This window comes from Pezoporus wallicus, unplaced genomic scaffold (genome assembly GCF_028554395.1).
Source record: "Pezoporus wallicus isolate ANWC-B61680 ecotype Strahan unplaced genomic scaffold, APGP_CSIRO_Pwel_v1 contig_3573, whole genome shotgun sequence".
Taxonomy (NCBI): Eukaryota; Metazoa; Chordata; class Aves; order Psittaciformes; family Psittacidae; genus Pezoporus; species Pezoporus wallicus.
In genome coordinates, this window is record NW_026642425.1 from 187,679 (window position 1) to 325,835 (window position 138,157).

The 138,157-nt window shown below is 40.2% G+C and overlaps 2 protein-coding genes and 1 long non-coding RNA gene across 9 annotated transcripts; 2 read left to right on the plus strand and 1 right to left on the minus strand.

The window, feature by feature from the left end:
• Window positions 1-21,516: 21,516 nt before the first annotated feature.
• RGMB (repulsive guidance molecule BMP co-receptor b) lies at window positions 21,517-37,700 on the plus strand. Of its 2 annotated transcripts, XM_057430464.1 has the most exons (4): window positions 21,517-21,764; window positions 23,363-23,476; window positions 24,321-24,832; window positions 36,878-37,700. In XM_057430464.1, the coding sequence occupies exons 1-4, from the start codon at window positions 21,611-21,613 to the stop codon at window positions 37,541-37,543; spliced, it is 1,446 nt and encodes a 481-aa protein (XP_057286447.1). In that variant the 5' UTR covers window positions 21,517-21,610; the 3' UTR covers window positions 37,544-37,700. The 2 variants fall into 2 exon arrangements, with proteins under 2 accessions (XP_057286447.1, XP_057286448.1); XM_057430465.1 differs by lacking the exon at window positions 23,363-23,476.
• A 17,208-nt stretch (window positions 37,701-54,908) lies between these two features.
• Window positions 54,909-114,485, minus strand: CHD1 (chromodomain helicase DNA binding protein 1). 6 transcript variants are annotated; one of them, XM_057430401.1, is made up of 37 exons: window positions 114,176-114,485; window positions 112,331-112,525; window positions 92,189-92,390; window positions 91,118-91,222; window positions 89,754-89,821; window positions 88,558-88,707; window positions 88,011-88,294; window positions 86,179-86,404; window positions 83,581-83,681; window positions 83,140-83,318; window positions 81,972-82,099; window positions 81,301-81,517; window positions 80,591-80,680; window positions 79,693-79,883; window positions 78,381-78,569; window positions 77,917-78,079; window positions 76,133-76,285; window positions 75,597-75,668; window positions 73,714-73,863; window positions 72,968-73,116; window positions 72,591-72,687; window positions 72,412-72,507; window positions 71,291-71,467; window positions 70,951-71,111; window positions 69,623-69,664; window positions 68,755-68,885; window positions 68,203-68,341; window positions 67,277-67,427; window positions 66,119-66,241; window positions 65,051-65,188; window positions 62,598-62,861; window positions 62,040-62,180; window positions 59,601-59,779; window positions 57,876-57,972; window positions 57,616-57,673; window positions 56,710-56,920; window positions 54,909-56,511 (listed from the first exon to the last, which is right to left on the minus strand). In XM_057430401.1, the coding sequence occupies exons 2-37, from the start codon at window positions 112,381-112,383 to the stop codon at window positions 56,151-56,153; spliced, it is 5,436 nt and encodes a 1,811-aa protein (XP_057286384.1). In that variant the 5' UTR covers window positions 112,384-112,525; window positions 114,176-114,485; the 3' UTR covers window positions 54,909-56,150. The 6 variants fall into 6 exon arrangements, with proteins under 6 accessions (XP_057286384.1, XP_057286383.1, XP_057286386.1 ...); XM_057430400.1 differs by having other exon boundaries at window positions 114,095-114,485; XM_057430403.1 differs by having other exon boundaries at window positions 88,558-88,735; window positions 114,095-114,485.
• Window positions 114,486-114,664: 179 nt separating this feature from the next.
• Window positions 114,665-121,574, plus strand: LOC130610504 (uncharacterized). Its single transcript, XR_008975059.1, has 3 exons — window positions 114,665-114,760; window positions 115,309-115,454; window positions 121,530-121,574. It is a non-coding gene; the product is annotated as an uncharacterized LOC130610504 (long non-coding RNA).
• Window positions 121,575-138,157: the final 16,583 nt, after the last annotated feature.

Here is a 138,157-nt window from a genome sequence, read left to right on the forward strand (position 1 = left end):
CAACAGTTCCATGTCCTTTTTATGTTGAGGACACCGGAACTGTACACAATACTCCAAGTGAGGTCTCACATGAGCAGAGTAGAGGGGCAGGATCACCCCCTTCGACCTGCTGGTCATGCTCCTTTTGATGCAGCCCAGGATGCAGTTGGGTTTTGGGGCTGCGAGCGCACACTGAAGCTGGCCCATGTTCATTTTCTCATCTACCAACACCCCCAAGTCCTTCTCCTCAGGGCTGCTCTGAATCTCTTCTCTGCCCAACCTGTAGCTGTGCCTGGGATTGCTCCGACCCAGGTGTAGGACCTTGCACTTGGCATGGTTAAACTTCATAAGGCTGGCATCAGCCCACCTCACAAGCATGTCAAGGTCCCTCTGGATGGCATTCCTTCCCTCCAGCATATCAACCGAACCACACAGCTTGGTGTCATGATCAAACTTGCTGAGGGCACACTCAATCCCACTGTCCATGTCACTGACAAAGATGTTGAACAAGACCGGTCCCAACACCAGTCCCTGAGGGACACCGCTCATTACTGGTCTCCAACTGGACATTGAGCCATTGACCACAACTCTGTGTGCGGCCATCCAGCCAGTTCTTTATCCACTGAGTGGTCCACCTATCAAATTGATGTCTCTCCAATTTAGAGACAAGGATGTCATGTGGGACAGTGTCGAACACTTTGCACAAGTCCAGGTAGATGACATCAACTGCTCTACCCCTGTCCATCAGTTCTGTAGCCCCATCATAGAAGACCACCAAATTGATCAGGCAGGATTTGCCTTTAGTGAAGCTATGCTGGCTGTCACCAAGCACCTTGTTGATTTTCATGTGCCTTAGCATGCCTTCCAGGAGAATCTGCAACATCTATAATCCTGTGTCTTTAGTACCACAGGGGCTTGAGGTCCTTAGGTCAGAAGGGTAATAGGGGAAAAACACACTTTGTATTTGCTGAAAAGCACTGTTAGAAGACACCAATGCAGAGAATTGTAGTGTATCAGCCAGAGCAGTGGTTGCAGTTGCTGGATCTAATAATCCATACTGTCTGAAGTGATTTCATGTAACCTGGGATATGTTTAGAGTCTTCTTTTAATATTAGTATTTAGGAAATTATTTTGTTTCCCTTCCATAGCTGAGTCCTCTGCCTGAATAGGTGATTTTTTTTTTTTTAATCCTAATTTATGATCTGGATTAATTCTGCAAGAACATTACTGCAACAAAGCATTCCAGTGTTTTTCTCCTTTTCTTCATCTGAATGCCTTCACAGATTTTATGCAGAAAGAAGTATTTGTAAAATTTTTGTTCGCTTCTATCAAAGCTTGTTTTTTCCCTGTCCCTTCGATGTAATTGACTCGTACATTAAGTATGTTAAAGCCCTTCAGAACAGCCTGTAAAGCCAATCTGAATTAATCAGCGCATGTTGTACTTGAAAAAAAAAACCCCAAACCAAACTTTTTTTGTAACAATAAAATTTCATTTGTAAATCAATATTGCTATTTCATGTTGCATTTCAGACTGTAATTTTTTTCTTCTTCCTTCAAATCTTCCATGACTCAAAAAAAAAAAAAATTATTGACAAAACAGAAAAAATAGCAATCAAGTGGAAGAAAATGAGGAAGTAATGAAATTGTATTTGCGTTAGGATTGCGGGCCTATGTATCTAATGTTTACTTCTGAATTTTTCAGCTACTAAGGTGTCTATTCCTGTCAAGTATTGATTGCTGCAAATAATCCTGGAGTATAGATTAGTGTTACATTTGACTAGATTGGAAAAAAAGGATCATCCTGAATTTTCTTCAGTTTTCCATGTTTTCTTATATATCAACTAGAATAGTCATACCATATGTAATAGTTATTGTTTACGCAAAATTTTCATTATTTTCAATGGGATTTTAGGCTTGGGCTGGCAGTTTGATAAGGACGTTACCTCTTTAGAACCCTGTGGTCCATTCTTGCATATTGAAATTGATCCTTGTGTTTGCAAGCTCCTTCTGTCTTCTGTAGCACACTAGTTTCTTGAGCTTTTTAGGTTTAACTGAAGAGTCATGGAGCTTTTTATGATGTGTAGCCGTATGGGTTGTATGGAAGGCTCTTTGAAGCCTTTTAGACTTTCAAGCCTTTTGGACTTGCTTTCCCACTTGTTCTAGTTTGAGAGTCTAAACTCTGATGAATGCTGTTCTTTCTAGAACTGCTGTGTTTTTTCTCCTTTTATTTAATTTTTTTTTTTTATAAGGGGGTGAGGTTTCAAGAGGCAGCAGTACTAATCAGGAGACCTAATGCCAGTGATAATGCACTTCCCCTTGACTAGATGCTTTTGCCAGTGTCCTCTGTCTCCATTGTGTGCCAGTTCAGCTCTCTGGGCTGGTCAGCAGGGCTTGAGGAGAAAAAGGGCTTCCTTGTGTGTATTCAGCCAAGAAACAAGAGCAGCCATGAGGGACATCTGAGGCCGTAGCACCAATCAGGGAATGAGGAGGGGACTATTTGCCTCTTGTGAGCGCAAGGAGGCAGTGGGATTTGACATCTGTTTCATAAAATTTTACCCTAAATGAGCCCTGGGATTCTGTTCCATATAACACCTCTCCAGCTTCTTTCCCTTGACATTCTTGTTTGGAGGCTATTGATCATGACAAGTCCACATTTAATAAAAATACTAGTATTTGCTGGATTTAAGTACTTTGTGTCTACATAACTTTCTTGTAGAGAGATGTCTGAATATGTGTGTCTTGCAGTTGGGTCAGTAAATTAATTGAAATTGGTGTAGATTATAACATTCTGATTATTTGCTTGACTTTTTTTTATGAATAGAATTAATAAAATACATCCCTTTATTGTAATAAGATTTCTAAGAAAGCCATTTGTAGGATATATTTGTGCATTTTAAGTTGTATCCTTAATTCTACTCTGCGTGGGTTTGTAGAAAAGAAGAGCAGTATTATAAGTGTATTTTTGTTCTCAGTTCTAATAATGCTCTTGTGGGTCTGTGGTTTTATTTCCTTAGGCCACTCCACATACTATTGCCACTAAGGTAGGTTTTTGGTTTTGTTTTTTTTTTATGTATAAACGTAATTCCTGATACACTTACTTTCTTCTGTTTTTTTTTTTAATATCTCTTAATTGTTTTAGTATAGATTTATAGCAGTATTGCTGCTAAGAGAATCATAGACTCTCAGACTAGTAAGAATAATCAGTTCTAAACAAAATGCAGAAAACTTTACTATCAGAAACCAGTTTGAAATTATTAATGTTTTTTCATAAATAAATAATTTTCTCATGTATCTTCAAGAATTAGCTTGAAATAGTATTTGTTGGGTTTTTGCTTGTGATGTTTGTTTTGTTTTTCTTTTTTTTCCCCAGATAATTTTCTTACATCTCTTCAAGAATGAAGGATACTTAGGGAAAGCAAGTAGTTAAAATTAACATCAACTTGACACTAAAAATAAAACATACATCACAAAGACCAAACATTTTCTTGTCAAAAGGAAAAATGCAATTTGGGTATCTGTATAATACAAATTTGGATGCCTGCTTTTCTTAGTTTTTGTTTATCCTTTTAATATTTAATTTTTAAAATTTGCATTTTATTTTTTTTAAAAAGTATTTTCAGAAGTCTTTTGAAAAGTTTTAACAACTGAGTTGTGTCATTTTTATTTAAAGTTTCCTGAAGTATTTCCCTGTTTCTATTTGATGCTTAATTTTATTTCTCTTCCATTCATAGTTCGTTGTGGTTTGTTTGCAACACCAAAAGGAGCATTGGACCATTATACATGTAATTACAACCACTCCTATTTTTACAAATACAGTAAAAAACAACTGTCTCAACCAGGAGAAATTGGATACCCATGATGTTAATTTTTCCCAAATTTCTTCGAATCCCCATGAGGTGTTGTCCTGCGCCATCTCATGAAATATTTTAACTTGTTTCCACATTTTCTTTAGATCAGTTGTAATTCTTCCACTTTGATCTGTATAGGAATAACAGCTATCATTGATTACAGAACAAACTCCTCCTTGGGATGCTAACAGTGTATCTAATGCCATTCGATTTTGGAGCACTACTTTAGACAGGCTGGTTATTTCTTCTTGTAATGCTAGAATAGCATCAGCAGTTCAATTTCCCATTTCCTCAACTGCCGCTGAGATATTTACATTGCCCAGCTGCAATATGGGTAATTTCCTACTGACATGTTGCCTTGATTAAGAGTTTTGTTAGTGGTTATACATTTAACTTCTGATATATTTGAGGCTTGTATCCTTAAAGCCTGTAAATTTGTATGGCCCTTGTCGTTATAAATAGGATCTCTCCATAATCTATTCCAATTTGTCTTAAAGGGGATAGGGAGGCTAATTAAAGGAATATCCAGTCTCTCTCCTGATTTAGGTAGATGAGTACAGATCCAACAATCACTCTTGTTTAAGACATTAGTAACATTTTGTATCTATCTCAGATACAGATTTTGGTTCCATGCTTCTACACCTATTATTATACAAGTCCAAATTATGATCGATGTAGTCTCATATGTGTGGGTCCTGAAGACTCGATGCACCATACTTTTTCTTGGTTCTGATGTCTTTCTGGTTCTTGAATAATGTATCCAAGCAGGTTGTTTCTTTATCTTCCCTGCTGTAAAGGTGGTCAATGTTATCTGGTACAGTCTGCTCCACTTCTCCTGTAGAGAATCTCCTGAAAAATTGTTAACATAAACCCAGTCTCTGGATCTAAAAGGATGAGTCGGATAATAACATGCCTCTCGCTCTTGTCCCCAGTATTCTCCTATTTCTTCTAATTGTTTTCCCAGATTGACCAGAAACTCTAGGACCTAACCTTCTCCCACTTCCAGAAGACTTTCTCCTTTAAACTGGGACTGATATGGTCTTTCATATAAAATTTTACATGGCCTAGCCTCTTCTTTTGACTGAGTTTTAGTTTGAATTCTTAATAGAGCCAGTGGTAAACCTTGGTACCAATATTAATTCATTTCCTGACATATGTTACCAGTCTGTTGTTTGATCAGATGAACCATCTTTTCTACTTGCCCACTGGCCTGAGGCCTGTATGGAACATGTAGTTGCCAATCAATTTCTAATTTTTTTTACTAATTTCTTGTAATTATTTTGCACTAAAGTGTGAGCCTCGGTCGGAAGAAATAGCCTCTGATACTCCAAAACAAGGTATTACATTGTTTAATAATGTTTTAATTACTTGTCTTGCATTATTTATTCCACAAGGGAATGCTTCTGGCCACCCTGAAAAAGTATTCGTTAACACCAACAAATATTGGTAACCTCCTGTTCTCAGTAATTCAGAAAACTTTATTTGATTTCTATTTTCAATTTTAGGATTATTCTTGAGACAGAGCTGACATTGTCACTAATTGAACTATGGTATATAGATTCCTTCCTGCAATTTGTTCGTCTAAGTATTTATACAAAGAGTTGCTACCCCAATGAGTTTTATTATGTTCCTCCTGAACTAGCTTCCAGAGTTGGTTATAGGGGATTACAATTCGCCCATCAGGTATCTGAACCCAGCCTTCTTTGTTTTCCTCTCCTTTGAGATCTCCAATCAATATTCTGTCCTCCTTTGAATATCTAGGTTTAGATTTCTCAATTGTTAGTTTGCTGTCAGGGATTAAGGGAATGAGTTTAGATTGTTCAACTTCTTGTTTGGCTTCAAAATTGGCCAAATTATTTCCAGTTTCCTGATCAGAGTCACCTTGTTGATGCCCTCAACAATACATAATAGCTACTTCCTCAGGTAGCTGAACAGCTTCCAGTAGTTGTAGAATTTCTGTAGCATGTTGTCCTGGGTTCAGCAGTAGCAGTCATGTTTTTCCTTTGTGTTAACTGGTGCAGTGCTGTGTTTTGACTTCTAGCTTGAGAACAGTGTTGGTGAAGCCGATGTTTTCGGTTGTTGCTAAGTGATGTTTACCCTGACCAAGGACTCTGTGAGGCTCATGCTCTGCCAGGGAGGAGGGGAAGCTGTGAGGAAGCAGAGACGGGGCGCCTGACCCGGGCTAGCTGGGGAGGTATTCCATACCACAGCACGTCATGCCCGGGGTGGGGGGTAACTGGGAGTTACCCGGAAGGACAGGGGCTTCCAGGTGGAACTCGCTTTCTTGGCCGGTGGTATTGTATTCTCTTCCCTTGTTATTTTCCCTTATCATTGTTTTAGCTGATAGTAGCGGTGGTGATTTGTTGCTGGACTGTTCTCCAGCTGGACTGTTCTGTCTCAACCCGTAGGAGTTGCACTCTCTCGATCCTCCTCCCCGTTCCTCAGGGAGCGGGGAAGGGGAGAGCCCCGGTGCGGGGGGGGGGGGGGGGGGGGTGACAGACACGGACCTCGATTGTTGTCAGCTCGGCACCACTCACTGGGAGTGAGTGAACAAGTTACCTGACTGGGTTTAAACCACGACAGTTCTTTTTGGCGCCCAACATGGGGCACGAGGGGTTGAGATAAGAACAGATCTGACTGGATTGATAGTCACTCGTCACAATGCTGATTTATTGGCTCTCAAGGTTTTTCCTCTTGATCTCACAGTTTCAGTATATCATATCTTACGTCCATCCGGTATTTGCTGTATTAGTGTTTTTCAAGTGTGGGGCTTGGGCTAAGGTTTTTATCCCATTGTACTTTATGGTAATGACTTGTAATACAATAGAATCATTGATCATGAAACTGATCTGGCTTATGTTCCCAGTGTGGTCACCACCTTTATACTTTGGGAGGTATATGATGGAGGTGCTTAGCAATTACACATCTTTTTTCTCCTTCTCAGGTGCTCAACCTGTGAAGGAGACATCCTTTTACCCTCCTAGTCGTCCCCCCAGACCATTTACATTTGAGAGTTTTGAATTTTTTGAATGGCCTTTTAATGCTGTTGAGACTTGTTTGCTGATGGTGATGGGAATCACCATGCTAACACGCATACAGAGTGTGTTTTGCCCACTACTGATTTCAAGAGTTAAGCAGATTCAGGTTTGGGTCTTGTCTGGGGTCAAACGACGATGTAGGAGGACTGAGAGATTTTCCCTGAGGCTGGACAGCCATGAGTGGCAGGGTGTGTGGGATAGTATGGGCAAGTATCTAGGTCAGTGGGCCCCTCCAGTACTTTGGAATTTCACTACTGAACAACTGCAAAATCCAGAAGAATTAGTAAAACACTTAAATGAGGTGTGTGGTCATTCTGGCCATACCAGAGATGGACAAATCACGGCAACGTGCTGGGGCTTGGCCTATGCTTACAGGGCCTTGTTCAACACTATCCAGCACCTTCAAAAGGAAAAGAATGTCGGCGGATTTGAGGGCAAAGTGACAGTCGCTACTCAAACTTTGGCTGCAATGAACTGCGCAGCTACCCCAGTGGCAAGTACAGCAGCTGCTCAAACTTCAACTGCAACAGACAGCACGGTTACCCCAGCTCCAAGCACAGTAGCTACACCACCCCCAGCAACAAGTACAGTCGCTACTCAAACCACAGTGATAATCACTGCAGCCAAACCAGAGGACCAATTCGTACCAATATCAGTTGCCCCTGTACGCAAGAGAACAAGCAAAAAGGAGGCAAAAAGGGTGAAGCGAGATGAAGAACCAATGAATTCACCACCCGGTCCAGAATCTGATCAGGAGTCATCATCACATGACGAAGATGAAGAAGAAGAGGTAACTTCTCGACCTCGGACCTCAACCGAGCTGCGGAATATGCGAAAAGATTTTACCCGTCAACCAGGGGAGCACATCATCACCTGGTTACTCCGATGCTGGGACAATGGGGCCGATGGTCACGAACTAGAAGGTACAGAAGCCAAGCAGCTGGGATCACTTGCTAGAGAAGGGGGAATTGACAAAGCAATTGCAAGAGAGAAAAAGTCCCTCAGCCTTTGGAGGAGGCTCTTGGCAGCTGTGAAAGAAAGGTTTCCGTACAAGGACGATGTTACGAGTCGTTCGGCCAAGTGGACTACTATAGACAAAGGCATCCAGTCTCTGAGGGAATCGGCCATCGTAGAGATGATCTATCACATCAAGCCGAATAACGGGGATACACCTATAGATCCAGATGAAGTTGAATGTACACGACCCATGTGGTGAAAACTTACACGGAATGCACCGTCATCATATGCCCATTCATTGGCAACAGTGACCTGGAATGACATAGTACCACTAACAGTGGATGAAATGGTTCATAAACTCCGAGAGTTCGAAGACAATCTCACTCCTTCCATCATCTCAGCTGTGAAAAAACTGTCCCAGGACCTTGACAAATTGAGGGACGATGTATCTGATTTATCCAGCTCCTCACGTGTACCAACACACGTCTCAGCTATTAACAAAAGACGTCCTATTGTTCGAGAGAGGAGATACAGAAGGTATACGCCACGGGGTACCCTATGGTTTTACCTGCTGGATCACGGAGAAGACATGACAAAGTGGGATGGAAAACCTACTTCAGCTTTGGAGGAACGGGTGAGTGAAGAGGGGAGCAAGGGCCAAGACTGATCGCCCCATGAGAGCTACGGCTTCAGTCTCTGGTGAGCAGTTTCCCAGATGGAGTGGAAGAGCTGATTTTACTCCAGCTCCTGTGATAATGAAGAATAATCCCTTTCAACACGACTTAAGTGTCCAATGCTGTGACGACCATTAGAGGGGCCCTGCCTCCAGCCAGGTGGAGGTAGGGGACAATCGGATTTACTGGACTGTGTGGATCAGATGGCCTGGCACATCAGTCCCACAGAAGTATAAGGCTCTAGTAGATACCGGTGCACAGTGTGCCCTGATGCCATCAAGCTGTCAAGGGGTGGAACCCATCTATATTTCTGGAGTAACAGGAGGATCCCAAGAGTTGACTGTGCTGGAGGCTGAAATCAGCCTGACTGGGAGGGAATGGCAAAAGCACCCTATTGTGACTGGTCCAGAGGCTCCATGCATTCTCGGCATAGACTACCTCAAGAGAGGGTACTTCAAAGACCCAAAAGGGTACCGGTGGGCTTTTGGTATTGCTGCTTTGGAGCCTGAGGAAATTGAGCAGCTGTCCACCTTGCCTGGTCTCTCAGAAGATCCCTCTGCTGTGGGGTTGCTGAAAGTTGAAGAACAACAAGTGCCAATTGCGACCACAACAGTGCACCGGCGGCAATATCGCACCAACCGAGACTCCCTGATTCCCATCCATCAGTTGATCCGTAGACTGGAGAGTCAGGGGGTGATCAGCAGGACCCGCTCACCCTTCAGTAGCCCCATATGGCCAGTGCGAAAGTCTAATGGAGAATGGAGACTAACAGTAGACTATCGTGGCCTGAATGAAGTCACACCACCATTGAGTGCTGCCGTACCGGACATGCTAGAACTTCAGTATGAACTAGAGTCAAAGGCAGCCAAGTGGTATGCCACGATTGATATTGCCAATGCATTTTTCTCCATTCCTTTGGCAGCAGAGTGCAGGCCACAGTTTGCTTTTACTTGGAGGGGTGTCCAGTTCACTTGGAACCGACTGCCCCAGGGGTGGAAACACAGCCCTACCATTTGCCATGGACTGATCCAGACTGCACTGGAACAGGGGCAAGCTCCAGAACACCTGCAATACATTGATGACATTATTGTGTGGGGCGATACAGCGGAAGAAGTCTTTGAGAAAGGGAGGAAAATAATCCAAATCCTGCTGAAAGCCGGTTTTGCCATAAAACGGAGTAAGGTCAAGGGACCTGCACAGGAGATTCAATTTTTGGGAATAAAATGGCAAGATGGACGTAGACAGATCCCCACAGATGTGATCAACAAGATAACAGCAATGTCTCCACCAACTAATAAGAAAGAAACGCAAGCTTTCTTGGGTGCAGTGGGGTTCTGGAGAATGCACATCCCGAATTACAGTTCGATTGTAAGCCCTCTCTATCATGTGACCCGGAAGAAGAATGATTTTAAATGGGGCCCTGAGCAGCAACAAGCCTTTGAGCAAATTAAACGCGAGATAGTTCATGCAGTAGCCCTTGGACCAGTCCGGACCGGACCAGATGTAAAAAATGTGCTGTACACTGCAGCTGGGGAGAACGGTCCTACCTGGAGCCTCTGGCAGAAAGCTCCAGGGGAGACTCGAGGTCGACCCCTCGGCTTTTGGAGTTGGGGATACAAAGGATCTGAGGCCAGCTATACCCCAACTGAGAAAGAGATACTGGCAGCCTATGAAGGGGTTCGAGCTGCTTCGGAAGTGATTGGCACTGAAGCACAGCTCCTCCTGGCACCCCGGCTGCCCGTGTTGGGCTGGATGTTCAAAGGCAGGGTCTCCTCTACACATCATGCAACTGATGCTACATGGAGTAAATGGGCTGCACTAATTACACAACGAACTCGAATAGGAAATCCCAGTCGTCCAGGCATTCTAGAAGTCATCATGGACTGGCCAGAGGGCAAAGATTTCGGAATGTCACCAGAGGAGGAGGTGGTGCGTGCTGAAGAGGCCCCACCATATAATAAACTGTCAGAAAGTGAAAAGCAGTATGCCTTGTGTACTGATGGCTCTTGCCATATTGTGGGAAAGCATCGGAGATGGAAGGCAGCTGTATGGAGTCCTGGACGACAAGTTGCAGAAACTGCTGACGGAGAGGGTGAATCGAGTCAATTTGCCAAGGTGAAAGCCATCCAGCTGGCCCTGGACATTGCTGAACGAGAAAAGTGGCCAGTACTTTATACTGACTCATGGATGGTGGCAAATGCCCTGTGGGGGTGGTTGAAGCAATGGAAGCAGAGCAACTGGCAACGCAGAGGTAAACCCATCTGGGCTGCTGCACTGTGGAAAGATATTGCTGCCAGGGTGCAGAACCTGGTGGTGAAGGTACGTCATGTAGATGCCCATGTACCCAAGAGTCGGGCCACTGAGGAACACCAGAACAACCAACAAGTGGATAAAGCGGCTAAGATTGAAGTGGCTCAGATGGACTTAGATTGGCAACATAAAGGTGAATTATTTTTGGCCCGGTGGGCCCATGACACTTCAGGCCATCAGGGCAGAGATGCAACATATAGATGGGCCCGTGACCGAGGGGTGGACTTAACAATGGACACTATTGCCCAGGTTATTCATGAGTGTGAAACATGTGCTGCAATTAAACAAGCCAAGCGGTTAAAGCCTCTTTGGTATGGAGGACGATGGTTGAAGTATAAATATGGGGAGGCCTGGCAGATTGACTATATCACACTGCCACCAACCCGCCAAGGCAAGCGCCATGTGCTTACCATGGTGGAAGCAACCACCGGATGGCTGGAAACATACGCTGTGCCCCATCCCACTGCCCGGAACACTATCCTGGGCCTTCAGAAACAGATTTTGTGGCGCCACGGCACCCCAGAGAGAATTGAGTCAGACAATGGGACTCATTTCCGAAATAACCTTATAGATATTTGGGCCAAAGAGCATGGCATTGAGTGGGTATATCACATCCCCTACCATGCACCAGCCTCTGGGAAAATCGAACGGTACAATGGGCTGTTAAAAACTACACTGAGAGCAATGAGTGGGGGAACTTTCAAGCATTGGGATACACATTTACCAAAGGCCACCTGGTTGGTCAACACCAGAGGATCTGCCAACAGGGCCGGCCCAGCCCAGTCAGAACTTTTACATATTATAGAGGGGGACAAAGTTCCCATGGTGCATATGAAGAATTTGCTGGGGAAGACAGTCTGGGTTATTCCTGCTTCAGGTAAAGGCAAACCCACTCGTGGGATTGCTTTTGCTCAGGGACCTGGATATACTTGGTGGGTAATGCGGGAAGATGGGGAAGTCCGATGTATACCTCAAGGGGATTTGATTTTAGGGGAAAACAGCCAGTGAACTCAATTGTATGCCGTTGCCTGCTGTGTAATGCTTTTATAGCCCATCAACTAGATGTCTCCAGGTCACCAGCGACTGGCCCTGACTTCCCTCCAGCCATCATCCCAACAGAGAATGAACTTGGAACATCATGGACCGAATGGACTCGGCAGCATTATAGGGATTGGTCCATGCACTAAGAAAATGATCTTTTCCTCTTGGTCTGTATGTATATGGATGTACATATGTGGGAGAGCGATGGTGTCTTGAAAATGTGGGATCTGAGCACGACGTGAATGGTATGGAATAAGGGGTGGATAATGTCCTGGGTTCAGCAGTAGCAGTCATGTTTTTCCTTTGTGTTAACTGGTGCAGTGCTGTGTTTTGACTTCTAGCTTGAGAACAGTGTTGGTGAAGCCGATGTTTTCGGTTGTTGCTAAGTGATGTTTACCCTGACCAAGGACTCTGTGAGGCTCATGCTCTGCCAGGGAGGAGGGGAAGCTGTGAGGAAGCAGAGACGGGGCGCCTGACCCGGGCTAGCTGGGGAGGTATTCCATACCACAGCACGTCATGCCCGGGGTGGGGGGTAACTGGGAGTTACCCGGAAGGACAGGGGCTTCCGGGTGGAACTCGCTTTCTTGGCCGGTGGTATTATATTCTCTTCCCTTGTTATTTTCCCTTATCATTGTTTTAGCTGATAGTAGCGGTGGTGATTTGTTGCTGGACTGTTCTTGTCTCAACCCGTAGGAGTTGCACTCTCTCGATCCTCCTCCCCATTCCTCTGGGAGCGGGGAAGGGGAGAGCCCCGGTGCGGGGGGGGGGGGGGGAGACAGACACGGACCTCGATTGTTGTCAGCTCGGCACCACTCACTGGGAGTGAGTGAACAAGTTACCTGACTGGGTTTAAACCACGACACATGTTTAATCTGTTTCTCCTGTGTGTTCATATGTCTTCGTTCTTTCCAGATGGCACCATGTGCATGGACCACACCAAATGCATATTTAGAATCAGTCCAAATATTTATCCTTTTGTCTTTAGCCAATTCCAGGGCTCTCGTTCAGCATGTTCCAGAGGTTTCTTTCAAATCTGGTCAGCTTGAATACACAGTCTCTATAGTGGCCAAGCAGTCATGTGTTAATAGTTCTGTTGGTTGTTCCTGCAAAAGGATGCTGGATTGACAACGTTAGTGACCACAATTTCTATATCATCATGTTCCACAAGGGTGGCCTGGTATTTTAAAAAACATGAAGATAACCAGTGGGCTCCATTCTGTTCCAGGACTGCTGTTACAACATGGGACACTAGTACAGTAATCTTTTGTCCTAAGGTGAATTTATGAGCCTCTTCAATATTCATGACAACTGCTGCCACAGCCCTTAGGCATCTGGGCCATTGATTTTTAATTCTTAATTCCATTTTGCCTTCTTTAAATGTTGCTTCTCGCCCTAATAAAGATTTTAAAGAATTTAGCATGCATAAAAATTTTATGCACTCCTATTTGTTTTCTCAATTTGTACTCTAAGGGTTTCAGAAAGAATGCCTCTTTTTGCCCCCCCCCCCCTTTTTTTTTTCCCTTGGTGGCCAGTAGCTCCCACATCTGTAACAAATTCTTTTCCCTCTGATTTAATGCCAAATAGGTTGCTCCTGTATCCACTTAAAAATTCCACTTTATTTCCTCTAGTTCTTCGTTTTAATTTAATCAGTGGATCTGCTAGGATAGATTCCCCAGGTCCCTGTCAGTCTAGCTCCAGTTCAGTCACTGGAGCCACCCCATGGCACTGCCCAGGGCAGTCTCACTTCCAACATCCAAACTCCTTACAGTATGCACACTGATCCCATCCCACAGGAGAATTCAATTTCTCACCTCTGCCTGTCATTCCTCCTCTACCTCTGCTCATCCTCTCACATTAGTCCCTCCACCAGTTTCTACTTGTCCCAAAGCAGCCACTGCAGCCATGCCTATAGCACAACTCAGCTCTTTTTTCTCTACATGTTTCCGATTCCAATACACTCCCCACACTTCTTTAACATTCTCAAGTCCTTCTGCTCTGTTACCAGTGACAGCAACCTCTTCCTCCTTATCAATAACAAATAGGGCAGATGCCAAGAGTGCTCCTCTCAGAGGTACCTGTGATACATAATCCCCCAACCTATCTTCCTGATTACTCTGTTTGGTTTGTTGGGTTTGTTTTTTTTCTTTTGTGTTTTTTTTTTTGTGGGTTTCTTTTTTAGCTTTAAACATCATTCCCCCAATATCACAGGCTGAACAACATCTCTCCAGCTTAGCTTTCTGATTTTCTCTATCCTTTTCCAAAGCCAAAATTAAGGGATCTGATGGAGATATATTACTTTCGCATTCCATCTGTCACGTGGGGTGGTTTCTTAAAGTGAAAAACGTATCTGCATACATTACTTCATCTCATTTTCCTTGCCACCTCAAAACCAACATTAATTGTAACAATGTATTATAATTCAAAGTTCTTCCATTTTTAGGCCATTTTTCCTGATCTTCCAAACTATACAAAGGCCACCATTGGTTACAATATTTTGTCAACGTTTTCTCATTTACTGAGCCCCCAGGAAACCCTCCAAGTTCTTTCCAGTGTGCCAAAATGCATCCTAAAGGACTCTTTTTCAAGATCTCTCCACTCTGCTGATTTCCCATTATCAATCTCGCATTCACACACACACATGGGATCCCACAGACACACTCCACACAGTTACAACACTTGAGACAGAGACTAAAATTGTATCAAACTAACAACCTGTCACCAATACAAAAATCACAAGACCAAAATCTTAGAACACCTGAAACAGAGACAACAATTAATAACTCATTTATAACAGTCTGTCACCAATACCAAAATCACAAGACCAAAATCATAACTATAATAAGCCACAACATAAGTCAAATACCACTAAAATCCAAAACCTTTTCTACAAGACAACCCACTGTGTCTTGGAGGACCCAAACCGCAAGATGCCCCCTGCTTCTTGTGATTGTATACCGGTAAAAACCAAAACCTTTTCTACAAGACACCCACTGCGTCTTGCAGGACCCAAATCACAGGAAGCCCCCTGCTTCTTGTGGGTGTATACCAAACGGACACTAGCAGCCGGGTATACGCTTTACCCACGAGATTTCCTATCATGATTTACGGAAGGCTTCCAAACCATGCATGTGCTTACCAAACCAGTTTACCAAACCGAGATGCCCCTTGCATCTTACAGACTATATAAAAGAAAAGAATACCTTTTATGAGATGGTCCTTGTCTGCTCCCGCAGTGATCCGAATGAGTCAAGGGGTCCCTCCAGGAAAAACTCCCGAGGGCCCTAGGGAGCCCTGTCCTCAGCGGGTCCTGCAGCCGAGCAAAGAGGGTCCCATCTGGGGTGCCAGATTGATTTGGAGAAAACTCCAGGAACTCGCCAACAAAGTTTTAGGTTGACAAGCAGGTATTCTTTATTGCAGCGCCAGGAGACACGGATAGCTCCTCCAAGCGTGTCTCTACCAGGCATCAACCAAGCTGTCATTATATTGTCCTTAAACACACATATTCATTACATTACATACATTACATCATACTTCTTAGACAATGCCTCCTGTATGCATACAAAAATGTGGCAGTGGGCTTTCGGACCCCCGGTGGTTATTTCTTCATCACTTTGTTTTAGGATCATTGTTATATCAGCAACCACCAGGTGGTTCTGGCAAAGCTTATTTTAGTAATTTTAGTTTTCTCTGTAGTTGCTAACAAAGCCCAAAGTTCTTGAGGTTACTTATTTACAACCCTATTCTTCAATCAACCCCATTATTCAATCCACCTTATTCTTCAATCAACCCCACTCTTCAATATGAAAGGACTTCCTGTGTAGGTTTATTCTTTAGATAGATTTCCTTTAGAAATTGATAAAAGTATGTGACTTGATCACAGTCTTAAATTGCAGATGGTGCTGGATGATTCTACTTCTCAAAGTCTGATACTGCTAGTAAGTTTTTAATTATTCTGTTAAGATAAAATTTTACCTAGTATCCTCAGGAAGCCTTGTCTTTGAATAGAAGTAATTGCTTAAGTTTGGAGGTACTCCAAACTATTTCAACAAATCCCTTGCTTTGTTTTAAATAGTTGTAATGACCAATATAATCCTTTGAATTCTGTTGATAATCCAGACAAAGTAGGGAAATCAAAGACTGAATGATGCCTATGTATAGCAGGCATTTGGCTGCTGATTGCCAAGTACACAGTTCACTGTTAGGTCATCTGTGTCTGTCAGTTTAGTCCCTTTAACACAGTTCTCTGCACCCTCCCTGTTCTCTAAAGCTTATCTGGGGGCTTCAAACATTGCCTTGCTCATTATTTCCCAAGGAAGGTTAAGGCCTTTATTGTCTGACCAGAACTGCTCACTAATTAGAGCCGTTGTTTTGGCACTGAATGTGTCAGGCCTGCAAGACTTCCTACTGGCATCCAGTGGCATTCATGTTTGCTTTCATAAATGCACAATAGACAGGAATCTTGGCAAAGACCTGCTTACTTAGCTTGTGCAAAGAAACAGGTGCCTTTTTTTGAAATTATAATAGGTAGAAAGAGAGCTATTGGAATATGTGCTGATTATTCCACTGAAAAAAAAGTGTTCTGCCTAACAAGAGTCCAGTGTGCGGTTTGAACCCATCAAATATTTGTATCCATGTAGACATTTGGAGTCAGTAGTCTTTTGTGATGGTAAATATTCTTGGAATTTAGGAATTTTTGCAGTAAATGCGAAGTCTGTAAGCAATATGATTACCTCCCAATATGTATGTCATGTTGCAATTAATAAATAATGATTATTGGCATGGCAAATATTTCACTTCACTTAATTATTTCTTTTGTCCTCCTTCTTTTAAAAGATACATATGTTTCCACATATGAGGTAAGATTTTTCAAATGAGCTTGTTTTGGCATATGGGCATATGGTTTTCATGGAAATACAGACTTGGGCCTCTATTCTGTAGTGGCTGTTTAGGGATCAGCCAAATATACTGTGAATATTCATTCCCAGTAAAGCAGTTAAAAGCATTGGACCTCTCTCATCCTTTTTTTCCCCTTTATTCTTTTTTTCCCTCCCTATGCTCATATGCAAGTCCTTTCATGGAGTCCAAACCTGGTGTGGTGGATTGGCCATGGCTGGCTGCCAGACACCTACTCAGCTGCTCTCTCACATGCCCTTCTCAACAGGACAGGGGGATTGAAAATCAAATGCTTCTGGTTCAAGATAAAGACAGAAGATTGTTTACAGATTCTTGTCATAGGCAAAACAGGCTCGGAGAAATTAATTTATTGCTGATTTAAAACACAGTAGGATGGTGACATAACTTAAAAATACCTTCTGTCCAGCCTTCTTCCCAGGTTCAACTTTACTCTTTTATTCCTGACTTGTCCACCTTCTTGCCCACTCTGAGTAGTACAGGGAGGATGGGGAAATGGGAGTTGTGGACAGTCCGTAAGAATTCCTCTCTGCCAGTCTTCACTGCTCACAGTGTTCCCCTGCTGCAGCGTTGGTCCGCTTCCAGGTGTTACTGTCCTTCGTGAACTGCTCTGACTTGGGTCATTCTTCATGGACTATGGTCCTTCAGGAACAGACTGCTCCAGCATGGGTTCCCCATGGGCCACAGCTCCTTCCAGAACACCTGCTCCTGTGTGGGCTCTCTGTGGGCTGCAGCTTCCTTCAGAGCATCTTCACCTCCTGCAGCATAGTGTCCTCCATGGGCTGATGTATGGAAGGAATCTTTCCTCTGCTCCAGCATGGTCCTCTATGAGTGGCAGGGGCACATCTACTCTAGTGCTTGGAGCACCTCCTTCTGCTCCTACTTTGTTGACCTTGGTGGCTGCAGGATCATTGTTTCCATATTTTTTTCTCTTTCAGTCACTGGGCAGCATTTTTTACCCTTTCTTAAATATGTTTTTCACAGAGGCACCACCAGCTTCACTGGTGCAGCCCCTGGTCTCATCCACCCATGCAGTTCCTCCAGTGCCAAAACCTTGCCTCATCAAATCAAAACAGTGTGATAAACTGTTATATTCTTTTATAATTAAAAATACCAATTTTTCTCTTTTTGATATTTTTTTTTTTTTTTTTTTTTTAGGAGGGCATCTTTCCTAGTCAGCTCCTGTAGTACCTGGACAAAGTTATCTTCCACATGCTTTATGAAATTCCTCATCCTGTTTGTGTCCACTGTTTGGTATTCCCAGTTGATGTCTTTGTGTACTATTACTGCACTGCAACTAGTATTTCATGGTAACTTCAAAGGAAAGAGACACCTTTCATTTACTGTAATTAGGTGGCCTGTTGCAGTAATAACTGGCCTGATGTAATAAATCAAATTCATACTCTACACTTCCTCCTTGAAGTACTTGCTTTGTTTAATGGATCATAATCTGTAATACTTTCATTACTGCATAGAGAACAGTTTATCTAGGAACTTTGCTAACCGTGACTGCACTGTTAAAAGGCTGTGTTTGCTTGGCAATTTTTTTAATGTGAAAATCAGATTCTAATCCAATTAATGTTGGATATATTGAGGTTGAGTGTGGGGGTCTTGCAAAATAAATCGAGTCAGAATATTAGTAGAGAGAAGACAGTGGAAAGACATAGCATGTACAGCATGAAATCTGTCTGTGCTGATCTCTTCTCCCTAGTATCCAGTATCAGGATGCATCAGGATGGTTCAAAGTATGGCATCAAGGGAGGCTCAGACTCTATATTAAATAACATTTCTTTACTAACAGGGTGGTCAAACACTAGAACAGGCTTCCTAGGGAGTGGTCCATGTCCCATGCTGTTGGCGTTTATGAGGCATTTGGACAATAACTTGAGTAACATGCTTTTAACTTTCGGTCAGTGCTAAATTTCTCAGACAGTTGAACTAAATGATTGTAGGTCCCTTCTGATTTCATCTATTAATGAAAACCAGCAAGTATAAATAATGTACTAGAGATAGAACAGTTGTGTTTTATGGAGAAAGTGTAGAATCACAGAATCAGAACAGAAAAGAACAGAACAAAAGTCTTCTACAGGCCTCATTTCTTCTTCCACTTCCTGTCTTTGGCAACTGAGGTTCTCCTGCTTTGGCTCTTGGGCAGTTTGGTATACCCAAATATTATCTTTTTCTACTACAAAATATATTGTCTGTCTGAATTACACTTCCTGTAACTAATGGTGGTCTTCTAAAGACTAAGGCACATGGTTCAGATGATTTCAGAAACAATCTATGCTGGCCAAGAAATTACTACATATTAAAATAAGTAAGTTAATACCTTTCTCAGTGGCCCAGGAGACTTCGTGCCACTACAGGAAGATGTGTATCATTACTGAACTGAGGCAGTGCTCACTATTTCTGGTTTATTTAGAAAATGACATTGTAATATTTGTTATAAAATGTTACTATTTGGTGAGAATATATTTCACTACAGTCAAATATATTCTGTTTCCACATTCCATTCACTGGAAAAAAAAACCTTAACATTTCAAACTTCACTGGATTCATATTGATAAATAAAACCAAAGTATCAATTTCTGACAGTATGATTTTTATGTTCCCTTAATTTTGTTCTTAAGCATATTGCATGGCAGTCTTCTTGTTCCTTCAGTGACAAGTTGCGACAACTGAGGAATCACATTTTATTGTCTTCCCCAAGAGAATGTTGATGTGACTGGGTTTCAAAGAATTTGGCTTGTTGACTGAATTGTAGGTTTCTGCCACAATGACGGATATCATAGTATTAATGGTGATCTGTATCTTCCCACCCCTGTGGTATTGAAATAAATTTCTACATCACTCATATTACTATTATTGGTCTCATTAGCTGCTAAATTGTCCTTGAAGTTTGCCTTTGCCTTTTATTAGTTAACTGCCACCATAAAACCATATGATCACCAAGACTTATTAATGTATTTGAGCCACTTGAACTATAAAGTGTAATTGATTAAAACCCAAAGGATATTTCACAGTAGTCTTACCACATTCTATGCTCATCTGTTAAAGATATTAATTGAATTTCCTTTTTGAAATACTAAGCTGTTTTCATTTGTTTTTCCCTTAAGCAAAACACATCATTGACTAAACTCAGTGACATGAGGTCTTCTTGTTAAAGCAGAAATACGTGCTTATCCTAGTCCAGCTAAACTTTGATATGATAAAATTGGCTTTCTTGTCCCTTTGGTATTTGACATAGTGAAAGTAACAACAGTAATCATGTCTGAAGAGATACTCTACTTTTTCGTAGATCTGAAAGGCGTCTGGTTACTTGCTCCAACATAACACATGTACCAAATGTCTTAATTTAGCTTTACTAGCACATTCACAGAGCTTGAGAGAGAGAGGGATAAATTGTCACATCTGGGAGCTCATTAATCTTGGGGCATGACCCCAAGATACATGGTGTATATTTGTTTCCTTCACTTGTCTTACAACTTCCCTGGTGAGCCTGAAGGTGTTGAAATTAAGTAACTGGTCTACTTTTTGTGCTGTGGGCTGTGTTTAGGAACAATAAAGAGCTTCCCTTGAGTAAGAAAATGGGTACGTCTTTTGTCCAAAAGAAGGACTCATAATTTCCTATTCTAAAGTGGCATCATATGCTCATATGCTGAATTATCTGTGAGGGAAAAAAGTATGCCCTGAGTAGCACTGTTTATGTCAGGACACTTTTGATGCTGTGTGACAGCCAAATGAATAATTAAGCTGTGATGAGGTACTACAAAGAATTTGTGACTGCCGTGAAATTAACCCTTCCCAGGGGCTTTACAGCATCAACTGCAGATGAGTCCCCACATCAGTCAGACGTGATTGCATGTGAACACCACTCAGACGACTTGCCTTATTTGATCGAATGAAATTCCTGTCAGTTTTTGTCCACAAATAATTCAGGTAAATAGCTTTAACCACTGAAGTTGGATGGGGGTTGGAGCAACCTGGGCTAGTGGAAGGTGTCACTGTCCGTGGCAGGTGGCTGGAACCGGATGAGCTTTAAAGGGCCCTTCAAACCCAAACCATTCTGCGGTACTATGAGGTGTGCCTTGGGCGAGTGACCACTGACTGATAGTGTTGGGACTTCTGCCTTATGAATGGCCGGACGCAGAGGAAGACGGTGTACCAGTAAATATAGCTTGTGGTGGGACGGGTCAGTCTGCAGGAAGTTTTACCCGTGCCTCGCTTCAGCTACGGTTTTACCGGTGCGGCCCAGCCCAGCCCTGCCCAGCCCTGCCACTGCGACACCCCCACCTGCACCTGGCCCGCTGGCGGCTACACGTAGCACCGCAGCCCCTCCCGCCACTCATGTTGCCAATCCCCTCGGGGGGGACCGCCGCGGTTGGCAGTAAGCGTGGCCGCGTCCGGCTGGACCGGGTAGGGGAGCGGCTTATTGAGCAGCGCCCCGCAGGGCAGGAGGCAAGGCGCGAGGGGGCGGGCCGTCGTGGGGCTCGTCGGACAGGCCGGACAGGCAATGGGTGGAGGCGGCCCTAGAGGGGTGGAGAGTCGTGGGGGGTGGGCACAATACGCGGGAGGTTGGTGGGGTGTTCGGGGATGCAGCAGCCGCGCCCGCGTTTGCCTCCTTCTTCACTCCCCCTCCTTCTTCACCCCCCCTCCTTCTTCACCCCCCCTCCTTCTTCACCCCCCTCCTTCGCCCCCTCACCGGTTCCTTCCCTTTGTGCGGGTCTCTTTCTGCAGCCATGCCGTGCAGCCCCGCGCCCGCCCCGCTGTGTGCCAGCAGCCTCCCCTCGTCTCCGCGCCATTGAAGAAAGAAGAGGAAGCCGCAAGGAGGAGGTTGCCCGCCTGCCGCCTCATGCCACGGCCCCGTCCCGCCGCCAGTCTGGGGACCTGCATGGATGGGCATGGGGAGAGCTGGGCCTTCCCCGCCGCCTGTGCTGAGCCGGCGCGCCGCACGTCGCTCGCCGCCGTCTGTCTTCTCGCCACCCTGGGGCCACTGCTGGGCTCAGGTACCGGGGCGAGGGGCACCTTGCGGGTGGGAAGGGGAAAGCAGCGCTGGAAGTGATGGGAGCGAAGCCGGGCTGTGCGGCGGCCTGCCTCAGGACACAGGGAACCGCTGTTGCTTTTTTGCTTCAGGTGGAGCCAGCGTTTGCCTGGCAGACTGTAAACCTTGGGAAGGAGGTGAAAGTTGCCCCGCACACTGGAGGTGCTAGCTGAAGTGGTCTCTGCTTTCAACTCGGAAGTGATCTGAAAAGTTGTATTTCTGTGAAAATGTTTTTCTCTAACTTGAGCTCTTTCGTATATTTATAGTCTTAATGAAATAAATTCTAGGGAGAAGTCATCCCATTTAATCAAGTCGCTGTTCATTCACCCCCCTCTGTACCAAGAGCGTACTAAAAGCAGCAAGCAGATTACCTGAAGTTGCAAGGAGTGTGCAGGAACAGATTTATTAGACTATTTAATAACTTGACTTACCTGCTCAGCTAGACTTTTATGTGATTAAAATATTATCACAAATCATAACTGAAAGGAAATACACGAAGTTTTGATGCTTTGACAATCAGGCTCCTGACCAGTGTTGCCTGTGTCATTTTGCTTGGCACGGTTTTTTTTGTTCGTGTATCTGAAAACCAGAATTCGATTATTCCCCTCACCCCACCCCGTTCTTTTGCAAAGCTACATGTCACTTGAGCAAAGATGAAGTGAGAAATATATTGCTTGTTCATTCATGGTCATGCTTGGTTTTAGGCTAGAGCCTTCCTCCTTCTACTCTGTTGCTTGGGATTTTGATGGGAGATTTGTGTTAGCTACGCATCGCTGGCAAAACATGTTGCCTTTAAATTCGTGGTTTAGATATTCAGGGTAAGTCATGTGAGTGCTGACTCACAGGAGGGTCAGCTAAGGGGGAAGCAAAGAAATTGCTAGTATCTAACCTTTCATCACTGGGAACTGTAGAAAGTAACTGTATTTTAAAATTAGAAGTGCTACATTACTATTCAGTCCATTTTCCACTCCTGGTGTCTCAGGAATATTTTAAGTAGGCTGCTAAGTGAGAAGTCAGGCTGGACCCATGCCTGTTTTACTTAGAGGACACACAAAGCAAGTGGGAAAAGGAAAAAAAGGGTTTGAGAGGAGGGAAAAGAATATCTGTTAGGTATTTTCTCTATTAAGTATCCCAGGAATCCCAAAGATATTTCCATGTATCTTTGTAAGCATTTTTGTGGTGTTCAAAATCTGCTTTATGACAGTTAAAAATTATACATTAATATATGCACAGCTGAATTTTATAGGTTATAAATTAACAGATAAGTGCAGCATTTTTCTAGTAGATTTGAGTATTTTGCTAGGCACAGGGTTTTTTTGTTTGTGTATCTGAAAACCAGAATTTGATTATTCCCCTCACCCCCCAGGCTATTGGATAAAGTCTTGCACATACTTTTCATGAAGGTCCATTTTCTGTTAAGGCTGTTCTCATGTCTTTGGATGGGAAGGAATATGATCTCTCATTTGACTGGGGTACTCCTAATTTTAACCCCTGTGAAACATGTGGCTGTTGTTTCCTTAGTGCAGGGTGCAGTCTCATTTTTTTCTGCTCCTTCTTCTGTAGAAATTACCTGCAGAAGACTGTTAACTGCCAGTGAAAATCTGGAAGGATTTCAGTTCATGACAATGAGAGCTGTGGAGGAGAGGGCTGTAAAACTCCAGTTTGCTTGCTGGGATGGTAATTATGCCTTTTTCTGTGGGAATCAGCTGACCAGATAAGGTATAACTGTTTTGTTCATGTAAACTGAAGTGTGTACCTGTTGTCCACATCTGATAAGTAGTAAAGGTTTTTGTGGGGAGAGTTTCTTTGCTCCTAATCTTACTATTGAATTGCCCTGTAAGACATACTGCTATTGCAGTGTATGGATTCCTTAGCTGGCAATATGCACTTCAGACAGCTGTGGGTTTTCTTGTTCATAAGTTGCAGAAGGCGAGCAGTGAAGCTTATAGCTATGGCAATGCCAGGGAAATAAAGCAGACTTAATTTATGGCCTGCCTGTTTCCCTGCCATCCTTCCCCCCCACCTTGTTTTGTAGAAAAGAAACTTTGGTTCATTCAGTCTGTTTTTGTCTGAACATATATTGCTTGCTGCCTTTACCACGTTCTTCAGAGGAGTAGGTTTCTGTTTAAAAGTTGAGTAACTTGTGTAAAGCACTGAAAGACAAAATGGAGGCTTGCTTATTGACTAAGCAATTAACTTAAGCACAGAATTGCATCATTACCTTGATATCTGGAAAGAAAGGCTGGGCTCTTGCTTGGCAGGAGCTAGTGCTTTTAATTTTCATCTAGACAATATCAAGTAACAGTTAAGTCATGCATGGGTCATCTCAGCCGTTGAGATAGTCTGTATTGCTATCTCTCTGCCTCTCAACCCCTTTTTCTCTATTATATGGTGTTTCATTAGTGGATGAGCACTGTAAGTTGTTTTCAGGTTGTTTTCTACAGTGTCTGTGGGTATGTCATGGGGTGTTGCAGTCTAAGAGGTTTGTTTGATTTCTTTCTGACATCTGTTTCGTGCTTAGGTTATGGCCAGCTGCAAATGCCTTGTCGAATCCAGAAGTGCACCACTGATTTTGTATCCTTAACTTCACATCTAAACTTGGCTCTTGAGAGCTTTGATTTGGAGTTCTGCAAGGCCCTGAGAGCATACTCTGCCTGTACCTATCGCAATTCCAGAGTATGCCGTGGAAACCTAGTTTATCATTCTGCAGTGCTTGGGATCAGTGACCTCATGAGCCAGAGAAACTGTTCCAAAGATGGACCCACATCACCCAGCAACCCTGAAGTAACCCGTGATCCCTGCAATTACAGTGGCCACCCAGAAGCCAGAGAACATCAGGGTGGGGAGAAGACTGATCCCCCTACTTACCTATTTTGTGGCTTGTTTGGTGATCCTCATCTGAGAACGTTTAAGGATCACTTCCAGACATGCAAAGTGGAAGGTGCTTGGCCTCTCATAGACAATAACTACTTATCAGTGCAAGTGACCAATGTGCCTGTGGTAGCAGGATCCAGTGCTACTGCTACAAGTAAGGTATGAATTGTTCTTAAGCGCTATGCATGCATGCTGAAGTGAAGAACCAAGACAGTAGAGTAAGTCACTTAGCCCTTAACAGTTAAGAAGTGTAGTAGCTTGAGAATCTTCTATGCAGTAGTCTAAGAAAGTAAAACTATTAGTCCCTTCTGAAAATGAAAACTTAAAATGAGTCACTTTTTTCTTTATGCTCCTCCCCAGCACAAGCAAGTCCTGTACATATCACAACGTAAGCCTGTAATATTTATGTTTAAGCCTTTACATTTAGCATTGTAATGCTTTAAAACAGCTCTTGGACTGCAGCATCTGTGACTGCCTCTGCACTATGTAGAAGTATCAGGCAAGGAGGAAGGAAAGAGTGTAAGTCTTTGCTTTTCATTAATTCTCTAAATTGTGTAGCTGTAAAGGTAGAAAACAGAAAATACTGAGTAGCACAACAGTTGAGGGCTCAGAGAAGAGACAAGAAGGGGAACTGCTGAGAATTGAGAGGGGGCAACAAAAAAATTACTTTGACAAATGGTTATCAGAACATTTAGTATCTTGGGTTTACTAAAGAAGCAGCAGTCTGAAAATTATGCTCAGAGTGTCCCTGTTCAGACTGGCAAGACTTAACATTACTCCTCTCAGCCACTTGAGGTGGCTAGAGGAGTAATACCTATTTCTAGTATTGATAACTTGTACCGTTTCCTTACCTTAAGAAAAGTACTTGTCTCTTTCTGCTGAAGGCAGATAGCAAGTGTGTCTTTTTGAAAAAAATAAGGCAGTGTAAAGCATGTGCCTGGCTAAGATGTGCTTAGATTTTTCCTCTAGGGCTGAAAAATGCTCTGAACTTTTGGAGGCATCTTTCTTTAAGTAAAAGAAATTACTTGAACATGCAGTTGAAGCTGATGTTGTCATATATCTTGTTCCCTTTTTGGAGTGAAACGGCCTTTTTATAACTGTGGAAGTGTAGCTCTGGCATTCACAAGGTAGGTCATGTTATGTGTACACAGTTTGAAGACTATCAGTATTTGAGAATTTTCACTGTTTTGTTAAGCTCAGAAGTAGGTTGGGTTTTGGTTTGGGTTTTTTTTTTTTTTTGGCTAGATCAGGAGCAGAGGGTGCTGATCACAGTAGGTTAGAGCCTGCACATCCTCCAGGGAGATGACTGTGCAGTGATAATTGAAAATCAGTTTTGTTGTTTCATTCATGCTGGTTTCTGAGGTACTGACTAATGTCAATGTTTGTATGACTTAGGTAAATTTTTGCATTTGCCAGAGGCTGGACTTACAGATTACTGAAATTCAGAATTGTCTTTTCCCAACTTGTGCCTGTTCCAAGAACAGTCTGCATTGTGAATGACATCTGAAGGAATACCAAATGAAGAGAATGAGTCTAACCTGAGTGAGCTTTGCAAAAGAGACTTGGGTCCATTGAAATCTGCTCCAGTGGCTACTTAAATAAGCACAAGAAAAAGCTGCATTTCATAATCTGCAGTACGCTTTTATTCTCAGTTTTGCTAAAGTCTTGTGGAGTGTTCTTCATTTCCTGTTACTGGTAGTACTGGAGGAGGAAGTCAAGAGTCATTTTGTGTATGAATTGTGTGGGTGGCTGGTGTCTGATTGTAATAGGTAGGTAATGATCTTACTCTTAGCCACATTCTGAAAATGATTGACTATAGTAGCATGTTATGCTGGTATATGTTTCCTCAAACAGATAACCAAGAGGAGAACTTCAGGAGATGTATGTCTCTATGTGCATTTAAAAGGCATACCTTCTGTCTTTATTCTCAATGTTTTTGTGTCTTTCTTTGACTTGTCTTTCTGGAAAAAGTGATAATACATTTTTTTTCTCTGTAATAGTATTTTAACATCCTTACTTTTGCACAAGTACAGCTAAGTGTGCAGAAGCAATTAAATAAGATACATGGCTTAGGGTATTAGAAATGTATGTGTTAATAGCTGTTAGATGTTGTAGAGTCCTTGAGGGTTTTTTTTTCTTTCTTTGCCAGGTAATCAAACTCATCAGCACCTGTTTGTAGAAAAGTAAGGTTGTTCGAATATGCAAGTAACTTAGCAAGATAAGTTTTAATAACTTAACTTTCTGAACTCCTTCATTTCTTTATGGAGCATGCTGCTACAGAAAAGATACGGAAAAGGCTTGTTAAACTACACTGCTACTTCTAGTTTCACTCCTCTAACATTTTTCTCTGCAAGTAAGCCGTTTTGGTTGTTGTGGTAGACTGTCCACTGCTGGGTGTACTTTCCTAATTTCAGCCACAGGTTAGCTTAAGGCACCTTTAACTGCTCCTTAGAGAAGTTTAGTGACTTTAAGCTGTGTATTACTTTTTCCATAGCTGAGAACATGCTAATAGTTTCCAGAACATTAACCATTGTTAAGTCTCACAGCTTTTTCATTGTGGATATTTGACATAGGTGCTTAATGGGAAATGATGACAAAGGTTTATGCAGAACTTATATTGTGCAGAAGCCGAAGCAAATGATAGCCTACTTAACCCACTCTAAAACAGACCTAATGAAAGCAAAGACAAGAACAGCAGAAAATTCAGATGCTCCTGAATGCACTTTTTTAGGGGAAGTGATTTAGCAGACTATAGGAACAGAATATTTAATCTTCAACCCATCTTCAGTTGTGCTTTTGAAAGGGACATACTATCATTTGCCCTTGCAGGTAGTTACTGCCTTCAAATTTATCATAGCTTTCTGGTGTATCAAGCTTTAAGAGAATCTGCAATGAGGGGGGCATTATGTGTAAAGTAAGTTGCCTTCTATCCAAAACTTACAAGACTGAATAACACCTACAGTCTGAGGGCTATCCAGTAAATTCATAACGGACAAGAGAGAAGGAGACTTTTAAGAAAGAATGTGAAGAATAAGGGTATGTTTTCTACTATGCCCCACCCTATCTGGCAGGAATGTATGAAGAGCAGGGAAACTCTTCTTTTAATTCTTTAATGGGAAGGATACATCTCTTGTGGGATTTGTGTATTTATTCACAAAATACTCTTGGCAGTTTGTCGGTGTTTTGCTTATTTGTGATGGTAACAAGGTCTCTTTATTCATAGTTGTCCTGGGTTCAGCAGTAGCAGTCATTTTTCTCCTTCTTGGTAGCTGGTGTAGTGCAGTGTTTTGACTTTCAGCTCGGGAACAGAGCTGATAGCGATGTTTTGGTTTGGCCAAGGACTTTGTGAGCCTCATGCTCTGCCAGGGAGGAGGGGAAGCCAGGAGGAAGCAGAGACAGGACACCTGACCCAAACTGACCAAAGAGGTATTCCATACCACAGCACATCATGCCCAGGATGTAACTGGGAGTTAGCCGGAAGGGCTGGGAGACTGCAGGGTTGGAGGAGGTATCGGTCGGAGCTTGGTCGGGCTTGGGGGCGAGTTATCGGTCAGCTGGTGCTGAGGTGTTGTATTCTCTTCCCTTGTTATTTCCTTTATCATTATTATCATTGGTGGTAGCAGTAGTGATTTGTGTTATACGTTAGTTACTAAACTGTTCTTATCTCGACCCGTGGGAGTTGCATTCTTTTCAATTCTCCTCTCCATCCCTCCGAGAGCAGGGGGAGGGCAAGAAAGGGGGGGAAGTGAGCGAACGAATTACCTGACTGGTAATTCGGGGTTAAACTGGGTTAAACTGGGTTTAAACCACGACAGTTCTTTTTGGCGCCCGAACAGGGACACGAAGGGTTGAGATAACGACAGATCTGACCAGATTAATAGTCACTCATCACAATGACGATTTATTGGCTCTCAGAGTTGTTTCTCTTGATCTCACAGCTTCAGAATGTTGTAACTTACGTAGAGCCGGTATTTGCTGTGTTAGTGTTTATCAAGTGTGGGGCCTGGGCTAAGGTTCTTGTCTCACTGTGCTTTATGGCAATGACTTGTAATACGGGCGGGCTCCAGCAGCAGGGTGGGACGGACGTGGCCGTGGACTTGGACGTGGCCGTGGACTTGTACCTGGCCGTCCGGCTGCTCTTCACCGTCCTGGTCCTCGCCCTACTCTCCATCTTCGTGAGGCTGCGGGGAGCCGAGGGGAAGCGGCCCCGGGAGCCGGCGGCAGCCGAACCGGCCCGGGAGAGCGGCCCCGGGGACCAAGCGGCGGCGGGAGCGGGGCCAGAGGCCGCGAGGGGACGGCTGCCTGTGGAGGAGGTCGGGGCGGTCGAGGAGAGGAAGGAGGCGGCTGCCGAGGAGCGGGAGAAGGCGGCGGAGGAGCCGAGCCCCCCGGAGGAGCCGAGCCCCGCGGCCGAGCCGAGCCCCGCGACGGCCGAGAGCATTCCGCGGCAGCCACCCGCCGAGCCCCAGGAGGATGCAGGAGACCACGCAGCACTTCCCAGCAAGGCAGAGGAGGAAGAGCTGGACTCAGGGAAGCTGGTGGTGGGAGAGCCGGCAAGCACAGCAGCTACACCAGCCCCAGTGACAAGTACAGCAGCATCAACTGAGAGTTCTGAGGGTTTTGAATGGCCTTTGGGTATCCTTGGGACCTGCCTGCTGATTGTGATGGGGATCAGCATGTTGGCACACACACAGAGTGTGTTCTACCCACAACCATTTTGTCTGATCTCAAAAGTTAAGCAGAGTCAGGTTTGGGTCTTGTCTGGGATTAGACGACAATATAGGGGGACCAAGAGGTTTTCCCCAAGGCTGGACAGTCATGAGTGGCAGGGTGTGTGGGACAGTATGGGCAAGTATCTAGTCCACTGGGCCCCTCCAGTGCTTTGGAAGCGTCGGAGATGGAAGGCAGCTGTATGGAGTCCCCAGCAACAAGCTGCAGAAACTGCTTAAGGGGACAGTGAATTATTTTAAACCTGGTGGGCCCATGGCACTTCAGGCCATCAGAGCAGAGATGCAGCATACAGATGGACTCATGATCGAGGGGTGGACTTAGCAATGGACATTATTGCCCAGGTTATTCACAAGTGTGAACACTGCACACAGTCTCTCCTGCTCTGGAAGACTGTTACAAGAGGTGGAGCCTGGCATCATGGACCAGATGGAGGCAGCAGCTTTATAGGGACTGGTCCATGCACTAAGATAAGAGTGCACTGAGATAAGAGTGATGGTATATTGAAAATGTGGGATCTGAGCATGACGTGAATGGTATGGAATAAGGGGTGGATAATGTCCTGGGTTCAGCAGTAGCAGTCATTTTTCTCCTTCTTGGTAGCTGGTGTAGTGCAGTGTTTTGACTTTCAGCTCGGGAACAGAGCTGATAGCGATGTTTTGGTTTGGCCAAGGACTTTGTGAGCCTCATGCTCTGCCAGGGAGGAGGGGAAGCCAGGAGGAAGCAGAGACAGGACACCTGACCCAAACTGACCAAAGAGGTATTCCATACCACAGCACGTCATGCCCAGGATGTAACTGGGAGTTAGCTGGAAGGGCTGGGAGACTGCAGGATTGGAGGAGGTATCGGTCGGAGCTTGGTCGGGCTTGGGGGGCGAGTTAACGGTCAGCTGGTGCTGAGGTGTTGTATTCTCTTCCCTTGTTATTTCCTTTATCATTATTATCATTGGTGGTAGCAGTAGTGATTTGTGTTATACCTTAGTTACTAAACTGTTCTTATCTCAACCTGTGGGAGTTGCATTCTTTTCAATTCTCCTCTCCATCCCTCCGAGAGCAGGGGGAGGGCAAGAAAGGGGGGGAAGTGAGCGAACGAATTACCTGACTGGGTTTAAACCACGACAGTAGTGAACAAAGTTACTCTGTTTTGTGGTGTAGCTGAAAATTGAAACTCTGTTGTTCTATTTTTGACCTTGTCTGATGTGCTTATGCCCCTTGGCATAGGATCCTATGGCCTTTCAGTTGGAGAATGAAGAATCATCACTAAGTAGCAGGGAAACTGAGTTAAACCTTTTCTTTCTGATGGGTTTTCTGTATGAGTTTTGGGTAGGTTACTGGAATTTTTGTCTTATTTCCTCAGCTATGAAGACCTACCCTCTTCTGAGAGCAGTTTGTGGATTTTCTGAGGATAAATGGCTATTACAAGGGGTGGTATGGAGCAGGTAGGAAGGGTATTGTATACTACATTAAATAGAAATGGCTTTTTTTATTTGTTTATTGTGTGCTTTATGTGGAGGTGTGCAAAGTCTTTATTGGGTTTCATTGCAGTGACAGGTGTTCTGGATATCACTACTGTAGTATCCCTGAATAGCAAATAAGGCAGAGATGCTTGGGCTTGCCTATGGAAAACTTTGCTTCTTGTTTGCAGTATTTGGAAATGGAGTTTTTCCTATCTGCGTGTTTCACAGTGGGTAGCTTAAGGGTGACAGTGAGTGGAAGGACAGAGAAGAAAAAAACCCACAGAACTTCTACTGTAGTGAATTTTAGTAATACTGCAGCTTTGAAACCGGGAATTGGTGATATTATCAGAGTAGAGGAGCATTGGGTCTAATGTTCTTTTTTTCTGGAGTCAAAATCTCTCTTGCAGCATGGTTTCTTTTTTTGCAGAAAATCACTGCGGACTGAGCAGTGTTCTTAGTCTCCTTTAAGGAGTATTAAAACATTTGTCTTGCAGTTAGCATTTAGTTGTTGTTCTAAGTAGGATCATCAGGTAACTGATCATACATGACTTTTTTATTATTTTTTCCATTTTTATGGACATCCTACCTAAGCTAAAGATGAATTTGTCTTTACTTCTCAGAAGTAGTACATACTAATGTTTTGTTGGGGGACTGTCATGGTTTAAGCCCAGATGGAAACTCAGAACCACACAGCCACTCGCTCACTGTCCCCTTTCCTTACCCCCCAAACTCTGTGGATATATGGATGAGGGGATCGACTTCACCCTCAGTAAGTTTGCAGATGACACTAAGCTGGGTGAGAGTGTTGATCTGCTTGAAGGTAAAAAGGCTCTTCAGAGCTATCCGGACAGGCTGGATCAATGGGCTGAGGCCAGCTGTATGAAATTCAGTAAGACGAAGTGCTGGGCCCTGCATGTGGGTCACAACAACCCCATACAACACTACAGGCTTGGGGAAGTCTGGAGTGGGTCTGAAGAACAATGATGAAGCTGGTGAAGGGATTAGAGAAGTTTTAAAAGGAGAGACTGAGGGAACTGGGATTGTTCAGCCTGGAAAAAAGGAGTCTGAGGGAAGACCTTACCACTCTCTACAACTACCTGAAAGGATGTTGTAGCGAAGTGGGTGTCAGTTTATTTTCCCAAGTAACAAGTGATAAGAGGTGATGGCCTCAAGCTGTGCTAGGGAATATTTAAACTGGATATTGGGAAAAGTTCTTCACCAGAAGGATTGTCAAATATTGGCAGGTTGCCTGGGCAGTGTTTGATGTATCATCCCTGGAGGTGTTTAAAAGATGGGTAGATGTGGCATTTAAGGACACGGTTTAATAGTGGACTTTGTAGTGTTACATTAATGGTTGGACTTGGTGATCCTAAGGTCTTTTCCAGCCTAAATGATTTTGATTCTATAAAATGCATAGTAAAATCCTAACATACAGTCATACATACAGAACTGTAATTACGTTATGGTGGTAGTGAAGACTAGTATGAGGAATCAGGGTTAAAAGTGTTGTTATAATGCACACAAGCCAGGCGCCTTCTACAAATACATGAAGGTTTTCTAGGAACTTCACTTTAGCACCTCAGTAACACCATCCTTGTATGTGCAGTGGGATTGAAGTAATATCTGTGACTAGTACACTCAGTGAGAATGATGTTTCTGGCATTAGTAGGAGTGGGATTATGAAGTCCAAAATTAAATATTTCAAGTGCAAGGAGTTGGTTTGTTTGTTTTGTTTCAGAACTCTTAGTATAGCTAGTGTTTGTTTATTGTTCCAGAGACTTAAGTGAAGATTCAATCTCATTTTCATCTTTTAAGTTTCCTCAGTGCAGTAGCTTAAGAGCTTTATATGTGAGAACAAGTTTCAGACACTGATACTTGAAAAAGTATCCCAACCTTTCTACATCTGAAGACTCGGGCATTTGGATTTGCCTGTACTAAGTTTAGAAAGGCTCGTTTCTAGTCCGTAAAACAGTGATGCATGAGCAGCTTTGCAGGGATGTTCTTAAAACCCAGCCATAGAAGAACACTATAGAAAGCACTATAGGTACATGTACACTTATTAGACATGTTACATTTGTTTGAAATAACCTTTTTTACTATTTAATGCTTTCTTTTACCTTGACAACTTAAAAACAGCTTTGCTGTTTAAAAAATGAAAGCTTTGATGTGAAATTTGCTTCATATCCTTTTGCAACAAGCTGTTGAGTATCCCTCAGTATCAAGGTGTGAGACTGAGGCAGGAGTGGATAGTAAAAGGACCTTACAGAACTCTGCTTTTCCTGATCTGTCCTTAGATGCATTAGATGGATGTCACATAACAGAAAACATAATATCGAAATCTAGTGTCTTGAGCAGCAGTGTTTAAATATGAATATGTCTTTGGAAAGTCTTAATGGTCTCTGTTGATTCTCTGGAGCATCTTGCAAAGTATGTGGAGGCCTTTACTCTACTGAGTCATTTAGCCCTCATTCAGCATGCAATGTTATTGCTATTCTTGTCTTACGGTGAAGGCTTCTGTTCTTCCTCTCTGTCTCTGAAACTGTGTGCATTTTGTTCTTGCAGAGGAGGGAGCTTTGGAGAGAATAGTTTGGTGGCTGCTTCCTGATATATTTTGTTATGCGCCTTGTTTTAACTCTTTTATGAAGTAGCCAGTACTGTGTCTCATTAAAACCATTACCTCTTTTTGACTCCAGAGCTGCTCAGGTGCTAAGCAGACTTAGAGCTTTACTTCTGTTTAAATCATTCTTTCCTTGCAGAGCAATGAAAATGTGCTTGAGGAAGCAGGAATACTTTGAGCAGGCTGAGATAAAAGTCTATTTCCTCAAAAACTGTCCTGATTTACTGCATCAGGGTTTGGATTATATGCAGGAAAAACAATTACTTGACAGATCTCAGGTTTCTCTTCTCTGGGTTGCTGAGATTACATCACTAAGCATAGAGTTGTGCGGTGGTCTTTACAGGAACGAGGCCACTTGTGCTGTTGTTTTTTCTTTGTTGTAATCAGTATATAGCTAGCTTGAGATCACCTCTACTAAAGGAACTTGGTAAACTGATCTCTGTGGACCACAACTAAGCTTGACTGTCTATGCCCAAAAATGGAGAAAATGCACAAGTGGGCACATACTACATCAAAATAACATCTAGTGTATGTGTGTGAGAGACAGAAAAACTGACAGCATCAAACAACTGGGACAAACCAAACATTGAAAGCTAACAATATACTGTTTAGAGTGTGTCTGTGTATTCCAAAGGAGAAACTGTTGAAGTGGAAAGAGGGAGATGGAAAGACTTTTTGTCTTGCACATCTGCTATAGAGAGGTGAGGCTGAGGAGGGTAAAGGTTTTATTCAGATTTTCTGGAATCAGCTGTTTGTTTAAACTCTAGATTCTACTTCAGAGCAGAGGGGCAGGAAGCAAAAGTTGTTATGCAGAAGTGTGCTGGTTAACTGAAGTGAAAATGTGAGGTTGCTATAGAGTAGATATCAAGGCAAAAGTTTAATATTAAATTGAAAATGCCTTCTAATGTATTTTGGAGTAGTCTAAATCTTTTAGCAGATTGATTAAATCATATACTGCAAGTAATTTTGATCAGTCAGGGATGAAAATAATGACTAAAACACCTATTTCTGGCGCAAAATCCCCTTTGACCATTTCAAGGAGTCGCTCCCCTCTGAAACTGTAAAGAAAGTAGCATACCTGTTTCCAGTATTTATTTATCTTTGTCGGTGACATGGGCAGTGGGATTGAGTGTGCCCTCAGCAAGTTTGCTGATGACACCAAGCTGTGTGGTTCAATTGAGACACTGGTGGGAAGGGATGGCATTCAGAGGGAACTTGACATGCTTGTAAGGTGGGCTGATGCCAACCTTATGAAGTTTAACTGTGCCAAGTGCAAGGTCCTACACCTGGGTTGAAGCAATCCCACGGACAGCTACAGGTTGGGCAGAGAAGAGATTCAGAACAGCCCTGCAGAGAAGGACTTGGAGGTGTTGGTCCATGAGAGAATGAACACGAGCCAGCTTCAGTGTGCGCTCACAGCCCAGAAAGCCAACCATATCCTGGGCTGCATCAAAAGGAGCATGACCAGCAGGTCGAAGGAGGTGATCCTGCCCCTCTACTCTGCTCTCGTGAGACCTCATTTAGAGTATTGTGTACAGTTCTGGTGTCCTCAACATAAAAAGGACATGGAACTGTTGGAGCAAGTCCAGAGGAGGGCCATGAGGATGATCAGGGGACTGGAGCACGTCCCGTATGAAGATAGGCTGAGAAACTTGGGACTCTTCAGCCTGGAGGAGAGAAGGTTGCGTGGAGACCTCATAGCAGATTTCCAGTATCTGAAGAGGGCTGTAGGGATGCTGGGGATGGACTATTCATTAAGGACTGTAGTGACAGGACAAGGGGTAATGGGTTAAAACTTAAACAGGGGAAGCTTAGATTGGATATAAGGTGGTGAGGCACTGGAATGGGTTGCCCAGGGAGGTTGTGAATGCTCCATCCCTGGTGGTGTTCAAGGCCAGGTTGGACAGAGCCTTGGGTGGCATGCTTTAGTATGAGATGTCCCTGCCCATGTCAGGGGGGTTGGAACTAGATGATCTTAATGTCCTTTCCAACCCTAACTATTCTATAATTGTATGATTCTATGTGATTCCTCATTATACTTTTTATTTTAGAAAAAGCCATTAGACACTACAAAATTTGTCTGCAAGGCAGCTTAATGATTCCCTTCAAGTAAGACTGGAGGACCTACTCTTTCTGTTGTGGCTTATTCAAAGAAATGTAAAGGTTGAAAAGGCCAGTCATAATCTTAAAAGAATGAGTAACTGTTTTATGCTCCTGATTTTCTGTATTGGAAGTCAGTCTTCAGAGGTGTGTTTTTCAGTCTTGTCTCTCCGTGGGCATATTTTCTAGCAAGAGTGGGCTGGAAGTGTCAAATCTACCAGTTCCTGGGACAGATGGATTCAGGAGCCTTAAACAATTATTTGACTAGTTATTCTGCTTGGTCATGTATCTGAAGTCTCACTGCCTGCTGTGTTCACGGCTGATAAAGCACTAAATACATCAGTGCCTTTCAAGTAGTCTCGCACAACTAATCCTGCAATGCATGCAACAAGTGTACCACAACATGTGTACCCAGCAAAGGTGATACAGTCACTGCAAATGGAGTGATGAGAATATTGTGAGTGGGGGAAGCTGAGTTCTCTTGTACCTTTGTGTGATTTTGCAGAGTCTCATTCTGATTTTGCCATAGTGGCTACCTCGCATTGTCGGAATTACTTAGCAGTTAGCTTCTCTGTGACTGCAGGATGCATTCCAAAGCATTAAGAAACCATCAGGCAGGAGGGAATTGTGATGCTTAATTAAATAGAAAGCCTTTTCCTTTCCTTTCCTTGCCATATGCTAATAGTCTTACTTCCATGCCAGCCTAAGACCAACAGGTTCAGGCTGTAGGAGAGAATGCTCAAGGAGACACCTTATAGTAGCCATCCAATACCTAAACAGGGCCTACAAGAAACCTGGAGACGGACTTTTTACAAGGGCCTGTAGTGACAGGACAAAGGGGAATAGCTTTAACCTGACAGAGGGGAGACTGAGATGAGATCTTAGGAAGAAGTTCTTCCCGGTGAGGGTGATGAGGGCCTGGCACAGGTTGCCCAGAGAAGCTGTGGCTGCCCCATCCCTGGCAGTGTTCAAGGCCACATTGGACGGTGCCTGGAGCTACCTGATCTAGTGGAAGGTGTCCCTGCCTGTGGCAGTGGAACTAGCTGATCTTTAAGGTAGCTTCCAGCCCAAACTGTTCTGTGATTCTATGATTTAACAACTGCTATCCTGTAAAACATTGTTTCAAGCATATATACTGACTATTTTCCTGTAGATATGAGTTGGGAACAGCTATCAAGCTCTGAGGCAGTGGGTGGTCCTAGATATGTTTGGTTGCAAAATGGAAAAGGGATTGAAATACGTTTTTTTTTCTACTAACTTCGCCTTTTTTTTTTTTTCTACTTCCCCTCCCACCCTCACCCCCCAGATAACTATTATCTTTAAATCGTATGAAGACTGTACAGATCAGAAAGTATATCAAGCAGTGACTGATGACTTGCCTGCAGCTTTTGTTGATGGTACAACAAGTGGAGGTGATGGGAACACCAAGAGCTTGCGAATTGTGGAGAAAGTCAGTGGCAAATACATCGAAATGCATGCCAGGTACATTGGAACCACAGTGTATATACGCCAGCTTGGGCACTACCTAACACTGGCCATTCGCATGCCTCAAGAGGTGGTTATGGCCCATGAGGAGAGCCAGGATCTGCAGCTGTGTGTGAATGGTTGCCCTTCAAGTGAACGTATCGATGATAATGGCCACTTACCATTGCCTGTGATGGGTCACTTGGTCCCTCAGCATGGTTCTGCTCATCCCCAGTCAGTGTACACACTGGAAACTGCCACCACTAAGTGCCATGAGAAGATGCTGCTGAAGGACGTATATTTTTACTCATGTGTATTTGATCTGCTCACCACTGGTGATGGTAACTTCACAGCTGCTGCTCACAGCGCTTTGCAGGATGTGGAGTCACTGCACCCTAGAAAAGAGCACTGGCATATCTTTCCCAACAGTGAAGGTGGGGGTGTGGACAAGGGTAACAAATTCTTTGTTGGTCTTGGACTTGTGTTCTTGATCCTTGTGTTTTTGTAGGGCTTTTTTGTCTATAACAAAGTTTTGAAATATATATATTGTCATAATATATTGACTAAATATAAGTATATATGTATATACCGTGTATATGAAGGGATGTTTTGTCTTGAGACACCCACCAGATTGTACATACTATGTTAAATATTTTCATGTGTGATTGCTGTAGTATTCTTTGTATCTGTTTTGCAATTGATGAAATATTTTATAATGTCCCTGCATTGGGTCCCGATAGAAAGCACTTTATTTTTATATATGTTAAATATTTATGTGTGTCTGAGTATGTATTATACATATAAACATGTTCATACAACACTCAGTGCTACCTCTAAGTACTACTTAGTTTAACACAATTTTTTAATGGGATTAGTTCATGGGGTTTTTCTATCATTTCTCTTACTCCAGAGACAGTATGTCTCTTGTTCTGTAATGGCATTGGTGATTTGCTGGGCTTGCTAGTTAAAATCAATAAGAATGGAACTATATTCTGTCCCTCAACCAAATGGCTATCCTGTCTTTGGAAGGAGAGAGTAAAATGTTTCCCATTAGCTCAAATGACAATCTTGGATGTCAGAATTACAGTTCTGTAATTCAGGTTATTTCTTAGTTTCATGGCATGAGTTTCAAAAGAAGAAAAGGAAGTGAGACTTGTAATGAAACTGTTGCAGCTGTCCCTAACCTCAAGGGTTGTCATTCTCCAAGATGGACTTAGAAAAATCACAAGCCTGAAATCTGCCCCTTGCTTGGGTGCTAATCTTATCTATACATTCAGAAGGAGAAGGGCAGTGAGAATGCAGGCTCTGACTAATTTCACTGAAGAGCTAGGAGGAGAATGAGATTTGGTGACCTGAATGCCTTAATCTGCTGCAAGGAGTGGAAGTTTTAATTCATTCTACAACAAACCCAGCTCCAAGTCATGTTTATTTCACTCTTTAGAAACTGTTCATCAGAGACTGGACAGATACATTAGAAGTGTTATCTGAATAAGACTCAGATAGCACTTGCCTTTATATGGTAAACTTTGTCTAGTGTTTGCCTTGGTTGGAGGGAGATGGAGTTTATTTACAGAATTAAAGCTCCTAGTTTTTATGAAGCCTTGATGGGTTAGGGACTGTTGACTGTTAAGGCCAGCAGCAGTCTTCTCAAAGAAACTAATTAATTCCCTGTCTGGGTGGGTAACTGCATACAGGTGTTACTCTGGGAATACCTGGGATGAAAGTAGTCAGAACTGAGTGGAGGCTGAAAGTAAAACTTTATTTTAGACTTTTATTTTATTTGCAGCTTGTTATGTCTGATGACACTGTTTCACATGAGTCAGACTTGTGGATAATGTGGCCCCTGCACCTTCACATAATGCTGGCAGGCTTCTCCTTCTTCTGTGTGGATTGGATGAACTTCCTCTTCAGTGCTCTGAATTTAGAGTTCTCATGGCTGAAAACTAGTGGATGAACCTAGTGTTGCTTGCAGTGGTGCATATACTTACTGGGCAGGCACCATATAGTAGTTAACTTCCTCTTTTCCTGGATCCTGTATGCATATAAGTGTGTATGCTATATATATATATATGTATATGTTTATACTAGTTTTGAGTTGTTAGCTTCTCAGATGAATAATATTTTGGAACTGTGGTAATTCCCAGAAAGAGTTTTCAATTTTCTTGTTCCTTCTGTGGGATTTCTTGAGAAAATGTTATTTGCACATGTTCATTCTTGAAGTCTTTAAGAGAGCTTTAGTTAATGCCAAACATGTGGTCATTTTGAAGCTAGTGAATGGTCTCTGGAGATAGCTTAAGCTTCCACAGGTCCTCCAAGTGTCTGTGTTGTAGAAGGCTACACATGGTTTTCATGCTTGGAAACCCCACAATGTGTCAGTCTTTGCCAAACCTTTTAGATGTGGTTCATGAATATACCAGTAAGTATATGCTTGTGTAAAAGAGTGGCTGAGCAGCTTATAAATACTTTAAATTATTATGAAAGAAGAATAAAGTTGCCTTCTTTGTTGAGGAACATCTATAATGTGGTCTTAGTGACCCCTGGTAGGGTACAGAGAAATTTGGAATGTGATCTACATACTGGACAGGGAATCTATGAATAAAGCCCTAGTTTGTCTCATTAACTATCACTTATTGGGTAGGAATGTGCTGAGCATAGTCATTACACTTCCTTGCAGATGCTTGTTCCCCTCTGCTATATAAGCTGTGTAGTGAAATTCATGAGCAGCAGCTGCAAACCAGGCTGGTACACTGGAGATAGTGTCTGGGAAAAAAAACAGCAGGAACCATCCCCTCACGATCCCACTTGCACAGTTCCTTCACAGTGTTTGCAGAGATACTTGAAAGAGCTTTAACACAGTGATCTGATATTGCTGCATCCATCTTGAGAGGTGTTATGAAAATCCTCTTTTAAAGTTACTGAAGAACTCTCAGACCAGAAGAACCCAGGAAGAGAAAATTACTTGCTGTGATTTTAATTAGAACAACTGAAGAAGAGCTGGTGTGTTAAAAGAATAAATTACATTGAAGAGTCCAAAAGATTACAGAACTCTGTATAACAAGATGGTCTCCTATGTATATATGGGAGTTGTAGTATTTTAGCTGCAGGGCTGATCAAGCAGTATGAATTAAAAGTGCCCTGACTTAAAACCAGTCCTGTCAGGTACATACCCAGAAAACTAGACCTAATAAATACAATTTTGAATGTTGTTTTTCTAAGCTTGCGTTGTAGCTAGAATTTGAGGTATATATATAGAACAATCTTATGTGGTAGATGCATCACTAAATGCTTTGTGGAAATAACTATAGGAAGCAAAAAGAGCTTTAAATACACGTTTAGTATATGCAGGAGGATCCCTTCATATCTGTAAGAGCTTACTTTCAAAGGTGGTAATCTACTACCACAAGCTCTGCAGAAGGAAATACAGCATGATCCATCAGTATTTTAATGCAACAAATAGTAAGCTATTACTGATACTATTACTTGTCTTTAAATTGGAGAGACATAAATTTGAAAATGGACCACCTTGTGGATAAAGAATTGGCTGGATGGCTGCACACAGAAAGTTGTAGTCAATGGCTCAAGTGTTTACACAGAGAATGGTGATGAGAGGTGTCCCTCAGGGGTCAGTATTGGGACCAATCCTGTTCAACATCTTTGTTGGTGATACAGACGGTGGGATTGAGTGTGCCCTCAGCAATTTTGCTGATCTCACTAATCTAGGTGGTTTGGTTGATAACACTGGAGGGAAGGGATGGCATCCAGAGGGACCTTGACACACTTGAGAGGTGGGCAATTCCAACCTCATGAAGTTCACCCAAGCCAAGTGCAAGGTCCTACACCTGGGTTGGAGCAATCCCAGGGACAGGTACAGGTTGGGCAGAGAAGAGATTCAGAGCAGCCCTGCAGAGAAGGACTTGTGAGTGCTGGTTGAGGAGAAACTGAACATGAGCCGGCTTCAGTGTGCGCTCACAGCCCAGAAAACCAACCATACCCTGGCCTGCATAGAAAGGAGCATGACCAGCAGGTCAAAGGAGGTGGTCCTGCCCCTCTGCTCTCCTGAGACCTCACTTGGAGTATTGTGTACAGTTCTGGTGTCCTCAACATAAAAAGGACATGGAACTGTTGGAGCAAGTTCAGAGGAGGGCCATGAGGATGATCAGGGGACTGGAGCACGTCCTGTATGAAGGTAGGCTGAGAAAGTTGGGGCTGTTCAGCCTCAGAAGAGAAGGCTGCGTGGAGACCTCATAGCAGCCTTCCAGTATCTGAAGGTGGGCTGTAGGGTTGCTGAGGATGGACTATTCATTAAGGACTGTAGTGACAGGAAAAGGGGTAACGGGTTAAAACTTGAACAGGGGAAGTTTAGATTGGATATAAGGAAGAAATTCTTTCCTGTTAGGGTGGTGAGGCACTGGAACAGGCTGCCCAAAGAAGTGGTAAATGCCCCATCCCTGGCAGTGTTCAAGGACAGGCTGGACAGAGTCTCAGGTGACATGGTCAAATGTGAGGCGTTCCTGCCCATGTCAGGGGGGTTGGAACTAAATGACCTTAAAGTTCTTTCCAACCCTGACTATTCTATGATGCTATGATTCTATACTGTCTGTGGTTTGCTGTTGCGGTGGATATTAGTGGCTTATTTAAAAGGTGATTTTAAGTATTATTAAGCACTTTGAACTAGGTTATTTCCTAATACTGTTGCGTTCTTAACAGTAGCTGTAGTTGTGTAATCTGACAGCTTCCCTAGGAAGCATGTCAGAAAACTGAGCAGAGTATCAGGTGCTTAATCGTTCATTTTTGCATGTACATACACTCCTAAATAAGGGTATTATAAAAGGAAATAGCATGTTCATATCAAACCAAAAATAATTTTTTCTCTCTTCCTGGAAAACCTGGCTGGAAGAATAATCTGCATAGAGGACCTATTAAACGGAACACAACCTGAGAGAGCGCAGGAGATCAACCTGGCTTTTGTTCTAGAGGTTGAGTTAGGACCTTTCAGTAGTTCATTTCCTCTCAAATTGCTGCCGTACTGCCAGAAAATAGATCACCCACTGTTTACATTCTCTTACTTTAGCAGTATGGATACTGTGCATTTGTTTTATGGTTTTGAAGATGTTTTAGTGGCTCTTTGTTTACATGCACCCTGAAGTGCAGCAAGCAGTGTTGCAAGCTTTGCACTGCCTAATGAGGGTTTTGTTAGTGGACATGTTCTGAAAAAAAACAGTTTGCTTTTGGCTTTCTTCTATTTTGACAGTTATAGCACAGTTTCAAATCTTGATTTTTTTTTCTTTGCTTTTTTTTTTTTTTTTTTTTCACATGAGTACAGCTACAGTACTCTACATTGAAATTTACCTGCTTCATGTTTGGGGTTATTTTAATTCCTGCCTGTGTCTTGACTGATATAAACTGTTTTCCTTTCTGTCTTTTTAGCTATTCCAGCTAGTAAAGAGTGCTGTCTACACAATGCCTAGACACTGCTAGTAATGACTCCCTTTTTTTGAAGGTATTATTTGTTGTTTTCAACATAAGCATTCTGTGTTGTGCTGCTAGTTCTCTCTATATTAAAAACAAACAAAGATTGTGTGGGTCAGTGTTGTTCATTAGATTTTATCATCATTAGATTTTATCATTCTTAGATTTAGATTTTTAGATTTTATCATTCTTATTAATTTGCTTGTTTTGAAGAGCAACATAGCCACAGATCAAGTATGCAGGTAAAGTTTATTGTGATGTTGATGTAGAACAATTCCATCTTATCTGATCCACAATTCTTTTAATCTGTGTTTGTAAATTTCACTTCACTGAAATGAAAAGCTGCTGATCATAATTCAACTGTGAACGGTATATTTAAATAAATAAAAAGATTTATTACAGACTTCAAATGCATGCAGGGGTATGTATCAGAACTGATAACTAGATATAAAAAGGACTTAATGTATGTGGAGTCCAGTAACTTTTATGGGAATTATTTTAATAACTACTACAGTTTTGAAGCTTAATTTCCACTTCTATTCTATACCATAACAGTAGAAGAATAACCCATTACATACACAATCAATGACAGAACATGTCATTGATTCTAGAATGTGCTGAAGGCTGGGTCTGCAACAGATTTTGTATGTCTAGTTGGTGTTTGAAGTGTTTCAATCTTAAATTGACTTACACATTAAAGCCTTCTCAGTTTGAACCAAGATGTATCTTTAGGATCTCTACTTCTTTCTTCTTAGTCCAGTAAAGTCCCTGAAGAAACCTGCAGTTTTGCTACTAGGCAGAGAAAATGAGTGCAGTCTTGAAGATTCTATATGCTCCCTAGCCAGATTCATATGTTCATCCTCCTGGTTTACTTGCAGGCCTTTTTTGGCAGACACTTGTCCTGCTCACTCATGTTTTGCAGATGATGGTGAGTTGCTTCTAGTGTAGTGGTGGTAAGCGTCCTGCTGGAGTATGGGAGAGGCAAAGTTAAAATTCCTCCTCTGCTTCAATTTTTCACATCTTGTGAGAATGCCAGTGCCTTAACAGCTGGGAGCTATAGTCAAATATATACAACTCTGTGTTGCTATAAAGTGATAACTTTATACAAAGTCTTAGGTGCCTTGAAAGAGATTGGAGGCATACTTTATGCTTGAGAATTATTTTGCCTGAATTCTGTAAACTAAGTTCGTAGGTCTTCTTTCTAGTCAGTGGAGTAAATGGCAGGATTGTAGGTTGGGTTGAATTGTCTTCTGGAGGTGCCTACTGATATGCTTCAATACAGAGGGGACCCAGGCAGCTAATTTTTAAATAGCTAAAGTCAGATGAAATTATTCCAACCCTGATGGGTACATTCTAAATTCCAGCCTAGGTTCCTATTCAGGGGCTACCTGTATTTGCTAGATGCAAGACAGCTGACCCAACATTTTGTGCACAGAATCACATCTATCTCCCAGTCCTTACTGATAGATACATTTAGGCCTCTGAAAGCTCAAACCTGACCGTCTTGCCCTTGTCTGTATACTGAAACTCTCAACATTTGATTTTTCTGAAATCATACATAAAGAAGGCAACAAGACCACCCCATCCTTTCTGTATTGGTTTCCTCCCTCCCAGAGCATCTGGGAATCAGCAGGGGAATGACACAAAGAAGAAGCAGGAGTCAGAAACAAAGAGGAAACAAGAGATGGAGTGGAATCATAGTGGGTAAGGCTTCTAATCTTAATTTTGGTCTTTAATTCTCAGACTGTTTACATTTTCCAATGAATGACATAAAATATATAACATAAATCTGCATAGGAGCAGGTGCTGTGTTTTCTAATTAGTGTGGTTTATTTTTTAGGCTGTCCTTAGGTGTGTCCTTTGCTGCCATTAAGAAAAAACCTGTATTTTGTTGTGAAGTTAACAGTGCTTCATGTTCTCACTTTCCTACACTTCGAGATTTTCTACCTAAATCGAATTTATTCACAGCTTGGCCTTCTACACATGGATAATACCTATTCTGTTTCTGAGGTTATGTCAAGAAAACCCTTGCCAAAGCCACATAGGAAAATAAAAGCAACAACCTTGAGATGTGGCAATCTAGAGGCAATGAAAATGCCCATAAGATTGAATCGTGAAGGAAGACAAATACAGAAATGTATTCTCTTGGATGTAGGGAGGAGATACCACTGAGCTGCTCAGACCTTTGAAGCCAGGGGATATGGTGGGCATATGATCAAAAGCAAATATTTAGAAAAGCAGTAAATTTTAATGTAGAAAATTGAGGCCCTTCAGGTACTACCAGATTAGGCAACAGCTGTGCGCAGGCTCTGAGTATTGAATCTAGGTGTCTAAATTTTTTAGTGGTTAAAGGCTATAATCCCTTTAAATTAACAAACACCATTTTTGCAGATGAGCTAGATTTTGAACAGCCACAAATCCATCAGACCTGACAATATGCATGCCAGGATTCTGAGGGGTCTGGCAAATGCAGCGACTAAGTTGCTCTCTCTTGTATTTGAAAAACCGTGACAGTCAGGTGAAGCTCCTAGTGACTACACACTACATGCATGTAGAGATACTCAGTCACAGTGATTTTCCAGAAAGGGTGTGCAGAGATTTTGCCATCATGCAGTCATCTATACACATTTGTGTGCGTACAGTTGGGGTAGGCCCCTTCTGCCCTATTTTCCTGGCTGTAAGGTCTCTCTGTATCACCCTGCAGTCTTTGCTTGTCAATCCAAGCCACAACTTGATTGTGAACCATCATTTCCATCCCTTGCTGTTCCTAGCTGAAAGCTCTTCTTACCAGGTTGGCCAGACTTAACAAACCTGTCAAGATGTTTAATTAATTAAGAGTTTAATTAAGATCAACCCTAGGGGTTGCACAGTGCTATCATGGTATTATCCAAATCCATGGTGAAAGTTTCACTTTCTTTATACGTCAGTTGAGACATTGATTTTAAATATCTCTTAAATTCTATGATGCTTTGCTTCTCTGTTCTCATCCCTCTTTCTGATGCTGTAAGCCTTCCTAGAAGTACTAATTTCCAACAGTAAAGTACATCAGAAATAGTCATAATGACCTGCTTGTATTTGTGCCATAGTGGTAATTTCAGAATTATTGTTCTTTTGGTGTGAAAATGGGCTCACTTTATAGTCTAGAAAGATCTGAAACTAATTGTATCTACCACCTAGTTCTCAATTTTTCAGTTTCGAAATTCATTACAAGATAACTCCATGCTGGAACTCAGAGTACAGCTAAGTTATTTCACATACAAATTAAGAGAAACACACAGACCGTAGGAAGCATGAAAATCTCACCTGTCAAATTGAACTACTCAAAAAAGCTGAAAATACGTACAAAAGAAATCTTATGGTTAATCTTAAAATATTTAATATCTAATTAACAATAAAACACTCCCAGTACTTCAGGAAAAGAAATTATCCACAATAAAAGCACTCAGGGTCCTGTAGTCTTTGTAATTGCTGACAATTACGAGTAAGTTTAGAGAAATCATCACTTACTACTTACATGACCGCTCATGCAAATGTAGATTTCTTTTAACCATTTAGGTATTAAGCTTTCACAGGCACGCAGTCTTAAAAGTGGAAACGGTGCTCCGAATTTTCCAAGGGAAGCATTGCTGTTCAACGTAATCTAAGTTCAGCTCCCTCTAGTGACTCCAACTGCTGCTTTGAATACCTAAAGGAAAAGGAACATTTCCACCCCGATCTTCTGTTCAACATGGAAAATGGAACCCCAATTATAAAAATACATCTCTATCATATTGATTGAATAGCGGAAGAAAGGAGAAAATAAAGTGTAACCTTTATTGTTACAGATACTACATCATTTAAAGTAAATTTAAAAAAAAAAAAATGAGCCCGCACTTAGTAAATAAGCTTTTGCACTTCAAGCAGTATTTTCTGGTTAGCAAATAGCGCAATACTTTCTGCTTACTCATAAAAACCTCACCAAATTTCACTTTCTAAAATCATTGCCAAAGAAGTGGTAAATGCTCCTTCCCTGGCAGTCTTCAAGGCCAGGTTGGACAGGGCCTTGGGTGACATGGTCTAGAGTGAGGCGTCTCTGCCCATGACAGGGGGCTTGGAACTAGATGATCTTAAGGTCCTTTCCAACCCTAACTATTCTATGATTATATGATTTTAAAAGGCAAAGCCAAGAGCAGTTATTAACTAAAAAATAGTCATAGAAATAATAAAGTGCTTGAGAGATATGAAACGTACAAGGAAGCATTTACAGTAGCTGCCATAGGGCTGTTTCTTGGTGACATATATGAAGGGAAGAAACAATAATGAAGAAGAAATGAGGACAATTCATCAGAACCTGTCTCTTCAGGTATGTTCTGCTTACTTAATCAATCCACAGCATTGAATAATTAAATTGTTCAGTCTAGTAATTTTTACTGAAGTGACAGAAAAAAACAATTATTTTAATATAATGCAGAATATTCAGTGCAAATTGAGAGTACCTCACTATCTCATTAAAGTTCTTAATTGATCAGCTAAAAGCAAACAATGCCTAAACCAGCTGGTACTATGTCAGATCTTTGCTAATTTATACCTGTGTGTGGGAGACCTAGAGTGTAACCAGCCCACGAAAGCACCAGAACTGGCACAAACAGCAGAGACGTGACATTGCTTCATTTGTGGGCAAGCAGTAGTCTGACGAGACTTAACCATGGTGGGGGGTGTGCAAAACATTTTTAAGCTTTTCTGTGCTCTTTCACTGCTTTCCTTAGGTGGAAGAAAAGCTGTGTCTACTTTATCAACTCATGCAGTGCAGAGCAAGAAAAAATGAGTTGAAGACCCAACATCTACACCCCGCACCTCTGGGGAAGGGGGGTTAAAATCAGCTGAGCTTTAGTCTTGATGCCTGGAGGGTGTTTTCCCCTTTGGCTTCTTCTGAAATTAACCAGCCCTATGTAGAGGGAGACTGGTCTACAGTGCAAATCCAAATGGAGAGTGTGGAAGGGATCAGGAAATTAAGTTCAGAAATCTATTCCTTACTCAATCTAAAATCCTGTTCTAGATGCAAGCTGTGTTTGCGAAGTACTTCTCATTTTATGAAAGCTTCTGTTCATCCACGATCATAACATAAGACACCCACCTCAAAATAATATTTCCAATAATAATACAGAATTTCCTCTTAGACTCCTTAGAATCTGAAGCCTGAACATCTAGGTGGTCAAATGGTTATCAAATTAACAATTAGCGACTTGTGGGTGCTATAGCTGTATATCCTCCCAATAGTAATTATGTTTCTTCAGGATGTTGCAGTTGAAGAATTAAAGTTATGACAGAATGAATAAATTCTTATAGCATCTACTGGTCTGCTGTTTGTATGGCAAGGAGAGGACCTTGGTGGAGGAGATTTTGTATTTTCTTTAAATAGGTATAATCACAAAATTCTCTCTAAATTCCTTGTTGCTCCCATGTTCCCAAGAGGCATGATTGGAGGGATAGGCTGTGAGAGGCAGGTGGTGTTGACTGACACAGATCACATGTGCTCTTTTATCTGCAGCTGTGTGCTAGCACTCCCTCCACAGAGCCACTTCTTTCACAGCTGGCTGAAATTCAGAATTTCTTTCACTGTCTCTGTGTAACAGTTACTTCAGGGCCAGTCTTCCAAACCTAGTATCTGCCTTCCAGCTCAGCACAGTGTTTGGCAAACAGCAGAAGATTTGATGCCTTATGGATTTACTTTGCTGTCACGTTCCTAAAGCAGATGGAAGGTATACTGGAGTAGTCATCCAGAGTCTGGTGAGGCAACTACTTTGAGAAAATGCTTTCCACAGATGATGCCGATTGCGTAGCCTAAATGTTGCTTATTCTGTCATTCTATGAAAATTTGGCATCTGAAAACACCAGGGTATTTACATATGGGAGACCAATAAGGCCAATAATTGGATGCCTAATGTTTTTAGTTTTAAATTACATTCAGTGACTTGCCATCTGTACAACTGATAGGTAAAGAGAACCAAGGGAAGGTTGCAGATGTTCCACATTTGCTCTCTCACAGAGCAGAAGTCTTGAGTGTCACTCATGACCCTGATGGCCACCTCTGCTGCACTGGAATTCTGTCCACTGGAACAATTGTGCATTGGAACTTTGAAGCTGAACTTCGTAACTTTTATTCAGCTTAGCAGCCAAATTTCAAAGTGTGAAAAAGAGAGGACGATAATTACACATAAGTTCCTATCTTGAGAATCATGACTACATCTGTACCCAGTTAATTTCCAATATCTGTGAAGTTGTCGGAGATACATGAAGAATAAAGGAAACTTTGTAAAAAGTGAGCAAGATACAGCCCTGAGAAAAAGGTTAGGATGATACCACAGATCAGCCAACCAAGGCAATACCAAGGTAAGCACAAAGAGAACAAAACTGCTGATGGATCCAAACAGAAGAGTACTTCAATTGAACCATCCTAATTAACATAAGACATACCCCACCCTTGGGTAGGAAAACCCCTACCAATGCAGCCCCTGCCCCATAGCAAATGCACAGTAAAAGGAAAATGCTGGGACTTTACTAAGACAGGGCAACTTGAGAGCCAGTGGGAATGAGGTTGATTAAACATGACTAGAAAAATACTGATAACTGTTGCTCAGCATATATAAAATGTTTACTGTGAACGGAAGCATGCTAGCTTTGTGAAGTTACCACCTAGCACACATCTCTGCACAGACAAGAAATTAACAAGTATCTCAACTCTCTGTTAATTTGCTTTCTGTACACAAGGTGAAGAACCCTGGTTTTTTGGCACAAGAAATTGATGCATAACTTAAAACAGGTCTCCCTGAGATGACTGCTTTCAGCTTCGTCATTGTTTCCCACATCTGCTCAGTGTTTTATTAAGTCAAAACCCAATAAAAAGATGTGGTGTAGTAATCAGAATTTCCACATGCTAATTTTCAGACAAGCAAATGAGCTTGTCTCATCTCTCAGCTGTCCTCAACAAGAATACCTGGCACTGGCCATGACTGCCTTCCCACTTGTCGTGGTTTAAACCCAGTCAGGTAATTCGTTCGCTCACTTCCCCCCCTTTCTTGCCCTCCCCCTGCTCCCGGAGGGACGGAGAGGAGAATCAAAAGAATGCAACTCCCACGGGTTGAGATAAGAACAGTTTAGTAACTAAGGTATAACACAGATCACTACTGCTACCACCAATGATAATAATGATAAAGGAAATAACAAGGGAAGAGAATACAACACCTCACCACCCGCCGACCGATAACTCGCCCCCAAGCCCGACCAAGCTCCGACCGATACCTCCTCCAACCCTGCAGTCTCCCAGCCCTTCCGGCTAACTCCCAGTTACATCCTTGGCATGACGTGCTGTGGTATGGAATACCTCTTTGGTCAGTTTGGGTCAGGTGTCCTGTCTCTGCTTCCTCCTGGCTTCCCCTCCTCCCTGGCAGAGCATGAGGCTCACAAAGTCCTTGGCCAAACCAAAACATCCTTGTTATCAGCTCTGTTCCCAGGCCGAAAGTCAAAACACTGCACTGAACCAGCTACCAAGGAGGAGAAACATGACTGCTACTGCTGAACCCAGGACACCACTTCAATCCAAGATCATTCCTGGAGGGCTCAGGTACAAGCTACTGGGAAAAAATCCTGTTCCAAGAGATCTGCATCAATCAAGATGGCTGAAAGAAGACATTAAGGATAAAGAAAGGAACATGGAACTGTTGGAACAAGTCCAGAAGAGGGCCACGAGGATGATCAGGGACTGGAGCACCTCCTGTATGAAGACAGGCTGAGAAATTTGGGGCTGTTCAGCCTGGAGAAGTGTGGAGACCTCATAACAGCCTTCCAGTATCCAAAGGGGGCCTACAGGGATGCTGGAGAGGGACTCTTCATTAGAGACTGTAGTGATAGGACAAGGGGTAACGGGTTAAAACTTAAAAAGGGGAAGTGTAGATTGGATATAAGGAAGAAGTTCTTTCCTGTAAGGGTGGTGAGGCACTGGAATGGGCTGCCCAGGGAAGTTGTGAATGCTCCATCCCTCGTGGTATTCAAGGCCAGGTTGGGCAGGACCTTGGGTGACATGGTTTAGTGGGAGGTGTCCCTGCCCAGGGCAGGGGGGTTGGAACTAGATGATCTTAAGGTCCTTTCCAACCCTAACTATTCTATGATTCTAAGAAATACTGAATAAAATGTAGTACTTAGAAGCACCTGGTAAGACTAAAATAAAATTCACACTTTCAAATATTTTGTTATTCAGTAGATACTGCTACTAACTGATGTGTGTCTCATGATCCCCTTGTTATGCTGGAATAACAATTCATCTCATAAAACAGAGCATTTACAGTACTAAACTGAGTGCATCACTGCATCTGAGAAGAAATTATTATTTTTTATTCCATGATCATACACTGAATGATAAAAGAAATACTGAATTTACTTCATGCATTCACTGCAGTATACTCTCATCGTGTACTCTCTGCAATTGATAAAGTGGGCTTCCCTAGAAAAAGCAGTTTGAGGCTCTGTCATTAAAATGACATCATAAGAATTGCATAGAGGGGCCTGAATTAAGATGCTGCATGAAAATTTAGTGCAGCCTAATTTTTAAGTCATTTCTTTTGCAGTTATGCAGATGTCAAGTCACTCTTCATTTATGGAAAACGAATCAAAAATACTGTCGTCAAAAAATGTTGTTAACTCAGTTTTGACTGTTTACAGTATATTTATTGAAAACATTTTCAGTATTTTCCTATTTATTGAAAATATTTTTTTAAAGAATTGGTAGGCTGTCAGTCCATCTGTTTATTCTGTATGTTTCTATAATACAAACATATGAATTAAGCCCTTAGATTACAAATAGAAAAATAACTTGACTCACAGTTAATGTAAGCAGATTTCAAATTAATAATGACAATGTCTTTTTTGTAATTATGGAAACAGATTCTGGTTCCTTTCTGTTGGTGCAAGCATGGTACCTCTAACTATACTGGATCAACTGTGGCACCAGCGACCTCTCACAATTTGCTAAAGTTTAGGATTAATGTTTTTGGCAAGAAGTCCTGAAAAGGAGAATATTTCATATAGCTTTAGTCAGTAGTGTGCATTTTCACTGACTCTGATTGACAACCTTCACACAAAAAAGGCACTATGTTGTTGTATTAAAAGTTTGCAAATCAGTTCCAGAATAGAGCTGGTACAGCTGGATTGTCTGTTAGAATCTGCCCATGCTGTGGTGCCCTTTAAAAGTTGCCCAAGACCTGTGCAGTGTATGAATTGTTCTGGCAGTCTGTGTCCTGTTGCCCATTTCTTGAGGTGCCACAGGGTCCTATGTAGCCATGTGGTGGGAAACAAATTAATCAGTGCATTCAATCATGTAACAGATAACATGCTGCCAAGGAAACACTTAAGGAGGGTTAAGTGAAATAGAATCACTACTGCCTGACAATTGAGAGACTTACAATATGCACAAGAGATACATGTTGATTCCACAATGGAAGAGAGGTGCAGGTGCACAGGAACTTTCATATGAGGCTACATTACTTGCTGTAGCCAAAACCTGAGGGTCACTTTTTACAGTTAATCCAGGTTCAGAAAGCAGCTACCTCACACAGAATTCATGTATGTTATTGTAGACCTTTACACGGCTACATTTTTCCTGCTAGCTAGAATAAAAGAAGCACTATAATGAATCAAGCTTGGATTAAGTAGTTTGGGGTTACAGTTAGATCTCAGGTGTTGACTAATAATAGACCTGTAATTAATCACTTTGACGTTTCTTTATAAAATCCCGACAGCACTTATATAACTCAAAGGACTGTTGCTCAGTTTACTTCCTGTAAATGATAAAGATTCATGAAAATCAGTCGTATTATACAATGGACGAAAACAAATTTGAAATACAGTCCTGATAATCCACAATAAATACATGCAAATTTTCTGTATTTATTAGTTTATATAAATAGTGAAGCTTTGGAGTAAACTGAAAATGAGGCACTTGACCAGGACTTGCTACTTTTCTGTAAAATGACCCCTATCCCCCCCTATTTTTTTCTACAACATATACCATACAGAATATGAACACATATCTAAGATTTTAAAAACTATCCTGCTACTACATCCTCTCTTAATTGCTGGGAATTCCTAGGGCAGTTTTTCCACAGCTGAAATGCTGGATGTGGAGAGATTGTTTTCAGACTCCAGAATGGCTAATTCCCTCAGGTACTGATGCCTTTCTTGTACGCGGTCCACCTTCATGTGCAATGTACAACATCCTCCTTGAAGGGATACCTTTCCTTCACACTTATCCTCCAGAGGCTGAGGATTCACAATTCCCTTGTCAACTGCCCCTTCCCTAACAACTTATCCTCGCTGCTTGGCTTCCTTATGCTCTAATTCAAAATTGCTGCCCCCATTCTCCCAGCATTGGAGCATCCAGGTGATGATGTGCTCACCTGGACAACAGCCAAAATCTTTTAGCATATTCTGCAGCTCAGTCAAGGAGAGAGATCAAGAAGTTATCTCTTGTTCTGCCTCTTCCTCTGTTTCTTGTAGTGGTTCCTCTAGTTCTGGTATTGGCCCTTCTTCATCTCTTCCTTCACTAAACAAGTTATTTTCAAATTTCCATTTCCTCTTGCATATAGGAGCAACTGATACCGACACAGGTTTGTTCTCTGGTTCAGTCATATCATCCATCACCGGAGTGAGTGGTGGTCACGCTTTTTGTCCGGGTTTGAGTAGTTGCAGTACTGGTCACAGGAATTAAAACAGCCACAGTGCTTGTCACCAAAGTTTGAAGTCTGAATAGTTACTGTACTTGCTGCTGTTATGGAGCTAAAAATAGCTGCAGTGCCTGTTGCGAGAGTTTGAGTAGCCCTGGTACTGGTCATCACACAAGAGTAGCTACAGTGCTTGTTGTGGAGATTGAAGTGGCTGCAATGCTTATTGCTGGGGACTGAGTAGCCATAGTGTTTGCCACTGGTATTTTAATAGCTATAGTGTGTCACAGGGGTTGAAGTAGCAAGTCTTGACACTGGAGTCTGAGTGCCTTCCAGCCGCAGTGCTTCTCACAGGGGTTGGAGTAGCCACAGGTAGCTGTTTAACCCTGAGCAAGATCTGAATCATATTCAACAACATGCTGTCTCCTAGTAAAAGACCCAGGCTGGTTTCAAGGGGAAGGGAAGATGAAGGGGAGCTGGTGGCTCTTCATGGAGAAAAGGTCAAAGCTATAGTTGTTAATGGTTCCCAACAGATGGCTCCTGAGGGACAAAGGTCATGATACAATACTGAGTGGAAGTACCAGATTACTCTCATGACTAACAATTCCATCATATCATAACCCAGCACTACAAAGTACAACAAAATTATAACCTTAGCCCAAGCCCCACAGATAAACATCACCACAGGAAGTACATATGACAAGAACAGTATCACATAGCATACCAGAAAGCACATGTGTGATCTCTGAAAACAAATGAGGCAATGTTATGGCCAGTGATTATTACAGTACAATAATAACCACAAAGTTGTTATAATACACTCTGCTCAGGTCAGTTGTTATCTCAACCCTTTGTGCCTCATGCTGGGTGCCAGAAAGGACTGCCATGGTTTAAACACAGCCAGTAACTCGCTACCAGGGAGCAGCTTGCTCAGCCACATTCCCCAATCCCTAGGCAGGACAGGAAGGAGATGAAGAATATAAAATCTGCAAACTGTGCTAAGAAAAGTTTAATAACTAAAGTGCAATATAAAGATAATAGTAATAACAACAATAACAATACTAATAGGAAACAACAGAAATATAAATGAAAATTCAGAAAACCCAAGTGATGCCCAATAAAATTGCTCAGCACCTGCTGACCAATACCCAGCATGACCCAAGCAGTTATTGGACCCTTCCAGGTAACTTCCTCCAGTTTATATACTGGGCATGACACGCTATGGTATGGAATACCCTTTTGGCTAGTTTGGGTCAGGTGTCCTGTCTCTGCTCCCTCACAGCTTCTTGTGCCCCTCACTTGGCAGAGCATGAGACTGAAAAGTCCTTCATCAGGGGAAATGCTGTTGAGCAACAACTAAAAAACCGGTGTGTTATCAGCACAGTTCTCAGACTAAAGCCAAAAAACAGCACTCACCAGATACTAGAAAAATAACTCTGTCCCAGCTGAAACCAGGACATTTTGGTTCTACATGAATGCTTTCATACAAACCTGTTCAATTAAAAAAAAGTGCACAACACTGCAAGAACACAGAAAAACTGGAGCAACAGATAACAGTTTCAACTAAGCAAGCCAGACTAGGTATCTTTCCTATTATCACACTGCATATTAAAATTCAGTACTTTAGAGCTTCATGTTTTTAAGGGTAAACCTGAGAAAAAGTAACGCTGTAGAGAAAAGCAGCAGAAAACTACTACAAGAGCCCACATATCCTTTTAGTTTAAATTTAATTTGTCAGACAGAAGTTATCTATGTACAATCAGTGTGCATTGTAACAATTCTGTCGATAAAGTCATTCAAATCTTCTAAAATATTAACTGTCTGCATAGCACATTTGACATTATTGCCCATGTTGAAGAGGGAACACAAATGGATTTACAAGAAATTTTGGCTGACTTAGATTCTGAAGTGTTTAGATATTTAACACTTCTCCTTTAAAACCAATGCACCTGAAAAGCTTTCCAGAGCACAGTTTAGCTGGATGTTTCTTACCATTTCATTACAATCACAACACTAACAGCTTAACAGGAAAATAAAATAAAAAAACACGAACAAAACAACAACAAAAACCCCCACCACCACAAACAAAAAAAACCCCAAACATGTATCTAAATTATCCAATGAAAAAGGAGCATTAAACAGAATAATATGTTCCCTTTCCCAATTTTTACATTCTAAACAGTGATTTCATCAAGATGCTTTATTAAAACATGTAAGTACACTGATTTTGTTTCATACTTGTAACAAGAACGCCTGAGTTGGTGGGGAAAGGAACAGTCAAAAAAAGCCTGAGAGGGAAAAAAGCTCATTTAATGAATTTACAATAATTTACAGTCATTTGTTTGTGTGTTGTTTTTTATTTTTTTTGTTTTGTTTTGTAAAAAGGCATTATAACTGATCACAAACAGGAGAAATCCTGGCTACTTTACAGGTACAGAATTTAAATATTCAAGCTTGTGATGAAAAGTGGCAAGGTGGTCGCAGTGTACAATGTAAACAAGTAGCTTTGGAAAGTGAACAAAGTCCTTGAGAGTTCTTTACTACAAAAGAAAAGAAAATAAACTCCCCATTCCTTCCTGAAACATGAGCACAGGTCAGGGTTTAAAAGTTCATTTACAAACATAATTTAACATGTGTTCAGCCTAAACCCATTTTGACATGAAGAGTTTTATAGTAAGATCCAGTCTGAAAGGGGCAGTGTTTGAGGTCCCTGTAAAAGTAAACATCTATCTTTTCTTAAAAAAAGAGTGCCCCAGCATTTGCAGCACAGTGCAGCATAAACTTTAAATACAAAAATATTTTTCTTCTGTTGGTATAATAGACCTTGCATCCTGGAAAGAAGTAACAATACTGCTACTGATAGAATAACCAGTTCATATCTTTCAAGTCATGTAAGGCAATTACTGTGTTAGTTTACTGGATATGGCTAAAACGTTCAGAGAATGACAGTCTTTGTTATGTTTTCCGGCTACTCCATGTGTGTTCAGGTGTACTTTTATGATCTGATGAGTGTTCAAATGGAGATCTGTGTCCTAGGGGAGATCTTGAATCATAAGACCTCTGATCTAATGGTGACCTTGGGCCACTACCTGATGCTCTGTGGTCCATTTGCCAGTCTGAGTGGTACCTATAATCTCTAGGAGACTTATGATGGCTGTACTCTGAAGCTGAACGGTGATCTGAATATATCCGGTGGTCTGCATGGGAACGGTGATCCGAATGAGCCCGGCTTTCTTTTAAACCTCCTTCCAGGTTTGACCTGTGGTCTCTGCTCCTGTAGTCATCTAACTTTCTATGTTTACTGTCACTGTAGTATCTAAAAATAGAAATTATTTGTATTAGTGTTACTGAACACACATTAAAAGCCACAATTATGTCAGATCAACAGAGCTGCATGAGAGAAATATTGCTATGATTTTGCATTACTCAAAAAAAGATATTTTGATGCTTGCTACAAGCATACTACAAAACCAGGAAGGGAATTCTGAACAGATTTTAAAAGTGATGAACTCACCTGCTGTCTTGTTTGTAGTGATCCCAGTCTCTGTGATCTTTTCCATTGCTGAAGGCTGAATAGGGCCTTTTCCTACAGTCACTTTTCTTGTAAGCATCTCCCTGATGCCTGTCTTTATGATGATCGTGGTATTGTGACGAATGTCTGTCAGAAGAGTAACTGTCCCTGCTACTGTCATCATGGTTTGTATTCTCCTTGAGTCTTTCCACATCTGTTTGATAAGGCAGAGGTTACAAGTAGTCTCATAAAGTATTTTCTTCACCTAATTCAAACAGCACTTCCTACCAGTCAGATATAAAGCAGTATAAAACTGACACTGTAATTTGACAGAAACAAGATCTAAATACTTGAAAGACAAATGCGCTAATGCAAGTGAACTGAAACCTCAGAAGTCAGAGGGAAGCAAGCTTGAATGTACATGTGTAGGACTCAGAAACGGAAATTTTCAACCTCTCCATTCAGTCTGTGAAGATAACTGTGATCCAAACAAGCAGTGAGTAGAGGTGCCTTTAGTAGAGCAATATCAGACAGAATGATAGCAACTTCCCCTCTAAGAAGGGATGGCCTGAAGAAGTTGTAAAGATACGGCTTGCAAGTGAAAGACTGTCAGTGGTATTTCTGAAACACATTATGTTGCTTGTTTAACAGCTTTGGCAATGTGGGATCAAAAAATTAAACCCGAAAATTGTTTCCAAATTGTTTTTAAAGCAAGGTGAAATAACCTGCTACTTAAACCAGTAAGTACCAGCTTCAGTCTGTACTCAGCTGTATTTCATCAACTAGTAGTTTTGCTAATTAGCCATCTCTAAGATATTAGCAGTGTGGGGGACAGATCAAGGAGACATGAAATGAAAAAAACATGAAAACTAACATATGTAACACAAGAATATACTTAAGGTTTCTTACCTGGATTTCTAATTATATGTGTATTCACATTGCTGCTAATATTCTGGTCATTGTGTTGCTAAAAGAGACAAGTACAAAAACTCACTGCTACATCCCAAAGTTCGTCTGAATTAATTAGAAAAATATCCTAACAAAAGAGACTACTGCAAACATAAATGCTAGATAAAGGGTATTTGTGTGTTCATTATAAAAATCTAATAAAAGCATTATAATACTTAAAATACATACCTGTATTTTTAGAAAAGGTTTGAAAACATTACCTGAGACTCTTGACGTTTTTTGATTGCATGTTTATACAGCTTGTGCAGCTTTCTGGCATCAAATTCTGTAAACTTAGAGACAAAAATCCACAAATTTCTGAGGAAGAAGAAAAGAAGATATAATTCTTTTATACATTTTTCTTGTATTATGCATCAGAACATGGATTTAACTGAAATTATCTAAACATCAGTACTTCAGCAACCAGAAACACTGTGAAATTTACACAGCATTGCTGAACTGCACAGCAAAAAATAAGTAGCTGTATTTGAAATATTTGAAAGATTAACTCCCTTAACATTTGGCACTACTTAATATTTATCAAAAATACTTCAGAATGCAAAGTGGATGGAAAGTAGCACTAACAACAATCATGTTTTAGAATGATTTGTGCAGCTGCTTAAAAATGTAGATAATCCGTTTATGAATGTCTTCTGAAAGGTTGTTTGAATGAGTACTCACCACTCAGTACATAAAAATCTAAGTAAGTAAAAATACTTCCAAAATTGAAATCTCTTACAGTTAAGACATATGACCTACAAGCCTTATTGCATGAAAATATCAGAGATTTTTTCCACAGAATTCCAAAACCTGGTCAAACCTTTGAAATGAAAGAACTGTGAAAGAGGAACAAATTAAGTCTTTTGCTGTCAAGATGCCAAATCTCTAAAGCAATAATTTCCTTCTACAGGTAACAGATCTCAATTCTAGATTTATTTTTTTTTTCTCAAATTTACATGTGGAATGCTTAAAAAGACTACAGTCTAGTGTTCAAAAGCACGTGAAGCGTGCAGGCTCAGGAAGAACGGCTCCTTTGCCAGAACACTGACATTTTGGTCTAGAGGTTTGCAGAAGCAGACAACCAGTCACTGGCATGCCTAATTATACTTGTATAACTTTATATAAACTTACTACACTTGCTATCAAAGATAGCTGAAATACGTATTTTGTTAATCTACACGTAACACTGTGGCACTATAAAGAAGAACAGCTCTTAGCTTCTACTTCAACAAATGTAACATTTACCAAAATGTAAGACGGGGATCTGGGTTTCATACTTCAGATCAACTTAATATTTTGAAGTAAAGCAAGTAAAACCAGCAGAAGCATTCTACAGAAGCAGAAGTTTCCAAGAAAACGAAACGCTTAACAGACTTCTGTATATGAAAGCACAGGCTGTATTTTCAACCATAAAAATACTGAAGTGAATATTCTGATAAAAGTAACCCAAACTGCATCAAGAACTTAATGAAGAAGTTTACAAACTAAATTCCTTTCTTTATTTTTTTGTCACCTCCTAAAGATGCAAACTCTACTTTAAATTTTAAGTATATTTGAGTACATTATAATAAATACAAGCATCACATACAACCACAGTTAACATGTAATTTAATTTTAGAGAATATTTTTAAAAGAATAAGGAATTCTGGCACTCAAAATCATACTAAGCTCAATTTGCCTCAAGAATTTTAAAGGGTTTGCTTTCAGTTTTAAGACGTGAGATGACTCTACCTACTGGACAAAATGCATTGCTATGCATTATGAAAAAGCCAATCCATTAAAATTACAACTATCTATAATCTTCTTTTTATAGATCCCTATTCAAAACATCAGAAAGATACCAGAAAGGGAAAGTAAGAAATGAGAGAAATAATTAAAAACTACCCTGCCAGTAGAACGAATTTTGGATTTTCCTTTTTCAAGAAAAAACATTGAGAATAACTTACTTTCTCCACTGTTTAATTTGTTCAGGATTTGTGTACTCCTTTAGACATTCAGTAATGTGATCCCCAATTTTGATTAGACACTGTCTAGTATGTTCCAGCTGCTCTCTTTCAGAAAGGCCCTTCTCTGGTCTATCCAGCTGTTTCAATGCTGCTTTGACAGGCCTCATTCTTTCTTTGCACTGTAAAAAGGAAACAAGTAATGTATTATTTCAAAGGAAAATTCTGAACTATGACCCACCCTTTACTGTGATACACATACACCCAGGCAAAGACTGTATTGTTAGAAGCCAAATAAAACACAAGACAGCTCTTCAAAATCTTTTATAGGTTTCCTTCAGAAAAAGTTGTGTTTTGAATCCCCTAGAAATTTACTCCTCTATGAAAGCATTAGATTATATAAAATACAGATATCAAGGATGTAAGAAATCACTGATTTAATATAAGGGATTTCCTGAGGGAAAGGACATGTTACAATTGGATTTTACAATCAAAGCTTTCAGCACAAGCATACAGGACAAGACTAACTTTTTAGCACCTTGAAAGCTATACTAACTCAACATCATAATTAACTATGAGTGTTCAGTACATTTCCAAAAGATACTTTCTGCAAATTAAACCTGGCAGCAGAGGCTCAACACTGATTCTCCAAGCAGTTTTGAAACCTCAGTCCTATTCAGATTCTAGAAGAACTTGTGCTTTCAAGAGTAAAGCTAGTTTGGATATGCCTAGATTAGTAACAACAGTGATGGCAATGCAGATACATATCATATGTGAGTTCCTGAATTTTCACACTTTGATTCAGATGTTTTAATAATAAATCCAGATAAAACTAGTTAGCACGATTTAAATTACAGACATTTGTTTAGGAATATCATCCAACTACAACAGCATGGTAAAGAGATGAAGAAATGAGTATTTTTCTTGTCACAAAAAGCCAAATTACTTAAGCCTGAATAACCCACTGTAGCAATTTGCACTTGAAAGTGTAGTTAAATATGCTAAGTAGACTGCATTTGACCATGGCATAATGACAAACATACATTCCAGAAAAAAACCCTGGACAAACAAGTGTTTTCCTGTACAGAAAACCATCCTAGAATTACTCCCAGCTTGTAGAAAAAAAACCAAAACAAATCAAAAAAACAAACAAACAAACAAAAAAATCAACCCCCAAAAGCCCCAAACAACCCACACAAACGAAAATAAAACATATATAAAGAAAAAAAGAAAAAAAAACCCAACCAAAAAAAAACAAGCCCAGTCAACTACATAAATAAAAATAAAATGAAGACAAACAAAAAACCAACCCACACTTTAAAAAAAAAAAAAAGACAAGACAAATGACTGTAACAGAATGAAGCTGAGTATCACCATTACCATGTAAGCATCTAGGGACAACCAGGGAAGATATTCCATTGCCAGCTCATGACACTAAATAATTAAGCAGCTGCACTGCACATTGCACTAGACAAAGCTTTAAGCTGTCCTTCAGAAGATGGTTTACTTTTAGAAGAGTGCACTGCTTAAATATAGAAGTGGTCAGAAAAATATAACTGTACATGGAAATTAAGTGATTTTCTGTCACTTAGACACACAAACATATCCACCTGAATCACCTGAGACTCATCCTGGAAACCACAGGTGGGTTACTTGAAATGTTTAGAATAAAACCATACACAGACCAGTCACTACCATACTCAAGAGGATCTTACTTGAATGTCACAACCAGCACCCGCAACAACCCCAGTAAAGCTGGCTGGCAAAACCAAACATCTGTTGAAATCTTGAATGACAAAACACCCACAGGAGAGTAGCTGCTCAATGCAACTCATGAATACCTTTCCAAAGGACCCAGACAACATATAAAATTTATATAAGTTGCGCATACGTACCTCTTTTCCTCCAATATTGATTCTGTTCTTAGTCAGAAATAGTGATTCAACAAAATTATTTTGTTGTCAGAGACATTACTCCAGCAAGGTATTTTTATGGGCCTTAGCATTTGTTCCTTACTATGTCTACTAATTTAAGTCTGCAATACTTATGGAGGGAAATGCTGAAACTTAATTTCTTGTTAGCTTACAAAGAACAAAGGTGTACAAGATAAAGCAAAGCCAGAGACTCTAACAGTTGAACTGAAGGTCACTGATGTCTACTCTTCAAAGAATAACTCAAGAAGTTACTCTTCAGGATATACCTTTAAAGTCTATACTCTAAATCTATTCAGCAGATAGATCAGTGGATAAATACTGAATAAATACAGCAAACTGATGGAATGAAGACAAAAATTACTTTTGTCCAGTATCAGTAACATTCACTGATACGAGACTATAGTAGCAAAAGAAAACCTGTGTTACTGTGCCCAATAACAGAACCAAGAATGTCAGAAATTGTCCTCATATAGACTTATAAACACTAACTTATCAAACAGGGACTTACCACACTAAATGTTTTCTGATCTAGTTCTTCAGATTCTTCTGATATAGGAACTGGTTCACTAGTTGCTGTAATATGAACTGGAGTATCCAACAATGGAGTTTTTTTAGTTTTTTCTTTATTTTCAGATTTTACTTCATTTACCTAAGAACAAGATATAAAAATATCTTTAGTAAATTTTATTTTGGCTCTGGAATTATCCTATAATATACGACAATCCCCGTAACTACTGAATTCTTTTCAACAGTAAGAATAAAAACTATGCTGACATTCAATGACAGTACATTTTACTTTCTTTGTGGGATGGAAAAGAATAGAAATTAAAGAATTTCTTGCACGCACTTGTACTCTCAGTCCAAATAAAATGTTATTGAAGACATAATTTCCCATTTCAAATGCCTATCACCATGGTTTCAGGTAGTAAAATAAAACTTCAAATTACATAAAAGACTTTAATGAAATGACAACTGATAAGATCCAAAATACCTTTTCATCTCAGAATCACTCACATAAACCTAGTGGCCTTTTCTAGTACTACACAAGATAAGTAAACCTAGTTACCTTCTCTTCCTTTACTTCTTTTTCTTTCTGTGTGGATTCTTTTACTTTGTTTTCTCTCTTTTCTTTAAAATCTTTTTCTTTTAATTCTTTTTTATCCTCTTTTTCTTTTTTCTCCCTTTTCAAGTCCCTCTTATTTTCCTTTTCTTTTGTCTCTCTTTTTTCTTCAGCTTCCTTCTTTATACCAATATCTGGCTCAGGCTTTTCTTCATTTTCTTTTTCTGCTTTAATTTTTTTATGTGGATGTTTCACTGAAACAATCTCATCCTGCAATACGCAAGCATATATGTCACATCAACTGAGTTCCTATCTGTACAAAGTTTTGTAACTATCAGACTAAACCATCTGTGCATTTTTTTATCTGTGCATTTTTTTTTTCTTTATGGACATAGATTTAATACCTATCAAGTAGAACTGAATGCAGTTTCAAAGATGAGAACCACTCGTTCACTTCCTTGATGTGACAAAGCAAGTCTTGACAGTGGTAGTGGAGGTGAGAAATTAATGTCCATTTAACTTAGAATTCTGTCACTCTAAAAGGTAGTTAGTCTCTGAACAGGTAAAAACTATAAGGAAGCAGGTCTCACAAAACTGAGCTGATTGGTCAGGACACTCAAGTGATGCAGACGTTAAAAGACCTCTGTTCTAGTTAGCTTTGGTCCAGCAACTTTTTACCATTATTAAGCATTTACAGAAGTAACAGAGTCACAGCTTTCTTTTTTCCAAAGGTGTTCTTTTTACTAGGCTTAAAAAAAATTCTTAGTTATAGAGTAGTCTGACAGGGGTTGATTTAATTATCTGAAGGTGAACAAAGAACTGCTCAACTGGTCTGTAAGGTCTGACATGGAAACTCAAATCCTTTCAGACACAGAAAAATACTATAGCAACAAAAGTTATTATGTACAGGAGCAAGAATCATTATGATTTTTGAATTTGAGTACATGCTGGAAAGACATATACAGAATCCATTGCAGAAAAACAGATTAAAGAATTCCCAGTACATGAATCTGAAGAAGTTACTTAGATGAAGTATCAAGTAATCAACCCAACCAGGACTTCAGTATTTAGGCATCATGGAAACTTCTCCACAAAACCCCAATGACTTCAAGAGTTTCCTGAATATTCTAGCAGTTAAACAGTGAAGTTTCAAATTTTGCAGCTAAGTAGCTAAAGCCAATGGTTTAGATGGTTGAAGCCCATTTTTGCATATACTCCAGTTTTCAGAGGTGCAACTGTTAGTCTGTGTCTAAAAATATTAGTGATGAATGTGTGTTATTAAATATACAAAGGGGGACAGCATTCTGGACACTTTCCCAAAACGTAACAAGTCAATCAACTGACTAGCAATGTCTATTCTTTTGATGAAATCAAACACTCATTTTTTAAGTAGTCTGAGCATTTAATTTAGTTTTACGATTCACATGCCCATGCTAATTCACTGAGAACGGGACAACATTTACAATTCTTAGTTTTATATTCCAGACAAACTACTGTATCTATAAACATAAGCCATTCTATGTTCGATTTATTTTTTTTCCCCCAGCTTTACATTTTAATCTCCATAGTACAGTTTAAATACATATAGGAATGCTTTAGTTAAAGATTACTTCTTTTTTTTTGTAATAGATATATCATGGTTCTTCTAAGGCTGACTCAGTTTTAACTATATATTCACTATGTCTCCTATGTATTCACTATGTCTACGGTGAGTTGACAATTACAATGACTTGTAATAGTTTAAAATGGTTGTGCGAGACACTTCAGTTTAGTTTATTTTAAACCAAGTATGAAGTATTTTAATGATACATATAGATTTGCATTGATTTATTTAAACTACTATCAAAGTCATAAAATTAGCTGTGACATGACCCCAAACTACTTAAACATTTATCTCTAATGGTTACTGCTGTGTAATAAGTGTTAGAAGTAAAAAGATGCAACAAAAGTAGAGGCCTAAAGAAACATCAGAAGTTACAGAACATTAAAGGTTAAATAGTTGGCTAGATAGTCTTTCTGGATAATGAAAGCAATGACATACACAGAAGCTTTAACATGCAAGTGTTGAAGTATCATCTATTCATTGTGCTCATTCTAATTGACCTTGATGATTTTTTTCCCAAGCCTGAATAAAAAACTTTACCTGAAGAATCACTATCAGTTGTTTAACACATTTAACACATTATTTTATAATTACGTGTTGCATTAGGTTTGTTAGACTGCAACATTTTTTAAAAAATATTATTTGGAAAATTACTCTTAATTCCTAAGTTACTGGCTTATCATTAAATTAAAATAGACACAGTCTTCCATGTTCCTGCATTGATGCAACATTAGATATACTGGCGATAGGAAAATGATTTCAGGTGCTTCAATTTTATTAAGCCAAATATAACATAGAAATCAATCCTAGCACAAAGAACTAAACAGCCATCTTTACCGTATGAAAAGACATTTACCTTGTTATCCTCATCTTCATCTTCATCAGATTTTTCTGAGGGTTGTGGTGATGACTCACTTTTTATTTCTTCTTTCATTTTTGCAGCCTTCATCACCTTATTCTTCTTAGTTCTTGTTTTCCTTCTCTTTGAATTGCCCTGAATGGAAATTGGTCTCTTTAATATGTAACTGACAAACATCTTTGCACCACAGTTGCAAGAAAAAAAAAAATATTTGTTTTTATATCATATAAAGGGTTCATTTAATTTGATTTCTTGCCACTCATGACCACCACTTTTCTCAGGAATGGAGAAAGAGCATAGTGCAACAGTAGAGAATACATAGAAATAGAGAAAAATTCAGTATGTGTCCTGGGTTCAGCAGTAGCAGTCATTTTTCTCCTTCTTAGTAGCTGGTGATGTGTTTTTGACTTTCAGGCTGGGAACAGTGCTGATAACACCGATGTTTTTAGTTGCTGCTTAGTGATATCTAGTCTGACCAAGGACTTTGTGAGCCTCATGCTCTGCCAGGGAGGAGGGGAAGCCAGGAGGAAGCAGAGACAGGACACCTGACCCAATACCTTTTTGGAGAGGTGTTCCATACCACAGCACGTCATGCCCAGTATATAAACTAGGGGCAGTTACCTGGAAGGGAGATCACTGCTCGGTCGGGCTGGGTATTGGTCAGCTGGTGGTGAGAGGTTGTATTCTCTTCCCTTGTTATTTCCCTTATCATTATTATCATTGGTGGCAGCAGTAGTGGTTTTGTGTTATACCTTAGTTACTGGACTGTTCTTATCTCAACCTGTGGGAGTTACATTCTTTCGATTCTCCTCCCCATCCCTCCAGGAGCCGGAAGTGGGGGGGAATTGAGCGAACAGCTGTGTGGTTTCTGAGTGACAGGCTGGGCTTAAACCACAACAGTATGAAACTGCAATTAAATTCTTGAGTTAGTGTCATCACATGACACTATATATTACATATGATTTATAACATAGGGTAATACTACACAAAATATAGAACAAAAAAGGGCTAGCTGACATGCCCATAAGCGTATTATCTCAGTAACGAATGCCAAATTTTACTTACTGCACCAGCAAGCCTCTGTGCTTCCTTTCTTGCAAGGTCTTTATTAAGTAACTTAATGAGGTAGTCTGCTCGGGTCTGTAACTGCTTCGCCTGGGGTTTCTTATCTGGATCATCAGGCAAAATCTGAGGAGAATAATGGTAGTATTACAGCTCTGAGTACAAATTTCCAGGTTTGGAAGATGCTACCCTGGGGCACATAGAACAGAAAAAGCTGCATAAAAGGTAGGAAACAATCCTCTTCAACTACGTCTGGCAAATATGCCAGCATTTCTGAAGCAATGGAGAATTTTTTAAAGATTCCTCTCTAATCACACAGCCAGTGCATTCCTGGAAATTACCTCCCAGTTTAAAATAAACTCAGGAAACCAGCCTCAGATTCATTTCCACTCTGATAGTTTAATTAAGAATTTTATTAAGAAACCTATTTAAGAAAGTTAGTTAAGAAATTTAACTCCTGTACCTATCATCAACAGAACTCTTGGCTCTGCCTCATTCATCTTCTAAACACAAAATTCACTACATGGTATTGCAGATGACAAAACCATAAATAGGTGGTTTCAAAAAACAAATTAATGGAAGGCAGAAGCAGTAATCATTATTAAATGAATTTGGACACAACCCTGGCTCCTCAAATCCCAAACCCATAGCTTGTTGGCACTGTCACAAAGTTTACCTCACCTCAATCTTTCCTTCAATACCTGTTGCTCATTAGTGCTAAGGAGCTATCGCACTGATTTTAGTTCAGCTATTCTTATGCTGTGAGTGAAAGACAGCTTCAAGTGAGGAACCTGGGGATTAAGCAGGGATGGGGAAACCAAATCAGATCTCCAGAAAAACCTCCTTTCCAAAAGGTCAAGAACATAAAATGGACGAAACTAGAACAGTTAAAATAGAGAAGGAAAAGACTGAAAAAAATCATGACAGTGGTCCAGCTACATGGATATAAGTCAACACAACTGACTGCAAGAAAGCATACTTAACCTGAACACACAATACCTTAACATTAAACAATATACCACAAGAAGAATACTAAGAAGTACAACTGATGTATAAAGTCTCTGCTGTTTCAGTTATCACAAAATAAGTTCTTTCAGTATTTTTTCTTAGTGGCAGTACTACCTAAACAAAAAAATCCTTGAGGAAATGTGGATAACATACCTTCTGTGTCAAACTGAGATCAGGATCCATTTTTATCATTTCCCAGCTGCCATAACCATACTCATAGATGCCTATCAACAGATTGGAATCATCTTCCTTACCCCAATCGATATCAAAATGAGCAGCCTTGGTGTGGCATGGGATGACATATCTAACAGAAATAAAGTAGAAAGATGAGATTATTACTTCTGACATTTAGCAAGGGGGAAAAGAACATATTAAAAGTGATCTAACTAGGTTTACTTTCTCTGCTAAGATGCTGGTATATTTAGGAAATTAACAAAAATATTCATTATTATATTTTCTTAACATTTCTATAAAATATCAAAATCAGCATTGAAATGTGCTTTAAAGCTGACCAAGACTAAAATGTGAAGGACATCTGTCTGTGACCATGAGCTCTGTCACAGAGTTAGCTAATCATGAACAAAAGCAAAAATCATCATCCAGTGTAACTGCTAACTAAGCAGATAGTTTAGGGATTGTGATACACAAGGAGGGAAGGGAAAATGTTCAGAGAGCAGTAACAACTCCTGTTTTCCCCTCAAGCAGAGATGACACATACTGCAAGTCTTCAGCAAGCCTGAATTCTAATTCTAATTCTAATTATTATTGGCAACTGAATACAGCCCCCAGTGAATACAATTGGGAAGCCAAAGCTGTCACTGGCTTCCATGGCACGGGAAGAAAGAATGAAGTAAAGATGTGGAGCACGTTAATGCTGCCAGTCCTTACAGGGAATAGAGGACAATGCCATCACAGTATGCTTTGAGTCAGTTATCTGAAACAAAGCTAATAAACTTGAAAAACATTCAACATTACTACTTCCTAAAAAAAAAAACAACCCCAAACAAAAACCAAACAAACCAAACCACACGAAACAAACCAACCAACCAAACCCCCAAAAAACAACCAAACAACAATACCTTTTTCTTTCTTCTGGATCTGAAGGAATGGATTTGTGCAATGGTGCCAACTCTTCTTCATGAGATATGACTAGCTTTGCATTCACCTGCACTCCTGAGATTCGGAATGTCGGGCCTTTAACTTTCCCAAGTCTACCTCCTTAAAATAAATGACAAAGTCATTAAAATATTTACCTTTACAAATACCATACAGAAAGTAATAAAGAAAGCAGGTAAGACTGATGCTATACCAGCAAACTTTCACTTACGCCAAATGACCTTTTCTTAGCCAAATGCTTGAATTAAGCTTCAGAATCAAAAGGTCTTCTAAATAACAAATTACTTCTCCATTTCACAGTAAAGCAAAGACATACTGCTGTCTCTGATGACAATTCAGAGTAAAAAAAATTTAAAAAGTCACCTTACTACAGCCCTTTTAAAAAATCACCCAGCATGCGAACATTTTTATTTACATTTTCCCCCCAACAAAACTATTTTGTTATGATCAGAAAGCAAGAATAATTCAGACTTGACATTTTTTATTGCCTCCTAAGCCCCCTGAACATATTGTACCTGCTCTTTCTTGTCCAGACGAATTGTCCTTTAAAGCTTTAATGCATCCATTATGTACAAGCTCTCCCAAACGTCTAAGATCTATCTCTGATTTATCAACTAGCTCAGCATCTCTAGCTACAGCATCTAACCTGTAATAAAAGAAACACGTATTTTAGTATCTCTGAAATTTCAGGAACTGTGAATGATTCCTTCAGACTTTGAAACTAGAGAAATGATCATGTAAGTTACCAGTCACCCACACTTGCTATGCTGTGTATAATTTTGATCTAAGACGGGGAAAGAAAAAAAAAAAAAAAGGTGATTTAGGTATCAGGAGACAATAGAACAAAAACTGTAAAAGGACCCTAACCAGACAGTGTTGTGATAAGTTACTGTGCATTTATTTTAAAAACAAAAAAGGAATCGTAATACACAATAAGCTCATACAGACCATAAATATTTTAAGGAAAGTAAGGAAGGGAAGTTCTTCCTGAAATATAGAATAAAGCAAGCTTAAAAATAAGAACTGACAGTAAGGAAAATGCAAAACTAACTTTTGACAGTCACAGCAAATAAACTTACAGGCTTTCAACAGGCTATCAAACAGGACAGTTGAATGATTTTCATCAATGAAGATTAAATAAGACAGAAGGTAAAGTTGAAAGATAGTAAACAGTCCTGCGAATTGAAAAATTTACTGTGTGGCTCTTTGCACACATAACATAGACTGAGAAGGGGAAGATGTAACCTAAACTTCTGCTATATCCGAGACAAAAGACTAAACACTTAATTTTCTCTTCAGCAGAAGATTTCTTGGTATATTGCTTGAATGTTTATGAGAACAAGATTCCAAGTTGCTACACACATAATAATTAAACACATTTACCTTTCGAGGGGGCCACCAAATTTCTTGTAACTCTTGATAAACCTAGTAACAGAAAATAATATTGCCTTTTAAACATATGCTTAGCTAACTGCATTAGTTACACAATTGTATTAATATGATTATTAATCCTAGTATAATGCTATGTGGACAACAGAAAAAAACCACCATAAAGTATGGGAGCTTAGTGTATCCAGATAATTCCCAAAAAATCAGAATTTTAATGGTTTAAGAACTGATGTAAATAATCCAATAGTAAGTACGATTTATTTCAGAAATTGCTTTATTAATTTCAGAAGACACAAGATTCAGCAGCTGGATGTATCTAATCATAAAAATTTAATGTGGATTTACAGTAAATGGACATTATGTTATGCCTTATACAGTAAAAGGAGCAATGTGCAACAGGTAATTTGAACATTTTGGAAGATATGACATTAAAAACCACACTCTCTCTAGCAATGTGTAAGTGATGGAAAGAAACTGGAGATACCTGGGATAGAACTGAAATAATAAAAATAATTTAAAAAAGAAAGAAAATTTCTTAAACAATTGAGGACTCAAATGCTAGTGCAAACACAAGATTAGCCTTTGGAAGAAGTACCAATTCAGTGCATTGCTAGATGAAACGGAAAGGCAAAGAGAATCTTTAAAAGTTATTTTTCTAACCAAAAATACTTTGAAAGCTTTACAGCACTTCAGAGAAATATGCATACCTAAATTTCAGAAGCAAAACAACATTTCACAACCCCAAAAAGGTAGAAGAAAAAAATTCCCTCCTTCAACCCCAAAAGATATTTTAGCACCAAATATTGAAGGCACTTACTGTACAGGATTCAAATAGAATTTTATATTTTTTTAGTTTAAAAAAGCATGGGAACACATTAATTCACCTAGTGTCAAGAAATCCAAAAAGGAAACAATACCCACTCAAATTTTTGTAGTTGTCACCAAAAAGATTTACATATTCTTTCAGCACTGCAGTAGATAAAATAATGGGAAGCATACGACTTTGCTTGTGTCTTAAAGGAAAAGCTTACCCATTGTAACAACTGGATTTTGGAATCACTGTCCTCATGGGTTGCAGAAATTAAGAAACGCAAAACAATCAAGAATATTTTTCAAACCTAATTTTATCCCTTTTTAAAATGGGTTCAAGTTCTTGCTATGACAGTTAACTATGTCAGGACCACATAACATATAAGGTGAATTCTAAACGCTTAGAATAAAAAAAAAATTCAGAAGGCAGTCTATTCTTCCTGAATTTCTTTGTACTTTCAAGCATCATTATGTCTTGTGTCTTTAAATATTCATGTCCCCCCATGTCTTACCGCCTGATCTCTGCATCACTAAATCCTTTAATATTTTCTCGAGGAATAGTTCGTGGTCTTCCACGCTTTTTTGGCCGTTTCCTTTCCGAGATGGAGTCGCTATCAGATCCAGAGTATCTTCTACTCCTACTCCGCCTCCCTTCACTTCCATTAAAGCTGATCTGGAATGTCAGAGTAAGTAGTTCAAAGCTAGATTATTAACAAACATAAGTAAAGTTTTACGCAGCCTGTCAAAAATATGTGTCCAGAAAAGGAGGGAAAAAACCCAAAACCAAAACCCAACAAACTAACTAAACCAACAGCAACATAGAAGTACAGGTCAGTAAGAACCAAGAAGCACCTGTTTTGCGCAGTTTCTCATCCTTGGGAGCATGTAGATTTCTTCAAGTTCTTTTTGTCTTTCTTCCTCTTCTATTCTTCGCCTCTGGACTTCTGGAATGATTTCTTCCCAATTTCTTGAATTCCTTTCTGGCTCCAACTCAATATCATCTTCGTCCATATTGGAAAAGTTGGCCACCTTGTATATCAGATTATATGTATTTTTAACAAACTGATACATGACTTTATTTGAAAAAGTTTAATCAACAAATATTTTAGGAAAACAAAATTCTAGATGGCATATTTATGTACTTACATATTTGACGTACGCTATTGTTGTATAATATGTATAAAATTCATACATACAAAATACTTTATAAAACACAGTCTCTAGTGCAAGTATTTTTAATCATTTATGAAACAGACATGAGACTCCATGCAACATGGGCTAAGATAAGATGAGAATCTTTTTCTTCTTTTAAAAGTTGCTATTACCAATGCGTGGTGAAACACCCTTCTGACCGCTGCAGACTGCTTTTTAACTTTCTTCAAAATAGGGCTAACAACATTTGAATGCCCGAGCTTATGTGAAATTATAATAATGTAAAACAAATCAAACATTAATATATTGTAGAAACCAAAATATATTGCAAATGAGTCATCAGTAGGAGAGCTATTTCATAATCTGCTGATGTAAACAAATACCTCCAGTTCTGCATATTTTTTTTGCACTCACATTATAATATGTTTAACTGATAACACTTGTATTCAATCTTACTTCAGGGCTGAATGCCACTTTGAGAAGTCATCAAACAAAAAATGCAAACTTTGTATTTTGCGTTCCATGATATCAATGCACTTAACAACAAAGTGAGTAAATAAAGCACAAAACTACCTGGAATTCTGATCACACATTAATGAATGCCTCTTATTTTGTTAGCAAAATACAAAACGTATTTTGAAATTTGTATACTGATGGTTGGTTCTCTGTATAAGTGAAAAAACATTTTATTAGAAAGAGATGCAGATTTGACTCACTGAGGCATCTCTTTCTTAAGAATGAAGAGACAGGCACACAGAAGAAAGACAGTACTGTTTATAAAGGAAAGTGTAATATGCAGGAAGGAAAGAACAGACCAATACCTTGAACTGTGAAAGCAATTCATCTCCCACAGTTAATGGACCTGGCTCATTTTCCCGAGTTTCGGCCCTCTTCAAAATTTCATCTATATCCATTTCCTATAAAAGAAGTTTCTCTTTACAACGAAGTAATTCATACATATTTTAAGTTATTATATTATCTATCTAGTCCAGATAGATACCTGGGGCTCCTGTTCTTCCCCTTCGGGTTCTTTAAAAAGTTCCTCAGCACCAAATTTCAAAATTGCGGATAACTCCTCTTTATTAAAAGGTGTTGAGCTGAAATAAAGTAAGTTTGAGGAAAAACATTTTATCTTCATAACTTGAAAAAGTTCTTTATAATCATGAGTCAATTAAACTTTCTTCTTGCTGTTAAATAAAAACTATATATATTTTAATATATGTATGTATATAAAAGTCTACAAAGCCAATATACTTCGCATCTTTATTTTTTAAACCTTATTTTGCCTTTAATTAAACAAGTGAAGCCACTTACCTTTTTATTTACTTGTCAAACATACTTAACTGTAAATTGGTATGGCAATAAATACAAACATACCTTGAAGGAGTAGATCCTGTATGTAGTACAGTTTTCCCTGTAGTGTCCATTCTCTGAATTACTAGATGATCTAACACCATCTTTTTCTTGGCTCTTTCAAGAATATCTTCTTCTACTGATCCTTTTGTGACTAGCCGATAAATATTAACCTATGTATATTATAAAAATAGTAAGCAACAACAACAAGAAATCTCAGTCTTCACTACAAAGCTTATGAATTTGTTGACTGATTTCAAGTATGAATTACTAGGTTAATCATGTTGCCACAGACTTTACATAATTAAAAAACAAAAAAACAGAGGCAACAGAGAAATTAATTCTTATACCTGCCTTTTTTAAGCTTCAGTGGTTTGGCACAAGCATTGCCAAAAGCAAAACTGCCCCATTTCAAATTATTACTGTATGAGAACTAAGTACTTAGTACTGAAGAGAACTAAGAAATATTTAAGCAAGTGAGATGTGCCTGGTGTAGCAGCTATTGTCTAGAATGACATGATGCCAATAAATGTGAGACAGATAACACAACTCTTCTCCCTCTCCCACCCATATTATCTCTCCATACATGGGAGATTTAAAAAAAAAAAAAAAAAAAAAAAAAAATTAAATCAGCATTACTAACATTACATATACAGCATGTATTAGTTATTCTCAAAAATACATGAAGACTGAATGGTACTGACCAAGCAAACGGCTAACTGTACAGAACCCTCCTTCAGGTTCGGATCTTAAAAGCTGAATGTGCATACCTGTTTCTTTTGTCCAATCCTATGTGCTCTAGCCTGTGCTTGCAGATCATTCTGTGGATTCCAGTCAGAATCAAATATAACTACAGTGTCAGCAGATGCCAAGTTGATACCTAATCCTCCAGCTCTGGTAGACAGTAAAAAGCAGAAATCCTGAAATCATAAAATAAGAAATAGTTTTATATATAATAGTTGCAATATTCTTAAAGGAACCAGTATGACAATTCTTTACGTGGTTTGTGGCACAACTATATCATATACCACCAATTCCATAACTGTTCTATAGTTAAAGCTCCTTCAAGTAGAAACAAACATTGGTATCAATTTCTGAGTTCCTAACAGTTTAAAGGAAACAGCATCTTAAGATGATGATGACCACTGACCAAAATATCCCAACCAACCAAAGACTGGCCTAAAAGTACAAAAGCCCTACTGTTAAAGCCTTTTGTGTAACAAAGTTCTGTTCACACACCCCCTGCCCTAAAGCATGAAAGACTAAGCAGCCATGCCAGAACAGCTAAGATGCTTGACATAAAACTTGTTTAAGAGACAGGAAGCAAAAGTCATCTGCCAGGTTCAATGCTGTTCAAAGTATTCATGAACAGTATGAAAATGGGACAAGCAAGGTGAAAAAGCCAGCAAATGACATACAACTATTCATTCAGAGACAACTTTGAAGGACTGCAGAAGGATCTCGAGACATGCAATAAAACAACACAAGAAATTCAAGACAACAGGTAAAACAGATTAAAAAAATAAAATAAAAAAAAACCAATTTTCAGTTCAGTCACAGGAAATAACAAGCCATTACACTCAAGAATGAGTCCTGAGAACTGTTTTAGAAATTTCAATGTAGCCTCTAGCTCAGTAATGACTGAAAAACATACAGAATGCTCTGCATTTTTAGGAAAGAAATAAAATATAAAACTGAGAACACAATTTTGTTGCTGCATAAATGCATAATTTGCCTCCATTTTTGGAATGCACAAAGTCCAAATTTCTCCGAATCTCAAAAAGGTACAGTGTAACTGCAAAGATTTCAGGAAAAGGCACTGATGTCTATGCTAGAAATCCAAAACAAAATTAACTTTTGTATTTAACAAATGTCTGAAGTTCAGTACGGAGTTAAGTCCTTCTCCCTCCATCATAGCAGAAACAAGCTGGAGCAGCAACTGACACATGCTATGGTTTAATTACTGATTTAATTAAAAAAAAAAAAAAAAGAAAAACAACCTTCACTTCCCCAAATCTGCCACTGTAGGACAAAAAATTTAAGCTGATCAAAGGTATGGAATGGCTTGCATATCAAGAATACTAATGCAAAAAAGAAAGAATCTGTGACAGACACCTATACATTCACAGGTTGCTCACAAGGAATATCTAGAAATCTGTTCTTTAGTATTTCTTCCAGGACAAGTTAAGCAGGTAGCAACAAATGAGGAAAACAGAACCCACATTTGAAAAAGTTACAGATGGCTGTTCATGCAAGAATATATACAAAAGAATACAGTTCTGCCACTGCCAATGGATGTTTTTGATGATAACTGCTTTAAGTTCAAAGCTCTTCTAAACACTGTTGGTTAAAGTTCAAAGCAGAGGTTGAATTTCTGCAGCATTATATAGTAATTAAAATTACTCTGATAAAGAGCTTTAGAAAAAAACAAATTATGAAAATTATATTTATTGAATGATGTAGTTAATGTGTTTTTTACTTAATCTCAGACTAAAAAATTAGCAGATGTAAACCCTATTATCTAGACAATAACAATGAATTTTCAACAATATTGATATATTCCTCACTTTCCTCAGCCTCCATTTTTGTGCAATGTTTTTCTGTATTTCTCAGGAAAAAATAAAACAGATTACTTAGGAGAAAAAAATCATACCTCTGAACCTTCTGCATTAAAATGATCCAGTGCTTGTTTCCTCAATTCCCCTTTTATTGATCCGTCAAGTCTCTAAAGAGATTGAATGCTACAGTTAAAAAGTAATTCTTATGCTATATTCAAAATCAGAGCACCCCAAATTCTCAAATGCCAAACCTGTTATGTGAAGAAAAAAAGAAAACCTATGATGCATTAATTCTTGTATTTTTTTAATTCATCTATTTAACATCAAATTATTATTTAGCATATAGCAATTGCCAGATTTTATCAAAAGAGAACATGTTTTATTGTGTCTTCTTAAGCAAAGTGGTACAGATCATATTCACAAAACAGATGAGTTTGGAAGGGACGTGATACTGTCTAACTCCCCAACTTAACTGGGGACAGCAAAAGCAGGCTGCCCAGCATCATGTCTAGGGGGTTTCTGAATGTCAGCGAGCTCATATCCTCTGAACAAGTTGTCACCTCAGGTAAAGAAAAGATTTTTCTAATATTCAAGATCAAAGCTTCTTGGCTACTACCACCAAGATTCTTACTTGAAAGGGAAACTGACGATACTTCAGATATTCTGCTAGGATGTCCAGCATCCTCACCATCTGTGAGAAAATCAGAACCCTGTTGCCACGTTCTCTCAGACGAATCAGTAGCTTGTCAAGAAGGATTAGTTTCCCACTGCTACGTATTAAATGCTACAAAATCCAAGAAATACATATTAAGAAATAAGTTCATCTCAGCATTATTATACACAGCAGTTGGTTAGATATTCAAGTTTTGCTTTTCCTTCTAGTGCTGAGGGAAGAAAAAAGGGGCAAAAAAGGCAAAATCTGACATTTCTGAAGAATTTCATAATTTAAGATGTGCATATAATATGTAATCTCCTCAAACTAAAAAAAAAAGCAACCATAAAAACCCAACCAGCCAAAAAAAAAAAAACAACCCCCAAAACCCCACACAAAAAAGCCCAAACACAAGAAGACATCACTGCTATATAATCTTACTAGTATGCAGCATTAACTAAAAAAGTTCACTCTGATTTTAGTTGATTCTAACTGAAATCAACTGGATTACTAAATCACAAAAGAGAAATGTTCAGCTCCCTTTTAAAGTCACATCTTAACATCTCATCAAAAGATGAAGTAAACGTAAAATGGCTTAAAAATCTAAGCAGTTATGACGTAGACCCAAATTCCTTTCTGCAAAGTATAAAATCAAATTTGGTAACCAGTGAAATCTAAGACTGAGAAAAAAATAAAACACAACTATCTTGGTACTACTTTCTCTTCGCCTTACATCTTCTGAAAAGGAACAGGTACTGCTGCTTATTTCTCTAAGTATTTTAAACAAAACCTATCAATCAAGTTTCTCTTTATCACAAGATAAAGTAAGAATCTTATTTGTGGTGCCTAACACTGTAACCCATCTAAAGCTTGTTAAGCCTTCTCAGAACAGAAACTCAAGCAAATGTGAAATTTAATGTTAAAAATGTTATGTGAAGATGCTTGGGACAAGTTTAGGGAATGCTCAGTTTAGTTAGGTGATTTACTCTTCATGCCAAAAAGGAGAACATTTTTCACTGCACAAACTAGTAGCTTTAGAAAGTTATTTATGAACTTGAAAAACTACAGGAAAAAAAATCTTTAGAAATATTTATGTTGGCATAAACTGCATCAATAACAGCAGTCTTCTTATCTGTTGCTCAACAGATAATCCTCAACAGATTTAGTACAAGTATTAACCTTAAAAAACCAGAAGAAACAGCATATCATCTTTGGTAGTGATGGTAACTGGTTTTATCTGTTACAAGAAGTAGCAAAATATAATGGAGCTTTTGATGCTCATTACTACCATTTCCTTTCACTTTGGTTGTTCGCAGGCATACAGAAAACAGTATTTGACTACAAAAAAAGCTTCAAAGTATTCTGTAGATCAGTTCCTCCTGTCACATAGGTTTTGGGTATAGCACTGCCAGTTACATGCACTTCCACTCACACTATATTTACCCTCTTAGCTGTTTTATTTTACTTAGGTAGGTTTATTTTGCATGAAAATACACACCCTGTTTCAAACTATTTCCTTTTTACTTTGATTGTAATTAAAACTGGGAATATTTAGTCACTTATATGTCAATTATTCATTTCTAATTAAGAAACAAGAATCAATTCACTCACCTGTAAAATACAGGATGCATGTTTTCCAGAGAACCTGTCACTTCTTAATATACTTAGAATAAATAAACCTCCAGAGCACCATAAAACTGTGTAAATATTACAGATATAAAATAGAACTTTTATATATATGTATAATATTAAAGTGTCATTACCTGTAAAGCCTCCTGTTTATTGTAAAATTCATTATCATCTGGTGGTTTAATGAGGTAGCAATGGTTACAACACTTCTTGAGCTCCATCATGATGTTCAAAAAGCCTGAGGTACTGCCTTTTGAACCTTTACTGAGGGCTTTATAATTCCTCGTTAAAATCCACCTATAGTGTAAGATGTACAATGTAAGTAATTCTAATCATATGTGAAAGCAAGACAGATATAAGCTCTCACAATATAATCAAGCCAAAGAAAAAAGCAGATCCGCCCCAAAATGTACAACCATGCCAAACAAAAGCTACGTGACATTAGACTAGTATAATTCTTGAACCCTTGCTTCAAGAATTTTACTGCTGTGAAACCCTAGAAGCCTGAAGTTCAAACTGCATTATAAAAACTATTATATTTCAGTAAATTCCTTGTAGATATATCACTGAAAGAGCTCAACTTAAAAAGTGTTGTTACTTGTAATATTGCTTCTGTAATGCACTCATTTCCATCCTCAGAATTTGCTCAACTTTAGCAGGTAAAGACTTTTCTACATCTTTTTTAACTCTTCTCAGCAGAAATGGTTCAAGTTCTTTATGAAGACTTGCATAACCATACTCTCTCCCTTTGCCATGCTCCTCTTCAAAATCTTCCCAGGAGGAAAACCTTCAACAAAACAAAGAAGAATGAACACAAAATACTGACATGCTGTGAATGACCTGAAGGAGCAAAATTCAAGAAATAAGAAAACACAAAGACAGAATGTGTTAAACACAACATAAAGAGTGCGCACACACATACAGATTTCTTCCCTTCTGTTTAATTTAGCCAATTTCTGAATTTTCATCTGACAAGAAATTCCAAATACTTTGCCTATGAATAGAGAAAGGAATTAAAAAAAAAAAAAACTACATAATTAAATTTTAACTTCCCCAGTGGAAATGGAACATACCTCTTCTTCTGCAAGGATACTTCCCTAGATGGTTACAAAAATTCCATTATTATACATTTATCAAGAGAAGAAAAAAAAACAACCACCTGCATAGCTGGAGGGTGTGCAAGAGAACAAGAGACTACTTAATGTATGTTTTGCAGCTTCTGTTGCCTGCCTAAAGCATGACTATCCTCTATGCCACAGACTAGGAGAACAGACTTCACCATCAAATGAAGAATGGGTACTAGACCATAGTGGCTCTGCTTGTAAGGTTCTGAAGCAGACAGTATAATCCATAGCTTAAACTAAATAGAGTTATGATCCTGGCATTTACAGTACGCCTGACAGGAATATGTGCTTTCACACATGAGCTACAATTTATCTGAGGTATAAACAAAAGTGAGTACAAAATAAGGTCAACACAGTAACTGTGTTGCAACTGTATGCAAACCATACGGGAAAACCAGCTATGTAACTGAACTACAAGGTATTGCAAATCTTCATACAACTTTGTTTTCATTAATAGTACTAACACAGAAAAGATTCCACTCTATTTTCTCAGAGTAAATTTCCCCATATTGTTTTCCTCTTAGGCTAAGATGAAGCCTTTTTTCCAGGTCTTCACCCATGCATTGATCACTGTGATACACTGATGTCTGTGGATTGTTAAAATGAAAAAAAAAAGACAGCTGTTACCAGTGTTATTTCATGAAAACATATATGCATCTACTTTGATATAAAACATTTACATTATCTTTCAGTATGATTCTCTATCAATTCTCAAATCACTACACTATTTCACAGTAACAACCTTGACCAAAAAATGTTAAAAAGAATCATGTAAAATTCTCTTACTTTTCTGGCATGATGAAGTGCAACAAAGACCAAAGCTCTTTCAGGGAGTTTTGCAAAGGGGTTCCAGTAATAAGAAGACGATGGTTAGACTTAAAGTCTATCAAAGTCTTGTATAGAAGAGAGTCGTCATTTTTTAAACGATGAGCTTCGTCAACTCCTATGAACGCCCAATTCAGACCACCAAGGAATGACTTTAAAAAAAATGGATGAGGGGGGAAATGTCATACAAACACACATTGCATAATTAAAGTTTTAAAGGAAGAAAATGGCCAGAAGCCTGACCCACACTAATTTTTACATCACAGAAAAAAAATCACTATTGACCTCTTCTTCCCAGCATGTACAAACGAAGTAAAAATGGTCTGCTTCTTGACTATCCATAAAAATCTCCATATATTGTTAGAAGGACTAACAGTAACTGTGTGCTACCACTATGGAGACAGTATTAATACAGGTATACATACTACTGTATGCACAATAACAAAGGAGAAACTACATGGAATTTCAGAGCTCTGAATCATGTCTGGGGTTAGGCTCTTTTTTCAGCTCCTTGATGGTAGTCTGCAAAGTAGAGCTACTGAAGATGGGAGATTATTACAGAATGCAAATCCCAAGCAAACTAAAGAAAAAGGAAGTGCTACCCACTTAACAAAATGGAAAATGACTGAAAACCTCACCACAGATACAGAAAATCAGGAAGTGCTTAAGCCCCACCCCTACCAACAAACCACGCACAAAAAAAAAAAACCCAAAACTCCAACCATGCACTGTCATAGTTCAAAAAGCAAGAGCTATCATTGTCTATAAATGCAATGGCCCACAACCCAAACACATGTAAGTCTAAAGAGAGTTCTACAATGGAGGAATTATTTTTATCTCTCTGAAGAAATGTGATTACCTTATCCTTAAGCAAGATTTCATACGTTGTTAGAAGTATGTTAAATTTTAACCGTTTGGTCTGTGGATGCATCCATTCATGAGTTCTTATCTACACACACACACAAAAAAAAAAAGTGAACTATAAGCTAGAGAAAAAAAGGTCTGTTGACTACGATGAATTTATGTACTGCAGCAATCTGTTTAATGTCATAAAATAATGATCACGAAAAAGAAGCACAACATATTAACATATGCAAACCTGAACTTCCAACCTATGTATTCCAAAAATATTTTGTTTAAACTTCAGAATAAACAGCAAAGAATTTCTACAAAACATTTTTTACTTTAATGGATAAGATTAGTAACATTCAGAAAACACATTAAAGAAAACAAACCAACTGCATTTCAAAAAAATAAATTAAGATCATGACTGGCTTGCTTACATTATTTATTTTTACTACAGTCATGTAAATAATCATGTGGCAGAAAATAATTTGTTTTCAAATGCAAGACCAAATTTTTTAATCCTGTTCACCGCTAAGAAGGAAGGAAATCTTTCACACATTTATATCAGATCAAATCTAAGTTTTCAATTTGCATCTTAAACACACATTGTTTCAATAAGTATTGGCTCAGTCCTAACCAAAATACTGAGATGAGCACAGGATAGAAATATGAAGTGAGTCTTGATTATCTACCAGCCTTTCCACTGACAAGAGAAATACTCACCATATTTCTGCTAGTTATATCTCCCAAGTAAACTACAGCATTCATCTGAGGAGCCCAAGTTTGAATCTCTCTTTGCCAAGATGTCAAGGTAGAAAGTGGCACGACCAGCAGGAAAGGCCCATACAATTGATGTTCATGAAACAGGTAGTTCAGAAAAGAAATTGTTTGTATTGTTTTACCCAGACCCATTTCATCCGCAAGAATACAGCTATTCCCTCTAAAAAAAAAAATATATATATATAATAAAAAAAATTGTGGGTAGGAGGGAAGTGGTATAGAGAAGGGAAGGAATTGGACAAGAAGAAATTATTACCTTGTGAAGCATAAAACCCACTCATACAAATTTAAGATTTTCCAACTATACATTTTGACATTTATTTCCATAAAACCAATTTCCATCCTCCCTTAATATTTTAATTATATTTAAAAAATTAATAAAAATTTTGCAAACACTCCTTTATGAGTCTTATTTTATAATGCTAATGTTGACATGTCAGAACAGTTGCTTTGGGTTTTCTATTACTGTTTTAGGTTGGTTTGAGCTTATTATATGAAAACCTTCACCCTCCAAGAAAAAACAAACAAACAAACAAACAAACTGGAAAATCAATTTAAGTTTTACAAAAGCTTACAATTTACAAACAGAAAAACTTATTTCAGGCCACACTTACTTGCACCATGAGTGAGCAAGCCAATTCAATCCATTTAACTGATAATCTCTTAACTCCAAACTTTCATGTCCCCCAATGTACGATGGCTGCTTCTTCAGTGCAACAAACCTTGGCCTCTGTTTTAGAACCTGTCAAAAGCAAACTGATCATCAGTCCTACTATTGACTAAAGTTGCCAAAATGTCTTCCTACAGGAAAAAAATAGTAGTAGAGATCTACTGGGTCACCAAGTTTAGTCTTCATCCATCGATAAAAACTAGGCCGCCTAAAAACACGATCTGCAAGTTGAAATTAGTCCGATTGCTAATCTGAATTTCACAATGGGAATCACATTAACTCACTCAAAATTTACTTTCAGAACAAACTACAATACTACATAAGCCCACCTTTAAATGCCAGTAAAACCTCAGTGGACCTGCATCTACAAAAAACTATCCTTAGTAGTGATACCTTCCATATAGATTAGTATATATTATTGCTATTCTGAAAAACCTTCAAAAATATTTCATAATATGTATCTTATCTCTGGATTCATAGAAAGTTTTCACATATTTGCTAATCGCAATTGGCGTGGTGGTTTGAACCTGGCGGGCAGCTAAGCCACGACCCAGCTGCTTACTCACTCTCCACCCTAGTGGGACTGGTGAGATAACTGAAAGGGAAAAAAAAAGAAAAACTTGTGGATCAAAATAAAGAGTTTACTGGGTGAAGGGGAAAAAACACCCAACCAACCAAAACAAAAACCCACAACAGAAAAAAAATCCACAAGTGACAGAATGGGAGGCATACATTAACACACCAGCAGCCTGATGATCAACAAGTCTCCAAAAATCAGCCATCTTTGAACCCCTGCTCAGCCCACCCAGTTTTATCATCACATTAAATGGCATGGAATATAATTTTGGCCAGTTAGGTCAGCTGTACTGTCTGTGTTCTCTCCCAGTCCATTGCCCACCTCCAGACTACTCACAGCAGGGAGGACACAGCAAGGAACAGAGAAGGCCTTGACACTGTGCAAGATCTGCTCAGCAATAGCCAAAACACTGTGTTACAACACTGTTTAGGTCACAAATCTAAAACATAAGTCATACAAGCTACTATGAAGATAACTGACTCCATCCCAGCAAGGCCCAGTACAAATGATTATAAAACCACTGCAAATTACATACCTTACAATCCTTAAAGGGAGTCGTCTTGGATTGATTTCTGCTGAAGTACTCATCAATGCGTGCCTGAAACTTTTTGGCAATGAGAGCACCATCTTCCCAGCTACATTCTGAATAGGGCAGACCCTGCCATTTACAATAGTAGTCTGGATAACCAGCCGCTGATTTCTGATTTGAATGAGCTGCAGAAATGCATCAGAGCAACCTGATCAGCATTTTACTTCTTTATCTTATAAAAGCACTCATTTTACATAATAAGACAACATAAGCTAGCTTCATAGTACAGACAGTATGACAACTTTTCTCTTTAGCTGAAGTTTTGTTTTGGATTAGAAAGTGAGTGATACTCACATACCAAATTTCTTAATTACACGTGCAACGTACAAACAGTGAACATACAGAATATTCTCAACACTGTTTTCTGTTCACAAATTTGTAACATACCAATTATTCTTTCCACTATCTGGTATTGTTTATGTAGATCATCTGTAAGCTCTTGCTGGCAGTTGTAATATTCCACATCTTCTGGAGAAGCATTTTTCAGCCTGTAATGGGAATTAATTTGCAAAGCTTATTATACTGTATAGTTCTAAAACTAAGAAAATTTGGCAGCTCTAAAGCTCTGAATATAAGCATCATATGAAAGTTGCTTATAAAGATTCTTTGAAGGGAAAACTTAGAAATTCCAACTACAAAAACTGCTGCATCTGACCTAGGTCATCATTAACAACTCAGTATGCTTACTGAGAGACCCAACTACTACAGCTACAGGTGTTACCAATCACACAGCTAATTCAGAACACCTATTCTCAACAATCAGTAGAGTACTAGCAATTGCTAGGGGAAATCCCATGGGCAAGGCTGTTTGAAGGTAAAGGGGCCCAAGATAGTTGGTTGACATTCAAGGATTGCTTTTTCCGAGCTCAAGATCAGAGCATCCCGACACGTAGGAAGTCAAGGAAGAGGGCCAGGAGACCTGCGTAGCTAAATAGGGAATTGATGGGTATGCTCAAGTGGAAGAGGAGAGTTTACAGGTCATGGAAGGAGGGGCTGGCCACTTGGGAGGAATATAAGGCTGCTGCTAGAGGATGTAGGAAGGCAGCTAGGATGACTACGGCCTCCTTAGAATTAAACCTGGCGAGAAGGGTCAAGGACAGCAAAAAGAGCTTTTTCAAATACATGGCAGATAAAACTAACACCAGAGGCAATGTAGGCCCGCTGATGAAAGGGATGGGTGCCCTGGTGACAGAAGATACAGAGATGGCAGAGTTACTGAATGCCTTCTTTGTCTCTGTCTACTCTGCTGCAGGCAGTCCTGAAGAGCCCTGTACCCCTGAGACCCTAGATGAAGTCAGGTCAACGGAGCAGTTTGCCTTAGTCGATGAGGAATGGGTTAGAGACCAGTTGAGCAATCTGGACATCCATAAATCCATGGGTCCAGATGGGATGCACCCGCGGGTGCTGAGGGAACTGGCGGAAGTCATTGCTAGACCACTCTCCATCATCTTTACCAAGTCTTGGGAAACGGGAGAGGTGCCTGAGGACTGGAGGAAAGCAAATGTCACTCCAGTCTTCAAAAAGGGCAAGAAGGAGGACCCGGGTTAACTATAGACCGGTCAGCCTTATTTCCATCCCTGGGAAAGTGATGGAACACCTTATCCTTGGTGCCATCTTAAGGCATATCAAGGATAAGAGGGTTATGAGGGGCAGTCAACATGGCTTCACCAAGAGGAAATCATGTTTGACCAATCTCTTAGCCTCTTATGAGGAAACAACACGGTGGATGGATGATGGCAGAGTGGTGGATGGATGATGGCAGAGTGGTGGATGTGGTCTACCTTGACTTCAGCAAAGCATTTGACACAGTCTCCCACAGCATCCTCACAGCTAAAATGAGGAAGTATGGTCTGGATGATCAGGTAGTGAGGTGGACTGTGAACTGGCTGAAGGAAAGAAGCCAGAGAGTTGTAGTCTATGGGGCGGAGTCTAGTTGGAGGCCTGTAACTAGTGGAGTGCCTCAAGGGTCAGTACTGGGCCCGGTATTATTTAATATATTCATCAATGATTTAGATGAGGGAATTGAGTGTACTATCAGCAAGTTTGCTGATGACACTAAGCTGGGAGGAGTGGCTGACACGCCAGAAGGCTGTGCTGCCACCCAGCGAGACCTGGACAGGCTGGAGAGTTGGGCAGGGAATAACTTGATGAAATATAACAAGGGAAAAGTGTAGAGTCCTGCATCTGGGCAGGAACAACCCCAGGTTCCAGTATAGGTTGGGGAACGACCTGTTAGAGAGCAGTGTAGGGGAGAGGGACCTGGGGGTCCTAGTGGACGACAGGATGACCATAAGCTAACACTGTGCCCTTGTGGCCAAGAAGGCCAATGGCATCCTGGGGTGTATTAGAAGGGGGGCGGTTAGTAGGTCGAGAGAGGTCCTCCTTCCCCTCTACTCTGCCCTGGTGAGACCGCATCTGGAATATTGTGTCCAGTTCTGGGCCCCTCAGTTCAAGAAGGACAAGGAGCTGCTGGAGAGAGTCCAGCGCAGGGCAACTAAGATGATTAAGGGAGTGGAGCATCTCCCTTATGAGGAAAGACTGAGGGAGCTGGGTCTCTATAGTTTGGAGAAGAGGAGACTGAGGGGTGACCTTATTAGTGTATATAAATATATAAAGGGGGAGTGTCACGAGGACGGAGCCAGGCTCTACTCAGTGGCAAACAATGATAGGACAAGGGGTAATGGGTACAAACTGGAACACAAGAGGTTCCACTTAAACTTGAGAAGAAACCTCTTCTCAGTGAGGGTGACGGAACACTGGAACAGGCTGCCCAGGGAGGTTGTGGAGTCTCCTTCCCTGGAGACATTCAAAACCCGCCTGGACACATTCCTGTGTAACATTATCTAGGTGTTCCTGCTCCGGCAGGGGGATTGGACTAGATGATCTTTCGAGGTCCCTTCCAATCTCTAGCACACTGTGATACTTCACAGAGTATTTTAATGGAGGGTACAGAAGTATTGAGGAAGCCTATATAAAAATATTCACCATCGTTTTGTTTCCTGATCCTTTTTTTTATAGTTGTCCAGTTTCTTCATTCCTTTAACATTTTGTTGCTTCAGTGTTTCCTCAGTTTCCCAAGTGTTATGGATGTGTGACCAACCTTTCCATTTAATAAGATACTGTACTTCTCCTGGCTCTTTTGACTTTTCAAATCCAGCATTTGGGTCACCATCTGCTTCAATTGCATAGATGGTGGTTGCAGCACCTGTGGCTAAGAAAGAAACATCATAAGACTTAATTAAGTGTGCATTGTGATAACTTAACCAGTAAGAAATCTAGTGTAGAAAGCAGTTAGTGATACCTTCAGATGAGTATACAATTGACTAGTGTCTACAGTTCTCATGTCATTAGTCTTATTTGAACAATTATGAGGCAAATATGTAAACACATGGACAAGTACTCAAAAGAGAATCAAAAGAGCAATCAAAACTTCTGCATTTAACCTATAGTATCTTTGCTTTATTCCTCAGAATTTTCTTTGCATTCTCAGTCTTTACAGTGATCACCAGGGAACACTACTAATGCTGCTTGTCATCTTCTGTTGTATTAGGCTCATCTCTGAGCATACAAAAGATATCTGACATCATACTTGGTCAGTCTTGAGACACCAATAACGTACTACTAGGGGATACTATAAACTTGTTTCTTTCTAAACTTGTCTACTTTGTCTGCCTTTGTTATCTTACCTGGGAAAATCTGTAATTAAGTACAGGCTATATCACAGCTGAAGATTACTAGCAGCAGCAAACAGGCTTATTTCTGTGAGGACAGACAGCTAAGGAAATGAGCCCAGCAAGCTGTAGGGCTAAATAAAGCCACAGAGAGTGGCAACAACAAAAGACAGCACAGGCAGCAACATCATCAGGGCAGGAAGAATATAAGAAGCTGAGTTCCAAAGCCTCTGACCACAGCAATAACATTATGCACTGGAGCAGGATACACTACAATTCAGGACAGGATGGGAGAAGAAAACAGAGGAAGAAGAGTGCAAGTTCTGAGACAGGTCAGAAACTGTAGAGAGAGAGTATAACTAATGGAGAAAGGCAATTCTGAAGTGCAAGGGCCCCAGGGTTTGGGTGCTGGGTTTCTTTTTATTTGGTTTTATAACTAGAATCCTAATTTGCAGATTCAGAACGCTTACACAGAGCTTCTAGACACTGCAACCCATTACTACCAGAAATATGAAAGCTTACCAATATTTACAAAATACTTTCAAGAGCTCATATGTAAGTGTGCCTCTGAAATTTTAGATGCATTTTGTAGGCATTCCACACACTGCACTGTATTAAGACAATTTGTACAGCAATATCTGAAAACATAACCTCAGTGGCTTAGCCTTGCCAACACCATCTTTCAAGATTCAGGTTATTAGTCAGCTCTTGGACTTTCTCCACTCCACTGTATATAATTTATATTTATCAAATATCACTAAACTGCAACAACAGCAGCATAACAGTATGGTATGCATTTATGCTATATCCCACTTTATTTTTGTTTTCTACTTAGGTAGAAAATTCTACATTTTACTTTGAAACACTTAAGAGGAACTTTAAAAAGGAACATCCTTATGAATATGAGACAAGACAAGATGATTTTTTAGTAACTTTAAAATTATCGCTGTTTGTGAATTTCACAGATGACCTACAGCTGAGAACATCTGCTGAAGTTGTACCACAGCATATTCCAGGATCTTAAGGACACCACCAACAAACAAACAGACAAACAAATGCATTCCCCCCCCCCGAAAAAAAAAATAAAAACAAACAACAAAAAAAAAATCCCCAAACAACAACAACAACAAAAAGTAAGAAAAATACCTCCTTTTCGTCCAAGGCGACTATCCATGAATTTTTCTATAGTTTCAAATTCATCTTCTTCAGTTTGTGGAACATCTTCACCACAAACTTCCAGTAAATCATCAGAATCTGTCTTGGCTTCTTCAGCTTCTTTGTAACTTATGTTGACTGTTGCCTGGCGACGAGATCCTCTCTTATCATAATCATCATCATCATCATCCTCCTCTTCCTCCTCCTCATCCTCTGATGAATCAAGTTGCCTCTTTTTTGGTCCTGCACTCTTCTTCCCATTTTTTGGCTTAATTCTGGAAGATAATGACACAACAGGGACAACTATGAACCTTCTGTATTGCTCTCTGAATACATAGTTAAGGAATACTAAGTTACTCCACTTTCAGTTACAGCAGACAAGAAAAGGATTTTCCTAGAAAGCAGTATGTTAACAATGCTTTTAAAAACACTCTTTTTTAATAAGCGTTAATGTCTTTATTTGAATATAGAGCAGCAATATACAATTAAACTGCTTATTAGAAATAGTACCAAAGTATCCAAATGAATGACTTCTTACCTGCTTGGAGGTTTCCGGCTTTTGACCTTGTTTTTTGGCTCATAGTCAGATTCACTCTCTTCACAACTGCTTTTCTCCCTATCTTCCTCTGATTCAGAATCGGAACCAGTTCCTGATACTGACCCTGACCCTGACATTTGCCAGTCTTCACTGTACATATTGAAAGACAAAAAAGTAACTTTTTTTTTTTTACATCAGGGATTCATTCATAGGGTATCCGCTGTAATTTCAACACTCTTCACAGAAATAAAAATCTTTTAATGGTTATTTCAGCTGATAAGACAGAAAATTGTCATCACTGAATAAACTGTCATCAATGAATAACAGATAAGTAAAAATGCCCAATGGCTTCAAAGGGAGTTGGACTAAGTTTTCTGTTACCAAGAGGTAGATTTAAAATCCAAAACAAAAAAAATCTGGACCTCTAAACAAATCTCAGCATGAAGAAATGAGTTAACATGATATTAAGAAACCAAAACACTTAACAAGTTTAACTGGAAAGATACATCTTTGTCAGTACTACCATTTCTATATACTGGCAACCCTCAATAATGAGGGGACTCATGAACTGGGAAAAGAGGAATGATAGAGCAGTTAAATTTCTACACATCATGCATAAAAAACGCATGTCACTGCCTCTCACTGCCGCAACAACAATATATAATCCTTTTCACATCCTTTTTGATCTACCATTTAGAATGAAGCTTATTTTCAGTTAAAATTCTTTGCTAGTCAATGAAGTTTATTACTATCAGGACTACAATAATTTCTACATGTCCGAGGAAAAAATAAGAAAACCAACCACCTAAAAAAAACAGGCCAAAAGAATTTGCCATTAACTAAGATTCTAACTTAAATTTGTTGTGAGACAACCTATTTAAGCAGTTTCACATTTCTACAAGAATTTTTAGAGAGGGCCTTCAGCTCAAAACCAAATTGCAACAATATTTTTAAAATAACAGCATTGATGAATGTTTCTGAAGAACACTGCACTTGTTCGCTCAAAAGTACCATACAGATGTACCTTTTAGAGTTTATTTTAAATATTCCAAAAGATTTATCAAAATTGGAAATGCAAGATCAAGAAGAATTAGAAAGGGAACTTAAGCATTTCAGTTGTGGAAAAATGAAGAATGAATTATGAGCATATGTCACTATGACAAAAAAAGAAAAAATTACTTATAAAAATATCTTACTCTTTATGTTTTCTCTTCTTGGTTTCACTGGAAGAGTCATCTGCAGAATCCTCACTACTTGATGAGTCCTGCAGGTGAAGCAAAAGTAACCACACCAATTTGTCGTTACAAAATGAATGAAGTATTTCTAACATCATTAAACAACAAATCAGGTCCCATTTTCACATTGGAGGCATTATTATTCAGGTTTTACCCTCGTCATTCCCCACAGTGTAGCTGTTAATGCAGAATGAGATAAAGACTGCTACTGGTTTTGTATTTATCCATATATGAATACATTGTGCCAGCACAGCTCTAGGGAAATCAAAAAAGAAACCCTGTTTTAAAAAATAATCGTTATTGTCAGGTAATTGTCATACACAAAAAAATCATGGTTTAAATTGCCCCAACTTAATCAAGATGATGGCTCTATCAAAACCCTAATAAAAATCTACCCTCTCTCTACCAGACAGCTTTCTCACCTTCCATATTCTTTCACATTTAAACACCAGTTTAAGAACTAGGAATGTTTATTCTTTCTCTGTGCTCAAAGAAAAAACAAGAACCCTCTTAATATCAGATTTTCCTAAAACCAATCTCACTGGGATTCAGTTTAATTTAGATTAAGTTATATCCTGAAAAACATCTGTCTGAAAGAGAATACTGAATTACTGTTTTAACAATAGGTGATTAAGTTCTGTGTTTAAGTTTTAATGATAAGCTGCTAAACCAGAAAAAACCAGAAAACCAATCAAATTAGTGTGACTACATCGCAGAGTTTTTGTAATACAGGAGAAAAAGACTGCTTCATAAGTAAATTTCACTTCATAATCACTAGTGTCCTTAAAAGATGTTCGTCCTGCAGAGTCAACGTTTCTTTAGCCTATGATTTAGGTTTTAAAATACCTAGAATATGCGAGTCACTCTTAAAATACAATTCTTTTGTAGTAACTTATTACAAAATTTGTCAAAACATTTTTTTTTTTATTCCATAAACTGCAGCATTTACCTTTATACAGAATTAAATTGAAAAAAAATTCTAGCATTTTTAACTGCCTTTACAAAACTCAAGAAGCCAAAAATAAAATGCGGGTCTGCGTGCTTGAAAATTTTCACCATGTATTACAGAGTACTTACATCTAAAAATACTCCATAATTAAGGCTTCTATAATTTTGGCATAATTAACTTGAAAACAAGTAACTAGAGATATTTATACTTTTCTTTATAAAATCATCAGTTATTTGAATGTTACTTTTATAGGCTAAACCCAGACTTTTACACAGGTAAGAGAATATAACTTGGCTTTATTTAATTTTATTCTAACTTATGGGACAATGAGATATTACTTTTAATATATTTTAAAAATCTAAATTATGTTATTCACCTCTTCTGAACCACTGTCTGATGAGGCTGCCTTTTGTTGTTGCTGCTGCGTCTTGAGTACTGCTGACCTTTGCACCGCAAGTATACTTGGACTAGACTTCCAAAACTGCACAGGAATGGAGATGCAAGAGTCTGTTAAAACATTCTGAAAGTCTCTGGTTTCCACATTTTTACTTTGAGTAGCATTGCTATTAAGACCAATCTTAATTTTATCAATCAAAAAATTTCACTCCACGCCCTAATAATAGGTTAAATTAATAAGATTTCTGCAGAACAGGTAGTTATATAGTAATTGCCAGGACAACCTCTACAGCAGTTTAACAGTGCAGTTTAACAATAGTTAGAGAAATTGTAGAAAGTAAAAAATCTATGAAGTAGATTTTTAAACTGACCCAGATAAATCCTTTTAGGTCACTTACCTGTTAAGTTTCTTTTTCACACAGTAATTCTAAAGTACATGAACAGAAATATTAACAGACAACCCTTAATGGTCTTCAGTTCTTGTGGTAACTAATACATGATTACCCTTCATAAATATGGTCTACCAGCCAATAAAGTCCATGTAAGAGAAGAATGCAAGTAGTTTTGGCCCACCATATTTAAGACATTTCTAAACACCACTCTTTCCTGCATTTAGCTAACTTATTGATAAAGCCAACTGTATGTAAGCTTGGAATTTTTATAAAAATCATTTATTGATACAAGGAAACTAAGCATTAGAGAAACAATGTAAAAAATAGAATTTCAGAAATAACACATGTGCCTTTGTGTTCCATAAGTTCCAGCAAATTATTGTGTGCTTCTGTGTGATGAAATTTAAGGTAACCATTTAACTCAAAATACTCAGAAATAATTTTAAAAGTGTCAGCCCAAGTACTTATCCATAAGAAACTGTTTAAGACAGTTAAGCACATGCATTCAGTAATCCAACCAAATTAAAATCTATTTAAAAACACTATGTTATCTCTTTTAATTTTTTTTAAATAACACCTGCCCTTGAAACTAATAAGACAGATTTTTAAGGGTCACCTCACCTCCCCTTGAAAAGAGTTCATTTATGTGTTTTGCTTACCTCAGATCCGTCAACTTTTGGTGGTTTAGCTTGAATTTGTTTCTTCTCTCTAGATGTGTCAGACTCTGATTCTGACTCAGTGCCTGACTCTGAACCAGAGTCAGAGTCGCTACTACCCGACTGGCTGCTGCTTCCATCACTACTGCTTGAGCTTGAACCAGATCCAGAACCTGATGCTGACCCGGAATCGTCATCCGATCGGCTACAATGAGAAGTTAGAAGGGTATTACATATTTGCCAAGGCAACAGGATTAAAAGAAAAAAAGTCACCTTTGCTTCACATATAAATCAACTGTTAAGTTAGACCAGACAAATGGGTAGCACAGAAATGGATGCAGTCAATTTAATAAGTTGAGATTAATAAAATTAAAAATAAACAAAGATGAGAATTCAGAGTGCAATCATACTCTTTGTGAAGCGTAACAAAAGGCAAGATAAAGCAAGAACATTCAAATTAATATGGAGGAGTCAAGCATGGGAAATAAAAATAGTGGAAATGTTTCTTACTTTCCATCCCCATCCTCTCCAAAATTCTTGCTTAGCTCCATCAAACCCCATATATACCTACACACCTCTTGGCAGTTAAGTCTATTCCACAAAGATCTGTCCAATTAAAATATAAGATTTTTTACAATCTTTATAGATAAGTAGTGATCATTTAAAAAAATAAAATTTAGAAGCACATTATCTCTAAAAAAAAAAACCAAACCCAAAACCACAAAACTATGCAGACCGTTTTCCTGTTAAATTAATGGCAGCCAAATCCCCCATATAGACAACTCTGAATTTGTCACCAATAGTAAGACTTGTGCTGAGGCACATTCCTTGGCATATACTTGAGTTGCCAGATTATTCTACCTATATATTCATTTTACACCTCATGTAACATACAAAGAAAGCACAATAATTAAAGATAAATATGACCATTCAAAAAAATTGGGAAACAAGTAGAGTTAAAGTAGTAGAGTTCTACAACAAGTAGCCAAATTAAAATTTTAATAAAATTACTCATGAGGTTAATACTACCATATTTCAAAGATACCATGAGAAAAAAACACTGGAATCACACCACCACAGAGCAAAATAATTGCAGGTTGACACCTGGACTGCAAACACAAGACAAAGTAAACATGAAGCAGAATTGAAAAGGGTAAAACCAAAAGCTGGTATTAAAACCTAGTGAGTACAATTCACCTGGCTGACAGTCAGCTGGAGGTATTTCAGGGGTATAGGGAGGACAGATTGATCATCCTCTGCCCTAGAATATACTTAATCCATTTTAAAACCACAAAACAATGTAAAATCATGCCTCTTTCTGCTTTTGCCAACACCAACAACACTATGCAAGTAAAGAAAATAGATGAAGCTATTCACAAACTTCTGCAGACTGCACCTCAATCAGCCATCTGCAACTGTCAGCTTTGAAAGAAAGAGAAATAGACCATGGTGAAGCTTCCTGGTTCTGAAGCAGGAGATACAGAGATACACCCTACTGCTGGGTTTCTTTGCATCTGCAGAGAGGAAAACTGGGACACAAGGCTGCTCCCAAACATCCTGTTTGCACAGCAAAGTACCGTACATGAACGTCAGGGGGACTGTGGAAGTCAGCACTAACTATAAACGAAGAGAAATTGAAGAAAATTCAACATGGAGAAACCTTGAGACACAAGTAAATACTAGCTAGACAAGTCCTAGTGACAACGAGCCACCAAAATTGTGATCCTACATAATTCTGGAGGAAGGGAATCAAATACTTCCATGCAGGATAAGGCTTGCTCGAACAGCACAATAATAATGTGGATTACCAAATCTAAAAGAAAGGCAAAACATTAAGCCATAACAATGGTAATTAAGTTAGTTTTCCATATAGCAGTAAAACATTTCATATGCATCAATATAGTTCCACTCATAGGTTCAATCCCACACAGAGCCAGAGGCAACCAAAACAAAGTACCTATTTTCTAAAGTAGTTGACACTGAAATAAACTACGTTGGTCAAAAAAACTGGCAACATTATGATAAACATGTAAACCAGCTACAGGAGAGAATGGTGGAGAGACCAAAGTGGGGGTAGAGAGTTGAAATTCTGGTTTATTTATGTAAATAAGCAAAAATCACATCAGTTAAAATTTCCCATCAACTGTGAATCTGAGTGGTTTGAAATCTTTTTCTTTATGAAGAGACCAGCTAGCTGCAGGTAAAGGAGAAGGGGAGATCAAAAAAAACAAAATTACAAGAAACAAGAAGAAAGAACAAATAACAATGTTCACAACTGATTTAGAGCTGCCCTAATGCTACCATATATGAAGGACAATGCAGGATCACTACTGTAGAGTAATAACTAATTGGTACATAGAGAAAAAAAAAACAAACCCCATACCTAAATTTAAAGGACATTATATCAATAATGTCCTAATAAAATTTCTTATCCCACGGTGTTAAGTCAGCACAAGGAAATGAGAAAATACAAACTGAGCAGCAGCAAGTAATTTTAAAACTAGGGAATGACTTGCTAAAATAAAAATCAAATCTTAGGATGCTATGGCAGTGATTAAAAAAAGTTTGAAAGTAACTAGTAAAAAGCACTACAGCAGCTGAAGCACACAAGACTATGTTGTGCAGAGTTTACTTTAATAAGCCAAAGTAATACAAATGTTTGAAGCTACACTAGTGTTTCCGCAAACATGCATCACATACTGCCAGAGGTCTTAATGCAACTACAGTGCACAGAAAAAATAGGCAAGATTAACAGATGTATCTTCATTTGCACTGAACTGTGAAGAACTTTTCTCCTAACTGGCCACAGGACAAGCAACTGATAGGCTCTAAGGACTACCAGCCTGTATTTATTTCACTGTGTCCTTCCATACAATGTTTCAGCCTGAGCTTCCCAGCTTCTGCAGGATGTTGACTTGGAGGCATAACCTCCGCAAAGACGGCGCTATCACCTCAAAATCTAAAGCTCTTGTTTGCAAAGAAGGTAGGAAGTGGGGTAATACATGAGTAAGTTCTGCATAAACATATGCAATAAAGAAAACACTGCAGACTGCTGAGACTGTACCAAGCACGATTCCGTGACATGCAATACCTGTAAATCCCCAAAAGCTACAATGCTCCATATAAAGGACTTTCCTCTGGGAAATTTAAAATATATAAACCAAAAGTAACTGATGGGGAACCAAAACACACCATATAGTAAAAGATACAGGTTAAATGCTCCGCTTTCAGCATGAAAAATACTTTCAAAATTAGAGAGAATAGTTATTTTTCTGTTTATCACTTAAGTCATTGCAGTCAAAGATCCAAAAGAGAACAAATTTATGCCAAGATGAAAATATCAAAAACTTCAGGTGCTTTGATTTTCCCACACTTAAAAAGTTTGTTCGGTCTAGCATTTCTAATGATAATTCTTCTTTCACAATGTGTAACAAAAATCATCATTTCAAACTATGATACTGGTATTTTAATTTTTTTTTAAAGAAAAACTTACTACTAGAAAATTCCAAGTGATTTCATGCTAACACAGGAACACAGGTGTCATCATGAGAAGGATGAAGAACAAGGAACTTAGTTCAGCCATTCCCTCTATCAAAGCCACTGCCCCTGCTCTCACAGAAATGTTTTCTTAACCCGGGGGGCAGGAGGAGAATTCACTCCCCAGCCAAACTACCTGGGAATGCCAGCAGTTAAAAGAAAACTTTTCTGTTTCAACACTACCAAAAAAAATAACAAACACCAAAAAACCCACCAAAAAAGCCCAACACAAAACCAACCCCCAAAGCCTTTCCCCCCCAAAAAACAATCCAAACCTCTACTGCGTAACAGGACTAGTTACATATTCAAACAGAATTTGAATGGAAATTTTCAGCCTAAGAGCTATTTCTTAATTATCTCCAAAGGTAAGTATCTACAAGGCAGACAGAAAGAGAGACTTGATGACCAACTGGGTTTTTTCTTGGTTTTATTCATCTCTTATGGGAAACAGTTTTAGACCAGCATCAGACTAGACTACAAATTTACCAGACTACCAGAGAAATTCTAATATAAAGGAGCACCTTATTTGTTTTGGTTTTTTTTTTAATAATACTTGTAAGAAAGCAGGAGCAATAAAGTAAAAACATAGACCTATCTAACTTTTCCTAGAAATCAAGAAAGTCAACAAAATACGGAAAGACTTGCCTGGGACAAACAAGGAAGAGTTATGTAAAGGGAAGAAAAAAGAACTACCTTTTCTTCTCACAGCAGATGGAAAAGTAAAATGTTTCTGTGGCATTTTTAAGCAATGTCTCTTAAGCAGAGACCATAATGAAACAACAGGGTAAGGAAAATGAAGTCTTACTGAAAAACTAGCAGTAGTTTTCAGTTTCAACTTCTATCCAGCATTGATACTAGCCATTTGCTACACCATATCAATTCAACCCAGAGACCAACCTTTCCTAGCACTTTGCCTCTGCAGATGTAATATCACTAGGTCATTATCTGTACTTGGATTTATTTTTGTTTCACATGTAGTGTTTAGACAAAATATAACAATGAGTCATTGCTTTGTATTATCACATGAGCAGGTCTCAGTCACTCTGCCTCACTACTTACACTGAGAAATGTATCTATGAAAGCCAGCCTCCCTGGTGAGAAACACAATCCCTACTTCTTTTAACTGTGAGGATTACCAGGATTTAGCTACAGCCTTCACCATTACCTAAGGAGGCAGTCTCCTAGTTGCAGTATTTGCTCCAAGGTGTTCATGAAGGAGAAATAGCTCCCTCCTCTGCCAGCTGAAGCTAACTGTAATATTATTACCATAAGCTAAAAATAAAGTGACAGAGCTGATACTTCTACTCCTATACAAGCTCTTTGTAAACCACACTGCAAAGTAAGAAACAATGACAATCTGGAATCATAGAATCAACTAGGTTGGAAAAGACCTTTAAAATCATCAAGTCCAACCATTCCCCCAGCACTGCCAAGTCCACCACTAAACCATGTCACTAAGGGTCTCTACATGGTTTTTGAATGCTTCCAGGGATGGTGACTTCCAGGATGGTGACTTCCAGGATGGTGACTCCCAGGTGCCCTGGGCAGCCTGTTCCAATGCCTGTCTACCATTTCAGTGAAGAAATTTTTCCTAATCTCCAGTCTAAACTTCCCCTGGTGCAGCTTGAGGCCATCACTTCTCGTCCTATCACTTACTGCTTGGGAGAAGAGACCAGCCACCTTCATCCTCCTTTCAGACAGCTGTAGAGAGCAGTAAGATCTCCCAAGGCCTTCTCTTCTCCAGACTAAAACCCCCAGTTACCTCAGCTGTTCCTCATCACACTTGCGCTCCATTGCCCTTCACCAGCTCCGTTGCCTTTCTCTGGACCTGCTCCAGCACCTCAATGTCTTTCTTGTAGTGAGGTGCCCAGAACTGAACACAGGATTTGAGATACACCCTCACCAGTGCCCAGTACAGGGAGATCATCACTGCCCTGGCCCTGCTGGTCACACTGGTGCTGATACAGGCCAGAATGTCACTGGCCTTTTTGGCTGCCGTGGCACAAGCTGCTCATGGTCAGCTCTGTCACTCAAGCACTCCCAGGGCCTTTTCTGATGAGCAGCTTTCCAGCTACTCTTTCCCAAGCCTGAAGCATTGCATGGGGTTATTGTGGCCCAAATGCAAGACCGCCACGTTGCCTCATTGCACCTCATACCATTTGCCACAGCCCATCAATTAGCCTGTCCAGATGCATCTGCAGAGCCTTCCTATCCTCCAGGAGATCAACACTCCCAGCCAACTTCGCGTCACCTGCAAATTTACTGAAGGTGCACGACTGCCTCATCCAGATCACTAATGAAGACATTGAACAACACTGGCCCTAAAACCAAACCCTGAGGGACACCACTAGTAATTTTTCTTTTCTTTTTTTTTTTTTTAATGTTAAAATACTAATTTAACTGTAAGGTGCCATTTATTTATACTGCTACAGATCCTTGCAATGCTGCAGTTTATTTGTACAGTAATAAAAATTTTCAGTTTTGTTTTCCAAAATGAAAAAGCTTGTGCCATTCTGAAACACCAGTACAACTGGAATGTTCAATGTAACTGCATCTGACAAGAAGCTGGAACAAAAAAAAAAAAAAAAATCAGAATTATCAAGACTATGTGAAATATGTATCTACATCCACTATTGTTAGTAATTAACCTTGCCCTGAATGCATATTCTCATCTTGTCCATGCTTTATAATGTAGGCATCAGTAGAGTAGTAATTATAATTTATAAACTATAAACTGACTATATGTACTAACAATTTTAAAAATTAATTACACATACATTGCAGGTGTGTGCTCAAGTATTTTTTATTGATAGGAGTGGGCAAACAAAAATTCTGGATAAAAAAACCCTAATGTAATGGAGAGAAGCCTTCCTTTTTCTCAAACCCGTACATATTAAGCAAGCCTTGTCTATTACAAACAAACATAAATCTGTAATCGTCATGGGATTTACTATGACCTTTTTTCACATGAGCATTAATTCAGATTAAATCCTACTGTGCTAGATGCCAACCCTAAGAGTAAAGACAGAATTATTTGCATAAAGGTACATATATTTACATACACACACATTCAAAAATAAAATTCACATCTATCATCTCCCTCAGTAAAGGGGGAACTCAGGAACAAACAAGTGAAGTTTCCCTTTAATTGCTCCTACCTTTGCTCTGAGTTTCTAGTAGTTTTCACACAAGTCAAACAACGGTACAAGCAGTAGTATGAGGTACCACACTTTGAAAACACTCTCGGTTCTCACTAATACATTCACCTGCTGATGAAGGTTCTCCAAGAATAATTCTTTTCTTTTTTTGACATCGTTACTGCTGCTCTCTACAATCCCCTCCCTATGGTGTCATTCACAGAGGGTATAGATTCAGCTTTTTAAAACAGCTGTTTTCATAAACATTCTCAAGGCCAATGGGTAAGTGGAACAAACAAGGAGTGAACAGTCGGTATTTTTCATGACTGCTGTCCTAAAACCGAAGCATGAAACAGTGAAATCAATACAGAATTCAGGGAAAAAAACAGCAAACAAACCCTAAATATATTCATATTAAGGATTTTTTGTAGTTTGCAATTTTACTACACACACATTCCATACTTGCAAGTCATTTTCCAAGTACGTAAACTGGTAGGTGGTTTATGTAATGCCTTTTCCCCTTTCCCACAGCATGGCGTTGCTGACATTACTAAGAAAAAGGTCAACAGCATGCAGAATTCCCATTACACTGCAGTGCCTACCAGCATCAGATGAAATCTAAAAAGCTTATTTGCAGAGTGTTATCTTATGTTGACCAGCAAGGGTTCATAATTTGAGTACCTTTTCTTGCAATGAATAAGGCACGTTAGTGCAAAATAGCACTGCTGACCTCCACAGAATTAATCACCTGAACTGGCACTACTAATTACCAAGATACTGGTATCACATCTCTAGGGGTAGGATGCAAGGAACATTAAATATTTCCTCAAATAAGGATTAGAACACTGTCACAACTCCCTGTCACCTACTGTCTAATGCTCTTACATAAATATCTCTGGAAGACAACAGAGAATTCTGGTCCCCTGCTCTTCAGAGTTCCCCTTAAAGTAAAGGAGAGGCAAAGTGTTATTTCTTGCCACTTTCTCCTCCTGTACAGGCCAGGGTCATTGCCTTTGCTTCAGATGCATCTCCTTTTTGCTAAACTGTTTCCAGTAAAAGTGGACACCATACCCACTATGCTACGGACACCTGAGACAGAGTAAAAGCGATGGTTTTGAGTACAACTTGACTAGCCTTTTATCTCTGCATCTGTATCCTCTTTTCTCCTTCCTCCCAAAATAGCCTGATTAAAAATGGCAAGGAAAATATCTACTATTCTCAGGTAGCTAGCATTAATCAGGACCTTCCTACCCTTTCCAAACACAGTCAAAATAGTGTCTCTGCAAGACAATCCAGAGCTGGAGCTCTTCTTCATTCAACTCTTCTGGTAAGAAAGTCACACATATCTTAAATATATTCAGAGAAACCATCAGCATGTAAGACTTCATTCTCAGTTAACCTCCACCTATGTTTTTCAAATTTACCCTATTCCACCATGTCACCATTCACCATGTCGTTTGCTCTGCTCTTGTAGTGCTGACCTCTTCTAACCAACTCTTATTTTGTGGTCTAATTTTTTTCCTACCTTCTTCACTGACAAACGGACCTCCAAGAAAGCAAATGCCAACAGAAGCTATAAACACTATCAACACTAGAATAGGATGTGTAAGTGGAAACAACAGGGCAAACCAAGTTAAGGTACAGAATAGAAGCGTTATTAATATATGTATACAAAAATACAATATTTGGTAACATTAACTGCTGAAGACCATTTGTGCTCTTTTAAGCACTTAATTACTGAAAATGGAATGCCTGTTTTTCTAAGTCATTTTTCTATGAATGGGTAGCATGAGCCTCTAACTCATCTGGCTCCAAGTGAATTACATATATTTACAACTAAAAGAAAAACCAACCAACAAAAAAAAAAATAAGCCCCTCAAAACTCAAACAAATAACAATCAAAAAAACCCCACAACAAGAACCCCAACACCAATCACAAACAAACAACACCCACAAAAACCAGTAAAATGAAAATGGCGTTACATGTTTAGAGATATTCCTTACATTAAGGAATGTTTAATTTAGGCTTAAGAAACCTTACATTACATTCAGTATAGTCTTAAATAAAATTAAAAAAAAAAAACAAAACAACAAACCAAGCAAAAAAACAAACGAAACCAACAAACAAAAACAAACAAAAAACCCAAACAAAACCCAAACAAACAAAACCACAAAAAAACACCAAAACCATAAGAAAACCGAAAAACACCTTCTAGGATACATTGTCAAGAAACCACTCTCAGCCCAAGCCCTTGAGTCAAGTAGTTACGTTTGTACAGCAATGTGTCAAATCTGATTTGGTATGGAAATTTGAAGAAAGGGTAATATAACCCTCTTTTCAAGAAGAGGAAAATGGATGACCCAGGGAACTACAGACCAGTCAGTCTCACCTCTGTGCCTGGCAAAATCTTGGAGCAGATTCTCCTGGAAGGCATGCTAAGGCACATGAAAATCAACAAGGTGCTTGGTGACAGCCAGCATGGCTTCACTAAGGGGAAATCCTGCCTGACCAATTTGGTGGCCTTCTATGATGGGGCTACAGAACTGATGGACAGGGATAGAGCAGTTGACGTCATCTACCTGGACTTGTGCAGTGTTCCACACTGTCCCGCATGACATCCTTGTCTCTGAATTGGAAAGACATCAGTTTGATAGGTGGACCACTCGGTGGATAAAGAACTGGCTGGATGGCCCCACGCAAAGAGTTGTGGTCAATGGCTCAGTGTCCAGCTGGAGACCATCCATTAGGGTGCTATAATTACCAAATAAAATAGTGCAAATGTTTTCCTAGTGTAAACTGCTCAAAATTTACAGAACTATACCAATTTCATAGTTAACAAAAGTCACACTGTCACTGGATTGACATTGTCAGTCTCCATAGGAGAGGTGCTCTATCCCCCGATCATCTTGATGGCCCTCCCCTGGAATCGCTTAACAAGGTCCAGGTCCCTCTTGTGATGGGGGCTCCAGAGCAGGATGCAGTACTCCAGGTGAGGTCTCACCAGTAAATCTCTTCTGTCCACCATAGGATATCTCATCAACAATAATCCATCTCTATTCCTGTATCCGAGCAAATTTTGCTTTATTGCTAGACTTGTCTCACACAAAAATCACACAAAAGCTCACACAAAATGAGCTGTGCAATCTCAAACATTTCACAATCACTGTTTATCTTCCTACTTCCATAAACACTACTCTGGATTTTTTTCATAGCAACAGACTGTACCAAAGCAAGATGTATGCACATACTTCTCTTCATATCTTGAGACACTGTCTCCCTTATTAGTCTTAACATGTATCTCATTTTCAGAGGAATAAAATTTAATAATATACAGAATAAGTAAACAGTTTTCTCCCTTTGAATATGTATGCATGTGCTTCCTTGATGTTAGCATATATTGTAAATGCTTTATCAAACTTCTTGGTATACCATATGAAATTAAAATAAACTGAAGGTAGCACTCATCCCTATTCTACAAAACCATGACACTCAATATTGTGAAAATATTTTCCTGTCTGGTATATATAGCCAAAGTCGAAGTCAAAAGTGAAAAGCACTATTGGACTTAAATTTTCTGGACCATCACCAAAAGAAGGCCTACAAGAAAACTGGAGAGGGATTTTTTACATGGCATATATGGGTAGAAAAAGAGATAATGACTTTAACCTGAAAAAGGGTAAATTTAGATTACATATTTAGTTGTTTACTGTGATGTTGGTGAGGCACTAGCACAGGCTGCCCAGAGAAGCTGTGGCTGCCGGTCCCTGGCAGTGTTCAAGGCCAGGCTGGACAGGGCTTTGAGCAACCTGGTCTAGTGGAAGTTGTCCCTGCCTATTGCAGGGGATTGAAACTGGTTGAGCTTTAAGGTCCCTTCCAACACAAACTATTCCAAGATTCTGTGATTCAATGACTTTGTTAGGGCCATCAAAAGGAATGACGGCCCTAAGAAGAGATTATTGCTAAATCTATATGCATAACCCGTATCTTTGTGCATTCATGGCCCTCCATGGGACAAAAATCAGTTTTGAATTGTGTCTCCTGAGCTCTGACTGGAAGGACTACCCATTTCTAGTGCAAATAATACAAACTCTCTTTGAGGCTCAAGAGTTACACTATTACCTGAATGTGTATCCAGCCATTTTCAGCCACCAAAAAAAAACCCTTACTCTCTGAATTTGGGAGTATCAGCTTTCAAGCAGCCTGAGTAGCTCAAGTGAAGGTACGGTATGAAATCTTTTGGAGATACTAGAGTTTTGGTTACTGTGAAAGTGACCCAGTATCTTAGTGGTTTGAGCACACAAGGCAACATTTTGGTAGATGGAATGGACTGCAAGTGTGGCCTCTGTGAGGAGTGGTCAGGGCTGCCCCTTGCCAGACACAGCTGGTTCCAGCTCCAATGGACCCACCTCAGCGCACAACTGAGCCCATCAGCCAAGATGGCCCTGCCTCTAGGAAAAAATATTTAAGAAATGGTAAAAATGCTACACAACATCAATTGAGAGAGAGAGGAGTGAGAAATATATGAAACAGCTCTGCAGAGAGCAGGGTCAATGGAAGAGGGGAGGAGGTGCCCCAAGCACTGGCACAGAAGTTCCCCTGCACTGTGTGGAGGAGGGCTCAGAGAACTGTTATTCCTTTACAGCCCACAAATAGTCCATGCTGGAGCAGGTTTATCCTGGAGGAATATGGCCCATGGTCAACCCACATCATTGCTATCTGCGACGGCCTATATGCAGTGGGGAGGACCCAACTGGAGCAGGGTAAGAGTGTGAGAAGAAAGGAGTGGCAGAGAGGAAATGTTATAGACTGATCGCAGCTCAAATTCCTCACACCCCTGCACCACTCATGGGGAGAACGTAGAAGTGTTGAGAATAAAGTGAAGCTGAACATGTGAAAAAGCAGAAGGGCAAAGGAAAGCTGGTTTAAATATTTTGTCTTTGTTTCTTACCATCTAATTCTAATTGCCAATAAACTAAATTAATTTTTCCCAAGTCCAGAGTGTAGCAAAACCAAACAAGAAAGAAAATGTTAAAATATTCACTACAATTTCTCCTTAGCTACATCACCTTCTAAGCAAGTCTATAAGGCTTTCTAATTTGCCTCTACAGTTCATACCCGTCTTGAAATCACAGAACTTTATCTTTTCTGCTCCTGCTCTCACATACTGCTTGGCATTTTCTAGCACATGATGTAAACCCACTCGTCCTGTTTCCTTGTCTCCTGTGCCTGGACAGTGGAGTCTTAAATGATAGCCTGATAGCAAAGATCTTTCTCATACCTTTCTGGGTGTTTTAAGGCTGACTTATCTATTCTACCTCAGTTAACAGATTCCTGGCTCTAAGTCTTTCTTCCTGCTAAGGTGAGTTCTCAACTCTATAGTCATTACCTTGTATAATTACTTTGGTAGAAGAATTGAAACTTGGAATTGATAACTTTATGAAGAATTTCTATCGCAGCTTCTAGATAAGACCCTAAGACAGAGATTTACATTTCAGTATGTTAATGAACCTCTCAGACAAGGCCTCAAAACTTTGAGAAGTCCCATTGCCCTTTCTTACTTACTCACTAAATGAACTATGCAATTAGTGTCTTGAGAAAATAGATGCAGTCAGAGGCACTGTTACTTCTTTGGTGTCTTGCTGTAAAGTCCATGCAGACTTTTTTCTTCTGCTGCTATTTTATAATTCTAATTCTCATTTATTGTATTAGTACTTTTAGTCTTTATTTTCTTATTATAATCTGGGATAATACTGCCTCAGGAATATTCTGAGGATTAAATTCTTAATGACAGTATAAATACTTTGAAGGAATTAATGGATTTTGCATTTGTTGTGAATCTTCTCAGCTTCAAAATCATTGTTTTTTACCAATCCTGATGAAATCCGTATGTGGGTCCTGAAGGAGCTGGCAAATTAAGTTGCTAAGCCACTGTCCATCACATTTGAGAAATCATGGCAGTCAGGTGAAGTTCCCGATGACTGGAAAAAGGGAAATATAACCCCCGTTTTCAAGAAGGGGAAAATGGATGACCCCGGGAATTACAGACCAGTCAGTCTCACCTCTGTGCCTGGCAAAATCTTGGAGCAGATTCTCCTGGAAGGCATGCTAAGGCACATGAAAAGCAACAAGGTGCTTGGTGACAGCCAGCATGGCTTCACTAAAGGCAAATCCTGCCTGACCAACTTGGTGGCCTTCTATGGTGGGGTTACGGAACTGATGGACAGGGGTAGAGCAGTTGACGTCACCTACTTGGACTTGTGCAAAGCGTTCAACGCTCTCCCGCATGACATCCTTGTCTCTAAATTGGAAAGACATCAATTTGATGGATGGACCACTCGGTGGATAAAGAACTGGCTGGATGGCCCCACGCAAAGAGTTGTGGTCAATGGCTCAATGTCCGGCTGGAGACCAGTAATGAGTGGTGTCCCTCAGGGATCGGTGTTGGGACAGGTCTTGCTCAACATCTTTGTCAGTGACATGGACAGTGGGATTGAGTGCGCCCTCAGCAAGTTTCCTGATGACACCAAGCTGTGTGGTTTGGTTGATACGCTGGAGGGAAGGAATGCCATCCAGAGGGACCCTGACATACTTGTGTGGTGGCCCAATGCCAGCCTCATGAAGTTCAACAGCGCAAAGGGCAAGGTCCTACACCTGGGTCGGAGCAATCCCAGGCACAGCTACAGGTTGGGCAGAGAAGAGATTCAGAGCAGCCCTGAGGAGAAGGACTTGGGGGTGTTGGTCAAGGAGAAAACAAACATGAGCCAGCTTCAGTTTGCACTCACAGCCCAGAAAGCCAGCCATATCCTGGGCTGCATCAAAAGAAGCGTGACCAGCAGGTTGAAGGAGGTGATCCTGCCCCTAAGCTCTGCTCTCGTGAGACCTCACTTGGAGTATTGTGTGCAGTTCTGGTGTCCTCAACATAAAAAGGACATGGAGCTGTTCAAGTAAGTCCAGAGGAGGGCCACGATGATGATCAGGGGACTGGAGCACCTCCCATATGAAGACAAGGCTGAGAAAGTTGGGGCTGTTCAGCCTGGAAAAGAGAAGGCTGCGTGGTGACCTCATTGCAGCTTTCCAGTATCTGAAGGGGGCCTACAAGGATGCTGGGGAGGGACTCTTCATTAGGGACTGTAGTGACAGGATGATGGATAACGGGTTAAAACGTAAAATGGGGGAAATTTAGATTGGATATAAGGAGGATTTTCTTTACTGTAAGGGTGATGAGGCACTTGAATTGGTTGCCCAGGGAGTTTGTGAATGCTCCATCCCTGGTGGTGTTCAAGGACAGGCTGGACAGAGGCTTGGGTGACATGGTTTAGTGTGAAGTGTCCCTGCCCATGGCAGGGGGTTTGGGACTAGAGGATCTTCAGGTCTTTTCCAACCCTAACTATTCTATGATTCTATAAGCTGGACACACTGAAGCAATCTGTACTTTTATATTAAAAATAACAACAAACAGCTGCAGACACTCACTACCTTTTCTGTATGAATTTATGCCTGAATACAGTATTTATTCACAAACTCCTTTGCAAGAAAAGCTACATAGCTTAATTAAAGTAACAAACCCCACAGATTTTCATATTTACTCTTGCCTGGTTTTTTTTTCCACACACCCCACAATAAATACCTATGCAATGAAACTGGTGAATACTTTGGGGAGATGACAGGTCTAAAGAGGCAGGTAACTGAAACAGATCAAAAGCAAGTATCCTGTAACAGCCATTGGTTCTTTTTAATATTCTAATACTTAGTATCACTAGCTTATCTCTTACAACAAGGTGCCCCTGATAGGATCAGAAAACGAGGAACAAAGTCTGATAATTTACACAAGGTACTAGGAACAGAAATCCTAAAACGGAAAGCTATACAAATACCTGTAAAATAGTACTTAGGCTCCTATGTAAAGGTCTAGGTTAATAATGGATCCAAGAGCGGGTAATTTATCACCACTGATTTAAAGCACATTCATTACGTTAAACTACCTTAACAGTCTTCTAAGGGCAGCAGGCAAAATTAACTAAGGACAGTTGGGCAAAATTAAGTACAACACACTAGAGGGAAAAAAAAAAAACCAACACTTTCTGTAGGGTCATTGAAAAGCATCTGACATGACAGTGGACTTTTTGGTTCTTTGGTTTTGTTTGTTTGCTTTGAAACAAACCAGAAATAGAAGGAAAACAACTACTTAATTTGATTTAGATGCATAAAGAAAATTTATCTTATTTATCACCACCAGTAAAAATCAGAGGAAACAAACAGAATAAAGTTCAGTCTAGCAAGGGTTATTTCCTGTCCTCAGCTATCACAAAGCATGAATTTAACTGAATTTTCCTGATGTGGGCTAGCAACTCAGAGAAATGCATTATATTTCCAGTCCTGCAGGACACTGCCACTACTACAAACCATCCCCAAAGTAAAGGTATCAAAACTATACTGATCATCTACCCACTTTCACAACCCCAAGAAACACACAGCAAGTCTTTGAGAGCCACAAGTCACATATCTTAAGAACCCAAAGAAGTTCCAGGAATCTTTCATAGGCAGGAAGTATCAGTGGTTCCCAAGGGGTCTACTACTCTGTGGTCTGATGTGACCATCCTTCGACATGCAGCTGGTTCCAGGAGCAATACAATGATGTCTTTAGTAGAGCTCCTTACAGTTCACCAGCAAAAAAAAAAATTAAATGCAATTTAATTAAAAAACACAAAAATGCACAACCAAAAAAATCCACTAATATAAACAAATACAAAACCAAACAAAAAACAATCGAACAGAAAAAAAAAAACAACCACCAAAAAAACCTAGCCTACAAACCACCTCCCCCTTAAGAAAACAGCCAACCTAAAAAAACAACAAACACTACTCCTGGAGGGCCGACATCTGGATAGGTGCACTGCCTGTATCACAAAGACAGGACTTTGTCTTGAGGAATGTGAATTTTGAAACTCCCAGAATGGTGGAACTGAATCTAAACATACATACAAAAGGTATCTATCAGCCAGTTCAGATAGAGAAGGAACAAGACCTGGATAAAATCAGCAGCAGTCCCAAAGCCAAAACAGAGACCGTATGTACAAGAAAAGCTGTATCGTGAATTTATAATTCCTTCTTTTAGCTGGCAAGGTTTCTAGACAAAAAAACACTTTGGTTTTGATACACATTCTATCTGAACTCTTCCAAAAGAAGTGAAAAGATGCTTTTAACTTGTATTAGGAGAACTTTTCACGCTTAACTGCAATAATCCTGATAAAGTAGCAATTTACTAACCAAAAATATTACTGCTAACAGAAGTGAAGAGCTTGCTTTATCCACTAGCCATTCACAGCAAGCACTACGCAGAGTTTCCTTTACCATTTACTTCTGTTGATCTCAAGAACTCCTGTGTACTAAGTATGTATCTACGTATGTATAGTTTTATGTATATGCTCTCTCCTGCTACATACACACATTTTTATTATCTATTAAATTTATTCAAAAAGGAAGCCACCACATAGAGGTAATTATGCAAACATTCTTGGAGAATTTCTGTTTTAACTCCTGCTTCTATTTCTTGAAAGCAATAAACTTAATTCATGCCTTTCGATTCATCTTTTTTACCTTCAATGGAAAGTATGGATTTGTATAGTAAATTGAAGCCTGCTGACAAAATCTTTAGTCTCAACTGCCTTCTTTGGTCCATAGTCTACTCAATCCACAAAGTGAATTAATTAAACCCACTGAAATTAGTATCTTCTATTAAAATCAGCTTTCAAGTGTGCAAAGACTGGGCAAAGTCCTTAGTGTGAAGCAGCTGCTTTCTGCTTAGCGCACAAATAGTAGTACAGTTCATTCCAGCCAACTACTTTGCAGTTAAGCTGCACTAAGCACATCCCTTTAAACCTCCAGAGAAGGAAGGTTTGCTTAAGTCCTCTATACCTTGTTCTGCAGGAAACGTAGGAAGAGCAAAGAGATGGGAAAACAGATTGTTATTCAATTAGTACCACTCACTTCTGCAGTCCCTGTTCTACCTGGAGCTTGTCTTGCACTTCAGGTATAACTGCCCTTCCTTGCTGATTAAGGTTTCTTATTACTACCTAACTAGAATGTATTTACTCGTATTTAAGTTTGCAACAGAATGCTTTCAAGATCACTACACAAGGATGCTTTGCTGAAGAGTCAGCTTCTCAAGTATCAATATCAATTTTTTGTGTCTGTGCTCACTTGCTATCCAGATTAACAATATCTGTGATATTTTACCTTAAGCTATTTAAAAATATGCCAGAATAGTGATTTCAAGTAAACAAGAAGCTGGAAAGTAGATTCCACTGTAATTATTACACAGAAATCAGCACATCAAGCAAGAATAGTGTTTACGATAGTCTGCAACTTCCATCATGCTTGGTTCTAGTATTGATTTTTATAGGTTCAGGGGTTGCTGAAATAGGCAAGGAAAATTCAAACAGCATGGTCAGTTATGAAAATATATGAAAATACAAAAGATGCACTTTTTCACCTGTAACAAAACAGAATTTCAGGCTCAACTAGCAGCAAAGTTGTCTGCTCATTTACCAGTCAGATGAATAGATGCAATGCTGTGAAGTAATGCAGAAGTGTGGCAAATCGTCCATTCCTTTCACACACCTCAGAAATAATTCACCTTCAAAGCTAGTCACAGGGAACAAAGGATAGTTACAATTCTATGCTACAATGCTGACCAGTGCATAAAATTGAAAGTTTATGAACAGTTCCTTCTCCAGCCCTCCTACTAATGAAACTACAGGCTTTCCACTACTTCTGCAAGTCATGGTGTTCCCCTAAAATAATAAAATGCAGTATCCATGAAGCCTTGTTTTTTTGTAAATTCAGCCCTAATCCACTGCTTCTTGTAACTTTCTAAAGTAATGACAATGGCTCCCCTACATCAGGCTGTATTTAATTGTTATCAAGATTGACTCCAGAATGACACCTATGGACATTTACAGCACACATCAAAGGGAAGTGGATAGTTTTACTGTACTTGTAAAGTGTCAAACTTGCAAAGTGACATAAACTTCTTATAGTTATCACCAATACCGCTATTTAGATTATCACTGTTTTCACCTTCATCTCTTCTTCTTTTCTACCAATTCTTGGAAGTTTCATCATCTTTGGAGTTTATTCCCAACAGCAATTCTCAATTACTTTCTTCACTTGTTCCACTTCCCTCCCCAGCATCCTGCATGAAATAGGACAACTAGAAGCCTAGGAAATGTAATTTCTTACCAATCTCTACTTCCACTCTGCAGAATTCACATTTCCATATTTGAAACCTAAATACAGCAACGCTTCCCAAGTTATAGTTAGCTATCTGTCTGCAGCTTGCTAAGGCAACTCTCCTCCCAGTACAAACTACCTAAACTTCTGGAAACTCAAAGAAAAGGAAAGGAAAAAGAAAAAAAAAAGAAAAAAAGAAGGCTAAACAGGGAGAAGTCATATAAAGATATTCCATAAACATCATACTCCTTTGGCCTTTGGCAGTAATTATTTTAGTAATGGAAGTAGGCTAGACAAAACCAGCTCCATCATTGAAAATGGAAATCGTTGACCTTCCATTTATAAAAAACAGTTTCCTGATACTACACGGCAAACGTGAAAATAAGCTTTCCAGGACTTGCCTGTGTACTAAGCTATGGGGTTAATGACTGATATAAGCCTAGGAAAAATGTTTTTAGCTTTTTAAAACCTGATAAAACTTTAAGATGTGCTCAGCAAGACATTTAAAATGAGTAACAGTCTTGCTTCCCAGGCAAGTGTCAAGTTTGAGTACTATGCATCCTCCCCATAGTTACTTCTAATGATGTTGCTGCGAACTGTAATGTTTAGTTGGCTTAGTCTTAAGAATTACTATAGCTTTTAAATAACTTTGATATACTAATGTTTATGGGTAGTCACAATTACAGAGTGGTTTTCCAACCTATCTTTAGCAAGGTAGCTTGTTTCAAGTAGCAAGAAAATTTACACACATAATCATCAGACTTGTCCCTGGTAAATCTGCATTTGTTGAACATCTAAGAGTTCAGAAGAATAGCCTTGCTCACACTATTTGTTCATGTTTCTCTTCTCACCTGATAAGGCTTTCCCCAGTTCCCCTGAGCCACCCCTCTTTCTGATCTCCAGTGAGAGACTCAAAGACAGATGGGTGGATTAACAGCATGTTCACAAACACTTCTTGGGAGTCTAAAACCACTTTGCAAATTTACTTCAACTTAAACCTTCAGCATTTACCATATTTCCAATTTTAGAAATCTAAACTGTAGCACAGAAGTGATGTGAATTTTTGAACCCTAATTCAACCCCTCTAAATTGGCTGTCATCCCTGGATGCAGGAAAGTTCTAACCAGGCTCTTTAAAATGTGAACACTGCACATGCTACAAAACTAGCATTCAGCATCACAGGACTGATTTTTATATTTAGTAAATCAAACAAACAAACAAAAACCCCAACCCAAACAAACCCTAAACACAACCTCCCCCCCCCCCTCCCAGTGACAAAAAAACCCAGCTGGGAAACTGGACTTTCACTTCAGAAAATAAATAAATGTCAACACTTATATTGCTCTGACAGCTCTAAAGAAGGAAGGGCCATGCAGGCTGAGAGTTGTGGTTGTTCAGCCTGGAGAAGAGAAGGCTCACGGGAGGCCTCAGAGCTGCTTCCTGTGCCTACAGCGGCCAACAAGAAAGATGGAGAGGGATTTTTGACAAGGGCATGTAGTGACAGGACAAGGGGGTATGGCTTTAAACTGACAGTAAGAAGATTTAGATATTAGGAAGAAATTCTTCACTATGAAAGTGGTGTGACACTGAAACAGGTTGCACAGGGAAGCTGTTGCTGCCCCATCCCTGGCAGTGCCCAGTGCCAGGTTGGACTGGGCTTTGAGCAACCCTGTCTAGTGGAAGGTGTCCCTGCCCATGCAGGAGGTTTGGAACTAGATGATCTTGAGAGTACCTTCCAACCCAAACCATTCTATGATATAAGAATCATAAAACACTCTGTATCAAGAACAGATGTATTTATAAACAAGTCACTACTCCACCTTTAGAGATAGCCTACGTAGGGTTTTATACAACACATATTATGCATATGTGCCTTGCACTTCATAGACAGTAGCTTTATTTTACCATTCAAACAGAACGGTAAAGACACCTCAGACATTCTTTTTTCCCCTCAAAAGAGCAATACTACTCTGTTGGATGCCGACACAATTTTAATACTATATAAACTTTACTACATAAGGTGCATACAAGCTCATTACAGTCCATCACTGAAGCGATGTGAATGTAACAAGCAGAAATGTAAACTGCAAGAAAGCATGTGTAGTCCTCCTAACTAGGTCTGCTTGTGAACCAGGAAGCTTTGGCACCAAGTTCAAATATAAACCAGTTTATAATAATATAGGAGAATAATATAGGAGAATACATAGTCAATTATAACTGAAACGAGTAAGTGCTTACCTTGACTCTCCACTACTGTTTCTTATGCTTTCTTCATCGCTGTGCAAATTCATTGTAAATATTAGTAAGTTCAAAAGATAAATAAAAGACCAGTCTGGTTACAATGTGGATATCTTCTTGGTATTCTGCTTGTTTGCCAAGTCAGGTGTTTGCTCTAGTGTTCTTTGTGTGTATTCAAGATTTCTCCTCAAATACCTAAAACAGTAAAGAAAAACACTGACACAATTTGAAAGCACGTCTGCATCTAAAAAGAAACGAAAAATAACATGGCAATATAGATGGCAATGTGCACAGAATAGGAAATGGTATGGAAATTACATTCTCTTTAGCACTGCAGGGTAAGAACAGTTTACTACATGTCTGCACTATATCATGTGGTTTAACTTTTGCCATACGACTGACTTCAGGACAAAGTGGATATAAATTTTAACAAAAAACTGCTCACCTGAACACAGACGTAAAACGACATATATATTCTTCAGCTAAGATCTGCTTAGTAAAATGTATTCAACAGACAAAACACAGTGGAAGCATTTCCAGATACACATATAATGCTTACAGCCGCTTGTGGGTAAAGGCAGGAAGAAAAAGACTGTCCTGTTTAAAACAACTGTCTCCACTAAATCAGACCAGCAAGATCCCACAGATGGAATGATCATTATTTCACATACAAGCGCATCTTAAACCAGATCACTGCAGTATCCCATACAGCTAGATATGTTTAGGTTCACGGTAAATGGACTGCAAGCACAAACTCACTGATAATCAGATAAAAAGCACCGCCTCTCACAGATTTAGTGATGTGAAAGCGGTTAGAGTGTGTCCTGCTAGCTGCCTGCCCCGAGGCGCTCTCCTCTAATATGTAACAGCCCAACCGCAGCTCACCGGGTCGTGGCAGTGGGGAATGCATCGCTCCGCGGTGGGAAATACTCCGTGCTCAGGCATCCAAGCCACTCCGGCCACCAGACAAAGGCGACGAGGGAGGGGAAAGTAACAGAAGGCAGCCCGGCAACTCCGCAGGGCCCGCGAAGCGACATCGGGGACCTCGCGGCGGAGGAGGCGAGCCAGGCGGCTCCCCGCGGTCCGCCCGCAAGGCCGCGCTCTGCTTAGTCGCCTGGCCGCACGCTGCCCGTCCTCCCGCGCAAACACCGCCCTCGCTTTCGGGCCCGGCACCCGGTGAGCCCCGGGAAGCACCCTGAGCAGCGACTCTAACTTTCCCCCTGCCGCGCTTTTCCCGTTCCGCGGTGATCCTTCCTGCAGGACTGGAGAGCCCAGGCCGCCAGACCGTGCTCCCGCAGCCTCCCTCTGCAGCTCTCGCTCTGCCCGCCCCCAGGGCGCTCGTCTCCCGTCCTCAAAGCTAGCTCTCCGCTGGCAGCGCGGCCTTGCACAGGCGTCGCTCCCAGCCAAGGCTCCCTGGCAGCGTCTCCAAGGCCGCCGCTGTCCTCCATTCTCGATTTTCCCGGCGCCCCGCCTGGCCAGAGGAGAGCCAAGGCCGCTCTCCTCCTCCAAGGCGGCTCTGCGCTGGCTCCGCCAGCAGGACCAAGCGAGAGAGACTCGACACCGGCTATCCGCTGCGGCCCTCGCAGCTCCCACTCTCCGCTAAGTGGGCCCAAGAACCCACCCCGCGCCGGGCAGCCCTTCCCCCCGGACCCCGCCCGGCAGCGAGATCCATCTCTCAGCACCGCCCGCCCCCCCTTCCATCTTCGGAAGCTGTAAAACTCCCGGCCGGCGAAAGGGAAAGAAGCCATGGCGGCCTCTGCCTACCTTCGTGTGCCCAGCCTGGCGAAGCCTTCCCAGAGCCTCCCCTGCCCGTGACTGCGCTACGCCCCGCGGGGATGCTCGTACCGCAGCCGAGGGTCGGCGGCTGCTGCCGCGGCGGGCCCTGGGCCGCCGCTCAGTCCCGCTGGCCGCCGGCTCCTCGTAGCTTTGACGCGGTAGACTCTCTCGCCCGCCCGCTCGAACAATGGGGCCCCGAACTGGGCAGGGAGGGGCGCAGGGAGTACCCGAGTGAGTGTTGTGCCGCTCTGCTCCGCCACCGCTCCTCAAGTCCTCTCGACCGCCGCCATCACGCCGCTTCTCCACTCTGCCTCCCCCTCCCGCGGTCGGATGGAAACCCCGGGCGTGATGTCAGCCGTGCGCCCTGGGACCGACCGGCAGCAGGAGGAGGAGGAGCCACGGCCGGGGGCGACCGGCAGCGCCGCTGGGCCTCTGGAGTGGTTGGTGAAAGCAGGGTGGGCCGCTCGTTGTGCCGGGGGTTGGTGGCAGTGCCCGCCCTCTGTCCCTCCTTCCGTCCCTGCCTGCCGCACGGAAGGAATGTTGAGGCCGGGACGGGCCCAGCTCCCAGCCGTCTGTGAAGGCGCAGGGCGCGGCCCGACCCAAAGGGACTCCATGACCTGAGCGGCCCAGCCGCCCGTTACTATTCTGCGGAGCGTGGGTTGTTGGTTTTATTTTATTTTTTTTTATTATTTGGTGGGGGTTCTCGGTGTAAAATCGCAGCCCGGCGACAAATACGACCACGTTCCTTAGTCTAGCTACACAGTTACAAGCAGTACGGGAAGGAAGGCTCCGCGCTCTGCTGCTGGGAGGACGTTGTCACCGGAGGACTACCCCTGGGGGGTAGCTGGTCTTCCTCTTTCCATTACAGAACCTAACGGTCGCTCTTTTCAAAGCTATTAATGTTAGCCTTTTATTTAACATGCATCACGTTCGTTAACAAAAAAAAAAACAAACCCTCAAAACAACACCCCCCCCCCCAAAAAAAAAACCCACAACTAAATCCAAACCACCACGCACCCTCCAAATCTGAAATACAACACACAAGGAAAAAGGTTACATAAGTTGTGTGTCTGAATTTTCCCAGAATGGCAAAGAAAGTGGCAGCTGAGTGAAAGAGTGTGCTGTAAACTCAATGCCGCAGCCAACCTGTCTTCTCTTCTTTGGAGGCACACATATGCAATTACACTCTTGTCACCCAAGAGGATTGTGGGGTCACTGCTGACATCTGGCACCAGACCTTTGGACATTTATGTAGCACCCTGCAAGAATGAAAGAGGTCAAGATCAGCATGAAAACACAGCTTGGCCATCAATGAAGGGAAGCTTGAAGGAAGCAAGTTGCTGTGCAGGTATACCAGAGGAAGGTATTTACAGTAGCCGTCAAATCAGTTCCAAGTTTGAAGAGTTGTGTTGGCTAGGAGCCCACATCTGAGCCACAGTCAGTCAGCTGGAGACCTCTGGGGCTTACAGCTTACCTCATGGTTGCTCTTCCAGGATAAGCAAAGCTGGTTGCTTCAGCACTCAGTGGAGGGTGGTGAGCCAGTGTACCTGCCACTCTTCATCTGAGTTGCTGCGGTTTCCTAGATCGGCACCTTCAGCCCACCAAGAGGATTGTGGGATTGGTTGCCATGCACAGTGACTCGCTGCCTGAGAAGCAGCAGGGGCTAGCCAAAGATTATATACCAGTCCAGCTCTCAAGCACCATGTAGGAGTGTACCCCAAAATCCCAATGGTGTTTTTTCCCTCCAGAGTTAAAAAATGCACCAGGAATTGCTTAGACAAAAATAGCTTCAAAGTTTACAAGAAGGTTATGTTACATTATTGTCCTTACAGAAGCACTAAAATTTGACTAAGTCAGCTTAAGAGAGAATATTTTTTATGACAGACAATAAAATAGATTAGATAGACAAGAGTGCTGCAAGATCAATGTTCTGAAGTTTAAATCAAGACAGAATGAAAGTAACTGTTTTAAGTTAACAAACTACTCTGATAAATAATAGGATAATTAAGGATAGAGCAGATTCTAATGAAAGGATTTTTATTACTATTAGGAATTTTTACATTTTAAGGAAAGAAAGAGTAGAAAGCCACTGCCTTGTTCAACCAGAACAGATAGGTCTTATGCAGAAATTGTGGACTTAAGCAATTACCTTCAGCAAGCAAGTGATAAGACCAAGCTGATAATTTCTAATACATGATAGGTGTTAGGTGTACAAATTATATGAATTAATGTGTGACTAATTTGAGTTACATAGCTAAATAACAGAAGTTTTCATTGCATTTTACAGCTGATTGCAAAACTCACACAGGTCAATATAGATATTTAAATACATAATTTACACCTTTAATATTAATATGATCCACAGAATTTATAATAATGCAACCACACCTAAATACAAATGAAAGGAAATACATGAATTTAGCATCCCTTTCTGTTTACAGCATCCCTTTCTCTTACGAACTACAACACTGTCTTCTTTTGGAAGATAAATAAAAAACACTTAGGGAAGAAAGGAGATGGGAGAACAAAAAAAAAAAAAAAAAAAAAAAAGAGAACACCAACCAAAACCAAGCAACAAACCAACCAAAAAACCCAACCCAAAACTAAATAAATTCCAGTTGCTTAGCTACAGAATTCTTATTAACCATTCAAATTCTTGTTAACCATTAGACATCAATAAAGAAGGCAGATGTTATTAAAATTCCTCTATTTTTGCTATCAAACTTCCTCTCTTTAAGTTCCTAATTATTCAGAGATCCAGTGACTTTCATCCTTCTCTTTTTTTTTTTTTGTGTTTCCCCCTTCCGCTACCCCTCTGTAAGACATCATGTATAGAAAATAGCTTTATTCTGCCAGAAAATATCTTTCCAGGCTGCTGCTTTGAGTCATGTGCATAATTTTTTTTTTGGTACATATTGATTTTTAATTCGTATTAACATCAACAATAGTAATTAGCTTCTATTAACAAATGAAAATACAGTGTTCCCATAGGTCCAATAATTTGCTTTAATGATTAGTACAGGAATTAACAAAACTTACTTATTCTTTCAGGAAAATAATTGAAGGAGAAAGTCCAGTTTTTCCATTTCACATGCCAACTACTAATTTGTCTTTTGTATGGTTAGAGTTACTGTTGTGACAGTATCTACATTTAAATATTGATCATACTGCACATACGTCGTTTCCTTTGCAGGTTAAGGCCCCAAATCTTCAAACATTTGAAGTATGAGCACAATTTTCTGACAGTCTTCCAAGAGCTTAGGGCATCTTCTTCATTGAGAAGATGGTGATGTTCTGCAAGATTGTCTTCATAGTAGGAAGATATGACTGTACGTATATTAAGTATATTTGTAATAGCTTATTTTAGATATCAGAAGTAATTGACTTTGATCACATGGCAGAATGGACACTAGCGTAAACTAATAAAGTTGTACTAGAGAATTTTTACCAGCTCTCAAGACGACAAAATTTTTGTTGCATGCATGCATGTTACATGTTACATGCATGTCAGATGTCCTTGGAGAGCTGCTTTGTGGTTGCTAAAAGGTTCTGGCAATGCTGGTTTAGATTAATTAAGTGATGCACATACACTCGCATCTGCTCTGAACACACTTCTGCCGGAAAGGCATTTATATGTAAACTTTACCATAATCTGTTACTATTGGGTAGTCTGCTATATACAGTGTATCACCCCTCCTTTCCCTGCCTCACATCTCCCCCGGACTTCAACACTAGTAGTTTTCCTATCCTTTTTCATATCCAAATTAGGAACGTTAATCCTACCTCCTTTCCAATGAGGAGCAATCCTTAGGGTTTGGATTTTTTTCCATTTGCATGATTTAGTTAGAGGTGTGACATGTCTTTCTGCTTTCTGTCTGTAGCAGACATGCTAGGCTGTGTGCTCACTACTATGCATTTTTTTTTTTCCTGAGCACAGCAGTTAAAAATACTAGCCTACACTTTGCAACCCAGGAAATAACCTCTGTTCCCTTAGTCTTCTAAATACATCACAAAGTGCTGCTCCCCAGGATGTACCTGCACATGCCCTTTCATTTGTATTTGAGAAATGTAGGTGCTTCTGATTTGGAAACCTCACTTGGAGTCTCTGCAGTATGAGGCAGGCTTAAGATTCAAGCAGAATAAATTTCTGTTTCAGGAGGATACAAGTTGAACTTCTAATTACGAAACTTAGAAGAAATCAACATTTTTAGTTCTATTTTACTTATTAGGCTTCTTCAATTTGCTTCACTTAGATTCTTTTGCTAGTTTCTCAGCTGCTTTGGAAATCCCCTTTCAAGGTGTGGTTTCACAATGGTTTAAATTAACTGGAGTTAGAGCTGCTGTGATCTGTGGCCATATCATCCAAAACCTACCCTACTCAAAGATGCTTGCTTTCTGGCCACTTCAACTTCTTGACTTAGGTCACCACACAGCTATGTGTGGAGTGATCCTTGTGCAGTAAAATAGTAGCAACAATTGTTACTTAGACTGGTTAAAAATTGCTGCAACAGTGTCTGGAGATCTTTCTCCACATCCCTTTGGGAGAAGGATTTTTCTTTTGCATCACAATTTATTTGTATTGCATTTTTAAGCTATTCTTTTTTTTTTTTTTTTTAGGTAAAGTAAGCATGACATTCTTATCTCAGCAGCATCTCAGACTGTAAGTAATACTGATTTCTGTTGCACATAGCTTTTAGTCTGTATCAAGAGACAAATACACATGACATACAGTGCTTTAGGAACAGCTGGCAAAGCTTTTTGTTATTACAGAAAAGCTATCACCTGTGGGAATAAGCTGCCTTTTTCTGAAACTCAGAATATGAGATGCCAGATGCCATCATCTTCCACGAAGTGAGTGATTTATTGTGTCTAAGGTGTCACTGATTTACCCCACCTGTATCCCCTGGCCTGTTCTTGAGTTGTATTTTTCCTTGTAGGCAAAACATGATCCAAGTTAGGTGTGCTGTTACTCAGCACAATACATTTAAGTGTATCTGTTTTCAGGTTATTTACCTTATCTTTTTAGTAATGGTAGTGGTTCATGTTTATCAAGTATCATTAAAGGAAAGATTTATCACTTTTCTAGTCTTAATATTTAGAAACTCTTCTGGACAAAGAAGCTTTCTCCTTTTTAAAGTAGTGAAACCTTGAATAGTGATCTAGCAGACTTCAGTGAGGCAAGATAGATTCAATAAATACCCTTAACATTTGACTATGTGCTAAGTTAGGTACTGGTTTCTCCCCTTTTTCTTATCTTCTCTCAAAACAATTCCTCCCAAACCCTTCATATTTTGACTTTCCTTCTTCTAATCTTCAGTTACTTCTTAAACAAGTCCTGAAGAGCTCGAAGGTCGTAATGCTAGATACAATACACAAACAAACATCTTCTTTCTGCTCAGTAGGTGTTACCAGGCATAGCCTAGTTTGCCTGTTTTTCATTCATTTTGTATCCCTACTGTTATTTTATTTCATTTTGCATTCTCCCCTCTAAGAAGGCATCAACAGCAATTTATATAGGTAAACCACTCATTATCCTGTCACTTAAATACTACATCCTTCCTGCTGCTTCAGAGTTTTCAGAGTACTCATGTTAGACACCAGTTTAGTTAATCCATTACTTGCTTAGCTCTTCTCTTCACACACAACTGATCAGAAGTAGTTATTTCAAAACAATTTTGTGCATAGATACTTACGTCATAGTAAGATACAAAGTTTTCCTAGCTTTAAATGCAATTAATCTGTAGATACCTAAAATGCAGGTAGACTTGTTAACTGCATTGCATGGAAGAAAAGATTAAAAAATCCTAGTGGCTGGTTAAAAAGTTTGGCCAAATTTGGCCAACTAACCATAGGGTTTTTAAAGTAATTTATTTATAATTTTTTAAAATTATTTATGCAATCCCTTAAAATATGTAGGTACATGAGCTTCAAGTAAATTAATTTCAAGTTTCACAAAAATGTAACAGCTTGCACTGGTACAAGTGTATACATAATATTTCTTAACTATAGGAGTTTAATTATATTGAAGAACAAACTGATAATTAGACTAGTATAATTCAAGGCCTTATTTACACCTCATATAAAGTACAATTAAATAAACTTTTTACGAATTTCTGCTTTGTCTGAACAAAATATCTGTATGTGATTGGAACAACTGAACAGAAACATTGGATCAGTGCATTAGCAAAATGTTTTGCTGAAAAGATCGAAGAAGCAATTAAAACAATGACAATTTAATGGTTCTAATGAGCTTTAAAGTTAATATCCATCAGAACAGCTAAGTTCACACTTTTCTCTAGACTGCTGTTTTGTTTGGTCTATCCAAATTACCATTGATTTGTTGGAGGCATTGCTGATGGTAGGAAGATGTAACTGTACTAACGATGACACCTACAAAGTTCTGGTCTGTAGCTGTCTCTCATACATGTATATTACATTAGTCTACAATATAAGATAAAGAAAACTTTAAAAAAACAAAATAAATACTGTAAATGCCCAGGTGAAATGAATAATTCCATGTAAAGATCTATGTTTGAAGCAGCCTATACTTTAAATAGCAGGCACTACTTGAGGCTGGAGCTAATTTCAGTAAAGCCTGGTAGGTAGCTAACATTTGTGGAGCTTTTATAAATGGACCAGTATCTTCCTAGTGTATTAATACTAACTTTGAGGCTCTGGTATCATTTGTTTTCAAATGCGCTCACTTTTTGAAGTGATTTAATTAACTGATTTGAAATTTGCAGTTGAAATTTGCTTTCTAGTTCTAATTTTAGTTGAAAATTAGCTCATAAATTGAAAATTAACAAATAAATCACTGGCATATCTAAGTTTTGGCCAAGATCAAAGGAATCAAGAGAAGCTGAAAAAAGGTGGGGACTAATCATCAAGGAAATATAATTTCAGAGTATTGTAATCTCCAAGCCTTACTAAGGCTATTCAGTTTCCATGTGATAATCATCACAATACACAACCTAGTAATACCTCATCTGTAGCTGTACAAATGGTTAATGCTGCAATTGTGTTTCCTGGTCCCATGTACCAGTGCAGTTCTACTATGGTTGGCAAGCCATTGCTGAGCAGCAACAACATCTTCAAGCTGTGTTACCACTTGCCACCATTTTTCCTTCGGGACAGGTTGTACTTTCTTGCAATGTTTATTTAGCGCTTCAATTACCTGGTAAAGTATATGGGCTCAGTAGCAGTATCCACAATGGGATGCAGTGTATTTTGACTTTTGTCTATCACTTTGAAAAATCAGTATCTTACTTCAAAAGAGCACCTTCTTTTTTAGAATCATTCAGGCTTTGAAGGTAAAACTGTAGCTGGCTACTTTTTGAAAAGAAAACATGATGACATGAGCAGTCCTAGCCATTAGTAGACACCTTTTTCTTGTTTACAGTGACACTAGTTACCTTTGTTGCAGGTTCACAGTGTACCTGGCAGTCTCCACGTACTTGAAAGAAGAAAAACAAGCAAGTGTTCTGGAACAGCTAACAAAGATCTTTGTTTCTGCAAACTTGTATCCTCTATACCAGCCAACTCAATCTCTGTTATGTTCACTGACCTTTCCCACTCTTTAAAACCTCAGGTTCTTTTACACCACTCCTAACTGTGCTGTGCTGCTGGGCAAGGGAAGGGAAAGCAAGAGGAGGCTATTTTGACTTTCTTGGATACCAACTGAAACTGAGGGCATTCATTTAGGCCTCTGTTTATTACCACAAACTTTATATTTTCTATGGCCCCACTACTTCTGATAGACTAGGTTGAACTTGCTAGTTGATTTTGAAAGTCATTGCAGAAGCAGATACGGAATGAAAAAGTAAATAAAGTCAATGCAACTCCATGTTTTTTTTCTTTAGGAAACGCTACTAGAAGAAGAGTGCCAGTAATGTGTGGAAAAGAAAGTAGCCAGTCTTCTGAAAACTCTTTCTGGTGTTCACTTGCAAAACACCCCTAAAAAAAATCTAAGTTTAAAGTTACTTAAAACATCTCTTGAACAAACAAAAAATGCCAGCTCCTATATGTAGACTTCAGCTATTATGTCTGTTTTAGAGGGCTGTTATATTTGTAGGGTAGATGGCCTTCTTCAGGATTTGCAACAGCAATATCATACAGATTTTGTTCATGTAGCCCCTTTCATGCTTTTCCTGTTTGCATGCTGTGCATTGTGAACTTCTGGTAGTCTCCCTCCTGATCAGCCCTCCCAAATTCAGCTGGCTGTCCAGTTGGCCTGGTTGGTAGAGCATTGGCCAGATATGTATATATGGCTGCAGCAAAAGGCATAGTACTAGGTTATGAGTCAGGGAATATGCACCTTTGCTTAATAAACTCCTTCCATAAAACATTTTCTGTGCTGTAGACCTTGCTTTGTGACCATGTATTACAGGGAATCTGCTTTTTATTTGTAAGAATTATTGTTATGTGACTTTATGCCTAAAATGTCATTTTTTTGTAACATATCACTGTAGCCTTAGATTTTATAATTCACTGGAAGTTAAGGGACATAAAGTGGCATAAGTATAAGCCACTATATATATATCAATATATTTACATCTGGAGCTTTTGTTTGCGCAGCTATTTCTGCCACAAACCTCCCCTATTCATATCCCAACTCAACTCTTACAAATGCAGACATTTGGAGCTTCCCCTTAGCTATAAGAATGCTACTCTTATCCATCAATTTAACAAATCAATGTATGTTACACAAGTGTAGTTGTTAGCCAGAACCTTGAATATTGTACCTCTTGCATACTGGAGTAATGCAGTTTTCTCACTAGAGTAAGTCTTTTAGTACTTTTAGGTGTAAACGAGTTTATAAAAAGTGACTGGCTGTTTTCAGGGTTTAGACTAGTCAGTCTTCAGTTTAGACTAGGTCTGAGAAGGGTGAACAGCTGACTATAATTTGAGCATGTAGAAGTTCAGCACAAAGCCAAGGTTAGTTGTTAAGACTATTGCTAATGGGAAAAATAGACCAAAGATATTAAAAGAATCATATGTGAACTGTTTATTCCAGCTACTAAAGGGAGGGTAAACAGGAGCTCTGTCTGAAAGAGGAATCATCCTTCTGCACTTAACCATATAAAACACAAAACACGCAGAGGTCTATTGGCGTGCGCTATATTGCTGTATATAACAGTAACAACTGGGGTTACACTCACAGAATGCACTTTGGTGTAGAGATTATACAATCATAGAATCATAGAATAGTTAGGGTTGGAAACGACCTTAAGATCATCAAGTTCCAAACCCCCTGTCAATGGGAGGGATACCTCACGCTAAACTAAGTCACCAAAGGCTCTGTGCAACCTGGCCTTGAACACCGCCAGGGATGGAGCATTCACAACTTCCCTGGGCAACCCATTCCAGTGCCTCACCACCCTTACAGTAAAGAATTTCCTGCTTATATCCATTGTAAACTTCCCCTGTTTAAGTTTTAACCCATTACCCCTTGTCCTATCACTACAGTTCCTAATGAAGAGCCCTCCCCAGCATCCATATAAGCACCCTTCAGATACTGGAAGGCTGCTATGAGGTCTCCACACAGCCTTCTCCAGGCTGAACAGCCCCAACTTCCTCAGCCTGTCTTCATACGGGAGCTGCTCCAGTCCCCTGATCATCCTCGTGGCCCTCCTTTGGACCTGCTCCAACACTTCCATGTCCTTTTTATGTTGAGGACACCAGAACTGCACACAATACTCCAAGTGAGGTCTCACGAGAGCAGAGCAGAGGGGCAGGATCACCTCCTTCGACCTGCTGGTCACGTTCCTTTTGATGCAGCCCAGGATACGGTTGGCTTTCTGGGCTGTGCCTGGGATGACTCCGACCCAGGTGTAGGACCTTGCCCTTTGCGCTGTTGAACTTCATGAGGCTGGCATTGGGCCACCACACAAGTATGTCAGGGTCCCTCTGGATGGCATTCCTTCCCTCCAGCGTATCAACCAAACCACACAGCTTGGTGTCATCAGGAAACTTGCTGAGGGCGCACTCAATCCCACTGTCCATGTCACTGACAAAGATGTTGAGCAAGACCTGTCCCAACACCGATCCCTGAGGGACACCACTCATTACTGGTCTCCAGCCGGACATTGAGCCATTGACCACAACTCTTTGCGTGGGGCCATCCAGCCAGTTCTTTATCCACCGAGTGGTCCATCCATCAAATTGATGTCTTTCCAATTTAGAGACAAGGATGTCATGCGGGAGAGCGTTGAACGCTTTGCACAAGTCCAAGTAGGTGACGTCAACTGCTCTACCCCTGTCCATCAGTTCCGTAACCCCACCATAGAAGGCCACCAAGTTGGTCAGGCAGGATTTGCCTTTAGTGAAGCCATGCTGGCTGTCACCAAGCACCTTGTTGCTTTTCATGTGCCTTAGCATGCCTTCCAGGAGAATCTGCTCCAAGATTTTGCCAGGCACAGAGGTGAGACTGACTGGTCTGTAATTCCCGGGGTCATCCATTTTCCCCTTCTTGAAAACGGGGGTTATATTTCCCTTTTTCCAGTCATCGGGAACTTCACCTGACTGCCATGATTTCTCAAATGTGATGGACAGTGGCTTAGCAACTTAATTTGCCAGCTCCTTCAGGACCCACATACGGATTTCATCAGGATTGGTAAAAAACAATGATTTTGAAGCTGAGAAGATTCACAACAAATGCAAAATCCATTAATTCCTTCAAAGTATTTATACTGTCATTAAGAATTTAATCCTCAGAATATTCCTGAGGCAGTATTATCCCAGATTATAATAAGAAAATAAAGACTAAAAGTACTAATACAATAAATGAGAATTAGAATTATAAAATAGCAGCAGAAGAAAAAAGTCTGCATGGACTTTACAGCAAGACACCAAAGAAGTAACAGTGCCTCTGACTGCATCTATTTTCTCAAGACACTAATTGCATAGTTCATTTAGTGAGTAAGTAAGAAAGGGCAATGGGACTTCTCAAAGTTTTGAGGCCTTGTCTGAGAGGTTCATTAACATACTGAAATGTAAATCTCTGTCTTAGGGTCTTATCTAGAAGCTGCGATAGAAATTCTTCATAAAGTTATCAATTCCAAGTTTCAATTCTTCTACCAAAGTAATTATACAAGGTAATGACTATAGAGTTGAGAACTCACCTTAGCAGGAAGAAAGACTTAGAGCCAGGAATCTGTTAACTGAGGTAGAATAGATAAGTCAGCCTTAAAACACCCAGAAAGGTATGAGAAAGATCTTTGCTATCAGGCTATCATTTAAGACTCCACTGTCCAGGCACAGGAGACAAGGAAACAGGACGAGTGGGTTTACATCATGTGCTAGAAAATGCCAAGCAGTATGTGAGAGCAGGAGCAGAAAAGATAAAGTTCTGTGATTTCAAGACGGGTATGAACTGTAGAGGCAAATTAGAAAGCCTTATAGACTTGCTTAGAAGGTGATGTAGCTAAGGAGAAATTGTAGTGAATATTTTAACATTTTCTTTCTTGTTTGGTTTTGCTACACTCTGGACTTGGGAAAAATTAATTTAGTTTATTGGCAATTAGAATTAGATGGTAAGAAACAAAGACAAAATATTTAAACCAGCTTTCCTTTGCCCTTCTGCTTTTTCACATGTTCAGCTTCACTTTATTCTCAACACTTCTACGTTCTCCCCATGAGTGGTGCAGGGGTGTGAGGAATTTGAGCTGCGATCAGTCTATAACATTTCCTCTCTGCCACTCCTTTCTTCTCACACTCTTACCCTGCTCCAGTTGGGTCCTCCCCACTGCATATAGGCCGTCGCAGATAGCAATGATGTGGGTTGACCATGGGCCATATTCCTCCAGGATAAACCTGCTCCAGCATGGACTATTTGTGGGCTGTAAAGGAATAACAGTTCTCTGAGCCCTCCTCCACACAGTGCAGGGGAACTTCTGTGCCAGTGCTTGGGGCACCTCCTCCCCTCTTCCATTGACCCTGCTCTCTGCAGAGCTGTTTCATATATTTCTCACTCCTCTCTCTCTCAATTGATGTTGTGTAGCATTTTTACCATTTCTTAAATATTTTTTCCTAGAGGCAGGGCCATCTTGGCTGATGGGCTCAGTTGTGCGCTGAGGTGGGTCCATTGGAGCTGGAACCAGCTGTGTCTGGCAAGGGGCAGCCCTGACCACTCCTCACAGAGGCCACACTTGCAGTCCATTCCATCTACCAAAATGTTGCCTTGTGTGCTCAAACCACTAAGATACTGGGTCACTTTCACAGTAACCAAAACTCTAGTATCTCCAAAAGATTTCATACCGTACCTTCACTTGAGCTACTCAGGCTGCTTGAAAGCTGATACTCCCAAATTCAGAGAGTAAGGGTTTTTTTTTGGTGGCTGAAAATGGCTGGATACACATTCAGGTAATAGTGTAACTCTTGAGCCTCAAAGAGAGTTTGTATTATTTGCACTAGAAATGGGTAGTCCTTCCAGTCAGAGCTCAGGAGACACAATTCAAAACTGATTTTTGTCCCATGGAGGGCCATGAATGCACAAAGATACGGGTTATGCATATAGATTTAGCAATAATCTCTTCTTAGGGCCGTCATTCCTTTTGATGGCCCTAACAAAGTCATTGAATCACAGAATCTTGGAATAGTTTGTGTTGGAAGGGACCTTAAAGCTCAACCAGTTTCAATCCCCTGCAATAGGCAGGGACAACTTCCACTAGACCAGGTTGCTCAAAGCCCTGTCCAGCCTGGCCTTGAACACTGCCAGGGACCGGCAGCCACAGCTTCTCTGGGCAGCCTGTGCTAGTGCCTCACCAACATCACAGTAAACAACTAAATATGTAATCTAAATTTACCCTTTTTCAGGTTAAAGTCATTATCTCTTTTTCTACCCATATATGCCATGTAAAAAATCCCTCTCCAGTTTTCTTGTAGGCCTTCTTTTGGTGATGGTCCAGAAAATTTAAGTCCAATAGTGCTTTTCACTTTTGACTTCGACTTTGGCTATATATACCAGACAGGAAAATATTTTCACAATATTGAGTGTCATGGTTTTGTAGAATAGGGATGAGTGCTACCTTCAGTTTATTTTAATTTCATATGGTATACCAAGAAGTTTGATAAAGCATTTACAATATATGCTAACATCAAGGAAGCACATGCATACATATTCAAAGGGAGAAAACTGTTTACTTATTCTGTATATTATTAAATTTTATTCCTCTGAAAATGAGATACATGTTAAGACTAATAAGGGAGACAGTGTCTCAAGATATGAAGAGAAGTATGTGCATACATCTTGCTTTGGTACAGTCTGTTGCTATGAAAAAAATCCAGAGTAGTGTTTATGGAAGTAGGAAGATAAACAGTGATTGTGAAATGTTTGAGATTGCACAGCTCATTTTGTGTGAGCTTTTGTGTGATTTTTGTGTGAGACAAGTCTAGCAATAAAGCAAAATTTGCTCGGATACAGGAATAGAGATGGATTATTGTTGATGAGATATCCTATGGTGGACAGAAGAGATTTACTGGTGAGACCTCACCTGGAGTACTGCATCCTGCTCTGGAGCCCCCATCACAAGAGGGACCTGGACCTTGTTAAGCGATTCCAGGGGAGGGCCATCAAGATGATCGGGGGATAGAGCACCTCTCCTATGGAGACTGACAATGTCAATCCAGTGACAGTGTGACTTTTGTTAACTATGAAATTGGTATAGTTCTGTAAATTTTGAGCAGTTTACACTAGGAAAACATTTGCACTATTTTATTTGGTAATTATAGCACCCTAATGGATGGTCTCCAGCTGGACACTGAGCCATTGACCACAACTCTTTGCGTGGGGCCATCCAGCCAGTTCTTTATCCACCGAGTGGTCCACCTATCAAACTGATGTCTTTCCAATTCAGAGACAAGGATGTCATGCGGGACAGTGTGGAACACTGCACAAGTCCAGGTAGATGACGTCAACTGCTCTATCCCTGTCCATCAGTTCTGTAGCCCCATCATAGAAGGCCACCAAATTGGTCAGGCAGGATTTCCCCTTAGTGAAGCCATGCTGGCTGTCACCAAGCACCTTGTTGATTTTCATGTGCCTTAGCATGCCTTCCAGGAGAATCTGCTCCAAGATTTTGCCAGGCACAGAGGTGAGACTGACTGGTCTGTAGTTCCCTGGGTCATCCATTTTCCTCTTCTTGAAAAGAGGGTTATATTACCCTTTCTTCAAATTTCCATACCAAATCAGATTTGACACATTGCTGTACAAACGTAACTACTTGACTCAAGGGCTTGGGCTGAGAGTGGTTTCTTGACAATGTATCCTAGAAGGTGTTTTTCGGTTTTCTTATGGTTTTGGTGTTTTTTTGTGGTTTTGTTTGTTTGGGTTTTGTTTGGGTTTTTTGTTTGTTTTTGTTTGTTGGTTTCGTTTGTTTTTTTGCTTGGTTTGTTGTTTTGTTTTTTTTTTTTTAATTTTATTTAAGACTATACTGAATGTAATGTAAGGTTTCTTAAGCCTAAATTAAACATTCCTTAATGTAAGGAATATCTCTAAACATGTAACGCCATTTTCATTTTACTGGTTTTTGTGGGTGTTGTTTGTTTGTGATTGGTGTTGGGGTTCTTGTTGTGGGGTTTTTTTGATTGTTATTTGTTTGAGTTTTGAGGGGGTTATTTTTTTTTTTGTTGGTTGGTTTTTCTTTTAGTTGTAAATATATGTAATTCACTTGGAGCCAGATGAGTTAGAGGCTCATGCTACCCATTCATAGAAAAATGACTTAGAAAAACAGGCATTCCATTTTCAGTAATTAAGTGCTTAAAAGAGCACAAATGGTCTTCAGCAGTTAATGTTACCAAATATTGTATTTTTGTATACATATATTAATAACGCTTCTATTCTGTACCTTAACTTGGTTTGCCCTGTTGTTTCCACTTACACATCCTATTCTAGTGTTGATAGTGTTTATAGCTTCTGTTGGCATTTGCTTTCTTGGAGGTCCGTTTGTCAGTGAAGAAGGTAGGAAAAAAATTAGACCACAAAATAAGAGTTGGTTAGAAGAGGTCAGCACTACAAGAGCAGAGCAAACGACATGGTGAATGGTGACATGGTGGAATAGGGTAAATTTGAAAAACATAGGTGGAGGTTAACTGAGAATGAAGTCTTACATGCTGATGGTTTCTCTGAATATATTTAAGATATGTATGACTTTCTTACCAGAAGAGTTGAATGAAGAAGAGCTCCAGCTCTGGATTGTCTTGCAGAGACACTATTTTGACTGTGTTTGGAAAGGGTAGGAAGGTCCTGATTAATGCTAGCTACCTGAGAATAGTAGATATTTTCCTTGCCATTTTTAATCAGGCTATTTTGGGAGGAAGGAGAAAAGAGGATACAGATGCAGAGATAAAAGGCTAGTCAAGTTGTACTCAAAACCATCGCTTTTACTCTGTCTCAGGTGTCCGTAGCATAGTGGGTATGGTGTCCACTTTTACTGGAAACAGTTTAGCAAAAAGGAGATGCATCTGAAGCAAAGGCAATGACCCTGGCCTGTACAGGAGGAGAAAGTGGCAAGAAATAACACTTTGCCTCTCCTTTACTTTAAGGGGAACTCTGAAGAGCAGGGGACCAGAATTCTCTGTTGTCTTCCAGAGATATTTATGTAAGAGCATTAGACAGTAGGTGACAGGGAGTTGTGACAGTGTTCTAATCCTTATTTGAGGAAATATTTAATGTTCCTTGCATCCTACCCCTAGAGATGTGATACCAGTATCTTGGTAATTAGTAGTGCCAGTTCAGGTGATTAATTCTGTGGAGGTCAGCAGTGCTATTTTGCACTAACGTGCCTTATTCATTGCAAGAAAAGGTACTCAAATTATGAACCCTTGCTGGTCAACATAAGATAACACTTAAAGCTCTTTAGCTAGAGAAGAATTGCTTATAGACTATGCCTAAAAAAATGCTGGAAAAATTAGAGAACCCCATAGGCAGAGGTTTTTGGTGTATATAATCCCCCTTTTTCCTTTGAGCTTCACTTCTTTGTTCCATTCTTTCTTCTGAGGTATGCCCTGTTCTTACTGTGTTGGAACAACTTAAAAATTTAATGCTAATGATATGCGGATAGACTCCACAACTTGTTAAAGTTGTAAAGTAGGTATGCTTTTATTCAGTGCTGAGGTGCATGGGGGATAGCTCCTCCAAAGGCATCCACACCTCAGCACTGTTCTCCTTCATATTTATCCTCTAAACTATTACATATGCATTAGATTACGCAACACGCTTATACATATTCATGACCCATCCCCGCTTCGTATTATAATGAGGTAAAAGTACAGCAGTTAACCCTTCACATCAGTCCCCCCTTTTCTATAAAGTTAGTAAATTCTTTTACTAATACATAGATTCTTCTTTTAGCAAACTCCTGCAAAAGGTATCTTTTAGTGCTTTACCATGTGCGTTTGACAAAGAAGTCAAAATCATTATTTGTTGTAGCATCCTCCAATTCCAAATAAACAACACAATTGATAACATGAAGCTAATACCAACTGATATTAGAACAACAATAATGGGGTTACACAATGTATTTAGAATGCCACTTGCAGTGGGTGACCATACAAAAAGTACATCCCACCAGTGGTGACTTGCATTTTGTCTTACCTGTTGCAAAACTCTGCTTATTTCTTCCGTGTTATGATGAATCGTAATTAAAGTTTTCTTTCCATTTTCCTGGACCTCCTTCAAAATGTTAATAAGGTCTTAATGCTTTATTAATTGCCTTACCAAGGTAGGGTTGTTGTGGTTTAAACCCAGTCAGGTAACTCGTTCACTCACTCCCCCCCTTCTTTCCCTCCCCCTACTCCCGGAGGGACAGAGAGGAGAATCAAAAAGAATGCAACTCCCACGGGTTGAGATAAGAACAGTTTAGTAACTAAGGTATAACACAAATCACTACTGATACCACCAATGATAATAACGATAAAGGAAATAACAAGGGAAGAGAATACAACACCTCAGCACCAGCTGACCAATAACTCGCCCCCCAAGCCCGATCAAGCTCTGACCAATACCTCCTCCAACCCTGCAGTCTCCCAGCCCTTCCAGCTAACTCCCAGTTACTTCCTGGGCATGACGTGCTGTGGTATGGAATACCTCTTTGGTCAGTTTGGGTGAGGTGTCCTGTCTCTGCTTCCTCCCGGCTTCCCCTCCTCCCTGGCAGAGCACGAGGATCACAAAGTCCTTGGCCAAACCAAAACATCGCTATCAGCTCTGTTCCCAGGCCGAAAGTCAAAACACTGCAGTGCACCAGCTACCAAGTAGGAGAAACCTGATTGCTACTGCTGAACCCAGGACATTATCCACCCCTTATTCCATACCATTCACGTCATGCTCAGATCCCACATTTTCAATATACCATCACTCTTATCTCAGTGCACTCTTATCTTAGTGCATGGACCAGTCCCTATAAAGCTGCTGAGTCCATCTGGTCCATGATGTCAGGCTCCATCTCTTGTAACAGTCAGAGCAGGAGAGACTGTGTGCAGTGTTCACACTCGTGAATAACGTGGGCAATAGTGTCCATTGCTAAGTCCACCCCTCGATCATGAGTCCATCTCTGTGTTGCATCTCTGCTCTGATGGCCTGAAGTGCCATGGGCCCACCAGGCTCAAACTAATTCACTGTCCCCTTCAGCAGTTTCTGCAGCTTGTTGCTGGGGACTCCATACAGCTGCCTTCCATCTCCGACGCTTCCAAAGCACTGGAGGGGCCCAGTGGACTAGATACTTGCCCATACTGTCCCACACACCCTGCCACTCATGACTGTCCAGCCTTGGGGAAAACCTCTTGGTCCCCCTATATTGTCGTCTAATCCCAGACGAGACCCAAACCTGACTCTGCTTAACTTTTGAGATCAGACAAAATGGTTGTGGGTAGAACACACTCTGTGTGTGTGCCAACATGCTGATCCCCATCACAATCAGCAGGCAGGTCCCAAGGGTACCCAAAGGCCATTCAAAACCTTCAGAACTCTCAAACGATGCTGCTGTACTTGTCACTGGGGCTGGTGTAGCTGCTGTGCCTGCCGGCTCTCCCACCACCGGCTTCTCTTTTCCTGAGTCCAGCTCTTCCTCCTCTGCCTTGGTGGGAAATGCTGCGTGGTCTCCTGCATCCTCCTGGGGCTCGGCGGGCGGCTGCCGGGGAATGCTCTCCGCCGTCTCAGGGCTGGGCTCGGCCGCGGGGCTCGGCTCCTCCGCCGCCTTCTCCCTCTGCTCGGCAGCCGCCTCCTTCCTCTCCTCGACCGCCCCGACCTCCTCCACCGGCAGCCGTCCCCTCGCAGCCTCCGGCCCCCCTCCCGCCGCCGCTTGGTCCCCGGGGCCGCTCTCCCGGGCCGGTTCGGCTGCCACCGGCTCCTGGGGCCGCTCCCCCTCGGCTCCCCGCAGCCTCACAAAGATGGAGGCGAGGGTGAGGGCCAGGACGGTGAAGAGCAGCCGGACGGCCAGGTACAAGTCCACGGCCACGTCCGTCCCGCCCTGCTGCTGGAGCCCGCCCGTATTACAAGTCATGGCCATAAAGCACAGTGAGACAAGAACCTTAGCCCAGGCCCCACACTTGATAAACACTATCACAGCAAATACCGGCTCTAAGTAAGTTACAACATTCTGAATCTGTGAGATCAAGAGAAACAACTCTGAGAGCCAATAAATCAGCATTGTGACGAGTGACTATTAATCCGGTCAGATCTGTCGTTATCTCAACCCTTCGTGCCCCACGTTGGGCGCCAAAAAGAACTGTCGTGGTTTAAACCCAGTCAGGTAACTCGTTCACTCACACCCCCCTTCTTTCCCTCCCCCTACTCCCGGAGGGACGGAGAGGAGAATCAAAAAGAATGCAACTCCCACGGGTTGAGATAAGAACAGTTTAGTAACTAAGGTATAACACAAATCACTACTGCTACCACCAATAATAATGATAAAGGAAATAACAAGGGAAGAGAATACAACACCTCAGCACCAGCTGACCGGTAACTCGCCCCCCAAGCCCAACCGAGCTCCAACCCATACCTCCTCCAACCCTGCAGTCTCCCAGCCCTTCCAGCTAACTCCCAGTTACATCCTGGGCATGACGTGCTGTGGTATGGAATACCTCTTTGGCTAGCTTGGGTCAGGTGTCCTGTCTCTGCTTCCTCCCGGCTTCCCCTCCTCCCTGGCAGAGCATGAGGCTCACAAAGTCCTTGGCCAAACCAAAACATCACTATCAGCTCTGTTCCCAAGCCGAAAGTCAAAACACTGCACTGCACCAGCTACCAAGGAGAAACATGACTGCTACTGCTGAACCCAGGACAAGGGTTCATCCCAATGGGTGTAGGTGATAATTTGTGGTACATTGTGTAATTAGACTTCATCAATTGCTGGGATACAACTGGTGTTAAATACGTAAAGTCATACCAGTGATCTTAGTAAAATTACAAATATGAAGATTAGAACTGTTCTTAATAGCTACAGTTTCATTATTACCTATCCTTATAAAAGTGCAAGCAGTTCTTAAGCGCACACAGCCTTGGCCAATATATACAAGTACAGTGCTTTGAGTATTGTCTGGATGGACTTCAAAATGAGAGATGCCTTGTTCTGTATCAAGGCATATGTCCTTAGCATCGATTGCGTTTCTTCTTGAGCTTTCACAATTCGAGTTGGAAAGGCTTCTGGCCAACCTGAAAAGGTATCCATTAATGCCAACAAATATCTATACCCCCCTTTTCTTGGGAGCTCTGTAAAGTTGATCTGCCATTGCTGTCCTGGTCCATTGTCCCTCCCAATTTGACCCATTCTGGGTTTAGGATTATTTTTGGGGTTTGTTTCGAGGCAGTGATCACACTGTTGGGTTACCTGTTGGATAGTAGCATACAAATTTCTAGCTATAATTTTGCTTGTCACATATTTATATAAGGCATCTACCTTCCAGTGTGTTTTTTGATGCTTGTTCCTTATTAGTGACCATAACAGAGAGGAGGGGACAATTATTCTTCCCCGTGCTGTGCTGGCCCACCCCTTCCCCTTGAATATTCCTTCTGTGTCTGTGATTAATTTTTGGTCATCTTTGTTGTAATTTGGCTTACCTTCCAGGGAAATTTTCCCGTCAGGAATTAAAGCTCCTTCAATTGTTATCTCACCTTTTGGTGCTTCTTTTGCCACTCTGTCCAACAGTTCATTTCCTTCTTCTAATTCTGAGCTCACCTTCTGGTGTGCCTTGATTGCATAATTGCTGCCTTCTCAGGCAGTTGGACTGCTTCGAACAGTCTCACTATTTCTTGTGCATGTTTGATGTTTTTCCCTTGAGAGTTCAACAGTCCTCTTTCTTTCCAAATGGCTCCATGCGCATGTATGACCCCAAATGCTTGTCTTGAGTCTGTATAGATGTTTATATTCTTCCCTTTCGCTATTTCTAAGGCTCTAGTCAGAGCAATCAGGTCCGCCTTTTGTGCAGAGGTGTTTATTGGCAAAGGTCCAGATTCTATTACCTCTCTGCAGGTGGTAACTGCATATCCAGCATGCTGTTTTCCACTGATGACATAGATGCTCCCATCAGTAAGCCAGGTTTCTGCATCGTCTGAAGAGGTATCTTTCAGATCTGGACATCTGGAATATGTGGCCTCAATAGTCTCCAGGCAATCGTGGTGTACAGGTTTTCCTTCATTTCCGCTGAGGAAAGAAGCTGGGTTGACAATGTTAGTTACCAGTACTTCTACATTATCTTGTTCCACCATAATGGCTTGATATTTCAGAAACCTTTGTGGGGAAAGCCAGTGCCCGCCTTTCACCTCCAGCACTGCAGACACTATATGAGACACCAGAACAGTCATTTTCTGGCCCAAGGTGAATTTGCATGCTTTTTGGATGTTTAGTACAACTGCTGCAACGGCTCTGAGGCACCCCGGCCATCCTTCAGCTGCAGAGTCCAATTGCTTAGAAAAAGAAGTAACTGCTTCCAGTACGGGCCCAAGTCCTGTGCTAGTATCCCTAAGGCAATTCCTTGTTTCTCATGGGAGAAAAGAAAGAACGGTTTACTCATGTCTGGGAGTCCTAAGGCTGGTGTCGACATCAAGGCGTTTTTTAATTGGTGGAAGGCTCCAGCGGCTTCCTTTGTCCACTGAAGATTCTTGTTGTCTTTTACGATTAGTGCATATAGAGGCTTAGCAATTAGTCCATGATGGTAGATCCACTATCTACACCATCCTGTCATACCGTCCAGGCCACACAGGCCTCTTCTGTCTGGGTAGCTATTAGGATGTCGTCCATGTACTGCAATAACTTTCCTTTTTCCGGTGGAGCTTCCCAGGACTGTAAGTCTTTTGAAAGTTGCTCTCCAAACAGGGTGGGACTGTTCTTAAATCTCTGAGGCAGCACTGTCCAGGTCAGCTGGGTTTTGCGCCCACTCTTAGGGTTTTCCCATTCAAATGCAAAGATTTTCTGGCTGGCTTCATAGAGAGGGAGGCAAAAGAAAGCATCCTTCAAATCTAGAACGGTAAGCCAAGTTAGCTCTGATGTTAAGCATGTTAGCAAAGTGTATGGATTTGCTACTACAGGGTAAGGATCCTCAGTTATTTTGTTAACAGCCCAAAAGTCCTGTACCACCAGGTATGACCCCTCAGGTTTACAAACAGGTAAAATAGGGGTGTTAAAATCAGATTGGCACTCTTTTAGCAGTCCTAGCTGTAGGAAATTTTCAATTATTGGGCAAATTCCTTCCCTATCCTCCCTTTTCAGGGAGTGTTGTTTGATCCTGACTGGCTGTTTTTCCTCATTGAGGGGTGTATTTTTGGCTTTTCCAGGTCCATTTGTGTCCCATGCTCCTGGGAATACCTGATCCAGTATATCTCCCCTGATTTCTCCCTCGATGTAATTACTGATCAAAACTAAGCTTAACATCTCTATATATTGTTGGTCGTTTACTGTTGTTGGTACATTGGTTAACCCTTCGCATCACTAAGGTTATGGTTTGACCAGTTAAACACATGTGAGATGTTTAATGACATCTAACACCCCAAGGTATCACACATATTCAAATAAAATTAAATTTTTAATATTGTTGCAACAGTTAATGCTCAGTGATCAAACAACATATTTCTGAACAGAGGAATTGCAAAGTGGCACATTGTCATCAAACCATTATTTTCACATAACGGGAATATTCTTTATAATAGTTTTTATATCTGGTGTTTTCAACATTGGCAAGTTATAATGTAAGATACGACTGGTACTTGAGCTTTTATTCAAATGTGTCGTGGTTTAAACCCAGTCAGGTAATTCGTTCACTCACTTCCCCCCCTTTCTTTCCCTCCCCCTGCTCCTGGAGGGAGAGAGAGGAGAATCGAAAAGAATGCAACTCCCACGGGTTGAGATAAGAACAGTTTAGTAACTAAGGTATAACACAGATCACTACTGATACCACCAATGATAATAATGATAAAGGAAATAACAAGGGAAGAGAGTACAACACCTCAGCACCAGCCGACCGATAACTTGCCCCCCTCAGCCCGACCAAGCACCGACCGATACCTCCTCCAACCCTGCAGTCTCCCAGCCCTTCCGGCTAACTCCCAGTTACATCCTGGGCATGACGTGCTGTGGTATGGAATACCTCTTTGGTCAGTTTGGGTCAGGTGTCCTGTCTCTGCTTCCTCCTGGCTTCCCCTCCTCCCTGGCAGAGCATGAGGCTCACAAAGTCCTTGGCCAAACCAAAACATCCTTGTTATCAGCTCTGTTCCCAGGCCGAAAGTCAAAACACAGCACTGCACCAGCTACCAAGAAGGAGAAAAATGACTGCTACTGCTGAACCCAGGACAAAATGCAATATAGTTTTGGAGAAAATAATGTTCTAACATGTTTTTATGTTCACATTCTGAAACTTGATTTTGTCTGGTTTGCCAGTGTGCTGTAGATAGAGCACCAGTGAGAATCCCAGCAAGATGCAATACAATTATGAAATTGAATCTTCAGTATTCTTTTAAAGTGTAAGTTAGTTTTACATGTCTTTACAGTCCTTTAGTCTTTACAATCCAGAAGTAGTCATAATTGACTTGTAATAAACCACAGTTGGTGTTCTATTAAACTGGTTTGTAGGCCCACTAATTCTAAAAATCTGCGGATTACTTGCTTTTATTTTTTTCCCCTACATTGTTTTGAATAAATATTACAGTAACTCAAAAACTGGAAGACCTTGTTCTCTTCTAGAAGGATGAACTCTGCAGATAATTGAGAAATATTGTCATTAAAGAAAAATAACTGAACTAAAAATCAAGACTGTCATCCTACATATTTCATTGTTGATCTTTCTGGTACTTGACAATAACACAGATGTTAGAAGAGGACATGGAAATGGGCAGTTTAATCATTAATTTAAAGAAATAATTTGATTTTTAAAAATGCAAATACCTAATCACTGAGGACATCATGGTAGATGGAATAAGTACTAAAATAACACTGTCTCCTTCAGAATGTCATTATGCATTTCTTGATTAGATGAGCTCTGAAAAATTACTGCTTTAAGCAAAAGGAGCTACTTCAGCCAAATTCTAAATTTTGAGGTACATTCTTCCTGAAGTTTTAGTACAGGTAATCAGTGACAGTTAGGTTGTTATGACAAGTCACGTAAGTTCGCATAGAGTGTAGTTCCATGTCTGAAAGGGAATATGGGATTGTTTCTGATGCATTCTTATGGCATGTCCAGGATAATGAAAAATCTTGCTGTGCCTACATTGTTTGCTCATATCCTTCTAAATGTCATCTATTGGTATTTTCATTAATGCATACAATATTGCTGTATAGTATTGATCTGTGAGAACAAGGAGAAAATGGTTCAAAGTTCCAGGGAGATGATTTTTAATAAGTAGTTCATAATATATATCCTTTTAAGTGGAGGAGTACTAAATATGACATTAATTGTGGTTTGGCTAGGTTTTTAGTTATGACAGGTTATCTTGCAAAAACATACTTTGAATGAAGAGGGTCAAAGGCATAAGTGTGCCTGTGCTGACAAATTTCTTGCCAGTGTCAAACTGGGACTGACTTTCCTGAGTCAGTGGATTTATGTCTGCCCTATCATGGTGTAAGTGTGCCTTAT

Excerpts from the sequence above, each read along its gene's own strand:
- RGMB (XM_057430464.1), top strand. The coding sequence starts at position 21,611 with ATGCCACGGCCCCGTCCCGCCGCCAGTCTGGGGACCTGCATGGATGGG. Across the intron at positions 21,765-23,362 it reads GGGGCCACTGCTGGGCTCAG|AAATTACCTGCAGAAGACTG; the intron begins GTACCGGGGCGA and ends CTTCTTCTGTAG. Across the intron at positions 23,477-24,320 it reads CCAGTTTGCTTGCTGGGATG|GTTATGGCCAGCTGCAAATG; the intron begins GTAATTATGCCT and ends TTTCGTGCTTAG.
- CHD1 (XM_057430401.1), bottom strand. The coding sequence starts at position 112,383 with ATGAATTTGCACAGCGATGAAGAAAGCATAAGAAACAGTAGTGGAGAG. Across the intron at positions 66,242-67,276 it reads ATCTCAGTTTGACACAGAAG|ATTTTGCCTGATGATCCAGA; the intron begins GTATGTTATCCA and ends TATTCTCCTCAG. Across the intron at positions 57,674-57,875 it reads AAAAACGTCAAGAGTCTCAG|CAACACAATGACCAGAATAT; the intron begins GTAATGTTTTCA and ends TGTCTCTTTTAG.